The sequence below is a fragment of the Eleutherodactylus coqui genome, chromosome 10, assembly GCF_035609145.1.
Source record: "Eleutherodactylus coqui strain aEleCoq1 chromosome 10, aEleCoq1.hap1, whole genome shotgun sequence".
Taxonomy (NCBI): Eukaryota; Metazoa; Chordata; class Amphibia; order Anura; family Eleutherodactylidae; genus Eleutherodactylus; species Eleutherodactylus coqui.
Genome location: NC_089846.1, coordinates 27,136,246 through 27,280,424, shown reverse-complemented (window position 1 = coordinate 27,280,424; position 144,179 = coordinate 27,136,246). Strand labels below are relative to the sequence as shown.

General features: G+C 45.8%; 2 protein-coding genes across 3 annotated transcripts; one reads left to right on the top strand and one right to left on the bottom strand.

The window, feature by feature from the left end:
- Positions 1-36,437: 36,437 nt before the first annotated feature.
- Positions 36,438-92,195, top strand: STXBP1 (syntaxin binding protein 1). 2 transcript variants are annotated; one of them, XM_066580689.1, is made up of 20 exons: positions 36,438-36,579; positions 51,731-51,780; positions 55,625-55,706; positions 57,781-57,857; positions 61,662-61,740; positions 61,849-61,952; positions 63,027-63,175; positions 64,668-64,752; positions 65,651-65,781; positions 69,372-69,479; positions 69,567-69,627; positions 69,712-69,777; positions 70,973-71,053; positions 71,206-71,344; positions 71,471-71,580; positions 74,888-74,989; positions 75,691-75,776; positions 76,873-77,027; positions 83,585-83,717; positions 90,724-90,813. In XM_066580689.1, the coding sequence occupies exons 1-19, from the start codon at positions 36,543-36,545 to the stop codon at positions 83,692-83,694; spliced, it is 1,812 nt and encodes a 603-aa protein (XP_066436786.1). In that variant the 5' UTR covers positions 36,438-36,542; the 3' UTR covers positions 83,695-83,717; positions 90,724-90,813. The 2 variants fall into 2 exon arrangements, with proteins under 2 accessions (XP_066436786.1, XP_066436787.1); XM_066580690.1 differs by lacking the exon at positions 83,585-83,717 and having other exon boundaries at positions 36,439-36,579; positions 90,724-92,195.
- Positions 92,196-101,173: 8,978 nt separating this feature from the next.
- PRICKLE3 (prickle planar cell polarity protein 3) lies at positions 101,174-143,873 on the bottom strand. Its single transcript, XM_066580688.1, has 8 exons — positions 143,757-143,873; positions 112,172-112,257; positions 107,782-107,962; positions 107,525-107,638; positions 106,141-106,281; positions 104,405-104,608; positions 104,117-104,303; positions 101,174-102,832 (listed from the first exon to the last, which is right to left on the bottom strand). Exons 1-8 carry the CDS (start codon positions 143,787-143,789, stop codon positions 102,147-102,149), a joined length of 1,632 nt encoding a protein of 543 aa, XP_066436785.1. The 5' UTR covers positions 143,790-143,873; the 3' UTR covers positions 101,174-102,146.
- Positions 143,874-144,179: the final 306 nt, after the last annotated feature.

Sequence of the window (144,179 nt, the reverse complement as noted above, 5' to 3'; positions counted from 1 at the left end):
GGACTGTTCTGCAGTTTGTACGCTGTTCTTGGATGTTTTATGATATAACAGCTCCACAAGGCTAATCATTTACAACCTAATCAGTCCATTTCATGTATACTGACAGTTACCATTTGTTTTCTAAGAAAAAAAAAAACACATTCACTGAAAAAGCCAAAAATACAATACCTGAAGGTCTGCAAAGCAGACACGGTCGCCATAGGCACGATCGCCATAAGGCAGGCACAATCGCCACCGGCACAATCGCCGTAGGGCAGGCGCAATGGCCTTAAGCCCTGAAGATATGTAGTCAGCCAGACAATAATGTGTGGAGGAGCAGCTTGTTCCTGGCAGGCTAATATGCAGTCACCCACTCAACCCAGCCCTAATTGGGGAGGAGTGACTGCATATACTTATAGCCTGCACATGTGAACGATACCAAAGATGTCAGCCATAGATGGGTGGTGACCCACCATACAGGATATCAACCCTGGCTGATATGACAGCGGGTTGCCCTGTATCTCCAAGGTGGGCCACACTGGCTGACATCTTGGGCTCCCCCACCAACTAGCAAACTACATCCAAAGATACTAATGCATACTAATAAAATGCGGGTGTTGGTACTGCATTTTGGCCAAAACGCATAGGCTGACGGACCGCGTCGAGGTCACACCGCTTCCGCCAGTACCTACGCTAACTCACAATAAATTACATAAAATCACAGAGGTGAGGAAAAAGAAAAAAAAAAACACATTCACTGAAAAAGCCAAAAATACAATACCTGAAGGTCTGCAAAGCAGACACGGTCGCCATAGGCACGATCGCCATAAGGCAGGCACAATCGCCACCGGCACAATCGCCGTAGGGCAGGCGCAATGGCCTTAAGCCCTGAAGATATGTAGTCAGCCAGACAATAATGTGTGGAGGAGCAGCTTGTTCCTGGCAGGCTAATATGCAGTCACCCACTCAACCCAGCCCTAATTGGGGAGGAGTGACTGCATATACTTATAGCCTGCACATGTGAACGATACCAAAGATGTCAGCCATAGATGGGTGGTGACCCACCATACAGGATATCAACCCTGGCTGATATGACAGCGGGTTGCCCTGTATCTCCAAGGTGGGCCACACTGGCTGACATCTTGGGCTCCCCCACCAACTAGCAAACTACATCCAAAGATACTAATGCATACTAATAAAATGCGGGTGTTGGTACTGCATTTTGGCCAAAACGCATAGGCTGACGGACCGCGTCGAGGTCACACCGCTTCCGCCAGTACCTACGCTAACTCACAATAAATTACATAAAATCACAGAGGTGAGGAAAAAGAAAAAAAAAAACACATTCACTGAAAAAGCCAAAAATACAACACCTGAAGGTCTGCAAAGCAGACACGGTCGCCATAGGCACGATCGCCATAAGGCAGGCACAATCGCCACCGGCACAATCGCCGTAGGGCAGGCGCAATGGCCTTAAGCCCTGAAGATATGTAGTCAGCCAGACAATAATGTGTGGAGGAGCAGCTTGTTCCTGGCAGGCTAATATGCAGTCACCCACTCAACCCAGCCCTAATTGGGGAGGAGTGACTGCATATACTTATAGCCTGCACATGTGAACGATACCAAAGATGTCAGCCATAGATGGGTGGTGACCCACCATACAGGATATCAACCCTGGCTGATATGACAGCGGGTTGCCCTGTAGCAGACCGTGTCTGCTTTGCAGACCTTCAGGTATTGTATTTTTGGCTTTTTCAGTGAATGTGTTTTTTTTTTTCTTTTTCCTCACCTCTGTGATTTTATGTAATTTATTGTGAGTTAGCGTAGGTACTGGCGGAAGCGGTGTGACCTCGACACGGTCCGTCAGCCTATGCGTTTTGGCCAAAATGCAGTACCAACACCCGCATTTTATTAGTATGCATTAGTATCTTTGGATGTAGTTTGCTAGTTGGTGGGGGAGCCCAAGATGTCAGCCAGTGTGGCCCACCTTGGAGATACAGGGCAACCCGCTGTCATATCAGCCAGGGTTGATATCCTGTATGGTGGGTCACCACCCATCTATGGCTGACATCTTTGGTATCGTTCACATGTGCAGGCTATAAGTATATGCAGTCACTCCTCCCCAATTAGGGCTGGGTTGAGTGGGTGACTGCATATTAGCCTGCCAGGAACAAGCTGCTCCTCCACACATTATTGTCTGGCTGACTACATATCTTCAGGGCTTAAGGCCATTGCGCCTGCCCTACGGCGATTGTGCCGGTGGCGATTGTGCCTGCCTTATGGCGATCGTGCCTATGGCGACCGTGTCTGCTTTGCAGACCTTCAGGTATTGTATTTTTGGCTTTTTCAGTGAATGTGTTTTTTTTTTTTCTTTTTCCTCACCTCTGTGATTTTATGTAATTTATTGTGAGTTAGCGTAGGTACTGGCGGAAGCGGTGTGACCTCGACGCGGTCCGTCAGCCTATGCGTTTTGGCCAAAATGCAGTACCAACACCCGCATTTTATTAGTATGCATTAGTATCTTTGGATGTAGTTTGCTAGTTGGTGGGGGAGCCCAAGATGTCAGCCAGTGTGGCCCACCTTGGAGATACAGGGCAACCCGCTGTCATATCAGCCAGGGTTGATATCCTGTATGGTGGGTCACCACCCATCTATGGCTGACATCTTTGGTATCGTTCACATGTGCAGGCTATAAGTATATGCAGTCACTCCTCCCCAATTAGGGCTGGGTTGAGTGGGTGACTGCATATTAGCCTGCCAGGAACAAGCTGCTCCTCCACACATTATTGTCTGGCTGACTACATATCTTCAGGGCTTAAGGCCATTGCGTCTGCCCTACGGCGATTGTGCCGGTGGCGATTGTGCCTGCCTTATGGCGATCGTGCCTATGGCGACCGTGTCTGTTTTGCAGACCTTCAGGTATTGTATTTTTGGCTTTTTCAGTGAATGTGTTTTTTTTTTTCTTTTTCCTCACCTCTGTGATTTTATGTAATTTATTGTGAGTTAGCGTAGGTACTGGCGGAAGCGGTGTGACCTCGACGCGGTCCGTCAGCCTATGCGTTTTGGCCAAAATGCAGTACCAACACCCGCATTTTATTAGTATGCATTAGTATCTTTGGATGTAGTTTGCTAGTTGGTGGGGGAGCCCAAGATGTCAGCCAGTGTGGCCCACCTTGGAGATACAGGGCAACCCGCTGTCATATCAGCCAGGGTTGATATCCTGTATGGTGGGTCACCACCCATCTATGGCTGACATCTTTGGTATCGTTCACATGTGCAGGCTATAAGTATATGCAATCACTCCTCCCCAATTAGGGCTGGGTTGAGTGGGTGACTGCATATTAGCCTGCCAGGAACAAGCTGCTCCTCCACACATTATTGTCTGGCTGACTACATATCTTCAGGGCTTAAGGCCATTGCGCCTGCCCTACGGCGATTGTGCCGGTGGCGATTGTGCCTGCCTTATGGCGATCGTGCCTATGGCGACCGTGTCTGCTTTGCAGACCTTCAGGTATTGTATTTTTGGCTTTTTCAGTGAATGTGTTTTTTTTTTTTTTTTTCTTTTTCCTCACCTCTGTGATTTTATGTAATTTATTGTGAGTTAGCGTAGGTACTGGCGGAAGCGGTGTGACCTCGACGCGGTCCGTCAGCCTATGCGTTTTGGCCAAAATGCAGTACCAACACCCGCATTTTATTAGTATGCATTAGTATCTTTGGATGTAGTTTGCTAGTTGGTGGGGGAGCCCAAGATGTCAGCCAGTGTGGCCCACCTTGGAGATACAGGGCAACCCGCTGTCATATCAGCCAGGGTTGATATCCTGTATGGTGGGTCACCACCCATCTATGGCTGACATCTTTGGTATCGTTCACATGTGCAGGCTATAAGTATATGCAGTCACTCCTCCCCAATTAGGGCTGGGTTGAGTGGGTGACTGCATATTAGCCTGCCAGGAACAAGCTGCTCCTCCACACATTATTGTCTGGCTGACTACATATCTTCAGGGCTTAAGGCCATTGCGCCTGCCCTACGGCGATTGTGCCGGTGGCGATTGTGCCTGCCTTATGGCGATCGTGCCTATGGCGACCGTGTCTGCTTTGCAGACCTTCAGGTATTGTATTTTTGGCTTTTTCAGTGAATGTGTTTTTTTTTTTCTTTTTCCTCACCTCTGTGATTTTATGTAATTTATTGTGAGTTAGCGTAGGTACTGGCGGAAGCGGTGTGACCTCGACGCGGTCCGTCAGCCTATGCGTTTTGGCCAAAATGCAGTACCAACACCCGCATTTTATTAGTATGCATTAGTATCTTTGGATGTAGTTTGCTAGTTGGTGGGGGAGCCCAAGATGTCAGCCAGTGTGGCCCACCTTGGAGATACAGGGCAACCCGCTGTCATATCAGCCAGGGTTGATATCCTGTATGGTGGGTCACCACCCATCTATGGCTGACATCTTTGGTATCGTTCACATGTGCAGGCTATAAGTATATGCAGTCACTCCTCCCCAATTAGGGCTGGGTTGAGTGGGTGACGGCATATTAGCCTGCCAGGAACAAGCTGCTCCTCCACACATTATTGTCTGGCTGACTACATATCTTCAGGGCTTAAGGCCATTGCGCCTGCCCTACGGCGATTGTGCCGGTGGCGATTGTGCCTGCCTTATGGCGATCGTGCCTATGGCGACCGTGTCTGCTTTGCAGACCTTCAGGTATTGTATTTTTGGCTTTTTCAGTGAATGTGTTTTTTTTTTTCTCTTTTTCCTCACCTCTGTGATTTTATTGTTTTCTAAGAAACCACTAACAAAAATAACATTTCCTAATATAGTTCCCTAGAACCCTTGATACGGCACTAGTCTAGATGTGCCTTGCATTGACTTCGGGAGTTGGAAACCAGTTGCCCCCCCTGCAATGCCGTTTCAATACCCTAGTGGGCCCAATACAAGGGTATTAAAATGGGCTCCCCACCCAACATAGCCCCTCCGCCTCCATGCTGTCGCCTCACCCACTCCATCCCTGAAGCCAGGATGAGATTTACTCATCTAATCCTACAAATTGCTCCACCCCATCTGGCGTCCCAATGGTTTCCGCTCACTTCCGGATCCAGCGTTCACGTGTCTGTCTAAAGATGTGACTGCTGCCACTCACTAGTGGTCACCATTACTAGGAATAGAGAGATTTCCATGAACTGCCATTCCTTGCTGAGAGACAACGCATTTGTGAGGCGTATCACGTGTTTTGGAGGGAGATGGACTTTTGCCTCTACTGTTGTCCAGGTGCCACCACTCCCAGGGAATTGATTACTTGGTTGGGTACCACTACATGAAAATAAAAGCAGCTGTGTTGGAAATATGTGGTCTCCACCATCTTCAATCCAAGAAAACCGACTGAAGCCCAATCAGGGTTGTGACCAATTCTTCTTTCGGAAGTTCCCAACACTGGAAAGGAATCCCCTGACCCCAGCCATTTAAGCTATTGCTGGCCCTCCTAAGCTATCTGTGCATGGGGACTCCTTGCATGACTGCTGGACCCGGAAGTGAGCAGAGTTCGCAAGTTTGGAGCAGGCAGGTACCCAAGAAGTAAGTGTTTGTTGTTCCAGTGTTTTTGGAGTTCTGCAATAGTTTCCAACTATATTCACTACCTGAGAGTGGGGATACAGTTAAAAATGGTGGCACTGCCAGGGCACCCAACGCTATCAGATGGCACGATACAGACGCACTTTTTGCCATATGGTTAAAGCAGCCCTGCCCCCGCTGGTGGTAGATGCTGAAATGCATGTGGGGTTATAGAGGAATGGGAATGATGCTATGTACTAAAGAAAAGGAACAGTATAGCTTCATGAAGTATGTAAGGAAAATAGTCCAAATCATTTGCTGGTTGTAACTGTAATGGTAGATACTTTAAAGAGGTTGCCCCACTTAACCCTTTTGCTGCAGGAAGCAGACAACTCCATACACAGTGCTGTGGCCTGAATTAGTACTGCAGGCTGAGTCCCATTAACCTCAATAGGACTCAGCCTGCAGTACCAACCTGGGCCACTATGCAATGTATGGAGCTCTTTTGCTGCAGGAAGCAGACAGCTCCATACATAGTGCACCTCTAACAGTGGCCTATCTCCAGGAGGTCCACACGCTGAAAATTAACATGACAGTTCCCTCTTTCTCCTGACATTATCTGTTGGGAGAAAGTCATGAGGCCCCCCCATAAACATATGAAAGTTATTTGGAAATGGGAAGTGTAGTCTAATGTGTATGGGTGGAGGGGGATGGGGGGGGGGGGTTAACAGAACAGAACCTTACTATCAGATCATATGTACTATTTTGTAATACTAGTGAGGACAGGGCTACATGTGTCCAGACTTAGCTTGGCATCAAGGACGTCACTAACACTGTATTCTACGGGAATAATAATAAGCTTTATTTGTATAGAGCCAACTTATTCCGCAGCTGTGACTCTTGTTTAATAAACAGTTGGGTTCAGAACATTGGTCAGGCCTTTCTGTAGCTGCCATAGCACTCAGCTCTAATAATGCAGTTGCCATATAATAATCAGAAACCAGTTCTACACAGTGATAGTGATTACCGAACAGTTTCCTCAGTGATCACAGACAACATCTTAGATTGGTGATGTCTGTTTTCATTTTTCTTCTCTGTGGGCCCAGACCACCATGGCTACTTCTTTCAGCCACAACTAATGGCTCTCCCCATTCTGAGGCTAACCCCTCCTCTCAGTCTTTCCCCAAAGCAATAGTGCCGCCTTTTGTGCCCCACAAAGTAATAATGCCTCCATAGTGTCCACCGCAAGAAATAATGTTTTCTTTTTATCCCACAGTAATCAGGCGCTCCTTTGTAAGCTCCACACAGTAGTAAGTCCCTTTTGTGTCCCGCCTAAAAGTAATAATGCCCACTTTGTTCCCTTTGGATAGTTTAATACTTATATTACTTCCATGTCCCCAAAATAATGGTGCAAAATCTGTGACCCACGAAACACAAACCAATAGGACCCCTCTTGTGCCCCCACGTACTAGTAGTGCACCATCAGTGCCCCCCTAAGTACCCTGCACTATCCCCAAAAACCAATAGTGTCTTCACATTCTAAAAGGGTCTACTCTGTGCTTCCACATTGTAACAAGGTATCCCTCCATGCCCCTACTCTGTTATAATGCTCCCCTCCATGCCCCCAAACTGTAATAATGCTCCCCTCCATGCCCACAGGGTGTCATAATGCTGCCCTCTCTTCTACCTTCACTGTAATAAGGCTGCCCCTGCACCCTGTACCCTGTACAGCAGATGGTTAACTTTCATCTCTACTCATGTTGCTGTTAGACAGAATTATGTAAAACACAGCCCAACAACTCCTCCCCTATATTCTGGTCTCAGAGGAGTCAGACTATGTTATGCATGCTGTGTGTCTGCTGTCTAGTACAGTTTATGTGCTATTCCAGCAGCGGGAAGCATATGAACACGTTTAACTGCTACTGTGGTGAGGGGAGCCTTTATTCCTCCCATGCTTAGGGGCCCGGATGCAACAGTGACCATTGCGACCCCTTTAGCTATGCCTCTGCTGGAAGAAGTCATCATGGTAGTCTGGGTCAGATAAAGAAGAGAGTGCAAACAACTACAACCAGAGATAGTATGACATGTGAGACATGACTGAATTATTCAGAGTTATACTATTATATATTGTATATACTAGTTTTTATGATAATGCAAATTACAGTATACATAGGCCCGGATGACTTATGTTTAGTTACAGGTTTCAGGCCCCACATTGCTGATTGATCTAGGGAAAGTGTACTGGTGAAGCAGTGTGCTAAAAGTTGTTTGATACATATGCTTACTCTAATAGATTTTTTCTTTTTTAGGGGGGGGGGGGCGGGGGGTTAGGAGGCAGGCAAATATATGCTTTGGGCTTGCTATGTCAATTGTTTTAGATTAATGTTATAGGAGTAAGGCAATCTTGACTTTACAGCAATAAAAGGCAATAACAGGAAAGCATTTAGATAGTAAGCCCTAAATCTTCATGGTTTGGCTCTGGCAATTTCCTGACTTTCCAGAGCTGATATGATTATATACAGTGTTGAAATCTTTAAGAAATTCCAAGTTGCGGCTCTCGTCTGCAACAAAGAAACCAGGGTGACTTCTGAGTTTTTACAAACTTTTTTCCCCATTGGAAAAGTAGACACACGTAGTGCCATCTCTCTATTAAAAACCAGCACTGGAAATCTTAGTTTGCAACAAAAGTGTTAAACGCCACTATTGTTGCAGTATATTCAGATGTGGCAGATTTGTTGCCGAAATCTCTGCAAATGACCAATTCAGTTCTGACAGCAGCATATAAATGGTCCGACAGAGGGAGCTTTGTCTCCTGAACGGCCTTTCTGCAGTGAGATCATGGAGTGCCGTTTGGGTGAAGGCGCCCAGGACTGCCATGTATTTCTGTGTATTAAGCCATACCCATGGCATGGCTTAATACAGTGCCTGCAGAAATACAATATACTGCAAAACTGAAGTATTGCAGTATATTGTATAAGGGATCAAATAATTGCTAGCTGAAATTCCCAATGGAAATTAAATGAAGGAAAAATACATAAAATTGTTTCCTTATTATAAAATATTAACAATATTGAAAGTAAATAAATAACCTTTTCCTACTTCTAAAATTTAAATAAAAATCCATAGGAGTGCAGTCTATTAAAATAATGCATTATTTATCCCACACGATGAACACCATCAGAAAAAAAATACACATTGCCAAAATGATCTAAAATTCATTAAAAAGCCAAAATCTAAAAGTCACATGTACGCTAAAATCGTATCAATAGAAACTAAACAGAACTTCACATATCCTCATCGGAAAAAAAAAATAAAACAGTTAAGGTGGCCAAAAGATGGCAAAGAATATAAATTATAAAAAAAATTATTTATTTTTTTAACCCTTTCCAATCCAATTTGTATCCTGGTTTTTCTAGGTTCTAGGCTTACTCTTTTTCTGCTCTAATACAACAGCGCTATATGCTGGCTAAAGCCAGTACTGCATGAGGTGACACGTTGGATAGACTCTAACGGCAGAGAGGCTGGCAATATACAGTAAGAGAACCCCGACGGACGTCTTCCAACATCGGAGCTGTACAGCCTTAAATCATAATGTCTTCAGACGTCAGACAGTGGATTGGAAAGGGTTAAAAGTCAAACAACAAAAGAAAAAACTAGAGAAGTTTGTCATCGCCAGAATTGTACTGACTCACTCCTGCACACTCCTGCATCAATAGTTGATCTGTCTGTCGCTTGGGCCCACGACCCATCAGCTGAGCGGGCGCATGCTGTCAGCACTGCAAATACCGGAGGTCGGAGCTAAAGCAGCAGAAGTCTCTGCACCGATCTCTGTGCAGTGGTCAGTGCTTGTAACTGCAACTTCCGCTCTGACCTCTGTGTATTTGCGGCGCTAACAGTATGTGCCTGCTCAGTTGATCAGTCAGGGTCCAGAGCGACGGACCCCAGCCGATCAACTACTGATGACCTATCCTGAGGATATGTCATCAATAGTATTCTCCCTGGAAAACCCCTTTAATCAAAAAACGTCCGAGCCCTATATATCTACAGCTGCTATGCAAACTATGTATCTCCATGGTAACAGACAGCAAACAAATTCTGTGTAGTCTGATCCTATCATCATTTTTTCCATTTATCTCCTACTGAGTGCTAATGTACATTTTGTAGCTTAGGGTCCTTTTATGTGGGATGATTGTCAGGTGCTTCATAGAAGGATCTGCACTACAGAAGAAAACAATCAGCCACAGAAACATGTAGCATGCGGCTTATTTCTGTAAATTATGCATGTAAAAGCCTTGGCTTAAAACCCTAAAATGACAATGCAAGACAAGGAAAGGTTCCAGCACCCATAAAACCACGGCTTTATTAACCCCTTCCAATCCAATTTGTATCCTGGTTTTCCTAGGGGGCTTACTCTTTTTCTGCCATTATACCACGGCGCTATCTGCTGGCTAAAGCCAGTACTGCATGAGGTGACACGTTGGATAGGCTCCGACAGCAGAGAAGCTGGCAATGTACAGTAAGAGAACCCCGACGGACGTCTTCAACATCAGAGCTGTACAGCACTAAATCATAATGTCTTCAGAGGTCAGACAGTGGATTGGAAAGGGTTAAGACATTATAAAATCCCAACAGGAAGGACCTATAAAGACACGACGGCTGACGCGTTTCAAGCTGTCACAGCAGCTCTTAGTCATAGCATAAGAACAAGGCGTGCCTGCTTAGTTTAAAAAGAACAACCAATGAACACTCAAAAAATGGTCATGTGACTAAGCTGAAAAAAAAAAGAGATAAAATACCTGGCAATTAGCACCTAACAGCGCCAAATCGGATTTCTCGTTTAAACTAGATGGGAAGCTTGTTTTTAGCAGGAAAATCAAATAGGTTTCTCTATTAAGTAATTTTTGATGATGGTCACTTCCCCTAATGGCACGACTGACCCGTTTGATACCTGTAATATCCATAAATGAAAAATTACCACCATTTACAATAAAAAACTGTGCGGAAATTGCAGAAACGTTCCTGGATGCCCCATTTGGTATATGAGAGATAATGGAGTCTGATATGAGTTTTCAAACTGCAAGTTGTGCGCCGAAGTTTTCCATGAGACACAAGTAATCAAAAACACTACATAAGTGGTATTGCAGATAACATATTGCTTGATATCAAATGAATTGCCAGGGAATCACGGAAGGAATCTTTTAGAAATTTGCATGACAGAACAAGAAGATACATGTTTGGAATGACTACAATTGAATGGTTGAAGAACCAGTATGATCGAAGAACAGTAAGGCCTCATGTCCACGGGGAAAATCAGGCCCGCTACGGATTCTCCATGTAGAATCTGCAGCGGGTCCCTCCTGCCCCGCGGACATGAGCGCTGAAAATAAGAATAAATTTACCTCTCGCCCGCTCCAGATCTTCCCTTCGCTGCGGCGTCATGTTCTCTGCGTCGCGGCCGGATCTTCTTTCTTCGGCCCGGCGGATGCACAGGGCACGTCGGTGACGTGCCCCGCACATGCACCGTCCCGAAGAAAAAAGATCCGGCCGAGACGGAGAGAAGATGGAGCCGCGGCGAAGGGAAGAACCGGAGCGGGTGAGTAAATTCCGAATTTTGTCTCCCGCGGATCCGGAGGGCTTCCATAGGCTTCAATAGAAGCCCGCGGGAGCCCCGTACGAAAATGGAGCATGGTCCAGATTTTTTCATGCTCCATTTTTAAAAAAATCACTTTTATTGACCATCCGTGGGTATTTATCTACCCGCGGGTGGTCAATGCATCCCTATGGGATGCGGATCCGCGGGCAGGAAAAGAGTTAAAATCCGCTGCGGATTTTAATTCTTCTTTTGCCCGTGGACATGAATTTGTGCTTTCTTCGCTCCATTTCTGAGGTCATTACGAAGAATAGATGCAATAATTGGGTCTATATGTAAAACATGGACTGTTTGGCATATCTCCTGTAATTCACAAGTAAATGCAGTGAAGAATACTGCAGCAGGACAGCTCCATTTTTTGTAGATGAAGACATGAATAGAAGATCTGATTGATCCCTATTATTTACAATGGTCTTGGCTCTATTCAGTCAAATAAAATCGCGCCCCTAGAAGAAGTTGTCGTTTTGCTGCAAAACCCGTCATGCAGTTCCATCTCAGGCAGATATGTAAATAATTTGAGTTGTGGTGATTAGATGAACAGTCTTGTCACCTGAAGCCATAAAAGTGGTTCCCCCCTTGGCCTATAAGAGGCTCTCGGGGGCTCCTTGTGTGTAGTGACCTCTTCTTCCGCTTGTGTAGAGCTTGTTGGCCACTAGACGCCTCTACGGCGCAGAGAGGAGATGTCACCCCGTTACCAGAGTCTGAGAGGGGCGCATTATAGGGATGTGAGAAGCTGGATGGTCGTATCGGTGAATTGTCCCCCACCGGGCCGTTCTAACCAGACTGTTAGGAGGTTTTGGGACTAGTGGATGTGTGAGGCACACAAGGTGACCGGGCTCAGGACGCCCCCTACAGACCACCAGTAGAGAGGAGCATCTGACAAGCACAAACAGCTCTATTTTGTTGTTCACTATAGAGTGACAGGTGGTGTGATTGTTACAGGCACTTGTGTCTGTTGGAACCATTACCAGGTGCTTGGCTGAAGGACATTTGGTCTCAAGGTGCGGTACTGCCTTTGACTCCCACCCACTATTGCCTCCATTTGTAGTGGTGTCATGTATGACAAAACTGGACTGCTGCGGATAGTAATCAGGTTGTCTTTAGTGACAAATCCAGGCACTGATGACGGCTGTGTTCATGTTTGAAGACCTCGGGGTGAGCACCTCAATCCTGCCTTTGCTGTGGAGCGGCACACTGCCCCCTGCTGGTGTGATGGTCTGGGGGGCCATCGCACACGACAGTCGGTCACCCCAAATGGTGGTATGAGGGACAATGACAGCTCAGCGATATGTTCAGGACATCCTGCAGCCACATGTGTTCCTCTCATGGCGGCTTCCAACAGGATAATCCTCCGCCGCACACAAGGGGGTCACAGGAAGCCCCCACAACATTGTCACACTTCTGTGGCTGCCCGGTCACCAGATTTATCACCAATAGAACATGTCTGGGACCATCTGGGACGCCAACTTCCACAGCCTATGCGTTTACACGATCTAGTTACAGCAAATGTGGGCTCCATGCCCACCCATATCACATCTTGTATACAAGCTAGAGGCAGGATAACAGGGTACTAGAGCCTCCATGTCCGCGAGTATCACATTTTGTATCCAAGCTAGAGGCAGTACAACGGGGTATTAGAGCCTTCATGCCTGTCCATATCACATCTTGTATCCAAGCTAGAGGTGGTACAACAGGGTACAAGAGCCTCCATGCCCGCCCGTACCAAATCTTGCATCCAAGCTAGAGGCGGTACAACAGGGTACTAGAGCCTTCATGCCCGCCTGTATCACATCTTGTATCCATGCTAGAGACGGTACAACATGGTACTAGAGCCTCCATGCCCGCCCGTATCACACCTTGTATCCAAGCTAAAGGCAGTACAACAGGGTACTAGAGCCTCTATGTCGACCCGTATCCCATCTTGTATCGGAGCTAGAGGCGGTACAACAGGGTACTAGAGCCTCTATGCCAGCCTGTATCACATCTTGTATCCAAGCTAGAGGCGGTACAACAGGATACTAGAGCCTCCATGCCGACCCGTATCACATCTTGTATCGAAGCTAGAGGCGGTACAACAGGGTACTAGAGCCTCCATGCCGACTCATATCACATCTTGTATCCATGCTAGAGGCGGTACAACAGCATACTAGAGCCTTCCCTCAAGGAAGTCAATTTTTTGCAATAATTTCTCCGTTTGCTCTGATATTGTAATCACTCACTTATATCAACTTTACAATCACGCAGAGAAAGTTTCGTTCCCCTCCGACGACTTCTAGCGGAGGGATGGTTTGGAGTGTTTATGAGGGTTTTATCACTCTCACTATTTAGTTGACTAGTAATAGAGTACCTGTGTGAGTACCTTGCATGAAGCCGCTACCCTACTGGGACCCTTCCTAGTGTGAAAAGGGTGACACGATGATGCCTTGTAACAATATCAGTGTTTTACTATATGTTATGATGCCAGCGACATACCCGCAGCACATGGCGGTAGGCATCGGACTGTCCACCTTGGACTTCTGCCACACAAGTACTTTGGCCTTAATGCCGATGTGTGAACATAGCCTGACGGGGTTAGTCTGCAGAATATTAGCTCCACGTAAGAATTGTTTTGTTTCTCTGCTATGCCCGTGTGCCGTTTCTGTGTTTTCGGGCACGTGGGCTCGGCTCAGGAAGCTCTTGTCTATGACTTACATCTGATATTTTTTCTTGCAAAGCAGCTTAATAGACTAAATATAGCGCAGCCTGGCAACCATGGCGGCGGGCCAGATAGTTGGGCGTGTTTGACACGGAGTAACTTACAGTAACAAAGCTGATTCGTGCTGCCCTCTAGTGTCGGAAGGTAGTACTGCGCAAATATCGTATAGTACAGTAACATGGGGATAACAATAATGGCGCTTATTTACCAATACTGTCTCAAAGTTACATTCGAACGCTAGTGTGTGAGGCCCCATTGAAATCAATGGGAACAGTGTGCCGCAATTAGCGCCGCATTCGAAACGCCGCGCTAATCGTGGTAAAAAGTGTCCCGTGTGAGAGCAGCCTTAAAATGTGCCAGATTTATCACTGATGTATCTGTCTAATTTAGGGCCTTATTCACACAAGCGTCTTAAGCGATAAAACGCCGGCCGAAAATTGCGACCGTGTGAAGCATTGGATTCCAATGCATTCATTCACATGGGCGATTATTAGCCGCGTAAAAACATCTGGCTGGAGAAGATAGGACATCGGCGGCTGAATACACCAGCGATGTTTTGACAGGGCTGGAAAAGAGAGGTCTTGCCCTGTCTTTAGGCCGCGATCAGCTGGCAGCTCCCATAGGCTTCTATGGGAGCTGCCGGCAAAGGGAGGGCGAGGGAGTTTAGCAGCGGCTAGAGCTACTAAAGCATGCCAGCTGGCTCTAGTAGATCTCTCCTGACCAAAGAAATTACGGGCTGAGGTGTATATACGCCACACCCGGTCGTGTGAGTGGATGAGAAGACATGAATTTTAGTCGCGACTTTCGGCTGGCTCAAGGTGCTGATTGTTCAGTCTACATTCACTGATAGAGCGAGCTGAATGACTGAACGATCCTGTGAAACGAAGGAGATCCTGAACGAAGGAGAAAACTGCAGCATTGTTTGCTCAGACGAACAATTATTGCTATGTGTAAAAGTACCAAAAATTGCGGTTCAATTTATTGCCACAATTTAGGCTACGCCGCTTTATTCGAACAGGTAAAAAAAAATTTCACCAGAAAATTGTCGTATTTTGAATAGTAGATAAGCCCCAATGTGTAGATTTAGTATGACCTGAAAAGGTGAAGACTCTCACCGGCTTAGGGACATGAAATTTAGTCGTAAAAATAGATCAAACACTAATAAGGGCTGCATATAGCTTAAAGGCCCATTTACACACACAGATAATCTTTCAAAAGATTGAAAGATCAGCGATGGTTTTGCATAAAGTACTAATAGGCACTGATTGCTATTAGTACTTTATCAGCTTCATTTCCATGCAAATGAGCTTCTGAGAGCTGTTGCGGAACTCAGCAGAAGGTCTGAGATCTGTAATTAGCTCCATTGTTCAACCAAGGGCTGCTAAGAGAAAACCATGTAATCTCTAGCTCCCCGTAGAGAATTCAGCACCATGACAGCAGACGCAGTGTGTGTCCTGCTTATCAGCTGTTCTGCCAGGGGGCCTGACAGCTGAGACAAAGCAATCAGCTGTAATCAACTTTCCTGAGTCAGAACACAGAGTGCGGTCCTGCTTATCAGCTGTTCTGCCGAATGATGGTTTTCAAGCAGGACTGAAAAGCGTCGCTCAGCAGAAAACTGAAAAATAGGCACATTTAGACACAACGATTATCGCTCAAAAGACGGCTTTTGAGCGAATTTTCAGTAATAATCGTTGTGTCTAAATGTGCCTTAACTCTAAATACAGGCTGCTCCTACATTTCAATTAGGCTGCTTCCATACGGGCGACAAAATCGCTCGATTTTCTTGCAATGCGACGCTGCTACAACTTGCATGTATGTGAAGCCCATGCTTTCCGATGGGTTCTATCACATGAGCGATGTTTTGTAGGCTGCTACATTGCGAGAAAACAAAATCGTGACATGTTCTAAACGGCTGCGATTTGCGATGTTTTGTAGCCCATGTTTCCCTATGGAGCCTTCCTTTGTGTTTCATCGCATCGCATGAAAATGCATAATCAATGAATAGCTGTGATTGGTTCATCAAGCACTGGCTCTGATTGGCTGAGCCACGTCACTTGAGAACCAATCACAGCCAGCAATTCCTGAAGGCAGGATTTTAAACCTCCAATCCAGGAAGGGCTGCCTGAAGACTACAGAAAAGTGTGCCGGAGCTGCGGAGAAAAGGTGTGCCGGAGCTGACAGCGCCTGATAGGGTTTATTTTCGGTGTAGGGCTATTACTTCAAGCCCCCTCTTCCCCAAAAAATCCAGGCAAAATCGTGTTATTGCTGCGGCAAACATAACCACTGGTTAAAACGGCAGATTAGTCTTAAAAAGTTCCAGATGTGTTCTTTTTCCTGCCTAGTTACGCAGTGTTTTATGCATCTCCTTGCGTATTGCGCGCGCATTTGTCCAACCCCCATTGAGTTCTCTGGGGACCTTTGGTTCACAATTACGCAGAAAAATAGAGCATGTTCTATTTTTTTCTTTGTGGGACCGAAATGCACAAAATATGGAAATGTGAACGAACCCATGGAAATCAATGGGTTCTATTCACTGCGTATTACACGCGCATTTCGCAAAAACGCCTGTGTGAAGCCGGCCTAACTGGTCCCTTATGCCTTGACATTTCTGTATCCCAAGTAGCTGATCTGCAGCCTAACATCATCTTCCAACAAGATGGGGCTCCCCCACATTGGGCTTTTTAATGTTCGGAGTTCCCTTAATTTCCAGATCGCCGAATTGGGCGCGGCAGACTGATTTGGCGGCCGACCCATCCACCATTCCGCTGGATTACTTCCTCTAGAGATATGTGAAGGACCGTATATTCGCCACTACAGTGAATGATGATCCGGATTAGCGATCGCGCATCTGTGATATGAGTGCTACTGTAACAGCGGGCAGACCGTCTGGCTATTGTTCGTGCTACTAGAGGGGCACATGTGGAGGTTTATTACGGTATGCCAAAAAGTTCTTACATTTCCTTTACTTTTTTTTACCTTTCGTAGTTTTTGCTCTACGAAGGGAAAAAATATTTAGCATTTCAGTTCATCCGTCATTGGAGGAAGTGAAATACAAAACCAAGTTTATTCAGATCCTAAAGGAACCAGGAAAAAGGCTGAAGAGACTCCTATGAAATACGCCTCAGGAACAGCGCGTAAAGCGGCGCTCTGCATAACAACGGAATATTCAGCTTTTACTGAACGTTTAGGTGCCATACAACCCCCCCCCCCCCCCCCCGCTTACCAGGTAACTGCTGCTGATGAGACCCTCGGCGGTCTTTCAGCAGGCCGTCCGAATGCGCAAACTAATGCTATTTTAGCACATGCAGCAGCGCTACGTGGAAATGGTGCAAAATAAACTACCGTGTTTCCCCGAAAATAAGACAGTGTCTTATATTAATTTTTGTTCAAAAAGTTTTAACTTTTTTACATGTATAGCTGCCTGGACACTATTTAAATTGACTTTTTAAATTAACTGTGAGCAGGGCTTAATTTTGGAGTAGGGCTTAAATTTCAAGCATCCTCAAAAAGCCTGAAAAATTATTTTGCATCCTCAAAAATTCTGGAAAATCAGGCTATGTCTTATTTTCAGGGTATGTCTTATTTTCAGGGAAACGGGGTAGTACGCAAGAGCGCTGTAAGGCTCCAGTGGACAGCAGGTTGGCTTTCCAATGTAAAGTTGGTATAGCAATTCGATTCCAGAAGCCAATCGATACAGTGGCAAAAAAGGCTAGCCTATTATATTGTCTAATATTGGGGAAATTGCCCCCCCTCCCTCCCCCCCATCACTTGTTGGTAACATTAATTTTGTCAAGGCAATCGTAGGGCGTTTGTTAGCCCTTATCATCGCACAGAAGGCAAGATGTAGCTTACTGAGGTCTGAATGTTTAAGACCTCATGCACATGGGCGGATTTGATTAGCGGAATCCACGATTGGCACCCGCGCGGGAGATCCACTGTACTAGTCGCCCATAAGAAAGCATGGAGCTTCCTCAGCTCCATGCACATATGTGGATTTGATTCGCAGATTCACGTGCGGAAAAGAAATTGCAGCATGCCTCATTTTACTCTGAATGGGCTCCATTGATCTCCATTGAAGCGAGCAATCCGCAATGCATCCGCAATTTAATTGCGGATGCATTGCCGATTTATAGGCAGTTACCTCCCTGGTTGCTTGGAGACTAAGCAGGGAGGTGGGGAGGAGGGGAAAGGCAGTCACTTTGGGCTTGCAATTTTTTTTCTGCACGGACATCCGCGCGGAAAAAAAATTGCATCTGTGATTGCCGGCAAGCATTTAAAAATCATTTCCGCATTGACCCGCATGTCTTCCGCTGCGGAAATCCGCACGTGCCGCGGACATAAGGCCTTTGAAGAACTAGGATAGTTTGCAGAGGGTAGAAAAGCTGAGCGAAGCTAAGTATTTAGATCAAATGGCAACGGCCTAGTAATGACAGAGAAAGGGTAATGCGTCACTTTAGTTCCGAGTACATTTTCCCTATAAGCGGAGGGTAGATTAACTGATATAGTGACTCCAGAGTTCTACTCATTTTAATGCCTAAAGCAAAGAGGATTTCTCAAAAATTCGTTCAAAAGATAAGGAGAATGACAGTTTTGAGTGATCATTTTGCATAAAGTACTAACGGGCACTAATGCCCATTAGTACTTTATCAGCTTAATTTGCGTGGGAGCTGTTGCAGAACTCATCCTGAGGTCTGAGCTAGCTCTGTAATTAGCTCTATTGTTCAGCCATGGGCTGCTAAGAGAAAACAATGTAATCTCCTGCTCCGGTGTAGATAACAGCCTTCAGGCTGTTTTCTGCCACAGGCTGCACAGAGAATACAATGTTCTCTCCTGCTCCCAGCGTGTGGTCTGAATGATGGTTTTTATGGGGAATTACAAATCATTGTTCAAAGGAAAAGTGCATAATGGTAGCATTTACACACAAGGATTATCGCTCAAAAGCCATCGTTTTAACGAATTTTGAGCAATAATGGTTGTGTGTAAAAGGGCCTTAAATAAGTGTTGGAAGAATATGTTACAAGTGCAACAGATAAGTTCCTCCATTTATTCTTATCCACCTTTGGGGAACGATCTAGTAGTGTACAATGCTGGATATGGTAAATCTCTACCTGGATTGGGGAGAACTTTTATATAAACTGTATTTGTGGAAAATGGTAACTTTTTCCTTGCATCCACCCATTATATAACTGTAATAAAACTGGGGATATCTGCTCCTATAAAAGTTTATAAAATCCCCCAGCATATGCGTCAGGTCCCGGGGGTGATTTCTATCTGCACAGCGCTCCTCTCACCTCCCAATACTGCCCGCTGCTGTACCAACAGCTCAGTGTATACCGGCAACTGCTACTGAGCGCCACTGCCAGTGTTCATGTGCTGTGCCAGAGAGGTGATGCCATTTCCACATCACATGACCAGCGGCGCTCAGTAGTAGTTGCCAGTGTGCGCTGTACTCTGGGTACCCTACAGGAGTGTTGTGCCACTCTCTGCTGGGAGCACATGGAAATCCTAGTAATGCCTCATTAATATGACCTTAAAATACTGTAGGTTTACCATTCCTGAAGGCTTCATAGGATGGAGATAAGTGGAGTTTGGACTGTCCTGATGAACCAAATGACAAATGCCATAAAAATACTGATCTACAGTGCTCTATCAGCTTGTAAGGAAAGATGGCGCAGCCAACTTAAAGTCCTAGAGAGATGTAGTAGGACCTTCCACTTCTGTGTTACGGGCAACCTCCTAATTTGAGGAACTTTATAATCAGGGGTGCATTGCCCCCTGACACACAAAAAGGAACTTGTCCCCATAAAGTAAGGAGCCGCAAGACCTGCTCACATATACTGACTGTGGATAGGATACGGATCCCCAACACACAGCAGGACTATAAGATCCTGGGGACATTTACATGCTCCACGTCTGATGCTGTGTACCTGATCCGGTGCTGTAAATGTCCTGTTAGGGGGCTTTATATCGGGGAAGCAGGACAAAAACTAAGAGCCAGGATGAGATCTCAATTAGAGAGGGAAAGACGGAATTACCTGTGGCAAAACATTTCTGTGGTCAGGGACATAGCATAGAGCAGATGAGAGTTATCATACTGAAGGGCAACTTCAAGTCGCAGAGTCACAGAAGGATTTGGGAGTATAAATTTATGATCATGTTTGATAACCTCAAGGATGGAATGAACCTCGGCCCAGGATTCTTGCATACGTGGAGAATATTAAAGGTCCCAATCATTATTTTTCTTTTTGTTTTTTTAAAACAATAAAAATTCAGAAATGGACTTGTAAGAATGTTGCCATCCAATAGGTGGTGCTGCAGAGGTATTTATCATCTTCTTCTATATGCAGGTTGAAGGAGAGATAACACACATCATAAAACTATCACATTCCTGAGCTCAGTGGACTGATTAAGTATTTATCTCTCAGCTCAGTTGGTCTGGTGTTTTGAGTGCAAAACAGTCTCAAATTTCTGTGTGTGAACATATGTATTTAGATCAATAGGGGTGTCGTCTCTGCATTTGTATATTATATATGTGCCCCATCCAAATCCCTTTCATTTTTGCCTGATGAAGGGTCGATAGAAGACCTGAAAAGCTTGCGGTAACATCATGTATTTTTGTTAGCCATTTTAAAGGTATCGTATCTACAAGATTACTTGGTTTCTCTTAGTGAGAACAATCACACAATAGCAAGAAGTGCATGTAAAAAAGACACATTATAGTTTTACTAACAGGGTCTCAGACGTTGAGCATGCAGCTTTTTCATAATTAACCTTTGTAATGTTTTACTAAGAGAGAAGTACCACACAGGCTGGAGAATTTGAATTGTTGACTTTGTGATGGATGTCACCCTTTTTAACCTCTTGCCTTGGAACAATAAAACAGAAGAGCTTAGCAATAGAGTTGAGCGAACATACTCTTCCGAGCTTGATGCTCGTTCGAGTATAACCATGCTGTGTTGAACCCCGCCCCAGTTTTGGCCCCTCCCCGCTGCGATGTGTCAGTATTGGCCCCTCCCCGCTGCGACGCTGCACACATCAACGGCAATTTTTTGGCTGGCTGGGCAGAGGAGAGAGATAGAGGAAGAGAGAAAAAAAAAAAAAGGTCAGCACCCGGCGGGTCCCATACAAAAATGCTCGAGTCTCCCATTGAAGTCAGTGGGGTTCGTTATGTGAATAGAGGTCTAGAATTTTATGAAAAGCTTGACTTGAATAACGAGGACCCGAGCATTTGGGTGCTCGCTCATCTCTAGACTTCATCTATTTCTAGTGGCTCAAGGTCAGTGGAGTCACACACTATATCTTCCTCTTGGCCATAAAATACCCCAACAGCAAACTCTGTTGGCACGGAACCTGCCACCAACAATGCCAGTGCCCTTGCCCGCTGCTGTAGCCTTGCTGGTGCCAGGGAGAGAGAGGTTAGCCTGGAGAGGGATGCCTTGATATCTCGGTTGGTCCTGTCAGGGCAGAGAAGTCATTGCAGGGCATGGGGACTACTTCCTGGTGGACTGTTACTTTCATGTGAATGCAGCAGTGACCATGCCTGTGACTGCATAAACTATAGTGCTGGTGGTGTCCCACTCCCCATTGGAGGAGCCCCAGTAATGGCTTGAAGGTTGCCAATATTAACTGGTAACTTTGTTTTGTGTGGGCCAGAGGTTTACCTACATAGATGTGCTGCTGTATGTCCTTTAGACCTTAGGAAAAGATAGGTCTTGCCCTATTTTTTTGGAGGCGATCAACTGGCAGCTCCCATAGGCTTCTATGGAAGTTGGCGGCAAAGCGAGCGGCTAACGCTGCTTAACCATGTCAACTGGCTGTATTTAAATAATTTGCATTTATGCCAGCTGAAGGAATTCCGGGCTACGGCACCTATGGGCCACACCCAGCCGTGTGAATGGACTAGAAAACGCAAATTTTAGCTGCAACCTGGTCAGCCGAAAAACACATTGCCCTTGTGAAAGAGGCCTTATGGTTGTCAATCATTGCTATGTTCCAGTTTTGGCCATTCGGTCATTGTTGAAAGTTGCAGAGAATGGCAATAGAGAAGATAATGGGGGAATGTAGGGGAGCGGAGGAGCCCCCTATCTGTTCAGAATGTGTAGCGATATGTTCTGGCTACACTATGGCACTGGAGAGCTATGGTCCTAGATGCCAAATTGGTTGGCAGTCTGACAGTGGCTGCTGTAGCCTATAGTGCCGTAGACTAACGTGAGCTTGTGGCTAATCAATATAATGGAATGGCTTCCAGCCAAAAGAGAGAGCCAGGTGATAGAGAGTACTACACTAACTAGAGAGTGTGTGTAGTAAGAAGCCCTGATAGGACTGACGCAGTTGATGCTTAGTGATTGCCAGAGCCACTCAAGGCCACCAACAGGGTGCTGAGTGATAATTTGCTTGCTAGTTGTTACATTTCAGCTCACTTAAAAAATTGTCACTGGTTAATCAAAATTTGCCCGATGTAAAGTCACAGTTGTTTGTACCTGCGAATGAACTTGGAGATCCCCGCTATAAACAATATCTCAGCAAACAAGTAATGAACAATAAGCGCTCTGTGTAAAAGCAAATGAAGAACTGTTGTTTGTACAGTTTAGCGACTTTTCTGAGTAACTATTAGAACAATGGTCGTTCCGTGTAAAAGTACCTTTAGCTGCTGTGGAGGAGCGAGTCGGACTGACTCTGTGACCAAGTACGGGTCTGAGACTGGTAGAGAACTGAATGACGTCGGGACTGGGATAACAGGTAATGTGAGGCAGTGGGCACGAAGTAAGCTGTCGACCGACGCTAGGACTAAGAATAGAGGACGACCGACACTAGGACGAGGTATAGAGGACGACCGACACTAGGACGAGGTATAGAGGACGACCGACGCTAGGACGAGGTATAGAGGACGACCGACGCTAGGATGAGGTATAGAGGATGACCGACACTAGGACGAGGTATAGAGGATGACCGACGCTAGGACTAAGAATAGAGGACGACCGACATAAGGACGAGGTATAGAGGACGACCGACGCTAGGATGAGGTATGGAGGACGACCGACGCTAGGACGAGGTATAGAGGACGACCGACGCTAGGACGAGGTATAGAGGATGACCGACGCTAGGACGAGGTATAGAGGACGACTGACGCTAGGACTAAGAATAGAGGACGACCGACACTAGGACGAGGTATAGAGGAAGGCCGATGCTAGGACGAGGTATAGAGGAAGGCCGATGCTAGGACGAGGTATAGAGGAAGGACGACGCTAGGACGAGGTATAGAAGACGAACGATGCTAGAACGAGGTATAGAGGACGACTGACGCTAGGACGAGGTATAGAGGACGACCGACGCTAGGACGAGGTATAGAGGACGACCGACGCTAGGACGAGGTATAGAGGACGACCGACGCTAGGACGAGGTATAGAGGACGACCGACGCTAGGACGAGGTATAGAGGAAGACCGATGCTAGGACGAGGTATAGAGGAAGACCGATGCTAGGACGAGGTATAGAGGAAGGCCGATGCTAGGACGAGGCATAGAAGACGAACGATGCTAGGACGAGGTATAGAGGACGACCAACGCTAGGGCGAGGTATAGAGGATGACTGGCGCTATCTAAGAATAGAGGACGACCGATGCTAGGACGAGATATAGAGGACGACCGACGTTAGGACGAGGTATAGAGGACGACCGACGTTAGGACGAGGTATAGAGGAAGACCGACGCTAGGACGAGGTATAGAGGAAGACCGACGCTAGGACGAGGTATAGAGGAAGACCGACGCTAGGACGAGGTATAGAGGACGACCGACGCTAGGGCGAGGTATAGAGGAAGACCGACGCTAGGACGAGGTATAGAGGACGACCGACGCTAGGACGAGGTATAGAGGACGACCGACGCTAGGACGAGGTATAGAGGACGACCGACGCTAGGACGAGGTTTAGAGGACGACCGACGCTAGGACGAGGTATAGAGGACGACCGACGCTAGGACGAGGTATAGAGGACGACCGACGCTAGGACGAGGTATAGAGGAAGACCGATGCTAGGACGAGATATAGAGGAAGACCGATGCTAGGACGAGGCATAGAAGACGAACGATGCTAGGACGAGGTATAGAGGATGACCGACGCTAGGGCGAGGTATAGAGGATGACTGGCGCTAGGACTAAGAATAGAGGACGACCGATGCTAGGACGAGGTATAGAGGAAGACCAACGCTAGGACGAGGTATAGAGGAAGACCGACGCTAGGACGAGGTATAGAGGACGACCGACGCTAGGGCGAGGTATAGAGGAAGACCGACGCTAGGACGAGGTATAGAGGACGACCGACGCTAGGACTAAGAATAGAGGACAACCGACACTAGGACTAGGTATAGAGGACAACCGATGTTAAGACGAGGTATAGAGGACGACCAACACTAGCACTAGGTATAGAGGACGACCGATACTAAGACAAGATATAGAGGATGTCTGATGCTAGGACGAGGTATAAAGGATGACTGACGCTAGGATGAGGTATAGAGGACGACCGATACTAAGACGAGGTATACAGGATGACAGACGCTAGGATGAGGTATAGAGGACGACCGATACTAAGATGAGGTATAGAGGATGACCGATGCTAAGACGAGGTATAGAGGACGACCGACGCTAGGATGAGGTATAGAGGATGACCGATACTAAGATGAGGTATAGAGGATGACCGATGCTAAGACGAGGTATAGAGGATGACCGACGCTAGGATGTGGTATAGAGGACGACCGATGCTAAGACGAGGTATAGAGGACGACCGACACTAGGACTAAGAATAGAGGACGACCGACGCTAGGACGAGGTATAGAGGACGACCGACGCTAGGACGAGGTATAGAGGACGACCGACGCTAGGACGAGGTATAGAGGATGACCGACGCTAGGGCAAGGTATAGAGGACGACCGACGCTAGGACGAGGTATAGAGGACGAACGACGCTAGGACGAGGTATAGAGGATGACCGACGCTAGGACGAGGTATAGTGGACGACCGACGCTAGGACGAGGTATAGAGGACGACCGACGCTAGGATGAGGTATAGAGGACGACCGACACTAGGACGAGGTATAGAGGATGACCGACGCTAGGGCAAGGTATAGAGGACGACTGACGCTAGGACGAGGTATAGAGGATGACTGATGCTAGGACGAGGTATAGAGGACGACCGATAGTAAGATGAGGTATAGAGGATAACCGATGCTAAGACGAGGTATAGAGGACGACCGACACTAGGACTAAGAATAGAGGACGACCGACGCTAGGACGGGGTATAGAGGACGACCGACGCTAGGATGAGGTATAGAGGAAGACCGACGCTAGGACGAGGTATAGAGGACGACCGACGCTAGGATGAGGTATAGAGGACGACCGACGCTAGGACGAGGTATAGTGGACGACCGACGCTAGGATGAGGTATAGAAGACGACCGACGCTAGGACGAGGTATAGAGGACGACCGACGCTAGGATGAGGTATAGAGGACGACCGACGCTTGGACGAGGTATAGAGGACGACCGACGCTTGGACGAGGTATAGAGGACGACCGATGCTAGGACGAGGTATAGAGGACGACCGACGCTAGGACGAGGTACTGAGGACGACCGACGCTAGGACGAGGTATAGAGGACGACCGACGCTAGGACGAGGTATAGTGGACGACCGACGCTAGGATGAGGTATAGAGGACGACCGATACTAAGACGAGGTATACAGGATGACCGACGCTAGGATGAGGTATAGAGGACGACCGATACTAAGATGAGGTATAGAGGATGACCGATGCTAAGACGAGGTATAGAGGACGACCGACGCTAGGATGAGGTATAGAGGATGACCGATACTAAGATGAGGTATAGAGGACGACCGATGCTAAGACGAGGTATAGAGGACGACCGACACTAGGACTAAGAATAGAGGACGACCGACGCTAGGACGAGGTATAGAGGACGACCGACGCTAGGACGAGGTATAGAGGACGACCGACGCTAGGACGAGGTATAGAGAATGACCGACGCTAGGGCAAGGTATAGAGGACGACCGACGCTAGGACGAGGTATAGAGGACGAACGACGCTAGGACGAGGTATAGAGGATGACCGACGCTAGGACGAGGTATAGAGGATGACCGATGCTAGGACGAGGTATAGAGGAAGGCCGATGCTAGGACGAGGCATAGAAGACGAACGATGCTAGGACGAGGTATAGAGGACGACCAACGCTAGGGCGAGGTATAGAGGATGACTGGCGCTATCTAAGAATAGAGGACGACCGATGCTAGGACGAGATATAGAGGACGACCGACGTTAGGACGAGGTATAGAGGACGACCGACGTTAGGACGAGGTATAGAGGAAGACCGACGCTAGGACGAGGTATAGAGGAAGACCGACGCTAGGACGAGGTATAGAGGAAGACCGACGCTAGGACGAGGTATAGAGGACGACCGACGCTAGGGCGAGGTATAGAGGAAGACCGACGCTAGGACGAGGTATAGAGGACGACCGACGCTAGGACGAGGTATAGAGGACGACCGACGCTAGGACGAGGTATAGAGGACGACCGACGCTAGGACGAGGTTTAGAGGACGACCGACGCTAGGACGAGGTATAGAGGACGACCGACGCTAGGACGAGGTATAGAGGACGACCGACGCTAGGACGAGGTATAGAGGAAGACCGACGCTAGGACGAGGTATAGAGGAAGACCGATGCTAGGACGAGGTATAGAGGAAGGCCGATGCTAGGACGAGGCATAGAAGACGAACGATGCTAGGACGAGGTATAGAGGATGACCGACGCTAGGGCGAGGTATAGAGGATGACTGGCGCTAGGACTAAGAATAGAGGACGACCGATGCTAGGACGAGGTATAGAGGAAGACCAACGCTAGGACGAGGTATAGAGGAAGACCGACGCTAGGACGAGGTATAGAGGACGACCGACGCTAGGGCGAGGTATAGAGGAAGACCGACGCTAGGACGAGGTATAGAGGACGACCGACGCTAGGACTAAGAATAGAGGACAACCGACACTAGGACTAGGTATAGAGGACAACCGATGTTAAGACGAGGTATAGAGGACGACCAACACTAGGACTAGGTATAGAGGACGACCGATACTAAGACAAGATATAGAGGATGTCTGATGCTAGGACGAGGTATAAAGGATGACTGACGCTAGGATGAGGTATAGAGGACGACCGATACTAAGACGAGGTATACAGGATGACAGACGCTAGGATGAGGTATAGAGGACGACCGATACTAAGATGAGGTATAGAGGATGACCGATGCTAAGACGAGGTATAGAGGACGACCGACGCTAGGATGAGGTATAGAGGATGACCGATACTAAGATGAGGTATAGAGGATGACCGATGCTAAGACGAGGTATAGAGGATGACCGACGCTAGGATGTAGTATAGAGGACGACCGATGCTAAGACGAGGTATAGAGGACGACCGACACTAGGACTAAGAATAGAGGACGACCGACGCTAGGACGAGGTATAGAGGACGACCGACGCTAGGACGAGGTATAGAGGACGACCGACGCTAGGACGAGGTATAGAGGACGACCGACGCTAGGGCAAGGTATAGAGGACGACCGACGCTAGGACGAGGTATAGAGGACGAACGACGCTAGGACGAGGTATAGAGGATGACCGACGCTAGGACGAGGTATAGTGGACGACCGACGCTAGGACGAGGTATAGAGGACGACCGACGCTAGGATGAGGTATAGAGGACGACCGACACTAGGACGAGGTATAGAGGATGACCGACGCTAGGGCAAGGTATAGAGGACGACTGACGCTAGGACGAGGTATAGAGGATGACTGATGCTAGGACGAGGTATAGAGGACGACCGATAGTAAGATGAGGTATAGAGGATAACCGATGCTAAGACGAGGTATAGAGGACGACCGACACTAGGACTAAGAATAGAGGACGACCGACGCTAGGACGGGGTATAGAGGACGACCGACGCTAGGATGAGGTATAGAGGAAGACCGACGCTAGGACGAGGTATAGAGGACGACCGACGCTAGGATGAGGTATAGAGGACGACCGACGCTAGGACGAGGTATAGTGGACGACCGACGCTAGGATGAGGTATAGAAGACGACCGACGCTAGGACGAGGTATAGAGGACGACCGACGCTAGGATGAGGTATAGAGGACGACCGACGCTTGGACGAGGTATAGAGGACGACCGACGCTTGGACGAGGTATAGAGGACGACCGACGCTAGGACGAGGTATAGAGGACGACCGACGCTAGGACGAGGTATTGAGGACGACCGACGCTAGGACGAGGTATAGAGGACGACCGACGCTAGGACGAGGTATAGTGGACGACCGACGCTAGGATGAGGTATAGAGGACGACCGATACTAAGACGAGGTATACAGGATGACCGACGCTAGGATGAGGTATAGAGGACGACCGATACTAAGATGAGGTATAGAGGATGACCGATGCTAAGACGAGGTATAGAGGACGACCGACGCTAGGATGAGGTATAGAGGATGACCGATACTAAGATGAGGTATAGAGGACGACCGATGCTAAGACGAGGTATAGAGGACGACCGACACTAGGACTAAGAATAGAGGACGACCGACGCTAGGACGAGGTATAGAGGACGACCGACGCTAGGACGAGGTATAGAGGACGACCGACGCTAGGACGAGGTATAGAGAATGACCGACGCTAGGGCAAGGTATAGAGGACGACCGACGCTAGGACGAGGTATAGAGGACGAACGACGCTAGGACGAGGTATAGAGGATGACCGACGCTAGGACGAGGTATAGAGGATGACCGATGCTAGGACGAGGTATAGAGGAAGGCCGATGCTAGGACGAGGCATAGAAGACGAACGATGCTAGGACGAGGTATAGAGGACGACCAACGCTAGGGCGAGGTATAGAGGATGACTGGCGCTATCTAAGAATAGAGGACGACCGACGCTAAGACGAGGTATAGAGGACGACCGATGCTAGGACGAGATATAGAGGACGACCGACGTTAGGACGAGGTATAGAGGACGACCGACGTTAGGACGAGGTATAGAGGAAGACCGACGCTAGGACGAGGTATAGAGGAAGACCGACGCTAGGACGAGGTATAGAGGAAGACCGACGCTAGGACGAGGTATAGAGGACGACCGACGCTAGGACGAGGTATAGAGGACGACCGACGCTAGGACGAGGTTTAGAGGACGACCGACGCTAGGACGAGGTATAGAGGACGACCGACGCTAGGACGAGGTATAGAGGACGACCGACGCTAGGACGAGGTATAGAGGAAGACCGATGCTAGGACGAGGTATAGAGGAAGACCGATGCTAGGACGAGGTATAGAGGAAGGCCGATGCTAGGACGAGGCATAGAAGACGAACGATGCTAGGACGAGGTATAGAGGATGACCGACGCTAGGGCGAGGTATAGAGGATGACTGGCGCTAGGACTAAGAATAGAGGACGACCGATGCTAGGACGAGGTATAGAGGAAGACCAACGCTAGGACGAGGTATAGAGGAAGACCGACGCTAGGACGAGGTATAGAGGACGACCGACGCTAGGGCGAGGTATAGAGGAAGACCGACGCTAGGACGAGGTATAGAGGACGACCGACGCTAGGACTAAGAATAGAGGACAACCGACACTAGGACTAGGTATAGAGGACAACCGATGTTAAGACGAGGTATAGAGGACGACCAACACTAGGACTAGGTATAGAGGACGACCGATACTAAGACAAGATATAGAGGATGTCTGATGCTAGGACGAGGTATAAAGGATGACTGACGCTAGGATGAGGTATAGAGGACGACCGATACTAAGACGAGGTATACAGGATGACAGACGCTAGGATGAGGTATAGAGGACGACCGATACTAAGATGAGGTATAGAGGATGACCGATGCTAAGACGAGGTATAGAGGACGACCGACGCTAGGATGAGGTATAGAGGATGACCGATACTAAGATGAGGTATAGAGGATGACCGATGCTAAGACGAGGTATAGAGGATGACCGACGCTAGGATGTGGTATAGAGGACGACCGATGCTAAGACGAGGTATAGAGGACGACCGACACTAGGACTAAGAATAGAGGACGACCGACGCTAGGACGAGGTATAGAGGACGACCGACGCTAGGACGAGGTATAGAGGACGACCGACGCTAGGACGAGGTATAGAGGATGACCGACGCTAGGGCAAGGTATAGAGGACGACCGACGCTAGGACGAGGTATAGAGGACGAACGACGCTAGGACGAGGTATAGAGGATGACCGACGCTAGGACGAGGTATAGTGGACGACCGACGCTAGGACGAGGTATAGAGGACGACCGACGCTAGGATGAGGTATAGAGGACGACCGACACTAGGACGAGGTATAGAGGATGACCGACGCTAGGGCAAGGTATAGAGGACGACTGACGCTAGGACGAGGTATAGAGGATGACTGATGCTAGGACGAGGTATAGAGGACGACCGATAGTAAGATGAGGTATAGAGGATAACCGATGCTAAGACGAGGTATAGAGGACGACCGACACTAGGACTAAGAATAGAGGACGACCGACGCTAGGACGGGGTATAGAGGACGACCGACGCTAGGATGAGGTATAGAGGAAGACCGACGCTAGGACGAGGTATAGAGGATGACCGACGCTAGGATGAGGTATAGAGGACGACCGACGCTAGGATGAGGTATAGAGGACGACCGACGCTAGGACGAGGTATAGTGGACGACCGACGCTAGGATGAGGTATAGAAGACGACCGACGCTAGGACGAGGTATAGAGGACGACCGACGCTAGGATGAGGTATAGAGGACGACCGACGCTTGGACGAGGTATAGAGGACGACCGATGCTTGGACGAGGTATAGAGGACGACCGACGCTAGGACGAGGTATAGAGGACGACCGACGCTAGGACGAGGTATTGAGGACGACCGACGCTAGGACGAGGTATAGAGGACGACCGACGCTAGGACGAGGTATAGTGGACGACCGACGCTAGGATGAGGTATAGAGGACGACCGATACTAAGACGAGGTATACAGGATGACCGACACTAGGATGAGGTATAGAGGACGACCGATACTAAGATGAGGTATAGAGGATGACCGATGCTAAGACGAGGTATAGAGGACGACCGACGCTAGGATGAGGTATAGAGGATGACCGATACTAAGATGAGGTATAGAGGACGACCGATGCTAAGACGAGGTATAGAGGACGACCGACACTAGGACTAAGAATAGAGGACGACCGACGCTAGGACGAGGTATAGAGGACGACCGACGCTAGGACGAGGTATAGAGGACGACCGACGCTAGGACGAGGTATAGAGAATGACCGACGCTAGGGCAAGGTATAGAGGACGACCGACGCTAGGACGAGGTATAGAGGACGAACGACGCTAGGACGAGGTATAGAGGATGACCGACGCTAGGGCAAGGTATAGAGGACGACTGACGCTAGGACGAGGTATAGAGGACGACCGATACTAAGACGAGGTATAGAGGACGACCGACACTAGGACTAAGAATAGAGGACGACCGACGCTAGGACGGGGTATAGAGGACGACCGACGCTAGGATGAGGTATAGAGGAAGACCGACGCTAGGACGAGGTATAGAGGACGACCGACGCTAGGATGAGATATAGAGGACGACCGACGCTAGGACGAGGTATAGTGGACGACCAACGCTAGGATGAGGTATAGAGGACGACCGACGCTAGGACGAGGTATAGAGGACGACCGACGCTTGGACGAGGTATAGAGGACGACCGACGCTAGGACGGGGTATAGAGGACGACTGACGCTAGGATGAGGTATAGAGGACGACCGACGCTAGGACGAGGTATAGAGGACGACCGACGCTAGGACGAGGTATAGAGGACGACAGACGCTAGGACGAGGTATAGAGGACGACCGACGCTAGGATGAAGTATAGAGGACGACCGACGCTAGGATGAGATATAGAGGACGACCGACGCTAGGATGAGATATAGAGGACGACCGACGCTAGGACGAGGTATAGAGGACGACCGACGCTAGGATGAGGTATAGAGGACGACCGACGCTAGGATGAGGTATAGAGGACGAACGACGCTAGGACGAGGTATAGAGGACGACCGACGCTAGGACAAAGTATAGACTATAGGGGATGTGAGCGGTGATCTTTATTAAAGAGGTTGTGCAGAGTATAGAGGGATAGGGATAGATCATGGGTTTCAGACTGTTACGTTCTGTTCAACAATATGTGCCTTACATGAAAATGTAACAATATTGTATGAAAATGCTGCAAGTAACTTTAAATTGGTGGACGGTCGTGTCGGCGCCGTACGCAAAAGGTCACGTAAGAAGGTCAGAAGATTTAAAAGGGGATCGAGCATTTAAGACATAGCTGTAGTACAAGAGGTAGCTAGCCTACAGAAGGGGACCAGGAGCTAGATTTCCCATGATCAGAATGGAAGAAAAGAGGAAAGAGAGGCTAGTACACGCTCGGTACAGCAAGTTATCGGACCCTGTGTACCACCCTGAAAGTGACGGCCTACCACTACCAAAGTGATGACCAAAGTTATAAACAATTTTATTAACCCTTTCCAATCCACTGTTTGCTGTCAAAAGACATTCTGATTGAAGGCTGTACAGCTCTGATGTCGGAAGACGTCCAGCAGAGTATTCTTACTGTATATTACTGGCCGCTCTGTTGTTGGGGGCCTCTCCAGCATGTCCCATAACACAATACTGGTTCTAGCCAGCAGATGGCGCTATTGTATAATGGCAGAAAGAGAAAACCCCCTAGGAAATACTGAATCCAAAATTGGATTGCAAAGGGTTAAATGCTCAAAGATGCAACATACTTATTTTGCTTCAAGCCAGGTACGTCTCATGTGATCGTGCAAATTTCCATCCATGTGTGGCGCAACTGCGCTGATTATGGGGAAGACCGGAGGAGGAGGCTTGGCACTCCACTCATTGGCTGGCCATTGAAGGCTCAGCAGAAGAGATACCGGTCTTAGAGTGCATTAACATGGGTGAGAGCGAGTCGCCTCCGTCTGTGTGTTGTGCGCTGTGTGTGCGGGAGATGCATATTCTATTCTCTTGCAAGGCTCGCACGAAAATAGGACATACTGCAATTTTACCGATGCTGTGAGAGGAAAGTCGCCCATGTAAATACATCCATTGTAACACGCTTGTTTTCACCCATGTGAATGCACCCTGTTGCCTGAATCAGATAACCCCTTTAACGCCCTACGAACTTTAGGATGAATTCACAGGCAGCAGATTTGGGCTATGCCCCTTGTAGATGAGCCCATTCCTGTTTGAATGAGTGAGCGACATCACTGCTAAGTCATTCGCGCTCATGCAGAAGGTTTAGACGGGCAGATCGTTGTAGAGCATCGGCCACTTCTGGTTCAGGGAGCCGTGCAGGTGTCATGGCAGCCGGGGGCCTTCTGAAAGGTCCCAGGGCTGCCTGAGCAGACTGCCTATCAAGCCATCCCCGTAGGGTGGCTTGATAGACTGCCTGTCAAATGGCAGTATGATGTAATGCTATAGCTATAGCATTACGTCATACTGCATGAGCGATCAAAGCAGCGATCAAAGCATCGCATATTGTAGTCCCCCAGGGGGCCTTTAAAGTAAAGTTAAAAAAAAATCAATAAAGTTTTATTAATTGTAAAAAAAAAAAAAGTTATAAAAGTTTAAATCACCCTCCTTTTGCCATATCTATTATTAAAAAATCTAAATCATAAAATAAAAATATGTATTTGGTATCACCGCGTCCGTAAAAGTCCGATCTATCAAAGTAGCGCATTATTTTTCCCCAACGGTGAACGTCGTCCGAAAAAAAAATAAAGAACGCCAAAAATGCACTTTTTTAGTTCTCCCAGAAAAAACGCAATAAAAAGCGATCAAAAAGTCGTATGTATTCTGAATTAAAACTAATGAAAACTTCAGGACATCCTGCAAAAAATGAGCCCTCACTCAACCACATCGATGAAAAAATAAAAAAGTTATTGCGCGCACAAAATGACCGCAGAAAATAATTGAAAAAAAATTTAATGTCTTTGAAAAAAAAAAAAAGAGTAGTACAGTAAAAAAAAACAACTATACAAGTTTGGTATCGTAGTAATCGTACTGACCCATAGAATAAAGTTGTCAGGTCACTTTTGTTGCAGTTTGTGCGCCGTAGAAACAAGACGCACTGAAAGATGACGGAATGTCGTTTTTTTTTTCATTTTATTCCACTTAGAATTTTTTTAAAGTTTTTCAGTACATTATATGGTACAGTGAATGGCATCATTGAAAAATACAAGTCGCCCCGCAAAAAACAAGCCCTCATACAGCGACGTCGATGGATAAATAAAGGAGTTACGATTTTTTTTGAAGGGGAGAGGAAAAAACGAAAATGCAAAAAGAAAAAGGGGCCGCGTCATGAAGGGGTTAAAATCCGTTGCTCGTCTGTTTGCCTCTTGTTTGGTTAGGATGACATTCGTTCAGCGATTTGGGGGGAGTTGTTAATCGTTTGGCCGTACATTCCACAGGCTGCAGGCCCAGCGATTGGCTGACGGGAGGACAAAGCTTGGTTTTTCGATAATGCAGACGCCTTTTAAACAAACTATGGCTCAGTTCTCGTTTATTTTGCGTTCAGTGCGAACCCTACACAGTGATGATACGACTGAAGTGCCCGGCCGCTGCGGCCATTCTCCAACGATTTTCGTTAGGTAAAAACGTCCGTCTTTAAAAGCAAAACCATCGCTCACTTTATATCGTTATAACGAAAATTGGACGATAATCACCGGGTCTAAATGGGGTCTGACTCATAAAGGTCCTTCTACACGGGACGAATGCCCGATACTCGTCCCTGTGTGTCCTCACTCCTGTGCTCCTGCATGGGAGCTAGTATCCCCGGATTGCTCGCGGAGCGGCCAGCAGGGGGCGAGGCGGCTGCAGGAGATTTCTCTCCTCGCTCTCTCCCCCGCCCCCCACCATTGACATAACACGGCGGCCGTACAGTACAGAATGGCCGCTATGTACACTGAATGATTGTCCAGCTCATCGTCCATCGTTTATACTGCATAGATAGATGGAAAGATATGAACTAGATGGATACATATAGACATATGAGATAGATAGATGGAAAGATAGATAGATAGATAGGAGATAGATAGATAGGAGAGATAGATAGATAGATAGATAGATAGATAGATAGATAGATAGATAGATAGATAGATAGATGATAGATGATAGATAGATAGATAGATAGATAGATAGATAGATAGATAGATAGATAGATAGATAGATAGATAGATAGATAGATAGGAGATAGATAGATAGATAGATGGATATGAGATAGATAGATAGATAGAGATAGATGAGATAGATATGAGATAGATAGATAGATATGAGACAGATAGATAGATAGATAGATAGATAGATAGATAGATAGATAGATAGATAGATAGATAGATAGATAGATAGATAGATAGATAGATAGGAGATAGATAGATATGAGATAGATAGATGTGAGATAGATAGATAGATGTGAGATAGATAGATAGATAGATATGAGATAGATAGATAGATAGATAGATAGATAGATAGATAGATATGAGATAGATAGATAGATAGGAGAGATAGATAGATAGATAGATAGATATGAGATAGATAGAGAGATAGATAGATAGATAGATAGATAGATAGATAGATATGGGATAGATAGATAGGAGATAGATAGATAGATAGATAGATAGATAGATAGATAGATAGATAGATAGATAGATAGATAGATAGATAGATAGATAGATATGAGATAGATAGATATGAGATAGATAGATAGATAGATATGAGATAGATAGATATGAGATAGATAGATAGATAGATATGAGATAGATAGATAGATATGAGATAGATAGATAGATAGATATGAGATAGATAGATAGATAGATAGATAGATATGAGATAGATAGAGAGATAGATAGATAGATAGATAGATAGATAGATAGATAGATAGATAGATAGATAGATAGATAGATATGGGATAGATAGATAGGAGATAGATAGATAGATAGATAGATAGATAGATAGATAGATAGATAGATATGAGATAGATAGATTGATAGATAGAAGATAGATAGATAGATAGATATGAGATAGATAGATAGATAGATAGATAGATAGATAGATAGATAGATAGATAGATAGATAGATAGATAGATATGAGATAGATAGATATGAGATAGATAGATAGGAGATAGATAGGAGATAGATAGATAGATAGATATGAGATAGATAGATAGATAGATGGATAGATATAGTATGTAAGATAATTGGATAGATGGATACATATAGTATATGACATAGATGGATACAGACAGATGAGATGCCCCGTAGCTCTGGGTGACACTCTGTATCTAGTGCCGTGGGTGGGGATGCTGGGCTCTGCTGATGGCAGGGGTATTTGTACAGCTGCCCTCCCCTCCCTCTGCTGCAGCCCCCCCTCGGTCAGCTGATCTCGTCTCCCTCCATCCTCCTCCCGTCTGTCTCTCCATCCTCTTCCTCCTCCCTCCATCCTCCTCCTGCCGCCTCTCTCTCTCCTGCAGTCGGATCTCCCTCTTGGATCGGATCGGGTCAGGATGGCACCCAGCGGGCTGAAGGCAGTGGTTGGAGAAAGTAAGCGGCGGGTGGGCACCGGAGGGCGGGCAGGTGGCGGGGATGTGTGCGGGGATGCGCGGTCCTCGCCGGAGACCCCTCCCTGTGTCCTGCGGCAGGCTGCTGTCTCCTCTCCGGGGTACCCCCGGCTGTGCCAACACCCTGCCGGGTACTGGGGGCACGGCACCAGCCAGCTGCCCATCACCCCTGCAGCAGACGGTCGGCCCTGGGCATAGTATAGTCTACTGCCATCATCATCAATCATCAGGCTCCTCCCCCTCCCCTCCCCCACAGCAGTGGCCAGATCTCTCCTCATTCCCCCATCACTGCCCCTCACCCTAATGTCATCATCATGGGGGGACCGTCACAGCTGTATATATATATATAGGTCACCGGGCGTCAGGAACAGATGGGGAGACAAGTCGCAGGCCCAAGAGGTCAGCAGATGACCAAGGTGACTTCAGCTGCTGCAGAACCTCTTTTTAAGACAAAAGTGGGACTTCCTGTCCGTTAGGGCTCATTCACACGGGCGGATATTCACGGCAGTCACATATAATATGCAGATGGCCTACGTATTTGTTTTTTTACCCGTGCCCCCATTGATTACAGCGGGCAATTAGGTTTAATTTTATGTTTATATGACCGAAATGCGCTGCCTAAATACATGCGAATCCCCCTGGGGGCGCTACTGCGCAGCGTATTACGTGCGGATCCCCCCACGCCTGATACAGTCAGTAAGGCCATTGCTTTCAGTGGGTTCATTCACAGATGGCTGTTTTTCACGTGACCTTCAGTCGTGTGAAGCCTGCAGCCCGCCCATCCTGTGCGTATGATGGGCTGACAGCGTGCAGGCGAATACGGAAACCGGCACGGTCGCTGCTTATTTTTGCATGAAATTGATGGGATTTTATTGTTTGTGTGTTTTTTGTGTGCGTTTACAAATACTGCTGATAGCCAGAAACCCGCGGGGCAACAATGTATCCCCCTCTCCGTGAATACGCTGCGCAGATACGGAATTAAATCCGTATACGCCGGTGCGAGAGAGCCCGTACACTTTGGTTAATAGGAATATCCCTTTTCTTTTCACATTCTTATGCAGCAGCTGCAGCGTGCATTATGAGGTTCCGCAGCAGCTGCAGTATGCATTATAAGGTTCCACAGCAGCTGCAGTGTGCTTTATGAGGTTCTGCAGCAGCTCCAGCGTACATTACGCATTTCAGCAGCTACAGTGTGCATTATGAAGTTCTGTAGTAGCTGCAGCATGCATCATGAGGTTCTGCAGCAGCTGCAGCATGCATTATGAGGTTGTGCAGCAGTTGCAGCATGCATTATAAGGTTCTGCAGCAGCTGCAGCATGCATTATGAGGTTCCACAGCAGCTGCAGTGTGCTTTATGAGGTTCTGCAGCAGCTCCAGCGTACATTATGCATTTCAGCAGCTCCAGTGTGCATTATGAAGTTTTGTAGTAGCTGCAGCATGCATTATGAGGTTCCGCAGCAGCTGCATCGTGCATTATGAGGCTCCACAGCAGCTGCGGTGTGCTTTATGAGGTTATGCAGCAGCTCCAGCGTACATTATGCATTTCAGCAGCTACGGTGTGCATTATGAAGTTCTGTAGTAGCTGCAGCATGCATCATGAGGTTCGCAGCAGCTGCAGCATGCATTATGAGGTTCCGCAGCAGCTGCAGCGTGCATTATGAGGTGCAGCGGCAGTTGCAGCATGCATTATATGGTTCTGCAGCATCTACGGCGTACATTATGAATTTCATCAGCTGCAGCATACATTATGAGGTTCCGCAGCAGCTACAGCATGCAATTGGAGGTTCTGCAGCAGCTGGAACAATAGTTATTGTGATTTTGTACAGTTGCCACCTTAGGCGCTGGCGTACTTATTGGGGCTCATTCACATTCGCACTCCTGGCTCCGTTTGCCTGCTGTGTTATGGGACCAGTAGAACCGCACCCAGTAGGCAAACGGAGCCATCATATGGCGGAAACGAACAGCGCCAAACGGACACGGTTGACTATAATGGAGTGCGTTCAGCTTCCGGAATTTTACAGGCGCAGCAAAGCCTTACTATGTATTATCGTATGTACATATACCATGGATTAGATGGATGGATAATACATTATAGCATTGGGTGCCCATCGCTGCTGCCTGTAAGCAGGTGGCACAACGTGGCAGTGGTGGAGGACAAGTGGGCATTGTGGCTGGGCTCCGCACGAGCTGTAGGTCCTCGAGGAGGTTAAACAGACGTTCTGCTTGTCCATAATTTATGACGTGGGAAGCGACGTGCAGTATATGTACCCGGCTGTACATGCCAGGATTGTGTCTCTGCCCACTTCACCGCTGGTTACATATGTGGCATCAGTCTGTTAGGTGACCCGATGACTGGACCGCCCTCCCAACTTCAATCAGTCAGCGTTAGACCCCGGGGGATTTCAGCACATGAAGCTGATTTATTGTATAATAAAATGTTCTGCAGGTTTCTACTATATTTTACACATCATTTTCTGCTTGCTGTCAGTGAATTGTAACCTCAAAATGCTTTTTTAGGAGGTTTATTGCTCATATGTTTATGACAGAGAGAGCTCTGATGCAGCACTCCGCTACTGTCATTGTAATAAACCGTATGTCTCTATGAGCATCACATGACCAGGACAGATTTTCATCCTATACAATAAAGGTTTCCATTCAATGACTACAAGCAGAGGCCTTTAAAAAAACTGAAGAATTGATGCGCAAAAGTATATCAGAAATTTTCCTAAAAGTGGAAAACCCCTGATGCCTAAATGAGTATTATTACCACCTTGGCTTTTCATAGCCTGAGATGAGAAACGGTTTATAGTTACTGGCCACCTGGCCACTAACTGCGCAAACAGCTCAACTCTTCTATTTTCTGTAGTTTCCATTGAAGTGAATAGCACAGTGCAGAACGCTGTAATTCAGGGAATTATGGAAACAATGTAGCATACTTCGCTACATTGTTTCCATACCTGACATTCACTTCAGTAAGAGCTACAGACACAATGCGGGGCAACAGGTGGTCGGAAGCGGGGGGGGGGGGGGGGGGGGGTTGGGTTTTCCCATCTCGCTCATGAAAAGCCGTGATGGGAGTAGTTTGACAAAATAAAGTTTTCCCCCATGCATGGGATAACAATGACTATCTGATGGGCGGAGCTCAGAAAATACATGCACCACGCACATGCGCTGTGAAAACAGCGCACTTTTCACAAACCAAAATTGCATACGCCCATGTCCTTATAAACTGGAGCAGCCCTTTAAGTTCGTTGCCAGAACTAATGAGTAGTAAGAGCATGGACCCCGACCTTCATCAGTCTGCTGTAACATGAGCAAAGAACTCAGCAGCAAGTGTTCAATTTCCTAACAGCACCCCCGCAGGAGAAATAAAGTATTACGCTCTTCCCAATCAATTCAATGATTTGGACAGAGGTGCGATAATAATGATGTCTCAGACTCCATTCAAAGGGGTTTTTCCCACCACAAGAACCCTTTAGCCGTTTGCTGCGAACATCTATGGCCCCCTAAGGGGGTATCATTCTTTGTCTGTAGGAGAAATGGGGTATTACACAGCGCTCATTAAGATGAATTGATCATCATGGGTCTCCTCCTTAGTGGGGTCTCTCTTTGTAGTGATTTGCCGCACTCATTAATAGGGGTTTTCCTTTTCGACACCCATAACTAGTAAGGCGCATGGACACGGGGTTTCCCCATGATTTAGGCACAGGTATAGGGGGCGCATAGAGGAATCGCCCTGTTGTGCCAATGCCATATAAGAAGGTGCCAGTATTTTACGGATATGTGCAGATGGCGGAATTTTCGTCGCAAATGTGTTATGGAATCCTCGCTAATTCTGCGCCAAATCCACATCCATTACTTTCAGTGGGATCTATGCCATAAACGAATTAGCGTAAATTTTCGCCGCATACGGATTTTTCTCTCGATTTTCTTTTTGTTGACATTTTTCAACCACGTGCGTATTTCAAATCCACATACAAAAAAAATAAGTCGAACGTCACGCAGATTCTGCGCCATACCCACATTGGGAATTCCGCACACAGATTCGCCATGGCTATATATATTCGCCTGGCCACGTACTACGCAGGGAGTAGAGCCCATTGATTTCAGTGGGGTCGTTCACAGCTGTGGATTTTTGCCGTTACTTTTGGTTGCGTAAAAAAAGAGCCGCAGCTCATCCGATCGTGGGGCGTATTATGCAACGAAATAGCCCATTGACATCAATAGGCGTGCGTAAATTCGCAGGAAGCTATAAATTGGTGTCCAAGGGCTTTGTTAGACGACCGTATTCGCACGGAAAATAGAACCCATCGATGCTAATGGTCTCGTTCTCGCGAACGTGTTTCGCACATGCGGAAAGAAATAGAACTTGCCCTATTTTCCTGAGTATTTGCGCAATTTTGTGAAGAACAGAACACATCTCGGCCTCGTTAGGCTAAATAGGCCTTTCAAATCGCGGCAGGGGTGTGTCGCACGCGCAAAAAATACAGTCGCATGCGCCGATATGCACGCAAATCTACCTCATCAACCCCGTTCACGGCTTCTCCTGTGTGAACCCATCTTAAGGGTGGCTTCGCACGGGCGTATGCGCAATTGCACACATTTCAGTGCAACATATTTAGCATATGCGGCGGCGCATTTTACTCCACCTTCTGCGTCCGCGGGGCATGTTCCTTTGCGCGGCAGACGAACGCTCCCTGATTTAAATCGCTATTTAGTCTAATGAGTTCCAGATGTATTTTTTTTCCAGCGGACCTGCGTTGTGTATTGCGCACCTCCTTGCGTATTGCGCGTGCATTTGCGCACCCCCAATAGACTTCCATGAGGACCCTTGGTCCGCACATGCCGTGGTTTTTACATTTTTTTCCCCTGCCTTTGCGAAATTCGCACGGAAAATCCAGAAGTGTAAATAAGCCCCTTGAAGTCAATGCGTTCTACGTATCGCGCGCGTATGCGCAAATACACCCATATGGATCCGCTTTACGTGACCTTGAATGAACGACTACCTGACTGCGGCCAACAGTAAAGCGGCAGCTGAGGAAATACGACTGCAGCTGGAATTTAACGCTCACGTGTGAAATGATATTGTAGGCGATGGCGCGGACGCCATTATGATTGTGGCGAAGCCCCCCCATGCGGTGTAAAGACACTCATGCAGGGGCGTTATTAGGCAGTTTTGGTGTTCCGACCCACCAAAAATGTAGAAAATGCTATTTTTATGGCTTGCTTTGTTGCAGGTTACGTGCTGCTTTGTAGAGCGCACAGCTGCGTCCGAGCCGCCCGGACAAAACAATCATATTACCCTCCATCAACCCCATTAATGACGGCTTGTAAGCGGTTAATCAGCTTGAGCTCAGAGGACACAGCCATTAATCACTTCTATAGGGCCTCTTCCTTCCTCGCTCTGTGGTCATGGCCACCGCAGATAACACTGCGCAGCGACAGCCGCGGTCTGTAGTACTGCTATAGGGTCCGATCTGGACATGATCAGAGCGAATGACCGCAGACCGGCGCAGACGACATAGACGTGTTTTAGCTTGACTTGTACGAGTCAGAAAAAAAAAATCAAGTTTCAAATGCAGTTTTACTGTAATTTTTTAGATATTCAGATAAATTCTGCGCAGGTTGCGGTTACGGAATATTAAAGGGGTTTTCCAGGGAAATATTTGATCGGGTAGGGTTCGCCGCTCGGGACTGGGCGCCTGCTGTCAGCGCCACTACACACAAGGGTACAGAGCGGAAGCTACTGCTCCCACCCCTGTGTAGTGGCCAGTACCTGTAACTGCAGGTAGGGCTCCTCTTGATTGTAATGAGATCCCAGACTGCAATTATGAGCCACTACATAGGGGTTGGAGCAGCAGCTTCCGCTCTCCACCCCTGTGCGTGGCTGATCGGTCTTGAGTGGCGGACCCCAGGTGGGCAACTGTTGATGAGCTATTCTAAGGATAGTATTTCCCTGGAAAACTCCTTTAAAGGGGGACAACAATGAGAACTGCCCTGTCTTGCTCAAGAGAGCAGATAATAGTACAAAATAAAGAAGAAGAGAGTACTTTTTTAATGGCCCGGCTCTCCATCGCAACTGCTGCAGTCCTCGAAGCTCTTGCAACAAGGACATGCCGTTCATTATTCAGGTGAGCACTACAGGCAATCACTAGCCTCAGCGATCATGTGCTGTTCATGCCCACATGACCAGTGAGGCTGTATGACAGTGTCGGGGCATGGTATAGGAGATCAGGAGGATAGAGAGGAGAGAAAGCTACTATTACAGAGGGCTGTATGACAGTGCTGGGGAATGGTGGAGAAATCAAGAGGATAGAGAGCAGAGAAAGCTACTATTACACAGAGGTATATGACAGTGTCGGGGCATGGTAGAAGAGATCAGGAGGATAGAGAGCAGAGAAAGCTACTATTACAGAGAGGTATATGACAGTGTCGGGGCATGGTAGAAGAGATCAGGAGGATAGAGAGCAGAGAAAGCTACTATTACACAGAGGTATATGACAGTGTCGGGGCATGGTAGAAGAGATCAGGAGGATAGAGAGCAGAGAAAGCTACTATTACACAGAGGTATATGACAGTGTCGGGGCATGGTAGAAGAGATCAGGAGGATAGAGAGCAGAGAAAGCTACTATTACAGAGGGCTGTATGACAGTGCTGAGGGATGTGGAGGCGATCAGGAGGATAGAGAGCAGAGAAAGCTACTAATACAGAGGGCGGTATGACAGTGCTGGGGAATTGTAGAGGAGATCAGGAGGATAGAGAGCCGTGAAAGCTACTATTACAGAGGGCCATATGACAGTGCTGGGGAATGGTGGAGAAATCAAGAGGACAGAGAGCAGAGAAAGCTACTATTGCAGAAGATTGTATGACAGTTCCGGGGGATGATAGAGGAGATCAGGTGGCCAGAGAGCAGAGAAAGCTACTATTACGGAGGGCTATAATTCACTCCAGCATTGAATGGAACCAGCAGTTACTTGAAGAGGAGGGAGAGATAGCTGTGTAGTATTGAGTGAGCGTGGTTATGCTACACAGCCTCTGAAAAGGGGAGGGGAGCTGAGCTTGTGCACTTTCACGAGAGAGACCAGCTAATCAGTGTGAGAACCAGGAGCCTGAATGTAGGAGAGCCTGCAGCCCAAATATGAGGCTCAATGCAAGAAACAGATAAGTGCATCATTTTTTCCGCAGGGCCTTAGTACGAGATGTATGTATTGATTTTTCACACACAAGGGTTTCCATTGCCTTTAAAGCCTCTATAAAGAAAGAAAACAAGTCAGCGGTTGTAGTTGTCAGCTCCAGGCTCCCATAATGCATTTTTTTTTGGAAATTGGAGCCCCCGTCAGCTCAACACGCAGAGAATAGAACCCATTGATTTCACTAGGTTTGTTCACATTTCCATATTTTGCACGCACAAAAAAATATAACATGCTCTGTTTTTCTGCATATTTGCGCACCATGGTCCCTATAGAAGTCAATGGGGGGGGGGGGGTACAAATATAAAAGGAGATGCACAAAACACTGCGCAATTCCGCTGGAAAAAAACACATTTAGAACTCATTAGCCATTTAAGTTGGGACGTGGTTGAGCCCCGTGTGCAAAACAGCATGCCTTGCGCACGGAAAAAGTACAGTAAAAAAGCCGAAAGATGCGAGCAAAAGAGACACTGCGCAAATATATTGTGTTGAAGCGTGCGCAAAAGTGCATACGTTCGTGTGAAGCCGCCCTTAGCCATGCATTTCTGCTGCAATTTTTGAAGCAGAGTATACACATGGATTCCGCCATGTAGACATCCTCTATGGGCGCTTGCTAGAGATGAGCGAGTATACTCGCTAAAGGCAATTGTTCGAGCGAGCATTACCTTTAGCGAGTACCTGCCCGCTGGAGACGGAAGGTTCGGGTGCCGGCGCAGGGGAGCGGTGAGTAGCGGCTGTCAGTGAGGGGAGAGAGGGAGAGAGAAGGATCTCCCCTCCGTTCCGCCCCGCTCTCCCCCGCAGCTCTGTGCCCGCTGCCGGCACCCGTACCCTTCGTATCGAGCGGGCAGGTACTCGCTAAAGGCAATGCTCGCTGGAGTAATTGCCTTTAGCGAGTATACTCGCTCATCTATAGCGCTTGCATACGGAACGATTATCATACAAATATAAATATCGCCGGATCATCCGATAGTGTAGAGATAAAATGACTCCATGTCTAAGGCTCCGGACATTCTCTCCTTCAGTCATTAGAATAGGCTGGTGACGTCAGACGATGCCAGTAAACAGATCTGACCCGACGGCTGAGCTGGATAATGTAGAACACTCCGCTTGATTGGGCAGAGTTTAGTTCAGATTAACTACTAAAACAATTACCGTGGGTTTATCGTGGTAATTTAATGGTGGCTTACAACTGGCACAGTGTCCACTCTGGGCACAAGCATTTCTTTGAAGCGGCTGATTATTTCTATACTGCACAGGGCAAAAATGATCTACAATAGACTTTTTGTCAAAAGTATCCGGCGCGAGGAAGGAGTTGTTTTATGCTGTAAAACCCGGCATGCTGTTCCATCTCAGGCAGATATGTAATGATGAGAGTTGTGGTGATTAGATGAACGGTCACCAGAGGTCCTAAAAGTGGTTCCCCCTTGGCCTATAAAAGGCTCTCAGAGGCTCCTTGTGTGTAGTGACCTCTTCTTCCGCTTGTGTAGAGCTTGTTGACCACTAGACGCCTCTACGATGCAGAGAAGAGATTTCACCTCGTTACCAGAGTCTGAGAGGGGCGCATTATTGGGATGGGAGAAGCTGGATGGTCGTATCGCCGAATTGTCCCCACCTGGGCCGTTCTGACCAGACTGTTAGGAGGTGTTGGGACCAGTGGATGTGGGAGGGCACACAAGGTGACCGGGCTCAGGACCTCCGACAGACCACCGGTAGAGAGGAGCATCTGATCGTCTGACAAGCATGAGCAACTCCAACTGTTTTGTTGGCGGCATCCAGAGACAGTTGGCGTCATCGTTACAGGCCCCGGTATCTATCCAAACTATTTCCAGGCGCTTGGTTGAAGAACATTTGGTCTCAAAGCACCCATTACGTGTACTAACTTTGACCCCCACCGTTGCCTCTGTTTGCAGTGGTAACATGAACGATGAAACTGGACGCTACTGAGTGGAACCGGGTTGATGAATCCAGGTTTAGTTTGAGCACTGACAACGGCTATGTTCGTGTCTGGAGACCTAGACGTGAGCGCCCCAATCCTGTCTTTGAAGCAGAGCGGTACACTGTCCCAATGCTGGAGTGATAGTCAGGGGGCCATCACAAAAAAAATTGGTCCTGCTCTATTTTTGCACACCAAGGGCCCCATAGAAGTCTATGGGAGGTGCACAAATATGCACTCATTATGTGATGTACAGTTCTATAAAAGAAAAGACCTAATAGCTTTTTCAACCATCGAAGGGGTGTATTGTGTGTGAAATAGCCATGCGTGCACAAAAAGTACAGTACTATGTACCGAAACGTGCACAAATCTACCTCATCAACCACGTTCACTGTGCAAATAAGTTGCACTGAGGCTAATGTATTTACGCACACACTTATCTGAAGCCCCCCTGAGGGCTCAGCTACAACAAATGTGGACTGATATACCACAGGATATCATACAGAACCTGTATGCCTCCATGCCGCCCATATCACATCATGTATAGAAGCTAGTGGCGGTACAACAGGGTACTAGAGCCTCCATGCCCGTCTGTATCACTTCTTGTATCCAAGTTAAAGGGGCCCAACAGGGTACTAGAGCCTCCATGCCCGCCCATATCACATCTTGTATCCAAGCTAGAGGTGGTACAATAGGGTACTAGAGCCTCCATGCCCACCTGTATCACATCTTGTATCCAAGCTAGAGGTGGTACAACAGGGTACTAGAGCCTCCATGCCTTCCTGTATCACATCTTGTATCCAAGCTAGAGGCGGTACAACAGGGTATTAGAATCTCCATGCCTGCCCGTATCACATCTTATATCCACGTTAGAGGGGCCTAACAAGGTACTAGAGCCTCCATGCCTTCCTGTATCACATCTTATATCCACGTTAGAGGGGCCTAACAAGGTACTAGAGCCTCCATGCCTTCCTGTATCACATCTTATATCCACGTTAGAGGGGCCTAACAAGGTACTAGAGCCTCCATGCCTTCCTGTATCACATCTTATATCCACGTTAGAGGGGCCTAACAAGGTACTAGAGCCTCCATGCCTTCCTGTATCACATCTTATATCCACGTTAGAGGGGCCTAACAAGGTACTAGAGCCTCCATGCCCCCTGTATCACATCTTGTATCCAAGCTAGAGGCGGTACAACAGGGTACTAGAACCTCCATGCCCACCTGTATCACATCTTGTATCCAAGCCTGAGGCAGTACAACAGGGTACTAGAGCCTCCATTCAAAGGTTCAGTTTTTCGCATGAAATTCTCCTTTTGCTCAGCGTTACAATCACATAGCGAAGGTTTCATTGCACTCTGAGAGATACGCTGTCATGCGCAGTACAATTTCACCATCATATGCGACAGTATGCCGGGCTCCAGAGCTGTAAAACAACGCGTGACCCCTGCAGTGTTTTACGCTCACGGCCGTGTGAACACAATCTTAGCCTAATATATATGGCTACCTTAGGCTTCCTACACGAGGCCGAGCGTGATATCGGACCACATTTCCCGGCCAGATATCGCACTCGTGCATGTGGGATGTACCAGCAGGTGCATGGCATTTTTCTGTAAAAAAAAAAAAAGGCCCCCCATCATTTTGGTGTGGTTGCAATCCTCCGGCGCCGCTTTCAGCCACGTTGGAGCATCGGTAAGTGTTTTCCTGTCACATTGGAAACAAAGAGTGAGGCTTCCGAGAGAACGCCCAAATAAGTGAGCGCCACAGCTGATTGGAAGGGATTCTAAGTAGCAATAGGATAAGTAATAAAAGGTTTAGCCCAAGAAATCCCCTTTGAAGATAAGAATCTTGACTCTAAAAACAAACCAAGATCTAATCTCTATTTGCAATACAGCCTGAGATATAGCCATTTGACGTGGAAGTTGCATATACCTGTAGCTCTTGCTACAGCTCTCTGCCATCCGTATATCAGACTATAGCTCAGATTATATTATAGACAGAGTTTTGATTGTGGTCTTGTTTTAAAGATAAAAAATTTGAAGGAAGTTGATACGGCAAGGTAATTAAGGTTTACGTGCAATGATATGATGATCACATAAAAAAAATAAGAAAAATTATAAATATGTAATATTTATTGTGTGAAGGTTGGCATGACTGTCAACAGTCCGACAAGACAGCAGCAATCAGCAGGTTGTCTACTTCCAGCGAATATATGTGTATGGGGGTAGTGTGATTTTTTTTCTTCTGTAATTTAGGATTTATCTGTACATGTTAACCGTGTAAAATTGTTCTGGGCACTGGAGGTGCAAAATGGCCAAGAACCCTGGCAGCGAAAGGCTTAAGGTGGCACTATCTTTTCAGACAACTCCCACTCATTTACTAGCTTGTGTTAGTCTTAACATTTTTGTAACATACTTGCATTAAAAAAATTGTTGCTTTATCACTGTAAATCATGTTTGAAGTGGCTGTTACTAGGGGTCTCCTATCCAAGTTCTCTGCATCCAGGTACTCTGCTACATGCGCCTCACCCACACCACACACAGCTCTGCTACATGCACATCACCCACAGCATACACAGCTCTGCTATATGCGTGTCACACACGACACACACAGCTCTGCTACATGCACATCACCCACAGCATACACAGCTGTGCAATATGCACGTCACACACACCACACACAGCTCTGCTACATGCGCGTCACACACGCCACACACAGCTCTGCTACATGCACATCACCCACAGCATACACAGCTCTGCTATATGCGCCTCACCCACACCACACACTGCTCTGCTACATGCACATCACCCACAGCATACACAGCTCTGCTATATGCGCGTCACACACACCACACACAGCTCTGCTACATGCGCGTCACACACACCGCACACAGCTCTCCTACATGCGTGTCACACACACCACACACAGCTCTGCTATATGCGCGTCACACACACCACACACAGCTCTGCTACATGCACATCACACATACCACACACAGCTCTCCTACATGCGCGTCACACACACCACACACAGCTCTCCTACATGCGTGTCACACACACCACACGCAGCTCTGCTACATGCGCGTCACACACACCACACACAGCTCTGCTACATGCGCGTCACACACACCACACACAGCTCTACTACATGCGCATCACACACACCACACACAGCTCTGCTACATGTGTGTCACACACACCACACACAGCTCTGCTACATGCACGTCACACACACCACACAATCTCTGCTACATGTGTATCACACACACAGCTCTCCTACATGTGTATCACACAAACACAGCTCTCCTACATGCATGTCACACACACCACACACAGCTCTGCTACATGCGTGTCTCACGCACACCACATACAGATTCGCTACATGTGCATTACACACAGCTCTCCTACTTGCATGTCACACACCCCACACACAGCTCTCCTACATGCGTGTCACACACACACCACACACAACTCTCCTACATACATTCTTCATCAGGCTCTGCTGATTAAAGACCTGTGGTGATGTCACCGTTATGTAATTAGGGGCTGAGGTAAGAGCCCAGGTGACTGATCACATGACGCTGACTTCATTACAGGTCCTGTCAGCACACAGTTGTTGTCAGGCTCTGTATGTTTTTTGCTTTAGGACCTGTGATGATGTCACCATCATGTGATCAAGGGTGGAGCGAGTAACTCACTCACGGACAAGTGGTCATTAGTACTTTGATGGATGACCTAACCCAAGGATAGGCCAGCAGTATTTTTTTTCCAAGCCTTTAAAAAGTAAATCTCAGAACTCCTTTAGACCCCCTTAATATGAGAGTGATAGGGCACTTTTTCTGCACATGTACTACGGATGAACGGCCTGACTGCGGGTCTGCTGACCCAGACGCAGATCATCATAGATCCATATGATGCTCTGGGTTCGGTTTACAAGGCCCGCCGTTGGACTAGGACATTCGTCGCATCGTGCAAGCACAAACGCGTGCCTGAGTTACGCTGCTATGAATGTTGCGGTCTTATGGGAAGAGGGGCCAGGCCTGTGAAGCGGGGATGTGCCTATTGCACAATGTAAACCAGCATCTAGCAGGGGGACGTGGGCTGTCATTTTAATATGTAGGTGGAATTGCTCCTTAATAGAGAAGATTACCCCTTCGTCATACCCAGCTGCACCGTAAATTGTAGAGGAGAGACCATATTGTCATCTCTTGTTTGTGTGGGTGTCGGGATGAGAAGGAATGAGGTCATGCAATACCAGAACTGCGGATTAGGGGAGCTAATGCTTCTGCTAGAAACCGGAGCTTCACTATACTGGCCATTACGGTAGGATGGTGGCGTTTATGCCCATAATATGCCATGTTTGTTACCCGCATCCTATACTCCTCCATTATGGATCTCAGCACTTGTAAATGGTCGTTTAGGTAGCTGGCTAATATACTAGGATTTAAAGCTGAGGCTTTGTGGACTAATCTCGGCGACTGTAGGGTGCAGGTGCTTACGTGGGAACATCCATATGGATAGGATAAAGACATCACACTACATATCTTACAGAAGAGTAAAAATACTCATCTCAGCATTTTTGATGAGTATTTTTAGCCACGGAAGAATACGCAATTTGTCAAAGGAGCTGTCCCGTTATAGCCTACCTATGGCCTATTCTGAGGATAGGATATCAATAGCAGATTAATTGGGATCCTGCTACAGACCCCTGCCAATGAAGTGATTTCTGCAGGGAGGAAACAGCTCCGTTCCTACTGCAGTGGTCAGGACTGGTATGGCAGGCCAAGTTCTCCTTAAAATGAATAACAGGTACAAAAAAGGTTAAAAGGTGTATAAGACGCAACCTGGGAACATATATGAGAACATAAGAGAGTTTTCACTTAACGTCTCTGTTTATTGTATAACCAGCATATATACACGTTTCAAGGCTACTAAGCTTCTTCCTCAGTATGGGGAGGGAGGGGTGACATACATCAGTGGCATAAGGTGGCATTCAAATGTCATGCCTGGAAAGGAGTTAAGCTCCTAAATGCCACTTTCTGCCACTGACGTTTGTCCCCAGCAAATACTGAGGAAGAGGCTTGGTAGATTCGAAACGTGTATATATATTGGTTATACAATAAACAGAGAAGTTAAGCAAAAACATCATTATGTACTCATAGGTTTCTAGGTTGCACCTCCTACACAGTTTTTTAACCTTCTTGGTACCTGTTGCTCACATGTCTACCATGAAGGTTGTGACGGTCATTTTGGGGCTAGCTACACGTATTATACAGAGAATTCTCTCCTTTCAAGAATTAAGCCTACACAGCCCTACGAAGGATGTAGTCCACGATGCCTTTTTTTTATTTCGGGTTGGTTCACCTGCTTGTCGACATTGAAATGAATAGCAACTTGACCTGCAGTACCAGTCCTGGCCACTACAGTGGGAATGGAGCTGTCTGCTTCTTGCAGAAATCAATGAATGCAAAAAAAAAAAAAAAAAAAGCAGCTGACCCCACAGGCTAATAATGTCCTCTTAATGCCACCTACAAGTTTAGTGACCCCACAAGCTAGTAGTGCCTTCTCAAATTAGTAGTGCCTGATCGTGCTGCTGTTAGTCTTTGACTGATGATCTTCAGTCCTTCCTTCTGTCTTCCCTGTGTTATGTGGCAAAGTGTGTATCGTAAATCGTCCTCCCCATCTTCTCTGGTTCCGGCTATTGTGGGATGCCGGGGTTAAAGCACTTAGGGGGGGATGATTGGCCATACAGGCGCTGCTTTAACCCCTGTGTATTTTTCCTGGAAACCCCCTTTAAGAACCCTCCTGCGACTAGCGTAGTGTGGAAGAATGGCCAGATAGGCAGTTTGACTCCGGTGCTCATACGTAGAAATATGCATGAGGCGATTTTTAATGCGTGCGTTCGCCTGTACGAGCGTTATTGTGACCTCTGAGGAGGAATGCATAAAGCCATACATATCTGAGCGGCTCTATTTCAAGAGAGATGACCGAAAATCTCACTTTTTCTTGCAGAGATCATGCACGATGTGATCCGGAAGGTTAAGAAGAAAGGAGAATGGAAGGTACGCAGCTGGGTGTGCCATTAGGCCATTATTGGGGGTCATCTACTACATGTCGAGCGGGACTTGTTCCTGCCGATCACTATTATTAATTAGATCGTTCCCATACAGAATTCATTAGTCTGCAGCACATTTCCCCATTAACATATGATGATGTGCGGCCCACAAATAAGCATTTTGATGCCCACCCACAGACCCGATCCGCTGATGAACAAGAGTTTGCCTGTTTATCGGTTGATCATGTGCACTTTCAATACTTGGAGAAGCAACGTTAGGGCGGTTTTACACAGACTGATCTAAGTGTTTAAAGGTGTCTGGTACTTTAAGGATTTTTTTCTATTGTGACTAGAGATGAGCGAGCGTACTCGGCCACGCCCCTTTTTCGCCTGAGCGCCGCGATTTTCGAGTACTTCCGTACTCGGGCGAAAAGATTCGGGGGGGCGCCGTGGGTGAGTGGGGGGTTACAGCGGGGAGTGGGGGGGAGAGAGAGAGGGCTCCCCCCTGTTCCCCGCTGCTACCCTCCGCTCCGCCACGCCTCCCCCCGCCCCCCTGGCGCCCCCCGAATCTTTTCACCCGAGTACGAAAGTACTCGAAAATCGCGGTGCTCGATCGAGTAATTACTCGAAACGAGTATATTCGCTCATCTCTATTTGTGACCCATCTTCAGGATCAGTCATCAATAGATGATCAGTGGGGATCCGCATCGATCAGCTGATTCCCAATGCCGCTGTCCATGTGGACAGCGCTGGTAGCAGATAGTGCTGTCAATCATTGCAGCCGCACAGTTTGGTATGGCAGGCACAGCTCCCATTGAATTCAGTGGGAGATGTGCCTGTAGAACCAAAATGGCCCGCCACAATACAGTCAGCCCTATCCGCTTCCAGTACTGACAGCGGTGGCGGAAATCAGCTGAACAGCGGGGATCCCGAGGGGTGGACTCCAATCTATTCATTGATCATCAGTAGAAAAAAATCCCGGACAACCCCTTTAATTTCACGCTGATCACAATAGTCGGCGCTCAGTTGCCTAACCTTTTACATGGGCTGACTCACAGTCTATTCGGGACAGAAGGATGTTAATATGATCATTTCTCCCCCATAGACAATCATTAGTGGTGGCAGCACATTCCCTTCACACAGAGAGATGTGCTGCCAACGATAGTGATTGCACATAAAGAGATCTGGTGACAAATGGGCGTCAGCTGATGTGGTGCGTCTTTACACGGCCTGATGGAAAGGCAAATGTATGTGCCAGGTGGTTGGCCCGTGTAAAAGGGCCTTTACATTTATGAATAGTCATGAAGTGTTAAAGGATTTGCAAAGTGCCTCCTTTGCTCCGCTTTTCTTATAGCCAAAGGGGAAATGCAGTCAAAATGACTTATACAGAGTGGAGTCACATTATTATGACCACCAGTTAATATCCAGAGTAACCGCCGTGTGCCGCACGGACAGCAGCTGGACGGGCCAGGAGTGACCCCATAAGGTGCTGGTAGGTGGTCTCAGCCATACTGACTGCAGTGCATCCTACAGTTGTATGGTGGATGGGAGAGGATCCATAGGGTGAACATCATGATCAAGTTGGTACCACAGATGCTCAGTTGGGTTCAAATCTGGAAAAAAAAAGGGGCCAGGGAAATACTTGGAAGTCTTAGTCATGGTCTTCCAACCAGTGTCGGACATTTCTAGTGTCGCAATGGCTTACTGGAAGATCCCATCTGCCCCAGGGAAGACAAACATCATGCATGGGTATATGTGATCTGCAAGGATAGATTCATAATCACATCAGTTCAGCGTGCCTTCCACATGGATGAGCGGGTCCAGAGAACACCATGAACAAAACTCCCCAGACTATAATGCCACCGCCACCAACTTGTGCTCTTCTAGCAATGGTTGCAGGGTTGGCGTTCCAACATCCATTCGGTCGGTGAAGCAGAAAACGTGACTCATCGGTGAAGAAACCTAGAATAACCACTCATCGGAGAAGACAACCCTTTCCCAATCAGCGGTGGCCCAATCCAGATATAGCCGTGCAAACTGAAACATTTTCTTCTGATGTACATTTGTTACCATAGGTACAGTGACCCTCCGTCTACTTCAGAGGCCCGTACACTGTCGGGTTCACTTAACTGTTTTAGACACTCGTCTGGTAGCCCCCTGGTTCATTTTCATGGTGACCTGCTCCACGGTAGAGTATCGGTTGGCCCTCACGCACATTTGTAGTTAACGTTCACCACTCATATCAACGGCACATGGCACTTTGCATTTCCCATGTTGGTTATTCCCAATGGTGCCAATTGTTCTCTCACGATGCACTTTCACTTGAGAAATACCAACACCCTTGGCCCGAAAGCCAATAACCATCCCTTTTTGCAAATCCTTTTACCCCTGACAACAATGAGTGATATGTGAGCAGACAGCCCATCACACAGCTTATACCCACCAAGCGGGACCACGACACGTCACCTCCTTCATGGACTACCTGCTGCCAACGCCGAGGTGATCATAATAATGGGACTCAACTGGTTATATCAAAGATACGTGTGAGAAGATCACATCTGTGAGGTCAGTGATCTCAGATCTCCACTGATTTCCACAATGAAGAGCCTCTATAGTGATCTTTAACCCTTTTTAGTACTACTGAGGGATTTGTTACTGGAAGTCTGACGCAGCCTTGATTTAATTGGCTCTTGACTTCAAATTTTGTACCAGATTTCCAGTAATAAAAACCTCTGAGTGGTGCCAAATGGGTTAGATTGTTGTATGGAGACCGTTCACTAGAATGACTAGGGGCACTTTTATATTGAGTCCCTCAGAAAAGTCGCTGAAGCGTACCAATGACACTTGTTTGAACGCTTTTACAAAGAGCGCCTATTGGTCATTAGTTGTAGGGTAGAACTTCATGTACATGCATTCAAAAGTCATTCAAAGACGAACAACTGTGACTTTAGAACGGGTGAGTTTTGATCAACCAGTGACTATTTTTTGGAAAGCTGAGATGAAACGACTAGTCGGCAAATTATTGCTGTTGGTGGCCATGTTTACACCGAACGACTGTTGTTTGCATTTGCTCTTCCAAGTGATTTTTCAGATAATACCCTGTTTCCATGAAAATAAGGCATACCCTGAAAATAAGACATAGCATGATTTTCCAGAGTTTTTGAGGATGCAAAATGACTTTTTAGGTTTTTTGAGGATGCTTGAAATATAAGCCCTACTCCAAAATTAAGCCCTGCTAACAGTTAATTAAAAAAGTCAATTTAAATAGTGTCCAGGCAGCTATACGTGTAAAAAAGTTAATCCTTTTTGAACAAAAATTAATATAAGACACTGTCTTATTTTCGGGGACGCACGGTAGCAGTATTGTGTAAAGCCACCCTAATTCTACAACACCCATATACCCTATTGTGGCATGGAAAGGGCTTGTCCTGATGAGACCACTCTTTTACAACTTTAAGGGCTTAGTCACACGGGCGCATTCGGGCCCCGATGTGCCCGTCGTCCTGCAGGGTTAGACGGTCGCACTGCAGGTACAGACGATTCTCTGCACCGCTGGCAGAAAGAACACATGACCGGCTCCGTTGCCGGTCATGTGTTCTTTCTTCTGGCCCTGCGGTGAGAGGTCCGCACTGCAGGTGCAGCCGTCTTCTTCGTGCAGGAGGACAGGCGCATCGGCGCCTGGTTGCACCCGTGTGACAGTAGATGACAACTCACAGTAGATGACAACTCAGAAAGTTATCTATAGCTGGAAATAAGAACTTTTTGTCGCAAGGCTTTATTGTTTACTGCTATGGTAATTACTGCTGGGTTAATTCTTCTGCCTTTATCGTTTTGTCATCCTGTGCCTATAGGTGCTGGTGGTAGATCAGCTCAGTACACGCATGTTGTCATCCTGCTGTAAGATGACTGATATTATGACTGAAGGAATTACAAGTAAGTGGCGGTGTCAGAAGATTGTACTGTTGTCGTGGCCAATTGGGCCACCCTGAATTCACTGTGTGGGCCATTTGGGTTATTGAGAAGTTTGTGCACAAAGAGTAACAGAATAACACAATGCTTGTATCAAACCACTACACTTCTGACTAATTAATAGCATCATGGTACATATATACCCAAAATGATGTAGCAATAGAGGTACATACCCCTAAAATCATAAGAACTCATGATAGGCTAATGATTAACATATGTTAACGCCTTAAGGTGTGTGTTACTACTAAAACATGTGATTTCCAAGAAATAGAACTTATACTGTGTTCATTATCCTAAAACTGCAAAGGTAGGGGCCCCAGAGCGCTCTCATGAGAAAGATCTGTGGGAGGGCGGTGTGAAAGCTGAGAACGATGCGTAGGAGATAGAAGACTAGAATCTAATACATACTAGTGTATCATATCGAACAAGTTAACCATTTAAATACTGTTATTTACCAAGAAGGAAGATATATATATCAACCAACCCGGGACACTGCACAATCTACAAACCTGTCTGCTTCCTGCAGCAAAACAGCTAAATGTAGGACAACACCTTTAAATAACTGAAGACACATTTAAGGGGGGTTATCCCAAGATTTTACATAATCCCTTCTGCGCAAGATAGGATCTGATTGGTAAAGGTCCAACCCCTGGGACCCCTACCGATCACAAGAACAGGGATCCTGTGTCCTATATGAATGGAGCTGTGGTCAATCATGCAAGCTACCAGTCCATTTATTTCTATTGCACTGCTGGAGATTGCTGAATGCTGTACTCTGCTTCACTTTGGACCCCCCCCCCCTAATATCTATAGTGCCCATACACTTTCAATGATTGTGGGATGAACACTACTTCAGTCAACAACTGTTCTTTTTGACTCCCTAAGACCCGCTTCACACGGGACCCCCAACGATCTTGAGATCGGGGACCCAAAAGTCTCTGCGTGAATGAAGCAGAGGCCATGTATGCTCCATTCATTTCAATGGAAGCGCCGGAAATTGCAGAGTACGAGAGCTTGGCAAACTCTGTGCTGTAATGATAATGAATGAGGCTGCAGCACGCATGTGCGACCACCGCTTTATTCATATGGAAATCTTCAGGACCCCATTTTTAAGATTAGTTGGGGTCCCAGCTGTCATACTGCCACCAATCATAATGTTATTCCCTATCCTGTGGATAAGGGATGCCTCTATAACTTGACACAACCCCTTTAATGACATCTACAGAAAGTGAAATGCAGAGCTGGACTTACAAGTGTGCCGCTCTCCAGACAAGCAAGCCAACTCACCAATTAGGCACCCTTCACATATGCGGATTTGCGATAACCTAAGTTCAGCATATCTGCAGACTGAACAATGTTTTTTTTTGCCTGCACATTGGCGTGTTTTGATGTACTTTTGCACCCGCAGGGCATGTTCATTTGTGCACGGCACATCAATAGTAGATCAGTGAGCATCTGTCGACAGGGAAGACCGCCGATTAGCTGTTATCTGGGCCGATGCACTTGTTCAGTGAGATGATTTTTGCAGGAATCAACAGCTCCGTTCCCACAGCAGTGGCCAGGCTTGGTATTGCAGGTCAAGTTCCCATCAAAGTCAAAGGGAACTTGGCCTGTATTACCAATCCTGGGTACTATAGCGGGAACGGTGCTGTCTGCTTCCTGCAAAAAACAGCTTGGTGCATGTATGCATTGGGCCAGAGAATAGCTGATCACTGGGAGTCCCAGGCAACAGCACCCTCGGATGAGAACAGGCCATCAATAGTTTACAACTGGACTTTAATACATATGGATATCCTAGAGAAAGTTCCACTGTTCCAAAACTTCATCTATTAGCCAGAGAAGAGAGATGTTGCATCTGGGGGACGGTTCACTTTAATAGTGTTTTTCATGCTTCTAAGGGTCAGTGGATGGGGCATGATTGGCACGTTAGGAGGTTATTTAGTGGGCATAGCCATGGGCATTCCTGTGTTGTGTATGAGCATTCTCGGCTCCAAGATCATTAACGAACACTTTTTCTCATTTTTATTTTTTTTGCCAGTTGTTGAGGACATTAACAAGCGGAGGGAGCCCCTTCCCAGCCTGGAGGCCGTGTATTTGATCACACCCTCTGAGAAGGTAACGCAGTATATAACGTTGCATTAACAGGCCATATTAAATAGATGTGACTTCTTGTCTCCACTCGAATTTATGAGTATCTTGTACTTAAAGGCTTTCCCCCTCCTTATAAAGAGGACGATTCACATGAACAGCGAAAGGGATACAGCGCTGATTTGGTCACTTCCTTCTCAGTATTGGTAGGGGTCCCTCATATCATAAACCAATGGCATATCCTTACAGTATGCTGTCACTTCATAATATGGGAATACCACTTTACACAGAGTGACAGATGCAGTCTTGACCAGCATGATAAGGGTTAAGACAGCGTGCCCATGCATAGTGGCATGGTGGTACTATGGGTTAGGGACTGCGGTGCCAGGGCTTACATGTTTGCCAATATTGTGGGTTTCTAAGGCCAGACAGATTAGGTGGGATGCATCCATTGATACCCTTGAGGACCTCTGGATGTATAAAATATCCCCCAAGCACATTGCAGACCAAACCTTCCTACAACTCCTATTGCTAAGCCATCAATGGGAAAACCGTGACCCTCCTCGCTTGCAATCTGAGGGGTTTCAAATATTCTCAACCCCTCTAACTACTCTGCAGGGCAAACCACATTGATCCCAGAGGTCGCAAGCGCCAATGTCGTAGCTCTGTGCTGCAATTACAGGGGTTTACCAAGATTGACTTTTATGGGATAGATGATAAAAGTCTGATCAGGGGCGGTCACACCTCTGAAACCCCCATCAATCCCAAGAATGGCGGTCCCATGTGCCCCTTCACTGCGGGCTCACTGCACCCCTTGCAGGGAGGAGGAGATAGACTGGAGCGGTGGTCACACATGTGCAGCACCACTCCATTCATGTCAATGGGGCTGACGGAAGTAGCAGAGTACAAGTGATCGGTTATCTCCCATTGAAGATGAATGAGGCGGCGCTGTGCATGTGCGATCAGCGCTCCATTCAATCACCTCCTCCTGGCAGTGGGCCCGCAGTCAGAAGGAGAGGGGGATGTAGGACCCCTATTCTCGGGAGCGGTAGAGGTCTCGGCAGTCATGGGTTGGTACAACCGCTGGTTTGCGCCGCTTTGGTTAGCATGTATTCACACTAAACTTGCATTGTACATGTGGCAGGACAGCTCCTCGCCCTTATCTGAAACACATCCATAGACCTCCAAAGATTGACAAGAGTGTGTTTTTGGCCTCCGTTGGGCTTCTAACTATTGGTAGAAATTGTTTTGCTGTATACAATGTAATCAACTGCACTATTCGACACTGAGGCGTCCAGTAAAAAAAAAGAGGTGTACTTACTTTTGACCTACATTACAAGGGAAGTTTTAAAGGGGTTATCCCACCAAAATTATTAATGAATGATATCTGATTGATTGCTGGGGTCTGACTGCTGGGACCCCCATGGATCGCTAGAAGGGTGAATGGAGCAATGGTGCACATGTGTGACCGTTGTTCCACTACGTTCACAGAATGAATGGAACTGTAGTCTTTCATGTGCATTCACCTGGATGCGGCCTTCTCATTATCCCTGAAGGTCATAGCGGTCAGACCCCCCCAGTAACCAATCACTTATCTCCTATCCTGTGGATTGGGGACCAATGTTTTTCGTGGGCTAACTTGTTTAATACCCCCTTAATCACTCAGAGCCCTGTTACACAGAATGGTTAGCATTAAAAAATGAGCGAACTCTGTCCTCATTCACTCGTTCCGTGTAGAGGGAGCCTTACATTGCGCCTGTTCTCAGTTTTGTCCTGCTTTCATGTTTGCTCTTGCATTAACCCTTCACTCTTGTCCTTCACTAACTTCCTCTTCACATAAATGTAGACTAATCCCCGAGGAGAGAGTGATTGTAGTGTCCTCCATGTGTGCCCCCCATGATCTGTGCTTTATTTAACATATCCCCCATTCAGAGTACCGTACCTTCAGAAGCATTTACATATGTGTGTACGAAGGATTAGGGTGCTATTTTAACCCCTTAGGGGAACAGCCTATTTTGGGCCTATATTTCCATCTTCCTTATTTGCATAAATTACCCAGAGGAGCTTGCATGGCCGTATAAGTCTCCTCACTCCCCTCTCAGGTCTCTTCTCACACAGCTTCTGAGTGCTCTCCTTGGGGGGCAAGACGATGCCATCCACCGACCCACTCACCCCCTGGGTGTCTTCATGTACTTTTTTTGGGTGCTCTCCTTAAGGATAGATGAGACCCCTCTTGACCCATTTTGGAACTAAGACCATAATGATTTCTTGCATTTTCATCTCCAGATCTCAAAAGCTATAACTTTTATTTTTTCGTTGACATAGCCATATGAGGGGTTGTTTTTTGCATGATGAATTGTAGTTTTTATTGGCACTATTATGGGTTACATAGATCTTTTTTGATCAATTTATTGGGGTTTTTGGAAGGCAAAATAAAGCAAAAAAACTAAGCCAAAGGATAATTTCACACGAGTGAGCACAACATCGGGCAGTGAATCTTGGGCCAATATCTCGCTCCAGAATGTGCGATATCCCCGCAGATGCGAAGCGTTTTTGTGTCAAAAACACCTCCCATCCTTTCAGGGAAGTAGCGATCCTTCTTTGAGCCGCTCTGGGGGACTGTCAAGTGTTTACCATTGTTTTCAATGGGAAACATCTCATTGCACTCCTGTGCACCTCGCCTGCCATACAATGTTTTTTCCAACCCCATTGAAAACTATGGGCAAGGCGTTCTGAGAGAACGCCCAAAGATAGGTCATGCCGTGATTTTCTTTCCTGCGCCACGATGCAAGAAAACATCGCTCATGTATATGACCCCATTCTTGTGCGCCTCGCAGCGCACAAATCGATTTTTTTCGGCCATGTGAAAGCGGCCAAAGAGCTTTTTTGTTCTTTAATAGTGTTTGCTGTGCAGGATGAAAAGTGTGTTCAGTTTTCTGTACGGGACATTATAGATGCAACGATACCAAACTCAGAGCTTTTTTTTGTTAAAAGTGTGGAAAGTGTACAAGAAATTTTTTTCTCTATTTTTTTTAGAGTTTTTTGGACTCTTTACATTTTTTTACGTCCGTGTAGGGGACTTGAACCTGTGATCTCAATATTGCTCTGATAATACACTGCAGTACTTCTGTACTGCAGTGAATTATCACTATTTCTGCTTATGACAGACACAAACACTATTGACTGGCATTCACTTACCATGACATCCCATCGGCCCTTCGCAAATTCATGGTGGAGGGCCGTTGCTGTCACAAAAGGGAGCACCCTTCCTCTGTTAACCTTCTGCATGCCCTGATCAACATTGATCGCGGATTAAAAGCGGGGATCGTTGTTTTCAGGCCCCATGGATCATTTGTTTTGCAGCAGTCCGGTTTCTTTCCGTCATCATCAGATCATCATTTGTTATACATCTCTGCAAATATAAATATACACATATAGCAGTAAGTACTTGCAAAGCCACTATATCAACTTCTAGCAAGGTTGTATGGGAACTTGGTACTTGGAAGTCCCATGAGCATCAATATGGCTGACAGGAAGTTACTCCAGATACTTCCTGTCTCAGAAATGAAAGAGCGGAGCACAAATAGATGGAGCTCCGTCCTTCACAGAAAAACAGAAGGTTCAGGTCTTTCAGAGATTCTGTTATAAGAGGCTTCTGACAGTCAAATGTTGATATCCCCCTAGGACCGCAGGTTCTTGGCCCAGTTGACATATGCTTTCCTTGCATCCCCTGTCTCTTTCTTAGGGCTCCCTCACACGGGTGTACTATGCGCCTATTACCCGCCATACGCCCGTGTGAGTGAGCCCTCACGCTGCTTCCTTCTCTTGCAGTCTGTTCACTCTCTCATCAATGACTTCAAAGACCCTCCTTCAGCTAAGTACCGAGCCGCACACGTCTTCTTTACTGACTGTAAGTGCATCACTAACACCTCCCTCCTTCGTCTCCTCCTGTGTTGTCTCCGTCCGCTTCCCCTCAGTCTCTCCCGCCGCTGACCCTTGGATGACGTTCTCTCCACAGCTTGTCCAGACACCCTGTTTAATGAGCTGGTGAAATCACGAGCGTCCAAAGTCGTCAAGACTCTAACTGAGATCAACATTGCTTTCCTTCCATACGAGTCCCAGGTGAGTGCGCTTTATTCTGTGCGTCCTCCTCTTAGGTCGCCCCTACTCGTAGCATCCTAGCTCCGGGTTGGCATGCTTGTACAGCTCATTGCCGTTCCAGTGTTAGTATTTGCTACCTCCTCGTATTCAGGAGCTGCTCTTTCTCTGCACACTTGTCACTGATTGACAGCTTTCTCCCTATGCATAGTATAGGGGGAAAGCTGTCAATCAGCGTCGGGGAAGCAGGGTAATGGTGGCTTTACACAGGACAACTGACATACAAATAGTTGCTCAATAGAGCGTATGTGACCAACAGCTGTTCCGTGTAAACACGGGCATCAAACAGGTGACAGCGAGTATTCATTCGCTTTGTTTCAGCTCACCTAAAAGTAGTCGCTGGTTGATTAATTATCACCTGGTGTAAACAGGTAATCGTTGTCTTTCAAGGACTAGTCAACAACTTTGCAGGGAGTTGGGTGCTTGTTCGGCGTGCGCCTCCCAGTGGACGATGATTGGCTACCCCCTTTTTTGAACATTTTGCCCTCCCACCTAACGCTGATTGGTTGCACCAAAATAGGACATTCTTTTTTTTTCACGCACGTGAAAGAAATGCAGGCGTAGGAGAACCAATAGAAATCAATGGGCTTGTAGCGCCGTGTATGACACGCGTGAAAAATACACGGATGACCTATGCCTGTGTGAGTGAGCCCTTAGCTGCTAAACAGTGATTTTATGAAACCTACAGCAGCCTCGCAAAAAAGTGACCCACCTATTTGCGAAGCTACTGTAGGTGAGTCATCAGGGCGTCTGTACCTACCTTTTACTGTCCTCAGATAGGGCCGCTTAAACTGCATTCCCTTTAAGTTGGTTTATTTCTGGCTGGGAGGCAGCTTGCTGCAGCAGAGATCCTCCCCACAGTTCTCTCTGCAGTAGAGACCAAAAATGTTGGTCCCTGCCCTGTTGGCTAGAACCTCCCCACCCAGTCGGTCTGCAGCCAAACATCTAAAAATGTGTTGCAACCAAAAATTCTATTTCTTCGTTAATTTCTAGGCTTCCGACTCCTTATGATAGAATGTTTTGTCTTCCCTTCTTTAGGTTTTCTCCCTGGATTATCCTGACAGCTTCCACAGTTTTTACAGCCCCCATAAGGCTCAGATGAAGAATCCCATCTTGGAGCGTCTTGCAGAGCAGCTCGCCACCTTGTGTGCTACTTTGAAGGAGTATCCAGCTGTACGCTACCGTGGGTGAGTGTGCACTTCAAAGGCCACGAGCGTGCTTTCCCTCGCACACAGCTGGGTATTCGTAGTGTTGTATCTAGTGATTTAAAGGGGCAATCACTTTTCAGACAACTTCTGCTCATCTACTAGCCTGTGTTAGTCTCATTGTTTCTGTAACATAGCTGCTTTAAAAATGTTGTTTTAAGTGGCTGCCACTAGGGGTCTCCCTTCCAGCTTCTTTGCAATCCACTCTCTGTTGTTAGGTACAGAGCTTCTGTAGTAACAAGGAAAAAGGGATGTTTTCTTAGCAACAGGGGTAGAACTTTCTTCACAGGTGGCTGCCGTGCACTCAGAAGCTGCAGGTTGACAGAGCTGTAGACACTGTGATATCTATCTTCACAGAGTGTGTGTACACATTATAATGAGTATACTAACCATTAGGCCAAAATGTCTCTGAATGCCTGACTCACCCTGGGAAAGCAGAAGGGTAAGTATTCAGATACTGCCCCCATGCTGATTGGACAACAGACTCTGCAATGCAGCATGGGAAGTGAGAGCAAGGAAGTACAGGACAGTGAACCACTGGCAAAGTGCTACTTTTTGCCATCCAGGCTGCCCGTTTTATTTGACAGTTACATAAGCAGACTATGGTATATGGTTACCCATATCCGCTGTGGTAGCTGTATGTGGATCTCCACTAATTGCGGGGCTGTCCCTGAACTTGCTATTCACAGCGAGCCTCTCAGAGGGGGTCATTATTTTACCTTCCATCAGTCCTCTGTGCTGTTGTCCCTCTGATCATTCATTTCCAGGCCCCCTTTTCCGTCTTCCAATATGGCTGCTGCAATCTTCTAACTACTTAATGCACACTGTACATCGGTAGTCTAAGGCACTTAACTCTGCTCTCTGATTGGCCAGCCCCGGTCACATTGCCAATAAGAGAAGGTGCAGTGCATCGGTAGTCTTAACAAGCTACTTAATGGGTGCATTAGAAGATTTGCAGTGACTGAGATCAGAAAATGGTCCCAGTACCATCTAATCGGAGGGAGAACATAGTAGGGGATGAACGGCAGGTAATATAAGCTCCTCCTGGACGGAATTTTTCCCTGGGACTGGAGGGTGACTTTAAAGGGGTTTTCCGGGCAAATACATTTGATGACCTATCCTCAAGGTAGGTCATCAACAGCTGATTGGCTGGTGTCCACCGTTCGGGACCTCAGCTGATTGGGCGCCTGCTGACAGCATCACAACACACAGGGGTAAGGTTCAGAAGCCACTAGCTCCGACCCCTGTGTAGTGGCCGGTGCTTGTAAATACAGATGCACATATGCTTATTATGGACATCTGCAGCCTGTATTGGCACACTAAATGCCCTTGAATGGGATAGATATAAGGCGCAGGTGGTATGTATGTAGGGGGACACAAAGTGTTTGTTGACCACATGACGGGAGTGAAGCTCTAACCCTTTGTATAGTGGAGTCTGATGGTTGTATTAATTGCCCTGTGTCTTCCTCCGCAGAGATTACAAGGATAATGCAATGCTTGCACAGCTGATCCAAGATAAGCTAGATGCCTACAAGGCTGATGATCCAACTATGGGGGAGGTGAGCCACCAAACAAGTCATAGCTGTTGGGTTTTGCAGAAAAATTGCGCAATCTGTATTAGAAACCTGATGTCATTGCATAGTCTGATTCAGATGGCTGTATATTCTGTCCATGTATTTTACGGACGGCGCATGGGAGCCATTAGAGCCTATGAAGCTGCACGTCCTCTTCTTGTCTGTATTCACGTACAATAATAGCACATCCTGTCTATGGAGATCTGCGCCCATTCCACATCGAATCTGCAGTGAAATCCGTGCTCCAAAGTGTCCCTCCTCATTCGAACGAGAATCAATGCCGTAGTCTTGTAGGGTCCAAAAACACGAACCCCATATACTGTGCCTGCCACAGGACCCCCAAATACTGTACTGCGCCAGCGTGACAGCCGTAGCCCCCCGGGAGTATAAATCATCTCACCTTAGCAAGACGAAGCATGACTAGCTCAGTCTCTCGCTGGGGATGCTGCTGCCACCTGCTGGCTGTACTGGGTAATGTCTAGTGTAACAAGTACTGAAGGTTCTCCCAACATATGGGACTTCACCGTAGGGTGGAGGAATATGCTGAAAACCACTAAACTCGTTGTGAGCGGCTAGGCAACCTATTTTGGTTTGCAATGTGCCAATATGGCATATGACTGATGTCCCAGTGATGCACCCGTCTCTTATCTCATTGTTACAGCTCCCCCTAATGGCAGGGTGTATGTAGATATGTTCTATTATATAGCATGCAAATTATATAAAACTAGTGATGGAGAAATGAGGTGCAGTTGCCCAGAGCAGCCAGCCGGCTCTCCGTCTTCATTGTCGCTGACCAGTTGCTATGGACAACTACACCACAACTGTAATTTTGAGCATCAGCACCCATAATGATTACTACTGTGTGATTATTTTTGATGTCCAGGGCCCGGACAAAGCTCGCTCCCAGCTCATCATCTTGGATCGTGGCTTTGATCCGGCTTCTCCAGTCCTGCATGAGTTGACCTTCCAGGCGATGAGTTACGATCTTCTTCCGGTGGAGAACGATGTCTACAAGTAAGGCAGAGCGTTGTGTTACCTGTTATATTACTACAGTGCGATATGCAGCCATTGATGTACGGGACTACATGGGAATCCGGTCTCCCATGTAAAATATCTGCCAGAATTTGCTTCGACCATTGCAAAACAAGAATCCATGGAGATACCAGGTGACCACTTGGCATCTACCATTGAGGATATTACTCTATCCAAGTCAGGTTGGCCAATGTGTGCAATAAGTCAGTGATGGCACAAAACGGACACCGCTAAAGGCCCTTTTACGCAGGCGATGATCAAACGCGAATGTTTGTACGAACGTTTATTCGCCCAATGTTCAGCCCATGTGGAGGTGACCCCAATTATCAAAGAAACGAGCAAATGCTTGTTTGTCGGCTGATTGGATCTTTTGCGCACCTGAAAAAAAATCATCATCTGCATCACATTTTCCCTCATAAATTGGCAAGGTCCTGCTGGCAACAATGAACCTGTATGAGGGACGAAGGACCATCGACCGAGCATTCATTCCCCATACGTTCTGAATCGGCCTGTCTAAAGGACAGCTAAACAGAGCCAATCTCATTGCTCCTAAAGGAAGGAAGCTACAGGAGGCTGCGGGGTAGGTGTAAATGCCTTTATTCCATTTCACGGGTTAGAAGACTAGGCTAGAATCAGGCAGCGCATTTCTCCACCATGTACTGGTGGCTTCGTCAGGCCTTTACAATGCAAAGTAATGGAGGGACATCTAAACTCTAGTGGGCAGATGTGATGGGACGGAGGGTCATAGGTCAACCACACCGTCCTCTGTCTCCGCTGTCTTGCTGACAAAGTTTTATACCTAAATATCAACTTAGCATTTTTTTAGCCTCGTCCACAATTAAAACCAATTAATGCAAGATTAATGAAAAAGGGACACATATTAATAGGAATTCTGTTACACATTCATAACAAATCAAATGAATTCTCATAATGCAGAAGTGTTATTGTTTTACATAAATTAATTAAAAGAAATAAGATATTCATTCCCCACCATTCATTATGGAGTCATAGAGACGTGCGATTCCAATCATATTCTATATTAGATGTAATAGCCTTTTCTGACCAGTAGATGTCACTCCATCACTATAAGTCAATATCCTATTCAAACAGTAAATCCAGTTTCACATCACCCATTGGGGGTTTCGTTGCAGATCCGGCTCAGAATGCTGGAAGATAAAGTGATGCATGCTGCGCTTTAGCCGGGCATCTGAGCGGAAACCAAACAGGCCTCTTTATAGTCATTGGGATCCATTTGGCGCACTTCTGTTGTGTCCTTAGACAGAACCGTTCGGTTGTTGAGATTCCTCTCTCCAGCTTCCCAAATGGAGCAGATAAGTGAAACTCCAAGAGTAGATGTGAAACCACTCTAATGTATATCACTTGTTTTTAATATATCCATTATAAGCCCATACAGTAAATAAAATGAGTAATAACTAGCTGAAAAAGGTGAATATTTCATACTTGAAAATAGTACATTAATTCCATTGTATAATAATTAATAAATGGATTAATATAATTTATTATGAATGTATTTGTTATTTTATCCTCATATATATATATTATATATGTATGTATTTAGAAGTTTCCATAAAAAATATCAAAAAAAAAAATTAAGAAAAAATCATAATCCTATATAATATAGATACTAATGATTATATTATTTCAATTCAACATACCTGTCTGTCCCTTCTTTTCCCTGACATCTGCCTTTGGGGGAGATTCAGAAGATTACATACACATTACTAATGATTATATATGAAGATAATATGAATCCATATTTTCACACTGTCTGTCATCTCATTTAGGCCTCATGTCCATGGGTGGGTTAGATTCCGCCCACTGGAGCCCGCAGCGGGATCCGACTCTGCCCGCGGCCATGGACATTTTCTTACCTGTCTGGATCCTGTGCGGGTCTTCTCTCTTCTGCACAATGGATGCGTGCAGACGCACCTGCCGGGGCGCATGCGCAGTCCTTTCTTTTCTTTTATTCTCTTACTTTCCCGCTGGATTGGACGGCGGGTGTGCTGCGGATTGGACGGCGGGTGTGCTGCGGATCGGACGGCTTCGATTGACTTCAGTGGTAGCCCTTCGTGCGGAATTTGCAGATAAATGGAGCATGCTGCTATTTGTCTTCTGGACCGAAAGGTCTGCAAATCAAATCTGCATGCTTTAATGTATTTGCGGACGCCCATGTATCCCTATGGGCGGCCTGATTTGTGGATCTTCTACGCGGGTGTCCCACAAGTCAGATCCGCCCGTGGACATTGGGCCTAAGGCTATCCGGCTGCAGGGTTTGTAATTGATAGATCCAATAGCTTTCCCTTTTACATAAAACTTCAGACCTGTAATTAGATGCTTCTGGAATGCGGTTGATTTGTACGATGGTAGGATCATCTTCGTGTTTGTGGAAATGAACACAATGATGGGAGATGCTACTTCTGAATGGTGGTTACAGTGCAGAGGGATCAGCCCTATTCTCATTTGCACAAGGAAAGACTAGAAGCAATGGGATGAAACTGAAAGGGAGGAGACACAGATTAGATATTAGACAGTGAGGGGGATCAATGAGTGGAACAGGTTACCACAGGAGGTGGTGAGTTCTCCTTCAATGGAAGTGTTCAAACAAAGGCTGAACGAATATCTATCTGGGATGACTTAGTGATCCTGCACTGAGCAGGGGGCTGGACCCGATAACCCTGAAGGTCCCTTTCAACTCTACCATTCTATGACATCTGCCTTCGGGGGAGATTCAGAAGACCCCTATACACATTAGATAGTCATTCGGTTCGACCGAACCTGTATGGCCACCTTAAAGGGCTTCTCTAGGACTTTTACTATTGATAACATCTCATAAGGATAGTTCATCAATCAGCGGGGGTCTGCCACGTGGGATCCTGGACGATCAGCTGATTCCCAGCACCTCAGTAGTGCTGTCCGTATTGCAGCGGCCCGCCCCAGTACTGCAGTCACAGCACCCGCTGAATGCAGTGGCGCACGGACAGCCAAAAGATGCGACAAATTTATTGAGAGACATGCCCATACTAGTAAATGTGGAGCTTTTTACTTCTTCACACTTTGGATGAAGATCGGGGTATAAAACGCTGGTCTTAGTTAATCCCCCCTTATGTTACCTGGCAGTCAATTAGTGGCTTGTATATAGTGATAAGCAGCATATATTTTATGCCGCTTATCTTTGTATAATCACAATGTCTGTTTTATACAAATGACTGTACTTTAGTGATGAGCAAGCATACTCGCTAAGGGCAATTGCTCGAGCTAGCATTGCCCTTAGCGAGTACCTGCCCGCTCGAGAGAAAATGTTCGGGTGCTGGCGGCGGGCAGGGAGCTGCGGGGGAGAGCAGGGAGGAACGGAGGGGAGATCTCTCCCTCCCTCTCTCCCCCCTGCTGACTGCCGCTACTCACCGCTCCCCCGCACCGGCACCCGAACCTTTTCTCTCGAGCGGGCAGGTACTCGCTAAGGGCAATGCTCGCTCATCTCTACTGTACTTCTGTACAGACCTGACGACGGAAGATCTCTTCTGGCGTGTGTTATATATTATGTCTTCCGTCAGGTATGAGACCAGCGGTATAGGAGAGCAGCGTGTCAAGGAGGTCCTGTTAGATGAGGATGACGATCTCTGGGTGGGCTTGCGTCACAAGCACATCGCTGAGGTGTCTCAGTAAGTACTTTCAGCCCCATATCCAGTAGGAGCGACAGGATTCACCCAGTGTGGGCTGATGCGATATTTCTCTTTGCCGCTGTCTAGAGAAGTGACTCGCTCCCTGAAGGATTTCTCATCCAGCAAGCGGATGAACACGGGGGACAAGGTAACTGATTATTACCCTCCGGGGTGTCATCACTAGGGGGTATAATGTTGTACCTGGTAATGAACTTTATTCTGGTTTTCTCAGACCACCATGAGAGATCTTTCCCAAATGCTGAAGAAGATGCCTCAGTATCAGAAGGAGCTGAGCAAGGTTAGTGCTCATTTCCTATATGCTGACATGCCAAAAGTCATGGGACAGGAACTAGTATAGCGTTGGACCGCCTCCAGCCCGGTGGAGTGCAATAAGTCAATGTGGCGTCCATTCCACAAGTGGATGGAAGATGTCTGGAGGGATGTTGTGGCGTCGGGATAGCTACCCACTGCTCCATGGTATTTGTAGGTGGAGGGTCTTGGGTGCGAATAGATATCTTCACTACATCCCATAAATGCTTATGTCGGTGAACATGCAGGCCACACCAGAATGCTCCTTGAACCTGTTCTGGACAACTTGGGCCTGATGGCACATTGCATTATCCTGTTAGAATATGGCATCATCGTGGGGGTACCTGACTTCTTTGAAGGGCTGCAAATGGTCACCAAGCACTGAAACCCAGCGGGCACCAGTCAATGACGTGTTTATGTGGACCAGTCTACCCAGCCCATGCCATGAGAACACACTCCACACTAGGATCGAACTACCACCAGCCTGCACAGTGCCTTGCTGATAACTGGGGTCCATAGCTTCATGGCGTCTGCGCCACGCGTGAACCCTACCATCAGTCTGTGGAATCCAGCCGTGCCCGCAGACATGGACAAAAAAAGACATTTTCTTACTTGTCCAGATCCAGCGCGGGTCTCCTCCATGCCGGCCGGATCTTCTTTCTTCAGCACGGCAGATACGTCTCTAAATCTCCAAGGATCCGCGGCACGGCCACAGTGACAGCTGCAGGTGTGCCGCGGATCGGATGGCTTCCGTTGACTTCAATGGAAGTCATCCCTGCGGGATCTGCAGAAAAATGGAGCATGCTGCGATATCTTCCTGCGTGTGCGCGATCCGCACGCCGGGAATAAATTGCATCCGCATGCTTTTTACTGTTCTGCGGATGCGACACTGTGCATTGAGGAATGTTAATTGTTCACACAACTTCAGAAGAGGAACATCCCATCCGTCTGGCGCTCACTGTCATTCCGGTAATTCATATCGCCTTGCCGTGAGCGCCCTAGTCAGCGTTCAACGTCACTCACAAGATAACACCTTACAACTTATACAGATGTGGGCGTTCCCAAACCATCATAATCCGCTTACATACTGCTATCCCATGACTTCTGGCACGTTAGTGTAATCTACACCGCTTGCATCCCCATTATAATGCTGCTCAGATACTTATCCATCGATGTCTTTGTAGTATTCCACTCACCTACACCTAGCTGAGGATTGCATGAAGCACTACCAGGGAACTGTGGATAAACTTTGCCGTGTGGAACAGGTGAGAAATACAAACGCCCTACATTTATAATGGATGCTGGATTTCTGGCATTTAACCGTGTCAGTGAGTGATGTTATGAGTGATGTGCTATATAATACATATGTGCCAATGTGCGGGCAGCTGCAGAGATTCATCATGGGATTGTTTCTTAGGACCTTGCCATGGGCACAGATGCAGAGGGAGAGAAGATTAAGGATCCCATGAGGGCCATTGTCCCAATTCTGTTGGATGGAAACGTCAGTACGTACGATAAGATCCGAATCATCCTTCTGTACATCTTCCTTAAGAATGGTAAGCTGGAGCTCTTTTACTCTACTGACTGCCATGTTGTATAAAAACGGATCTATGAGACCTATAACAGATAATAAATGAATGACTGCAAGAAGACACTTTGGTAACTTTTTCCGCTTTCTTTAGGGATCACCGAGGAGAACCTGAACAAGTTGATCCAGCATGCACAGATCCCACCAGAAGATAGCGAGATCATTACCAACATGGGGCATCTGGGTGTTCCCATCATCACTGATGTATGTATATTTCTGAATGGGAACGACTGGGAGGGTTCGTAGTAGGACAGACTGGCACTGCCCATTACATAATGGAAGGACTAGTGTGTAAGATGATCATCTTGGGGACACTTATAAACAGATACTTGTTGGCTACATATAGCATGGTTAATGATAGACTAGCTGGCTACATACAATATGGTTCATGATAGACTAGTTGGCTACATACAGCATGGTTCATGATAGACTAGTTGGCTACATACAGTATGGTTCATGATAGACTAGTTGGCTACATACAGTATGGTTCATGATAGACTAGTTGGCTACATACAGCATGGTTCATGATAGACTAGTTGGTTACATACAGTATGGTTCATGATAGACTAGTTGGCTACATACAGTATGGTTCATGATGGACTAGTTGGCTACATACAGCATGGTTCATGATAGACTAGTTGGCTACATACAATATGGTTCATGATAGACTAGTTGGCTACATACAGCATGGTTCATGATAGACTAGCTGGCTACATACAGCATGGTTCATGATAGACTAGTTGGCTACATACAGTATGGTTCATGATAGACTAGCTGGCTACATACAGTATGGTTCATGATAGACTAGTTGGCTACATACAGTATGGTTCATGATAGACTAGTTGGCTACATACAGTATGGTTCATGATGGACTAGTTGGCTACATACAATATGGTTCATGATAGACTAGTTGGCTACATACAGTATGGTTCATGATAGACTAGTTGGCTACATACAGTATGGTTCATGATAGACTAGTTGGCTACATACAGTATGGTTCATGATGGACTAGTTGGCTACATACAATATGGTTCATGATAGACTAGTTGGCTACATACAGCATGGTTCATGATAGACTAGCTGGCTACATACAATCTGGTTCATGATAGACTAGTTGGCTACATACAGTATGGTTCATGATAGACTAGTTGGCTACATACAGTATGGTTCATGATGGACTAGTTGGCTACATACAGCATGGTTCATGATAGACTAGTTGGATACATACAGCATGGTTCATGATAGACTAGTTGGCTACATACAGCATGGTTCATGATGGACTAGTTGGCTACATACAGTATGGTTCATGATAGACTAGTTGGCTACATACAGCATGGTTCATGATAGACTAGTTGGCTACATACAGCATGGTTCATGATAGACTAGTTGGCTACATACAGTATGGTTCATGATAGACTAGTTGGCTACATACAGCATGGTTCATGATAGACTAGTTGGCTACATACAGCATGGTTCATGATAGACTAGTTGGCTACATACAGCATGGTTCATGATAGACTAGTTGGCTACATACAGCATGGTTCATGATAGACTAGTTGGCTATATACAGTACGGTTCATGATAGACTACTTGGCTACATACAGCATGGTTCATGATAGACTAGTTGGCTACATACAGCATGGTTCATGATAGACTAGCTGGCTACATACAGTATGGTTCATGGTTCATGATAGACTAGTTGGCTACATACAGTATGGTTCATGATAGACTAGTTGGCTACATACAGCATGGTTCATGATAGACTAGTTGGCTACATACAGTATGGTTCATGATAGACTAGTTGGCTACATACAGTATGGTTCATGATAGACTAGTTGGCTACATACAGTATGGTTCATGATAGACTAGCTGGCTACATACAGCATGGTTCATGATAGACTAGTTGGCTACATACAGTATGGTTCATGATAGACTAGTTGGCTACATACAGTATGGTTCATGATGGACTAGTTGGCTACATACAGCTTGGTTCATGATAGACTAGTTGGCTACATACAGTATGGTTCATGATAGACTAGTTGGCTACATACAGCATGGTTCATGATAGACTAGCTGGCTACATACAGTATGGTTCATGATAGACTAGTTGGCTACATACAGTATGGTTCATGATAGACTAGTTGGCTACATACAGTATGGTTCATGATAGACTAGTTGGCTACATACAGCATGGTTCATGATAGACTAGTTGGCTACATACAGTATGGTTCATGATAGACTAGTTGGCTACATACAGTATGGTTCATGATAGACTAGCTGGCTACATACAGTATGGTTCATGATAGACTAGTTGACTACATACAATATGGTTCATGATAGACTAGTTGGCTACATACAGTATGGTTCATGATAGACTAGTTGGCTACATACAGCATGGTTCATGATAGACTAGCTGGCTACATACAGTATGGTTCATGATAGACTAGTTGGCTACATACAGTATGGTTCATGATAGACTAGTTGGCTACATACAGTATGGTTCATGATAGACTAGTTGGCTACATACAGTATGGTTCATGATAGACTAGTTGGCTACATACAGTATGGTTCATGATAGACTAGTTGGCTACATACAGCATGGTTCATGATAGACTAGTTGGCTACATACAGTATGGTTCATGATAGACTAATTGGCTACATACAACATGGTTCATGATAGACTAGTTGGCTACATACAGCATGGTTCATGATAGACTAGTTGGCTACATACAGCTTGGTTCATGATAGACTAGTTGGCTACATACAGTATGGTTCATGATAGACTAGTTGGCTACATACAGCATGGTTCATGATAGACTAGTTGGCTACATACAGTATGGTTCATGATAGACTAGTTGGCTACATACAGCATGGTTCATGGTTCATAATAGACTAGTTGGCTACATACAGTATGGTTCATGATAGACTAGTTGGCTACATACGGTATGGTTCATGATAGACTAGTTGGCTACATACAGCATGGTTCATGATAGACTAGTTGGCTACATACAGTATGGTTCATGATAGACTAGTTGGCTACATACAGTATGGTTCATGATAGACTAGTTGGCTACATACAGCATGGTTCATGATAGACTAGTTGGCTACATACAGCATGGTTCATGATAGACTAGTTGGCTACATACAGTATGGTTCATGATAGACTAGTTGGCTACATACAGCATGGTTCATGGTTCATAATAGACTAGTTGGCTACATACAGTATGGTTCATGATAGACTAGTTGGCTACATACGGTATGGTTCATGATAGACTAGTTGGCTACATACAGCATGGTTCATGATAGACTAGTTGGCTACATACAGTATGGTTCATGATAGACTAGTTGGCTACATACAGCATGGTTCATGGTTCATGATAGGCTACTTTTATCTTGGGTACTTAGTTCCACTGTGCATTATGGAGGTATTGGGAATAGGCGAGAACTGGTTGGCATACAAGGTTTGTTGAAGGACACTTTGGTGAATGTTAACCATTCATTCAATCTTTAGTCCACACTTCGTCGCAGGAGCAAACCAGACCGCAAGGAAAGGATTAGTGAGCAGACCTATCAGCTGTCTCGATGGACACCAGTTGTCAAAGATATCATGGAGGTAAGTGGGCAGGCTGAGAAAAGACTACTTGTCCATCACTTATATGTGGACCTTGGGCTTCGGGAGTCTCTTGTTGTCCATGTAAGAATTCGACAATGAAAATTAGGATAAATGTAGAGCTGTGATTGGATGGTTGAGGTATGGCCATTATATAGCGGCTTCTATTGAAAGGCTATAATATATCTGAGAGTTGGAAAAGTCGTTGCTCACAACTGGACAACCATGTAAAAGGCTAAATCAGAGTTCGCTCGGGCAGCCTGTCTATACAGCAGATACATCTTTGTACTTTGAAGATGCTGTCTGAATGGAGCTCCTATTCCCGCCTGAAGCATCGAGAGGTGACAGCTCCCTCGCTATACACGGACAGGGAGAGAACCCGCTGTAGGGTCTAGAGTGATCTGGACAGGGAGATCCCGCTGCGGCGCCGGCCGTGTGACTCGGAGCTCCGTTCAGACAGCATCTTCAAAGTATGTTTATTCTGACCCACTGCAGTGTTTCAGAATGAGACATACAGGGGTGCCATGTGTATATCTGTCCCGGATTCTGGTGACAGGTTCCCTTTAAATTATTTTAAATTTTTTTAATTAAGGGGAAATGTTCTTTAATTTCTAATCATTCGTTGCTTTTAATCCAGAATATTACTTCTTTGCCTATTTTTCTTACAATTGCCCTCTTATTTCCGAAATGTCCCATCGATCTAGGACACCATTGATGACAAGCTGGACACAAAACATTACCCATACATCTCCACACGCTCCTCTGCCTCCTTTAGTACAACAGCTGTAAGGTAGGTGCCCGTCTACGTGTGAACAAAAAAATACCATGATTAATCTAAAAATAAAAAGATATCATCTCTGCCAGCCATCTAGTGGGGGATATACTACAGTTTTCTGACTATAAGACGCAATTTTCAGCAGGATAAAGTCTTTGCTGAAAAGCGTCTGCGCCTTATCGTCCAGAGGCAGGGGGGGTCTGGTAGACCCAGAGACCCTTGACCACTCTCTTAATGATCGGCAGTGCGCTGATCGATCATGGGGATAACTCTACAACCATACACACCGCGACTTCACAGTCCTCCCTTTTCCTGCCCGATCAGTCCCTTGTGTATACATGTACATGTAGCAGAGCTGTATGTGTACATGCAGCAGAGTTGTTGTTAAGAAAATTGTAGATCAATGTATCAGTTAGTTGTTCTTTTATTGGATTGTAGACTAGAAGGATATAGCATGATGCTAGTATAAGTAGTGAAGGGCTTAAACGAAATTATTTCTATGCCAGTGCCTGGTAGACAGACAGAAGATAAGAGTCTCCCAGACCCCCTCTTGCATTCCTTTTCACTGAATTCATAACCATTTCATTGTATGTTATAGTTACACCTTAAAAGGTGTAACTTATGTTAATCATTTTAGTTTCAGCCTATCATGTATTATTATTAATTTTGCAGGTATGTACTTTTCCTGTGATGTCATTTATGGTATATAACCACATACACCTTAGAATAAATTAGAAATCATCTGATACTGCAATAAGGCTGGTGTGATATGTATTTCTCCTGGGTCCCAGACTTCTCCATGAGATCTGGGAGTGTCTTCTGCTTGATAAACACATAAATTCTCCTTACAGTTGTGTATAATGTGAACTTATGTGGTTGCACCAATGTTTGAATGGACACCCAAGGTTTAACAGAAGCTGACTGTTCAATGTTAACCCCCTTGTCTATATGGGGTTGAACAGCAAAATTAATTCCGGCAGCCCCTCCACTTTGTTAGACCCCCAGAGACATTTAAAATAGTACAAAATCTTTTTCCCTGTTGTCTAAACCTGGGGGGGCGTCTTATATCTCGAAACATACGGTAGCTTTGTTAAATAGTTTTTTCCCGCAGTGCCCGCTATGGACACTGGCACAAGAACAAGGCCCCAGGGGAGTACCGCGCTGGCCCTCGTCTGATCATCTTCATCCTGGGAGGAGTGGCTCTCAGTGAAATGCGCTGTGCATACGAGGTATCACAGGCCAGCGGCAAATGGGAAGTTCTCATAGGTGAGTGGCGGACATATATACTGTCTATGTATACGGACTGTTTACTGGAATCATCCAATGAAATGTGAATAAAGCCCCCTTTATCGTGTGTATGTTACTAAGTATGTTTGCCTATTGCGATACACCCCTGGCGTCTATCACCGTGTAAGTATATGTAAGTTATGTGTGCGTTCTTCTGCTTGTGTGTCTACTATATTATACGTGTTTTCTGTTTTTCCGTGTTTTTTATTGCGTGTGTATGTCACAGGCAGCTGTGGTGTCTGTACTTGGTATGAGTGACTGTTACGGATGGCTACTAATATATTAACATTCTGGCCTTTCTATCTAACCAATAATGATGGACGTGTGATGTGCACAGACAACAACCCCCCGGGGCCGGTCCCTACACCCACAGTACATATCCCAATTGCCTGAGGGCGTTGCAGCCGTTGGCTCGTTTTCCTTATAGCAGCCCCTGTAAAGAATGAATGGCTGTCTATGGAGTCCACCGGAGCCCCTGCTTATTGGCAGCTTGCCTCTCCTATATAGGGTGGTCCCCGTAGCACAACAATTTTGCTAATGCCTTATTATCAGAATGACTCTTTGTACAAGCCAGGAATGTGAGGATGAACGCCCCCATACACATTAGACAACAGTTGTCTGAACTTGTTGACTTCGGCGCGACTGGATGACTCGGATGCGTATCGGGACATGTTGAGTTTCACCGCCTGATCCTTTGGTTCCCTCTGCCACTAAAGCTGTCTGGCTGAGGCATTATCCACTGACCCTCATGGGAGACACGTGAAGGCTTGGCCCAACTGAGTGGTCATGTGTATGGGGGAGTTGGGAGAAAGAGCTGTCTGCCAAGTGGGCATTTGGCGACAGCCATCGATGGTATACGGGCACCTTAAAGGTACCTTTTATATGGGGCGATTACCACCCAAATTATTGCTGGAACCCCAAATTTTGGCAATAATCGTCATATGTACACACGGCTGTCGACAAGGCATTAAGCGAAAAATCATTCACTTATCGGGGTCCAAAGATGGCCGAACCGCTTCTCTGGCTACTTGAAGCACAATGTGCATATGGTGCCTCGGTAGTCTAAGACCTACATGCTGCACAGACCGGCCAGCATGGCTCATGTGAACAGCACTGGTTAATCAAAGCAGTGTGTAGTGCCCTAATAATGAATACTAATGGGTTGAGAAGCTGGTTTGGCCATCCTTGTTTCTCTAGGCCCGGAGGGTTGCTGTAAAGGGGTTGTAAACTATTGATGGCCAATCCTCAGGATAGGTCCTCATAGTTGGTCGGTGGGAGTCCGTCACCAGGGACTCCAGCCAGCCTACTGTTCTCTGGCCCTATGCACTTGTGCAGTGAGTTGATTTCTGCAGGAAGCAGACAGCTCTGTTCTCATTTCAGTGGCCGGGCTTGGTATTGCAGGCCAAGTTTGCCTTCATTTCAATGGCGTACAACACTCAGTTGTGCCACTACATTTCGAATGAAACTCTCTGCTTCCTGCGGAAATCAACTCGATGCATAAGCGCATCGGGCCAGAGAACAGCTGATTGGTGGTGACCAACCTTCAGCAGTCAACTCTCGGTGACGCATCCTGAGGATGAGCCATCAATAGTTTACAACTTGACAGCCCCTTTAATAACTTTGCACCTTTTTCAGTTCTGCTCCAGATTTATGGTCGGGGACTCCAGCTCTGCTCCAATGTTCGGAGTGGTCTGTTAGAGTTATGGACCCTCTTCTTACTAATGACCTCATATGCTGCAGCTCTTAAGGCCTTCTTGTCCATGGGCTGTATCTGGAATAGCAGCTCAACCCTATCACTTGAATGGGGCTATGCTGCAATACTAGGCAGTGTCCAGGGAAAAGAGTGGCGCTGTTTCTGGTAAAAAGCAGACATGTTTTACAATTTGGGATAATGGCGTGTATTTTGCACCCAGCTCAGAAGTTTTTCCGCACACGGAGGGTAAATTGCAGACGACCGTGCCATATGCTTGTGTGCTTCTAGATGTGAAGACTGGATGACGATGCTTGCCGGAGTGTATGCTCAGCCTTATGTGTACTGTATAGGCTTTGCCTGCCTCTATGTCGGTCTCTTCCTTACTGAATCTCCTGTCTAAAGTCTGTCTGTTCTCTATACTTCTGTTCTCTAACTGTCTCTTTTGCTGTCTCTGTCACTTAGGAGGTGCGAAAACTGTCGCCATACCATAAGCATGTAGCAATGGACATAAGATGCTAATAAAGAGTGGGACTGAGGATGTCCAATATATTTGGGGAGGGGGTATTGCAAAATGTAGCCCCTCAGTGCCCACTGTGTTAACCCTTTATTGCACATTTTAGATGACCCTATTTAGAGTGCTCTTGTTTTCTGGTATGTTCACTTTGATTGTAATGTTAAAGGGGGTTTTGGACCAATCCTCATCAATAATTAATCTGCGGGGATTCCCACTTCAGCTAATCACTGGACAGCGCAGTACTGGAAGCAGCTAACGATGTCAAGAATGCAGCGGCCTAGTGTTGTACTACAGGCACACGCACATTGAATTCAATGGGAGCTATGACTGCAGTACCAAACTGGGCCACTGCAGTATGGACAGCGCTATCTGCACTGACAGCGGGCTTTTCGATCAGCGGAGATCCTGAGCGGCAGACCCCTGCCTATTAATTATTGCTGACCTAATCTGAGGAAAGGTCATCGATTGTAAAACTATTCCCATTTAAAGAAGCCCTCCAAGTAAAACTCATGCCGGTGCCACTTGGAGTGTTAAGTTATGTTTCTTTCATAGTGTATTTATACAATATATGTACAATATATGTCTTCTATCAGTAGTCGCACAGTTTTCTCACCTCTACAGAAGTGTATGTCTGAAGTCTCTTATATGACCCATGTTTGTTCCTTTTTGTTTGGTGAAGAGTTTTGTCTTTCGCTGTCCTTTGTCCGCTTCTGTCTGTTCCACTCACAATGTTTCCCCTCTCTTCTAACTACCACTTCTAACCATCTATCACCCTCTGACTGTCATTTACATTTTTTGACTTTCACGTAGATTTCTTACCTTTTACTGTTCTGCTTCTGCGTTATTCTTTGTCTGTTCCCCGTCTCTGGCTGTTCTTGCACAGTTTGAACCCTCAGGGCTCTTACCCTCTGGCGATAGATTTTCCTGCGACGTGAGAATGAGTGAAAACATGTGATTTTGAAACCAATGATTTTTAATGGTTTCATTCTCATTTGCGATGTTTTCACTCACTCCAAGTGGCGATAAAAAAAATCTGTTTTCAATGGGGGCGGCTGCAGCAGTGCGAAAGAGCTTTGGAATCCCCCATAGTGAGGATAGAGGGGGGGATACAGAGGATTTCTCACATATCTCCCCATATATGGAGAGATAGGGGGCCGGGCTAATGGGCGAAAATTTCCCAGGGCTTAACCAAGAGTGGGGGTGGATCCAGAGAGGGGGCAGAGCTAGAGGGTGGATCCCCGCCCCCTCTCTTGGTTAGATAAGAATCACTATGAGAACCCTTCTAGCCCCACCCCCTTGACTCCACTCTTAGGGAAGTCCTGGGAAAGCCCTCTAGTCCCACCCCCTATCTCTCCATATATGGGGAGATATGTAAGAGATCCCCTGTAGCTCTGTCCCCCTTTCTCTCCTCATTATGGGGGATTCCAAAACTTTTTTGAGATCTTCTTCCGTTGATTTCAATGGGGTGGCACTGCTACCGCTGGCCCCATTGAAAACAATGGACGATATCGCAGATTTTTTTCATAGCAACTTGGAGTGCAAAAAGGCTGGAAAACCTTATGTCCAAGAGGTCTATGGACTCTATCAAGAGCAGATGTCTGCGGTAAAGTACAGTATATGCCCCTGCACAGGACATCCACTGTATGATTGTTATGTGCACATGGGGCATAGAAACAGCGTTAGGATACGTCCCGCCAACATGCTACTGTTGTCCACGAGGGCCAATTATAGACATATACTTAAACACCAAAATGCGGGGAACACAATAGGGGCCAAAAAACTGTTACAGAAATACAGGAATGGGAACATTATTTCTAACCAACTGTGGCGAACCTAAAAGTGTGGCGATCGCCCTGATAGGGACGTCCCAACATCTGGAACTTAGGGGACATAGTCTGTCTCCAGATGGAAGGTAGGGAAGCAAACAGAGCAGATGGAAAAGCAATCTAATATATATCTATACATATAACAGAACTAGGAAAAGGTGGATACGCCCCACAGTAAAAGTTTCACCATTGGTACTTAGCTGCGGATGACTGTTGCCACACCAAACACCACAGGCTGAAAAGTAACCAGCACCCTTGTACAGGCAGGCCCAGAATAATTACACTTCCATTATAGATGACTGGCCGGCTAAGGGAAACTCCTCCTTGTTGGCCAATCAGTCCACACACCACAGGAGATATTGTAGCATGGTTGAGAAGAAGGGCACATTATATACTGAATGCTACTGAGCACACCTCAGGGGCCTTCTGCAGTAACAGGAAGAAGGCACTCACTGGCACCCAGCGCCGAAGGCATAGTCATGAGGACGGGGCTGATGTGCATCACCCCAACTCCAGTACCAGATTTCGGGGCGATGTGCCGCAACAATGATTTTTTCTAGCTTATCAGAAAAATAGCACAATGGGCCGTACATTGGGCATTCCGGATGTCTACTTTACATGTACTATGCACCAGAGATCTGCTCTTCATAGAGGACATACATGTCTCCTGCCCATAGTTACCTGTGGCAGAGGTGGCAACTGCACACTACACCCTAAATACAAGTGTGCACTTACCTTTACCTCCTCTAGTTAAGTCACCATTGTGTTTTCTGTCTAGTATAGCCTTCATTTTTCCATTCTCTGCTGATTCTCTTTCTTATTTTGTGTCTACCACTGTTCAGTCTTGGTGTGAGAAGAAATCCATTGGGTTCTGTATTTCTTCTCCCACCGTGGCCTTTGAACTTGCTTACAGGGTGCTGTAAGCCATGTCTTGAAACAATAACTGTTGTCACCACTTTTGGAAGTGCTGTACAAAAAATAGTCCAAAAGGGCTTATTTTTAAATGGATCCAACTGTATTAAAATAATAAAAGCAGCCATCATCACCCATTCGTTCGCCGGGTGATCTAGTTCTGTAGCTTCCGCGGTCCACCCTGTCTTTATTTACAAATGGCTACCAATTGACAGCTGCAGTCAGTCAGAGGCCACAGCAGTCACGTGCCCTTCTCCTGGCATCATGGCTCCCAGCATCTGAGCTGTGGCTTAACTTCATTGACCGCATTAAAAATCCCTATATACTGCAATACTGAAGTATTGCAGTGTAAAGTAAAAGCAATCAAATGATCGCAAATTCAAGTCCTCTGTGAGGGCTAAAAAAAATGTCCTAAAGGGTTTAATAAAGTTTTTTAAACAGTAAAACAAAATGTTAAAAATATTAATTATGAAAAAAAACTTCCTTTTCACATTTTTGTAAACAATAAAAAAAAAACTGACATATTTGGTATCGCCATGTTTGTAAAAGTCCAAAATAATAAATATCACAATATTTTTCCTGCACGGTAAAACAAAAAGAAGTACAGAATTCTGAAACCGCAGTTTGTTTTGTTCTCCTGGGTGCCAAAAAAGTCAATAAAAAAGTGATCCAAAGGATATATGTACCAGAAAATGATACTAATAAAAACTACAGTTCATCATGCAAAAAACGAGCCCAATCAACAAAAAAATAAAAAAGTCATGGGTCTCAGAATCCAGCGATGGAAAGAAATTTTTGTTTTTAAAAAGTAGCAAAACATTGAAAAAAACTTTATAGGTATGCATCACTGTAATTGTACGGACCCACAGAACAAAGTTCATTCTTAGAGATGAGCGAGGCACGCTCGTTTAAGGCTGATGCTCGAGCGAGCATCGGTTTTGTCGAGTGACTGATTACTCGTCTGAGTACCATCTCTCTCCCCCCCCCCCCCCCACAACCCCCTGCTCACCCCTGCCGCCCCCCGAAACTTTTCGGACGATGCTCGTTCAAGTAATTGCTCTAACCGAGCCTGCTCGCTCATCTCTATTAAACACCCATTGCATGACATAATAGCTTTGCTCCCACTAGCACTAATGGTGTCCAAGAAGTACAGCAATATTAGGAGACTGCTAGCTTATGCGGCGTCCTCAGAGTTTTTTGTCAAGTACTTCCAAAAGTAGAGGGCTACAAAATGCATACTACCGTTTAGTTTTTTTTTCTCATTTTTGCTTTAGCCTGGTTTCTTACGTTTTACTTCTTCCTGGTTATCCTTCTTCTCATGGTCAGCATCCATTCTTCGTCATTCGGGCTCCTTTAAAATGTCTATCCCACTTCTTCTCATCTGCTTCCTTCTACGCTCAATCTTTCATTGACTCTTCTCTTCTTCTGGATTTTCCTCTGCATTCGTTCTCCTTGCACCTTCGCTTTTAACCTCTGTTAACCATAATTTTCTATCTGTGTTACTTCTTGAACAGACCCCTCTCTCCTTCCCTACCCCTGCTCCTTCCTCTCCGTGTTAGGCCTTTGTCAGCCCCCCTCTCTTCTCTCACAGGTTCCACTCACATATTAACACCCATCAAATTTCTTCAAGACCTCAGACACCCAGACTTCCGAGACAGCAGTCGGGTGTCATTCGAGGACCCGGCTCCCATCATGGAGTGAGGTCTAACGAGCTGGGACAAAAAGTAAAGAGAGACTTTAATACCCCCAAACCCCCCACCCCACCCTTCGTGGATTTCTCTGCCCCACTCACCCTCAGCTCGGACATCACCAATTAATTTCACTTATTTGTTACAATAAGGAAATGCTTGCTGGTTTTTAATTTCTGTTGGAAATGTCATTATTGTAACAGTTGAAAATGTGTCCTTTCACCTTTCGCTGATCATGACGGCTCATGATTGATCTGTGCTTCCATTTTCCCATTGAGCTTGTTGGATCATGATCTCATACCGCTTGCCTCTACTCTGCTTTCAGGTTACTGTTCCACTTTGGCTTCTTTTGTTCCCTTCCTCATCATATGATCTTTCCATTTTCATAAATACATTCTTCACTATTGATCTGACTGTCCATTATATCTTCTTTCCACATCAGGAGAACGAGGGACCCCTGTTTTGCCTAGTCGAAGAGACTGTCAATGACCACTAAAATTAAAGGGTTGTGCCAAGTTATAAAGGACTTTAAGCTTGGTTAGCGTTCGACCACCCCAAGAATGAAGACTTGGGCGGTTTTCAAGTGAATGAAGCAGAAGTCGCGCAAGAGCGCCGCTGCTCTACTCACTTCAGTGACAGTGATTACGGAGTTCAAGCAATCTCCAGTGCTGTCACTGAAGTACATGGAACAGAGACGCATCTGTATGACTTCCACTCCATTCACTCGGGGACCAACCAGACCCAGGTTTTCGGCGGTCGGACTCCCATGAATCTTTAAGTCATTCCCTATTCTATGGATCGGGAATAACTTTAGAACTTGGCACAATCTCTTTAATGGGGAGATGACTCTCACCATTGACATCTATGGGATTTCCAAAGAAGAGCCAAGTACTGCTAAAACCGGAAGGCAAAAGACTGGGGCTTGTCACAGCTCTCTTAGAATGAACGCAATTACGGTAGAAGGGTCGTCAAATGGACTTAACTCATCAGTTTCTCTCTGTGTACTACTGAGCGCCATCTTTTCACCAGATTCATTTGACACTATGCTAATTTGGTCAGTTCTAAGAAAGCTGTGCCAAGCCCCAGTTTTTCAATTTGCCTCTCGGTTATTTGTTGCCCTTTCCCATCAGGGAGATGTACGTCGGGGTCGGCAGCACTTACAGACAGTTGTTTGCACTCTGACATCTCTTGTGTCTATCATGTCCTTATAATTTACCAATAGGGGCGCTCCACCATTTTATCGTCCTTCTTAAGGTGTTTAAAACAAACTTTTTCCAACCGCTGGAAACTTGGTCCATTGGTTGGAATAGTCCATTATTCAAGGGAGTGTAAATATACAATAGTTCTCACAATATAAATGATTTTTCATTAGGGTACACCCCCTTGCCGATGGACAAGAAGCCATCTTCATGTACTTGTATTATAGATATCTGATCATCGAGCAGGCTGCCCGGTGGAGGATAAAATTCTTTCAGCTTCTCTGTCAACAGAGAGAGGCGGTTTTGTACCGACTCGGCACATTCTGCTCCATTGGCCATAATTGACAGCCAGTGTAGTGCTGACCATCTTGCAGGGGAGCAGCAAGGAATTTAACTCCCGCTGCTCCTGCTTATAGTGGGGACAGTATTTGGGGTATAACTTTAGGTTCCCAGAAGATAACATGCAAAGAGTATTCTAGGATTCATGATCAGTGGAGGTCTGATCTTTCAGACCTTCACCGATCATCATGGGTTCGAGCTCCAATATCAGGCACTTCCGCCCTCAGATATGCGTAGCTGTGCCTGGATAAACAATGAAGGGGTAACAATTCTGGGGTCAGACTCCCACCGAATATACATTGATGGCCTGCACCCCGGGGAACCCTGTAGATCCCAAGATCAAAGCTTTATTCAAGTCAAAGCAAAATTAAAGGGATTGTGCCAACCTTGTGGGATCCAAGACAAATAACTGATCACTCCGGTTCCTATTCTCTGCATCCTGGCAAACATCTGATTTAGCTGAGAGTAGTTGTGGTCGGACATTTTTGGGAATGTAGGATTACTATGCGGCCATTCACATAAACAGATATCCCGTAATACTAGGATGACTCAGGGTCCTGCAGAACTAGACCAGCTCCGTGGCGTTCAAAGGTATATGACTAATAGGGCATGTGAACACGGATTGGTTTATTTGGCACATTCCCTTTAAAGGATAGGGAATAACTTTATGATCAGTGGGGGTCCGACCACTGATCCTCAGAATGCAGGTCCAGCTGGTCCCCCAATAAATGGAGCGGAGGTCTCACAGGTGCGCTGATGCTCGATGCGCCAGATCTTGAACTCTGTAATCCTCTGCGCTGTCATGTGGTGTGCTACATTGACTTGAGGTCCAACCGCACCGCCGTTCTTGAGGTCGGACCCCACCGATCATAAAGTTATCCTCTATCCTGTGGATAGGGGATACTTTTATAACTTGACACAACCCCTTTAATCCAAGATATTAAATCCGTGGCGGTGTTTATTTTAATAATCGGTAGTCCCAAAAACGGAAACCTTGCACCTACCCTATAGAGGGATATGCTTGGAGGGACGAGGTGCTGCAGCCTCTTCTTTCTAAGGGCCTAAAGTTACCAGGTGTCACCAAAGTCAACCTACACCATCCTACCTAAATCCATTGCTCTTTCTTCTCCATCTGTCATCCATGAACCCTTTGCTCCATCCTTTCCATGGGACAAACATTTTCAAGCATCTTGCTCAGCCAGCGGTTCACTTGTCGGCCCCACCAACAATCTTTGTAAGTTTTAACGTACAAGTGGGGTTGGACGCAGCTCCCCAGAAACATTGCCACTGGTTGCATGAAGTCATGTATCACCAAAATCAAGGCAAGGAACGCTCGCTCTTAAACCTGCTGTGGCAGAGAAAGGGTTAATGTCATAGTAGTCGAGGCGAGACCAGTTTTAACCTGCGTGTGTCACCTGTGCAAATAAGGAGCAAATGGACGGCGCCAAAAAATTAATTCTACGGAGGATTCATCATTAGGAAGTAGTGACATTGCAGTAAATTAGTCGTGTGACTATCGTCTCCGCAGTGCGCAGGTGACAGACACAGTTTAATTGGTCCCCGTTAATGTAAACCAAGGCGAATGTCACCTTTTCGTATACGACATGTACATATATACATCTAGATCTTAATTGGCTATTATTACAATACGGTCTAAAAAAAAAAAAAATTGGAACTTGATACCATGAGGGTCATTCCCAGTTTTGCCGTAAAAGGTGCCAATCTCCCGGTTTGAACGACCATTTCCCCATTTATCCAGTGATATCTGTCCCATTAACCCCTTCTCTCCGTGGGGAGGGGCAGGTATTGGGCTCTAGCTCACGCAAGTCACTTTTTAAGTTACTGCTCGTTCACGGGATCTGTGCATGTCATGGATTCCACGTCAGCAAGCATTGAATAATGGGGGGGGGGGGGGGGGGGGGTTGGTTTGACACAAAATGTTTTTTTTTTCCTCTTATGGGGGAGTTGGGAGGCATATCCAAAAAGGGACATTGCATGCTTGGAATTATGGGAAGGCTATCAATTTGTTAAATGGGTGGTTATGTTCATGTAATGATGTGTTTGTATATGATGCTTACAGTGTCGGCCGCACATGCAAAATGCGTTAGCCTAGTTAGGACTATTGAAAATGCAACAAAAAGGGGGAAAAACTACTTCTTAAAGTGTTTAGCAGTAAGATGGCTTCCAGGCATATGGCCACCTTAAAAGTTTGGGTCTTTTTGGAGTACATCCCATGTAGGTATGTCAGGACTGGCAGTAATTCGCTGCGGGCGCCTGTCTGGTTGCCATGTTTTTTTTTAAGAGGTTTTTTCAAGACTTTTACTATTAAGGATGTATCCCCAGGATAGGTCATCAAGAATTGATTGGTGGGGGTCTGCCACTCAGGATCCCTACTGATCACCCAGTGTCAATGCAGACAGCGCTGGAAGTAGATAGCGCTGTCCGTATTGCAGCTGTGCGGTTTGGTACTACAGGCGTAGCTCCTATTGTATTCAGTGGGCACTGCACGTATAGTACCATACCAAGTGTGGACAGCGCTATCTACTTCCAACACTGTTCACACTTATGGAAGCCTGGCAATCAACTGATCGGTGACGATCCTAAACGGACTTCCACTGATCAACTACTGATGACCTATCCTGGTCAACAATAGTAAAAGTCCCAAAGAAGCCCTTGAAGCCCTCATGAAACAGACAAATTTGTATGTACTGTATGGCAGTTCATGTATGGCAGTGTCTGTGGTCCAATATTAAGAGTTTCTTAAGCTGTGTCCACACAGTGGATTTCAGTAGATGCAAATTGGGGCAGGAATCCAAGACTCAGCCCTGGATTTCTGCTGCAGATTATGTAGCAGAAATCCAACGTGGATTTTGTGATTTCGCCATGTGCACATGGTTTTCGGTAATCCTTGTCCTGCCATGATGGTGCCTTCAGGCTTCTATATGAGAAGACCTCTGCAATACAGCATGAGATAGGATATGCCACAATGGGAGGCACAATACTGGGCCATAGCAAATCCATACCATACAGATTCATAATATGGCCATGTGCATAGACCTTTAGAGGTAATATGACCACGTGCATAGGCCTTTAGAGGTAATATGACCACAAGCATAGGCCTTTAGAGGTAATATGACCACGTGCACAGGTCTTTAGAGGTAATATGGCCACATGCATAGGCCTTTAGAGGTAATATGACCACGTGCACAGGTCTTTAGAAGTAATATGACCACATACATAGGCCTTTAGAGGTAATATGACCTTGTGCATAGGCCTTTAGAGGTAATATGACCACATGCATAGGCCTTTAGAGGTAATATGACCACATGCATAGGCCTTTAGAGGTATTTTTCCCCGATCCATGTAAATTAAACATACAGTTGAGGAAACCATGTACTGTAGAGCAATAATTATAAGATCTAGGTCCCTTTTGCACAGAACGACTTGTTGGGTGCAAATGCCCAACGTGTCACCCCAGCCATAACTATTCCTGTACTTTTACACAGGAATGATCATCGCTAGCGAATGGAGGTAGAGCGGGCCGCAGATCGTTTCGGCCCACCCGCTTCCAAATAAATGACTTCCTGTTTACACGTGCCGATCCTGCGTTCTGTTTTCTCCATGCAGAAACTGAATGAGAAGCGAATGAATTCTCATTCATTGTTCAGTCAGCTCATGCATTTGCACTGAATGATCATTCAGAACCCCACTGGTTGCAGGAATCTGACCGATGTATTGGCCCATGTAAAAGGGATCCTAAGAGTGAGCCTAATATTATACAGGGAACAGTCAACAATAGGGATCGATAGTTTTGATCTATGGAATCCCTTATTAAGATCTGGAGAGGTAAAATCAAAGTAATGACAAGGGAACGGGTCCAGCGATACAGTAACATAGACTCATCATAGCCCCCCACCCTGTAGATAATGGCCCTGTGCAAAAAAATGTAGCGGAAGATTTAGTCCTCAGTTCTCAGGCTAATAGAATTGTTGGTTAATTATTTTATGGCGGACCGACAACCTACACACAGTGCAGACGTATCCTACAACCAGGCAGTGACTACCGATCTCCAAACTGGGTTCTTCCTGACTACTCTCCGTGACGCCTGGGTTATAGACATGAAATACCTGGTTTTAAGGAACACTAAAGCTAGAAATGAATGATAAACATAAGCAGAAGAAGACCTTGCCCACAGCAGTTTTCTGTCTGCACAACAAGCTTGCAGACCTGTCAGTGGGGAAGAGCTGCTGCACAAACCAGTTGCCTTACAGACAAGGAGGTTGCTGTAAAAAAAAATTTTTTTCGTATTTTTTAGATTTTCTGTGTTTAGTGTTCCTGAGGGCTCATTCATATTAGTGCTTTGCCTTCCGTGTTTTTTTTTAATTAAACTGATAACAAAACAGAATTAAAATCAACCGAAAAATATAATTTTTTTACAGATTCGTTAGACAGAGGTGTCAAAAAAAACCCGATTTGTCACTATAGGACCATTTTTTTTTTTTCCATTCTGCACACTCATTTAAGAAACAAATCCATTAAATGGATGACAGAAAACGAGCCAAATAGAAACCTTTCCATTCGGTTCCGTCACCCGTTGACTATAATGTAAAAAAAAAAATACAGAAGGCTCCCTTCAGTTCAATTTCTGTTTTTAGCAGAAAAAAAGCACCGCGGTCTGCGCTAGTTTTTCTGTTGACGAAAAAAAATAATTAAAAAACAGAAAGCAGACGGAACGGAACCGGACTGAACAGAACTGAAGCTCAGAAAGTCCCAATGGGAAGCAAAATTGAACCCTCCCCCCCCTCCCCTTTTGATGCTCCTCTGATGGAACCTTGAGACGAAAAACAAAAACGCTGATGTGAATAAGCCCTAGATTGGCCAGTAACCAGTAGTGAACATCAATTACACTATATCTGACTGCGCTGTGTTTAGGTTACGGCAGCACATAATACCTTATGCCTAGTGGAGTTCGATTTGGGGTTGGTAGTAATAGGGGCGACGTTTCTGGAACCTTCGAAGGAAAGGGGCTTACTATTTTTTGAGCTAACCGAATCCAACTTTTTGGATCAGCTGTGACCGCAATAAGGGTGCATTCACACGGGCGAGGGCGAGTCACACCTGATATTGTTGGGCGTGACTCGCGTTGCACAGTACACGGATACCCCATCTATGTGCTGTGCGGGAGACCGTACAGCCGCATCTTCTATTCTCGTGCAAGACTCGCACCAAACTAGAGCATGCTACGATTTTTCCGTCTCGCAACGCCCATGTAAATACGCCCATTGCAAATAATGGGCTGTATTTTCGTGTGAGTTTCGTGCGTCTTGCAACGTACTGAACTCAGCCACGTGAATTCATCCTGAGTCCTAGATTAGGGGGTTCCTCTACTACCGCTGCCCGGTACGTATGTTGTGTCTTCGTATGTTGGGTTGCTCAGTGTAACATCAGAAGACGTCTCACTTGCTTCCTACTGACTTGTGTTCTCTGTCTTCCCTCTATTGCAGGTTCCACCCATGTCCTCACCCCTCAGAAACTCCTGGACGCTCTGAAGAGATTGAATAAGACAGACGATGAAATCAGCAGTTAGGTTTCCCCTAAACTCCCCACACTCTTATAGCTTTCACCCCCCACCCCCTAATCTCGTCTTCCCCCTTCCTGCCCATCCACCAGCTGTTGAGGATCAGTCTTCTTCGGTTCTTTGCCCCACCAGCAGAAAGTGAGTTCCCCCAGCCCTACCCTAGTTGGAAACCAATGCTAACCATTGGCCTTTCAACAAGGCTTCTTAACATTAAGGCATGGATGTACTTTTGGCCATTTTGTACGCCCCTCCCACCTTCCCCATTGAGCCCTGCATTGTGGAGATCGTATGTGTCCGTTCGTCCTGGAATTGTAATGACACCAGTGAATTCTGGATCTTGTGTTTTTTGGATTATTGCCTAATTTTCACGCATTACATCCCAGGTCAAGCACATTGTATGTCGCCTCCCGTGCGCTGAGATTTTCTTCGTTGCACCGTTGTGTTGCCTTGCAGCCAAGAAACCTTCTCAAGCTGTATAGCCTATCCCGTAACACATTCCAAAGTCCTATATTACTTCCCTTTCCATCTTTTATGCATTTTCCCAAAATGCACTTTGCTTCCACGTTTTCACCGGCCAGGCAGAGGAGCATTGCAGAGCTTTCAGGCTATACGGTAAAGCACAACAGACAGAGGTGTAACAATCCGGTGATGCCATGGATTTCCATTACCATCTGCTGCATCCAATACCCATCCGCTCATGAAGTATATGTTTACCTAGCTGGAAATACCATTCGTCCCAAGCAAACTTTCCCGACCCTTGACCCCCCCCCCCCCAACAACCGATTTGTTATCTGTTCAGGAAATGCGTGTTTCTGTATTTGAGTGAGCTTGCCCTGCCCCATTACTTGGAAACGAATGCTTGCATCCTTATTGTGTGTAGCAACCTAAATGTCTGAGTTTGGTTCCGTCCTACATATATAATAATATATAAAGAGATATTTATGTTCCTAGATAGAAAGGGGTGAGGCTAAGGCCTTGGCTGCGCCAGACTGCGACTTTAACTTATTATCACTATTTTGTGTATTTCATGTAAATAATATCCAGGAATGAACCGCCCACGAGGAGCCGTCTAGAAATGTTGTGTTGTGAAGGACATTGCAATCTGTGATATTATTATACCTGTTCCATTCCATTGCTTCTCATTCTCCAACACCCCCCCCCCCCCTTACCAGTTTCATTCCTTATGGATAGATTATAGACTGACGGGTAAGAGAGAGATGATCGACCTAGGACAGAACCCTCAGCCTCACTCCTCACCTTCCTGTAATATTTGTTCTGTGATACAGTATGTCATTTTTGCCTGCAAATAATAAAGAGATTTTAAAAAGCATGACAAATAATGTTTCAGAGCTACGTCAAATGAGGAGATAGAGTTCAACGCTCTTACTGTAAAGAACCCTTCCTTCTACTAATGATTAAAAAAAACAACTTTTGATCAACATGGAACTGATTGGTGGAGCCGCTTCTTTTTGAGGAAGGGTTTTTCAGTTAGGACAACCCCTTAGTGACCAGCCTATTTTGTGCCTTAAAGGGATTTTCCAGGGCGAATGCTATTGATGACCTAGGTCATCAATACTTGATCGGCTGAAGCAGTGGAAGTGTCTGCTCCGACCTCCGTGTAGTGGCCGATGCTTGTAACTACAGGCACAGCTCACGTTGAAATCAATGCGTTACAAGCACCGCCCACTACCCTGAGGTTTCCGCTTCCGTTACGACTGTTGTGTATTTGCGGCGCTGGCAGCATGCGCCCGCTCAGCTGATCGGTCCGGGTCCCTAGCGATGGACCATCGGCCGATCAAGTATTGGCCTATCCTGAGGATACATCATCAATAGCATTCTCCATCGAAAACCGCTTTAAAGACCAAGCAATTTTAATTGTCGCATTGTAAGAGCCATAACTCTTGTTTTTGGGGGGCAAGTTGTATTTTTTTAACAGCAGTACTCTGGGGTCCAAATAATGTGTGATAGAACTTTTATTAAATTTTTTTGTGGGGGAGATGGAATCCCCACCCCCAAGAAATGGTGCCATTGTTTTGGCGTTTTGTCTTCATGGCATTCACCATACATGCTAATTTTCCTATCTGATCAGCACGATTAATGCAATACCAGGTTTATATAGATAGTTTTATTTTTTACTACTTTTGCAGAATAAAAAGAAGTTTGTAACCCCTTAATGACACGGCCTATTTTGGTATTTTAGCCATGAGGACGCAACGATTTTTGAGGGATTTTCATCTCCACTTTTCAAAAGCCATAACTTTTTTATCTTTGCCTTGACATGACCGTATGAGGGCTTGTTTTTTTGCATGTCCAGGAGCCTTGTGAGCCGCATAGTGTTAAAGGGGTTGTCCCGAGGCAGCAAGTGGGTCTATACACTTCTGTATGGCCATAATAATGCACTTTGTAATATACATTGTGCATTAATTATGAGCCATACAGAAGTTATAAAAAGTTTTTTACTTACCTGCTCCGTTGCTAGCGTCCTCGTCTCCATGGTGCCGACTAATTTTTGGCCTCCGATGGCCAAATTAGCCGCGCTTGCGCAGTCCGGGTCTTCAGCAGTCTTCTATGGAGCCGCTCGTGCCAGAGAGCGGCTCCGTGTAGCTCCGCCCCGTCACGTGCCGATTCCAGCCAATCAGGAGGCTGGAATCGGCAGTGGACCGCACAGAAGAGCTGCGGTCCACGAAGACAGAGGATCCCGGCGGCCATCTTCAGCGGTAAGTATTGAAGTCACCGGAGCGCGGGTATTAAGGTAAGCGCTCCGGTAAACTTTCTTTACTTCCCTGCATCGGGGTTGTCTCGCGCCGAACGGGGGGGGGGTTGAAAAAAAAAACAACCCGTTTCGGCGCGGGACAACCCCTTTAAGGCAGCAGAATGTAGTCCTAAACTCTCACTCACAACCTGAGGGGGGTGAGTTCAATCCCCGCATGGTTGCGGTAGCCTGCTCAAGTTGCCTCAGCCTTCCATCCTCCCGAGGTTGGTAAAATGAGTACCCAGCTTGCTGGGGGCAATTAAATAAAATTACTTGAAAGCGTTGTGGAATAAGTTGGCGCTATACAAGTCCCTTCCCATGTCGGACTAGTTTTTATTGGAATCATTTTTGGGTACATATAATGTATTGTAAAACTTCTATTTTTTGAAAGCAGGGAGAGAAAACACATCAATTCTGCCATTTATTTTTCTTGGACCCACAGCATTTTTATTTTTCCCGACAATGGAGCTCTGTGAGGTCTTGTTTTTTTGTGGGAAGAGTTGTAGTTTTTATTGGTGCCCTTGTGAGGTACATGTGACCTTTTGATTGCTTTTTGTTGCATTTTTCATGAGAACAAAAGAAAAATGGCAATTCTAGCGATAGTTTTTAAAATTATTTTTACAGTGTTCACCATGCACGATAAATAGCAAAACACCTTTTATTGTCCGGGTCATTCTGAACATGGTAATACCCATCATTTGTTGCTTTTTCAAAAACAAATTTTTGTATTTTGTCCTTTTTTTGTTAGGAAAAATGTGTATTTTTTTCTTTAAATTAAATTTTATTGAACTCTATTTTTACACTATTTTTTAGTCCCTGAAGGTGACTTGAAGATGTAATCGTTAGGATAATACACTGCATTACTTATGTAGTGTATTCTACTTAGTCTGTTGTCATAGGTTTATTAGACTCTGCCAGAGGCAGACCTAATAGATTGTGTTAAATGGCAGACATGGAGGCCTTTATCAGTCTTTCGGCTGCCATGGGTACCGATTAGTACCTTGCCATCGCACTGTGGGATGACGGTGGCTAACAGAAGGATCCCTTCCCCCTTTCATCTGTTTATATACTGCAGCTGCTATTGATTGTGGCATGTAAGGGGTTAAACTGCCAGGATCTGAGGTTTCTCTGCATCTGGCTGTTAGAGCAGGAGCCTGGCTGTCAGTAGTGCTTCTACATCTAACAATCATCCTGTGTGAACCTAGCCGGAAAAAAAATAAAAAAAAAATAAAATAAAATATATATATATATATATATATATATACAGGAACATGTACAAGAAGAACATTGTACCATATCTATAGGAACATTACAAATCAAGTGATGTGATACACAGACCGTTGTTTCTCATATTTAAGGACTCTATAGTGACGGAGTTTGTTCCACTGGATTGGCGCATCGCCAATGTGGTGCCGATAGTCATAAAGTGAACCTGGAAACTACAGACCGGTAAGTCTAACTTCTATTGTGGGTAAAATGCATGAAGGGTTTCTAAGAGATGCCATCCTGGAGGACCACAAGGAAAATAGCAGTATAACTCCGTATCAGCATGGGTTTATGAGAGATCGCTCCTGTCAAGCCAACCTGATCAGCTTCTATGAGGAGGTAAGTTCTAGACTGGACTGGGAAGAGTCATTGGATCTTGTGTATTTGGACTTTTTCAAAGCGTTTGATACTGCGCTGCGTTAAAGTATGGTAGTGGAAGGATTGTGAGTAAAATAGTAATATTTCAAGATTATATAAAACTATGTAAAAGTAGTTAACACAAGAGGGCAGAATGCGGCTGCAAATGGATCTGGGGGAAGTTGGGGGCAGAAAAGTGGCACATTAGGTTTAGCACTGATAAATGTAAGGTTCTGCACATGGGCAGAGGAAATACATGTCACCGTTACACACTAAATGGGAAACCACTGGGAACACTGACATGGAAAAGGACTTGGGGATTTTAGCTAACTGTAAACTTAACTGGAGAAACCAGTGTCAGGCAGCTGCTGCCAAGGCAAATAGGATCATGGGGTGCATCAGAAGAGGTCTAGGGGTGCATGATAAGAATATTGTTCTTCCTCTTTACAGGTCACTGGTCAGTTAAACCACAAGAGAGGGAACATACTAGAAATGGTGAAATGTGGCCATCTGTGTGAAACTATTAACCCTTTCCAATCCACTGTCTGACCTCTGAAGACATTATGATTTAAGGCTGTACAGCTCCGATGTTGGAAGACATCCTTCGGGGTTCTCTTACTGTATATTGCCAGCTTCTCTGTTGTCAGAGCCTATCCAACGTGTCACATCATGTAGTACTGGCTTTAACCAGCAGATAGCGCCATTGTATAACAGCAGAAAAAGAGTAAGCCCCCTAGGAAACCAGGATACAAATTGGATTGGAAGGGGTTAAGGACTCCATACACATAAGAAAAAAGTTGACTAAGCCTGCTGATTTCTGTAAGATCGACGACTGTCTGAGGGCTTATTCACACAAGTGCATATGCGGCGCGTTTTTACGCCCGACCTTATATGTGTGACCATCTGAGGCATTGGTTTCCTATGTATTCGTTCACATGCGCGATTATACGGCGCGGAAAAACGGCGACCCGCAGAAAATAGAACATACACGACCAAAATGCGCGGACGCGTATACGATGGCCAAAAAGATAGTTCTGAAAGGTATAGACAGGAATACGCTTTCTAGCTCTGGTTGTGATCGCTGGAAAACGTTCCTTCGAGCAATTATAAGCCACGGACGTACGAATGTAAATACACCTACGCTCCTGTGAGTCAGCCCTTAAAGTGCATTCACACGGGCGAGCACTCTAAAACTTGCAATTTTGGATGCGAGCGCGATGCGTTTTTGCACAATAAGTGCATTGTATCTATGCACACGCATGAAAACGCAGCTGCTTCCAATAGTTTCAATGGTACAAATCAATTTGCGCTCGCATGCAAATCGAATGGCATGCGACTGCGCTACAATTTTATTTAAAGATCACATAGGAAATAATGGGCGATCCCATTGTGAGGAATCGCCCCAAAATAGGTCATGGGGCGATCTTTCAACCTCGCAGCATCGCTGCAAAAGAAAAATCGCACGTGAATAAATATATTGATATTATTGTGTTATTTTCAGGTGCGAATTCCGTCCGTATCGCAATCGGATGAAACTCACGTGAAAATCATTCAATAGCTGAGAGCTGCCTCTGATTGCTCCCTGCGCTCAGCCAATCAGAGGCAGCACTCACTCACCCATTCATGAATTCATGAATGGGTGAGTGAGAGCTGCCTCTGATTGGTGAGGGCTGTGACCAATCAGAGGCAGCTCATTCAGAAGGCGGGGATTTTAAATCCCCGCCTGCTGAATACTGCACAGAGCAGTTCAGGAGAACTGCCGTCCGGACGCGGCTGAATTCCGGCTGCAGCAAAAAGGTGAGTATACATTTTTTTTTATTTTTACATATTTTCAGGATGCTTTTCAGGGAAGGGCTTATATTTTAAGCCCTTCCCCGAAAATTCATACAGCGCTTGCTGGCAGCCCATTGCTTTCAATGGAGCCGGCTGTATTGCCGATTCCATTGAATTCAATGGGCGAACATCGTTCTCCTCTGCCACAGCTGTGGCAGAGGATAGCGGGCAGTGCTCGTTTGATCAGGCCCTTTTGCTGAAAACGCTGCTAGGTGCAGATTTTTCGGTGAATCGACGGCTTCGGTCACACGATTTGCGGATGCGCATCCGTTATGTGATCCGCAAAAAAGCCCGTGTGACTGAGGCCTTAAGTGTATGAGGACCTCCCAACTAGAAAATAGAGCAGGTCCTTTTTTTAAAAAATGTTAATGAGAACCAACCCATAAAAATCAATGGGTTCTATTTTCTACGTATTGCACGGGCAAATTTTGCGCAAGCAAATACGGTCGTCTAAAGGAGCCCTAATGCAGTTTACTCGCCTCATTCAAAATCCCCGCACTCCTGAATGAAGCGTGCATGTGTATTGGGAAGTGGGAGGGAATAGCTGTCGGCCGTCAAGGTGTACGGGCACCATCCACAATATACAGCGAAATACCTTTAATCCCTCCCGTATCTAATAACAAGGGATGGAGGTTTTTATTGCACATGCCAACCATGAACAGCATCACAATATATCCTAGCGCAAATCAAGACACGGGCGCAATAATAATGTAAAAACGGACCACTTTGACATTGGAGCTGCAGGTATGATGCAACCCAAATCATATCATAAGGCAGTCGGTAAAAGCCACTGTGGTAGATCTATAGTGATTGTATAGATGGCATTGTAGCATAAAGGAAGGCCAGCCGTTGCGGTCCCCAGTGTCTGCACTGCTGAGCAGCTGATTGTGGTGGGACTGCAGTATGACGGACGGTGCAGCTCTCAGGCATCAGCACACCATTCTTCATTTTTTCCACAACTTCAGGCCGGCTTCACAGGGACGTATTTGCACAAGTAATACACATTGATGTTAATGGGTTCGTTCACACTTCTGTAGTTTGACGTGCCGATTTTGGTTGCCCAAAAAATGGAATATTCTATTTTTCTGCGTACTTGTGCACCAAAAGGTCCCTAATTAAGTGAAGGGCAGAAAAAGTACTGTAAGATACGGCACCGCACGCACAAAAAGCCTCGTTCTTAGCGCAAACAAAAATTATGCTAAGGCATGCACAATTGTGCATCAACCGTGTGAAGCCGGCCTCACTTACAATGTATATCTGTGAAGCTAATGTCTGCAGGTTGTGTGCACTGACCTCTATACTCTGCAGCCTGCCCTCTATCTATAGGCCCGGTCCTTCCTTTACTATCAGACATTGTAGATAGAGATGAGCGAGTATACTCGCTAAGGCACATTACTCGAGTGAGTAGTGCCTTAGCCGAGTATCTCCCCGCTCAACTCTAAAGATTCGGGGGCTGGCGAGGGTGACAGGTGAGTTGCGGCGGGGAGCAGAGGAAGAGAGGGAGAGAGAGATCTCCCCTCCGTTCCTCCCCGCTCTCCCCAGCCGCTCCCCGCCCCTCGAATCTTTAGAGACGAGCGGGGAGATACTTGGCTAAGGCACTACTCGCTCGAGTAATGTGCCTTAGCGAGTATACTCGCTCATCTCTAGTTGTAGAGGATCTCCAGGCTCATGCATAAAGCTGTACAGTTAAAAAGTTATACAACTTTTTAACATACACTGTCCTACCAAAAGTATTTGGACACCTCTATCAGTAGAATGGGTTGTGTCTTATTGGCATGTCACGTGTTGTAAACCACCCTACAGAAGATGCAGGAGCGGTCACCATGGTTTGCAGCAGGAGCTGCATGCTATTGGATACATAAGTTATGTTGCTGCACATAATCCATCCATCATAAAGCGCAACGCTTCGGCCTGCCTGGTGCAAGAAGTGTCCTCACTGGACAGTTGAGAAATGGAAGAACTTCTATGAAGTGATGAATCACGCTACTCCATCTTCACATCAGATGGACATACCTGGGTGTAGAGGAGACTGGGGAACGCCTTTCACCTGAGAGTGTTGTGGCAACAGTTAAGTCCAGCAGAGGGTCAGTTATGGTCTGGGGATGTTTTACGTGACATGGTCTCGGTCCGTTGGTTGTAGTGGCAAGAACCATGAACACAGAAGTGTGCCATTTACATTCTAGACAATAATGTGCTGCTGACAGTGTGGCAATACTCTGGGAATGGTCAGCCATACTTCCAACAATACAACATGCTTTATCACAAATCCAACACTGTTTTACGGTTGGTTTGAGAACATGGATGTTCCACGATTGGATCAGCTGCACAGAGTCCAGCCTGAACCCTACTGGACATCTTGGGGATAAACTGGAACATCGGGTCAGGAAATATGAAAAACGTCCATCTTCTTTGAGAGAACTCGCCAGATGTTTGCAGGACGAATGGAGGGAAATACCTACTGAAGTTTATCAGAAGTTACTAGAAAGTATGCCACGGAGAGTATCCAATGTCATTAAGGCCAAAGGATAGATAGTGATAGTTAAAACAAAAGGAGTGGAACAACCCTAAGGCCTCATGTGCACGGGGTAAATCAGGACCGCTACAGATTCTCCATGGAGAATCCGCAGCGGGTCCCTCCTGCCCCGCGGACATGAGGAATGAAAATAGCAATTACTCACCTCTCGCACGCTCCGGATCTTGCGATTTGATCACGTGTTTTTTCTCGAAGAGAACAATAGGAGTTTCTAATGTTACAAATGCATTGCACGAAAATCAAAAGTTTGTGCTTCGCAATGCGATAAAAAGGAGGCTCCATAGGGAAACATGGGAGATTTTTTAAAAAAAGCAAACCACAGAAAGATAGGACATGCTGATTTTTTTTTCTGCGTTACATCGCATGAGTGGAAACATCGCAAATGAGAATAAAACCATTGGAAATCATTGGTTTCAGAATTCTGCTTTTTCACTCACTCTCGTATCGCACAATTTTTTGCCAATTTGAAGGCAGCCTAATAGGAAGTGGATAAAGTATAAATTCTCACTGGGAAGAATTCCTTATAAGGGACACTCAAAAACAGTCCATGAATCAAGTGACAGGTGCAGCCAACCCAGATAACGCCAAACCCGCAGGGGTAGATGTGTCAGTAATAACAATCAAAAGTGGAAAAAGCTGAGAAGAAGCGCGAGCTGACAGATATGCAGAAACACTGTATTAGCTCAACATCTCTGTTTTATTGGTATTACAAGCAAATAGAAAACAGTTTTGAGGCAGTTTATTCCTTAGTAGTTGTTGAGGACACACGTCATATCTGTAGTAGTACAGAAGCTGCTCCAGCTTGCTGAGGAAGAGGTGTTTTTGCATTGAAACGCGTCTTTTATTTGCTGGTAATACCAATAAACTGAGAGGTTGAGCTAATACTTCTGCATATCTGTACGTTCTTTATATTTGTCAGGTGGTGTCTTATTCCCAGTATTTTCCACTTTTGATGGTGTCATTAGGGCCAAAAGAGGCCCCACTAAGTATTAAAAGATGTAAATACTACTTTTGATTCTGACTTTTGAACAATTACTTTTTGTAGAAAAGTGTGTTTAGTCTTACTTCCTTTATGATCTCTGCTTACTTCAAGTAAATAGAACATGAGGATTCAGGCCCACAGACCAGCACCGACCTGTTATCCAGGACCATGGCCAATCTTAGCTATGTGCAACTCATACGGTCCAGCAGGGCACCGGCCACCAACTTACAAGGAGCCATCAGCTGGATTTTATTCGGTGATTATCATCCCCCGTAGGTCCACTTAACCAGATGAATCATGCTTCCCTCTGATGTTCTGAGGAGCTGCCATCAGCCCATCGGCACCCCTGCAACACAATCTATCAGTTCTGCTATTGTATTTACGTGCAGAGTCTGCTATTAGTGCTACATTTATGTACTGAGCTTGTTTCTGGTACTGCATTAATGTACTGAGTTTGTTTCTGGTGCTGTATTTATGTTATGAGCTTGTTTCTGGTGCTGTATTTATGTTATGAGCTTGGTTCTGGTACAGTATTTACTGAACTGTACTGGTAAACAAAAATATATAAATCAACTTACACGAAGCAGAGATCTTGGTGAAAGTGGCGAGGAATTACAGAATAAAATACTGTTTCAAAGTTATGTAATGTTTCTGTATCCAGTGATTAGGCTTTATTTCGGATTGGACAATCCTTTTTTTTTTTTAGGAGATACTTCAAAACTTTTAAGCCATAAGAAAAAGTTACGGAAATAACAATTTGTTAGACCTCCTTTACCACTAAACTTTACCTAGGATATGGCAAGTGAGAAAGACTCTTTTCTGAATCTCTCCCCCATGCACAATGAATACGATTGCTTCCAGATCAATGATAACAGCACACCACATCCTGGAACCCAGAAGTTATAAGGAGGTTTTGCAAAAAAAATTCTTAAGCATGGCTGGTCTTGGTTATGTGCCACCTATGAGGTTGCACAGGGCACAGGCCACCAGCTTGTAGAGGGGCACTAGGTGGATGTAGGCTAGGTGTAATCCCCCCCCCCCCTTAGGTCCATCCAGCCAAATGATCTTCTTCCTCTGTATGGCAGCATCTTGTGGAGCTGCATGAATCATCCTCCTCCTGGCTCTGTCTCCTCCCTTCTGATATTCTTAGGCACCGCTGTAAGGCCAGCCCCAGTAATACATTTGCTTAATTCTGGTACAGTATTTATATGACCTTGGTACGGTTGCTGTATTTATGTACTGAGCTTGGTTCTAGTGCTGCATGGATGACTGAGCTTGGTTCTGGGGCTGCATGGATGACTCAGCTTGGTTCTGATGCTGCATTGATAACAGAGCTTGGTTCTGGTGCTGCATTGATGACTGAGCTTGGTTCTGGTGCTGTATTTATTCACTGAGTTGTCCTGGTGTGGGCATGCTGTTATCTTGCTGCTTTCTGCACAAGACAAATACAGGTAGACTGCCTATCAGTGAAAAATATGTCATTTTTTTCTTCTGATGGGGGGCGGGGGAGCGCCAAAAACCCTGCCGCACAGGATGCCGTCTAACGTAAGGCCAGCGCTGAGTCTGCGTTAAGAAGGTCACTTTAGTGATATATCGTGGGATTTGAGTAGCCAAGCTACACAGGGTTCAAGACAGGTTGCAATTTTTGTCTTTTTTCTTTGGTTTTGGGGAAGGCATGGGAGGAGCTGTATGGCCTAGAGGTCTCATACAGGCAGGCAAAGGAATAGGTTCTCCTAAAAAGTAGCCATCCTCCTCCTCATCAGAAGATGAAGAAGTGGAAGAGAAGGATGGATAGGTAAAACGTATGGGTTCCTTCAGTTCTGTGCTAAGAGGAAGTTTAAAGCTGACTCGAGGGCCTGTTCGATTTTGACTCCTGAGGTCAGGCAGAGAGCGTCTTTGGGAACATTCCCTTGAGAATGCGCGAGGCGCTCCTCTCAAGCTGGAGTGAATGGACCTTACAGGAGTTACACATGAGTTGCAATGTTGGGGTGTCTCAGACTGATCAATCATAGACACGGGTCTTCTTCCTCCTCCCATTCGTCTGTCTTCGAAACGTTCTCCCTCTAGCTCTATATTGGTGGATGTGCCAATATCTCTTGTTTCCTTGCGTGGAGATACCTCTGACTGTGCCGGGCTTATAGAGCGCTCACTGTTTGCCCGTGGCAAACTGCATGCCCTGGAGCAAAATATTTGCCCATGACGAGGTAGGAATGGCCTTCCCAGAAGAGATGACCGGCACCTTCCACAACAGAAACAGCGTTCAGATGCATGCCAGTGCTGTCCTGCATGAGACAGCTGTCCTTCATCTACACCTAGGAGCAAAGATACCATTTATTAGTTTGTGGTAAACTGGTAAAAAAAAAAAAGTTCTAAAGTTGCCCTTTTCCCCATCTTGCCTAGAGTACTGAACTGCATAACCAGAAAGGATGATATATCATTGCATAGCCATTCAGGAGGCTGGAAGAGCTATGACAGCCCCAGTGATGAAAGCCATATTTCTTCTCACTTGGCTTGTTAAAGAGGTTGTCCGCTTTGGTTGCCAATAAGCTGATCACAAAGTGTATCCCTACTGTGACCCTTAGTATATTTCAAACTGACATTCAGCCAGTTTTATTTCAATGGTTGCAATAAAAATAAAACTGAATACAAGAGGAACCACAATAAACACCTTGCCTCTCTGGCACTAACTAATATATAGTGATGCCCTCACTACCAATTGGAGAGCTACTCTCTGCCAGCATACAAAACATCAGACTTTTGAAACCTTACTCACATAGGATCTCACACAGACCAGCTTTCTGTGTCTTTCCCCAGGTAGAGCCCATTACTGATCTAGAAGCTCCTCCTTAAATATCCATCAACTACGGTAGCTTAGCTAATTAATCAGCCAACAGGTGGGCTCTACCTGTTACCTCATATGGGAGATGAATCTAAGAGGAACTTACCCCTCATTCTGTCACAGGCCTTCAAGTGGTTATCCCAGAATCATGTTTTATCCCCTATCCATAGGACAGGTGATAAAACTCAGATTGGGGCTTGAGACCCCACTCATGCCAAGAACAGGGGTCCCGTTTTTGATGGGACTGATGGAAATGGCCAACTGAGCACTTGTACTCAGCTATTTCCAACAGTCCCGCTGAAAATAAATGAAGTTGCATCGTGCAAGGAAGGAAGGGAGGGCCTGCGACCCCCATTCGTAGGATTGATGAAGGCATCTGAGTTCTATTATCTATTTTGTGAATAGGTGATAAGACATAACTCTGGGATAACCCCTTCAATCGGTGGTGAAACCTTGCAATAAGTGTTTGCTTTCCCTGCAGCGCCACCACAGGGCAAATTCAGTATTACACAACCCTGATTTAAATCAATGAATTGTCTGTGTAATGCAGGGCAGGACAGGTCCTCCAGAGCAAGGGACACTGTTGATAACCATTATCCACTCTAAACAGGGGGTCCTGAACAGCGGACATTCGTCTATTAACTCAAAATTCCCTAATAGGGTTAATAAAAATCGTTTTTCTAAACTCAAAAGCCCCTTTAACAGGACAGAATAGGAGAACTCAAGGACTTATACTTACAGGTGACTTCTTGCTTACCTATGATCTCGCCGCAGCTGTCACAATACTCAGCGTAGAGTTTCTCATAGCAGGGAGAACAGTATAACCGCTTGTCTTTTATTATATAGCGTTGACCAACAAGAGTGCATTCACACTCAAAGCAGCAGAAGTGCCTGCTGTGCCAATGGTAACCCTCAGCCTGCGTGCACTCCACCGAGAAGATGACCTGAAAGGGTAAAATATTCAGAAACGACCCACACAACTCAAATCCATTCATTTCAGTAGCAGATCATAGTAGAAGTAATTGTCGGATGAGAGGGCATTCACCTCATCACAGGCCAAGCATCGTGGTCGCTGAAGTTCAGCATGGTGCCGGCCGCAGTAGACTTGTCCTCCTTGGTAGAAGTAGATGAGGTCACAAAGTAGCTCTGAGCACCGGGTACAGGTGAAACACTGCGGATGCCAACAAGATGCTAGTCCAGCTCTGGATGCAAATACTGCCACATCACCTTCACTGATCTGGTGTCCACACTGCAACAGGGTTGTGTTAATAGTACAAATATTATGGTATAGAATTTTTCTTATATGACACTAAAAGGATAGCTGAAGGCCCTGGTACAAAAGTTTAGCTTGGAGCCCACCCAGTGCAACTTCACATCATGGTTCAAGGCTGCATCTCCTGTGCTGCCCTCGCAATCTAATCGTGCATCCTCTGTGCCACCCTTGCAATGTGATAGTGTGTCCTCTATGCACCTTCCCTCCAAGATATGGTGCTCCCTCTGTGCCCATGCCATGTAATAGTGCGTCCTCTGTGCCCCCCCCCCCACACACACACGTGATAGTGCTACTTCTGTGCCCATGCCCCCCAATAATGGTCTTCCGGGACTCTTGTTTATCTGGTACCTTCACACCTCAATTCTATTTCTCTTCTTGCAGCATGCCGCTGGTGCACGGCACTGTGTGCAGCCTTGATCCTCCTTCCCTGACTTCTCTATTTCGACACCTTAAAGAATGCTAGAAGAACCACGGAGGAGGAGGCAGGGGAGAAAAATCCAGGCTGCACACAGTGCCATTTACAAGTGGAAGAACAGAATAAAGATGTGAACATACCAAAGCAGTCGGCACTAGTCTGGTAAGGGGAGGCCCCAGGCCCCCTAGGCTTAGGTCACAATTGCAACCCTTATAGCTATGTCACTGATGACACTTGTTTTACACTAGTGAGATACTTGCATTTATTGCTTAAAACAAGAGGGAGCTTTTGGTGGATCCTCACACTGGAGAACTGTTTTGGCTGCTAAAAGTAGCTCTAAAGTTTCAATCTCCCAATCTCCACCAAACAACTACTCATATCTCAGCTTCCTAGATCCCTCTCTATCTGTCACATGGGGACAAGAAGGAAATTCTTAGGCTTTGAGAAGAGCTAAGGTGCTCATACACCTTTAATAGTTGTCCCCCAAACACTCATTGGGCTGACAGCTCTTCCCCTCAACTACCCCCAAAACATGGTTCAGCTGAGCGTTCTTGTGTTTTACTTGGGGACAGTGGAGGAAGGTGCACCCAGACAACTCTGGTGGTGGCTTATCTCCAGGAGGAATGAAAGATAGGGCGGTGAGATTCAGCATGCCTGCTCCTTCTTTTCCCCAAGATTATCTATTTGGGGGGAGGCCACTATACACAATGCTAGAGGCATCCAAAGCCACAGAGACTGGCAGTTTCAGAGGACTTTTGTTTTATGTCAATGGGGACTTTTAGGTTCTTAGAACTATCCAAAAAACCATGTGTCATTAACAAAGGTTCACCAATAGTGACCATCCTACTAATCAGAGGTGTAACATGAAGCTCCTGGGCCTCATACAAAATCTGTTAAAGAAGGTTCCTACATCCCATGTATCATAGCTGTGTCTTCGTATGCAGCAGAGGGGCCTTTCGGCCTCCACAGACAGTAGGTACTAACTCTACACCCTCTACACCCAAACATGTACAACCAAGTTATGACTATTTTATCAATTACTATAGAGGAAGACTATGGACAGTGCGATTAAGGGTTTTAGGTGTTCTCTTACCTTCTGACATACTGTGCCACTCATGGGAGTGGAGACCGGACGTACAGACCCACGACCTAAGTTTTCAAGTCTCCGTTTCTGACTGAAGAGCAGAAGCAATTCCTCTTCTTCCTCTCCCTGCAAAGAGCAGCAGTACCGGGCCTGGGACAGGACCGGCTTACAACTAACAGCGGAACTGGGCCTAGCATAGAACAAACAGCAGCACTGGGTCTGCCACAGGGTAATACAAAGAGTAGAGGAGAAAGGAGCAAGGTATAGAAAACTACTTGGCCAAGCTCAGATCGAAAGAACAACAGTGTGATCAAGCTCATCTTGCTAAAGGCGTTACAGGGGTGCCGAGAGCACTGATAATTCCAAGACAAAAAGCCAAAGTCCAGCATCCAAATTGCTAAAACATCCATGAAAAAAACACCACATTTCTTACGCGTTTCAGGCATTAAAGCCCTTAGTCATAAAGCCAAACCTTTTACAATGGATGCTGGACTTTGACTTTTTGCCCTAAAGCTCAGATCTAAAAGTTAAGAGGTAGAGGAAGAACCTATATGGTGGGGCTAATTACTGTATGTAGTTAAAATGGGAACTACTGAGTCCCAGTGGCGGATTAATGGTTTCTTGCCTTTGGACATGGCTAGCCACATATTGCACCATGGTGGCTAAACCAGTCTTCAACTAGCAGTAAATGAACTGTGGCATTGCAGCATTACTTTCCGGCAAAATTAATTATTTACAGCATCAAAGCAGCCCTCAAGTATAGAATTTAAAGGAGGGATGGAGAAGTTATTTAACGTCCTTCTTGCCACTTCTTGCTTGTGCCAGGGCCTATTGTCTTCATGCCCATCCACAACCAGCAAACTATGTAAAGTGCACCTATGATAACTCAACAGTGATTAGTCCTGGATTTAGTTCATGCATATGAAAGCTAATGTGCAGCTATGCAATGTTTATTGTCTAGTGCTACCATTCTTCTAGTTGAGGTATGAGGGTGATCAGTGAATGGAACAGGTTGCCACAGAAGGTGGTGAATTCTCCAGGGTACCAACAGGGGAGGTAAGTATAACATCCCTGGACTCAGCGGGTCACCTACTTTCGGCCCATAAGCTTAGCTTATAGGGATAAAAGTAGGTGACAGATTCCCTTTAAACATTTAGAACTGAACTGTGTGGCAATTTGGAAGATCTGGGTTGAATACATGAGACTCACAGAAGGTCTAAGTTGGACACAACCAAAAAAACTCCTTCAGATCCATCTAACAGGGTTCTTCGATCTCATGAGCATTGATGACTAGCCTATATAAAATGCTGGCTAATGTTGCTACTAAGTTTCAAGAAGCAATGAGAAAGTAAGAGGAAGGCTTAGTATAACAACCCTCAACCCTTCTCCTTACCTCACAGTCATGTGGGGGTAGTTGGTGGAGAAGTTGCCTCAATCTGTATCTTTCTCCTATGCTCTGCACATATGGGATCTTATCCTCGGGAAGACTTCTGAAATATTGGTGCACCTGAGACAAAATTTAATAGCCTTAAAATTTTTCACTACACCATCTGACCACAGGGGAGCGCATCTGTTTTATGAGAATCTTACAGCACACATTTCAATGACTGCCATGATATATTCACCCACCCAATATCACCGTAAAGATACCTGTTCAGGGGTTAGTCCTGAGGGCACCCATGCATATTTCTCGAAGGCAGAGTCTGAGCTGCTTTCACCTGAGGACAAGCGCTGCGCCCCTACCAGTTGGCACAGAGATCTCTCTAGATCCTGAGGGGACGTGGAGCTGCCATGATCTTCCCATGGGCAGTGACAATGCTGGCAGATCTTCCTGGAATAAAAGGTAATAGCAAAATGGTGAACCCTACAGCGATAAATAGAGGTGAACTAATAGACATGTTTGAATAGGTACACATGGCCAGCCTTAGCTATGGTCACCACCCACCAGCTTATAGGGGTAGGCTGGGGGCGATCACTCCCATTAGACCCACCCAAATGCACTTCATTCTCTATGTGGAGCAGCATCTTGTGGAGCTACATGAATCATCCTCCTCCAGGCTCTACCTCCTCCTCACATATTCTTAGACCCTGTTGCCAACCCATCTGTGCCCCCGCAATATAATCGCTTTGTTCTGCTACTGTATTTATGTTATGAGCTTGGTTCTGGTGCAGTATTTATGTTATGAGCTTGATTCTGATATTGTATCTATGTATTGAGGTTGGTGCATGCTCTATTTATGTTACGAGCTTGGTTCTGATGTCGCATGTATGAACTTAGTTTTGGCGCTCTTTTTATATACTGAGGTTGATTCTGATATTGTATTGATGTTATGAGCTTGGTTCTGATCCAGTATTTATTCACTGAGCTGTACTGATATGGATATGCTGCTACCTTGCTGCTTTCTGCACAAGTCAAATACACTCAGATTGCCTATCAGTATCTATTTACTCAGGTGGGTTTGTGCTCTATTTATGTTATGAGTTTGGTTCTGGTGCTGTATTTATGTTAGGAGCTTGGTTCTAGTATTATATCGATGTATTGAAGTTGATTCATGTTCTATTAATGTTATGAGTTTGGTTCTGGTGCTGTATTTATGTTGTGAGCCAGGTTCTAGTATTGTGTCTATGTACTGAACTTGGTTTTGGTGCTGTATTTATGTTATGAGCTTGGTTCTAGTATTATATCTATGTACTAAAGTTGGTTTGTGCTCTACTTTATGAGTTTGCCCTGGGGTTCTCCTTTCACATTGTATACCCCTGAATACCTCCACACCTCTGGGTTCATCATGCAGTAATTCCAATATATTTTTGAAAAACCCTTTCAATGCCCCTTTCCCCTAAGCAGCAGGTCTCTGCAAATAAGATGTGCGGGCAAGCATAACAAATATTGTTATTGTAGGAAATTAACTATAGAGAAAGAACTCATTCAAGAGTAAAAAATGATGTGCTTGTAAATCCATTTTATTAACCACTTACACCTACTTTTGCATTTATAGGCCATGTCGTTTAGTTAGACTACTCTAGGTCACAGAGCCAAGTCAATGAAGAGTAAGTTATTTTAGGTACTCTGAGGAATGTGACACATCAATAACCCTGCATGATGTGAGATTAGCCTGACATAGTCACGATGGCTGGAAATGAAGATGAAGAAGATGTCTCTAGTATAGGAAAAATATATTCAATGTAGAGTCTGAGTGTTGGAGAACTTTAGCCTGCAGATGGAACAGAACTTCCTAGGCCTAAGGGGCATGGTGATTTTTAGAGACAGGATCATGTAAATACACTCTTTGTTAAAAAACATCGCGCCCCTAGAAGAAGTTGTTGTTTTGCTGCAAGACTCAGCATGCGGTTACATCTCAGGTAGATATACAAATGATCAGAGTTGTGGTGATTAGATGAACGGTCTTGTCACCTGAGGCCCTAAAAGTGGTTCCCCCCCTGGCCTATAGGAGGCTCTCGGAGGCTCCTTGTATGTAGAGACCTCTTCTTTCGCTTGTAGAGCTTGTTGACCACTAGACGCCTCTACGGTGCAGAGAAGAGATTTCACCCCGTTACCAGAGCCTGACAGGGGCGCACTACTGGGATGTGAGAAGCTGGATGGTCGTATCAACAAATTGCTGCCACCTGGGCCGTTCTGACCAGACTGTTAGGAGGTGTTGGGACCAGTGGATGTGTGAGGCACACAAGGTGACCGGGCTCAGGACCCCCGACAGACCACCAGTAGAGAGGAGCGTCTGATCATTCGAGAAGTTCCAATTGGTTTGTTGCACAGGTGGCGCCATTGTTACAGGCCCCTGTGTCTGTCAGAACCATTTCCAGTCACTTGGCTGAAGGCCATTTGGTCTCATGGTACATATTACATGTATTGCCTTTGACACCTACCAACCACCACCTTTGTTTGCAGTGGTGTTGTGAACAACTAAAATGGACTGCTAAAGAATGGAATTGGATTGTCTTCAGTGACAAATCCAGGTTTAGTTTGGGCACTGACAGTGGCCACGTTCGTGTTTGGAAATCTACAGGTAAGCATCTTAATCTTGCCGTTGCTGTGGAGCGGTACACTGCCCCCACTGCTGATGTGATGGTTGGGGGGCCATCGTTTGCGACAGCTCAGTTATATGTTCAGGACATCCGGCAGCCACGTGTGTTCCTCTCATGGCGGCTTCCATCAGGATAATGCTCGGCTGCACACACAAGGGGGTCACAGGAATGTCTCCACAACATTGTCATGCTTCCATGGCCTTCCCAGTCGAAAAAATGTATTGCCAAAAGAACATGTATGGGACGCCAACTTTGACGGTAAAGAATTTGCATGATCCAGAGGCTTAGTTAAAGCAAATGTGGAGCAATAGGCCACAGGATACCATATGGAACCTGTATGCCTCCATACCCAATTGTACTACATCTAGCATGCAAGCTAGAGACTCCATGCCCACCTGTATCACATCTTGTATCAAGCTAGAGGCGGTACAACAGGGTACTAGAGCCTCCATGCCCGCCCATATCACATCTTGTATCCAAGCTAGAGGCGGTACAACAGGGTACTAGAGCCTACATGCCCGCCTGTATCACATCTTGTATCCAAGCTAGAGGTGGTACAACAGGATACTAGAGCCTCCATGCCAGCCTGTATCACATCTTGTATCCAAGCTAGAGGCGGTACAATAGGGTACTAGAGCCTACATGCCCGCCTGTATCACATCTTGTATTCAAGCTAGAGGAGGTACAACAGGGTACTAGAGCCTCCATGCCCGCCCGTATCACATCTTGTATCCAAGCTAGAGGTGGTACAACAGGGTAATAGAGCCTACATGCCCGCCCGTATCACATCTTGTATCCAAGCTAGAGGTGGTACAACAGGGTACTAGAGCCTCCATGCCCACCTGTATCACATCTTGTATCCAAGCTAGAGGCGGTACAACAGGGTACTAGAGCCTCCATGCCCGCCCGTATCACATCTTGTATCCAAGCTAGAGGTGGTACAACAGGGTAATAGAGCCTACATGCCCGCCTGTATCACATCTTGTATCCAAGCTAGAGGTGGTACAACAGGATACTAGAGCCTCCATGCCGGCCTGTATCACATCTTGTATCCAAGCTAGAGGCGGTACAATAGGGTACTAGAGCCTACATGCCTGCCTGTATCACATCTTGTATTCAAGCTAGAGGTGGTACAACAGGATACTAGAGCCTCCATGCCCACCTGTATCACATCTTGTATCCAAGCTAGAGGAGGTACAACAAGGTACTAGAGCCTCCATGCCAGCCTGTATCACATCTTGTATCCAAGCTAGAGGTGGTACAACAGGGTACTAGAGCCTCCATGCCCACCCATATCACATCTTGTATCCAAGCTAGAGGTGGTACAACAGGGTACTGGAGCCTCCATGCCCACCTGTATCACATCTTGTATCCAAGCTAGAGGAGGTACAACAAGGTACTAGAGCCTCCATGCCAGCCTGTATCACATCTTGTATCCAAGCTAGAGGTGATACAACAGGGTACTAGAGCCTCCATGCCCACCCATATCACATCTTGTATCCAAGCTAGAGGTGGTACAACAGGGTACTGGAGCCTCCATGCCCACCTGTATCACATCTTGTATCCAAGCTAGAGGAGGTACAACAGGGTACTAGAGCCTCCATGCCCACCTGTATCACATCTTGTATCCAAGTTAGAGGCGGTACAACAGGGTACTAGAGCCTCCATGCCCGCCTGTATCACATCTTGTATCCAAGCTAGAGGCGGTACAACAGGGTACTAGAGCCTCCATGCCCGCCTGTATCACATCTTGTATCCAAGCTAGAGGCGGTACAACAGGGTACTAGAGCTTCCCTTTACTGGGTCAGTTTTCCACAATAAATTATCCTTTTCCTCTGATATTGTAATCACTTACTTATATCAACGTTATAATCACACGGAGAACGTTTCATTCCCCTCCAACAGCTCCTTCTTGGGGAGGGGTGGTTTTGGCAATGAGTGTATAATCATACAGAACCAATGTTGCTTTCTAGGAGAATCATATTACGTTATTACCTACCTCCACCTATGTGCAAGGAACCCCGGGCATCGTTCTTTGCAGGAGAAACATGGTTGGCCTTGACCTGTGACATTAATCTCCACTCCCTAGGAAATGAAAATTACTGAAATGAATCACATCCCTTTAATCACATATGAGAAATACAAAGAACTACGTCAGATTTCACACATTTTTGCATATATAAAGAGAGGCGTAAGGAGGCGACTCCTCTACGGTGAGAGAGCAGCCGCCACTGCTCCGATGTCTAATGTAAGGGGTTAAGTTAACTATTCCTTCTGCACCTCTGTGAGATCCCGCTGTCGACCTATAAACACTCGGTGGTGCGCCATCTGATAAATGCTGCCCGTACATGTATACCGCTGCTCTGGCGACCGACTTCCCCACCCTCCATCTTCATGTGATTCAATAAAATCCAGGAGATCATGGGGATGGAGGATCTTATGCTTCTCTTAACCCTTTCCAATCCACTGTTTGACCTCTAAAGACATTATGATTTAAGGCTGTACAGGTCAGATGTTGGGGGACTTTCAATTGGGTTCTCTTATTGTATATTGCCAGCCTCTCTGCTGTCGGAGCCTATCGAATGTGTCACCTCATGTAGTACTGGCTTTAGCCAGCAGATAGCACTGTTGTATAACAGCAGAAAAAGAGTAAGCCCCCTAGGAAAACCAGGATACAAATTGGATTGGAAAGGGTTAAAGGTACGCGTGATAAGTTTGTGAAGTCCTGGTATTACTGTATCACATTTCAGGAGTCACCGCAATACAGAACCTTGTCCATTATGTGATTCTCTAGGTATAATTTTGCTTTTGGTGCTCAGACACCCCTTACTACTTCTGGGATCTTTAACTGGGTCCAGAGATGCTCGTTCTATCCAGCCTACATCCATCTTTCATTTTCTCTCTCACCCTCCTCTTCCTTCCCTCCTTTCCTCATGAGTGACTGCATTGCTAAATAGGCGTTTTCTATAAAAATGTACAGAATAGGCGAATTAGGCATATTGCAAACATGCTTATAATCACTTGCAAGAAAAAATGTAAGAGAGCTTACCCCTTAACACTCCAGGACTTACAGTTTCATCCTGGGGATTCAGGGTTTGCATGGAGCAGGAACAGTAACAGATCCCCCTCCATACAATTCGGGTACTGCAATACCCAAGATGTGAGTAGTGGTTAATTGCCTAAAAGACAATTCCGGCTAAAGATCCATTTACACGTAACAATTATCGCTCAAAATTCATTCAAATGACCGAAAATGAGCGATAATCGTTACATGTAAACGTGGGCATCATGCACTTTTTGCCTGAATGATGATTTTACGGTAGATTTAAAATCCATCTTTCAGCTACAGACAGATAAAGTATCTCTGGATAGAACGCATGCTGTGTTCTCCAGGGAAGCCGACGAGAACAATGCAGCTGTATGCACAGCTGGTCATGTAATTAAACACATGCTGGGCTCTGCAAACAGCTTCTGGAGGCCCTTTTACATGCAAATGAAGATGATAAAGTGTTAATGGACAATAACACTTTATGCAAAAAGATTGCTTAAACTTTCAATCTTTCCATCGTTTGAAAGATTTTTCTTTGCGTGTAAATGGGCCTTAAGTTTGGTTTATTGCTAGACAGACTTTATTATAATATGTAATGTTTAGTAATCATGGAAGCCTCCTGTGGTGTGCTAAAATGTAATCAATATTTTCTAATTTGTAAAGTTCATTTTTGCTGCACAAAGCTGCCTCCACCTGTCGCCACCGCACCATCACAACATCCTATCTGCAACCTCCTATATAGGAATGATGGTAAAGTCAAACCCAAGCAACACGGTCTAAGCAGTCGGCAGATGTAAAATCTGGTGTCCTTTCAGCTGTTTCTTGATGCAAATATTAGCTGAGTTAATAGCAGGAAGCTCAGAGATGGACAACAAACGCTGCTGAAGGTTTCTTGGCAGTCAAGGTTGCAGGACGTCACAACTCACAAGCAAACTTGCCAACTGGTGCAACTTAATAATCTTACAACGTGGCCTTCAAGAAAATTTACAACTGCCTACCATTCTTGCACAGTACTACAATAGAAGTGCATGTGAATCTTACGTCAGGGTTGGCAAACATTTATATTGACTACTACCCCGTTTCACTGAAAATAAGACATACCCTGAAAATAAGACATAGCATTATTTTCCAGAATTTTTGATGATGCAAAATGATTTTTCAGGCTTTTTGAGGATGCTTGAAATATAAGCCCTACTCCAAAATTAAGCACTGCTAACAGTTAATTAAAAAAGTCAATTTAAATAGTGTCCAGGCAGCTATACATGTAAAAAGGTTAAACCTTTTTGAACAAAAATTAATATAAGACACTGTCTTATTTTCGGGGAAACACGGTATTTGTGACTCAAAGAAATCAAAGTGGCGAGGTTCCACATGTACAATAGTAGCACTATGTTATGGTTATCAATGTGCAAAATTGTCTGTCTAAGGCCGGTTTCACATCTGCATCAGAATCTGCGGCTGAAGGTTCCATCATAGATCAGGTTCACAATACCAGAAGAAAAAACGCTGCATGCAGCGCTTTTTCTTACATCCAAAGGTTGGGCAGCTGGGCGGAAAGTGGACTTACCCCATTGTAGTCAATGGGATCTGTCCGGTGCTGTTCAGTTCCGTCTAGAGATGGAGCCGTTCAGCCACGGGGATTCCCCTTTAGGCCGGCTGCACACGACCGGATCGGATTCCACAGCCGGCGTCCGCGCATACCTGTCATTAGGTCTTCTCTTCTGTACTGTGGATGGATGGTTCGTATGGGAGCCTCCAGTGAAATCCGACTCAGTGCCCAGCCGGCATTCAATGACGTGGAATCCACAACCTTTCCCCAATGTCAATTGCAGAAGGGCCGCAAGTTGACTTCAATGTAAGTCGTCCGTGCGGAATCTGCTCAGAAATAGAGCATGCTGCGATTTTTCCTCCACGAGTGGAAAATCGCAATTAATTTCCCCTCCTGTGCAGGAAAAAGCGCTTTTCCATAGCATGCTATGAAAGGTATTTGCTGAGTAACCCAGAAGCAGATGCCCGCTCCGGATTCCACAATGAAAATCCGGTCATGTGCAGTTGGCTTGATTGCTCCCCGAACGGAGCAAGAAGCAGAATCCACAACACAGGTGTGAACCCACCCTTAACCCTAACCCCAAACTCCATTTTCAGACTTGTTCTGATGTTTTTACTCTTCTACTTAAATAAATCTCAAGTGGAGCCAAAACCCAAGCCCCAAATTTATGTTTCACTGAACATGTAATTAGGGTCCAGTATATTTTATTCATTATAGAGGGTCATAAAAAACATCCTCTGTCCACATTAAGGACCATGTCTATGAGCTAGAATGGGGAGCCACCATGTAAGAGCAGCTCCTGCTTTGGCAAAGTGGGCCTGCTCATGTATTACATACAGTGCAATACCTGCAATGACCACTGCAGGTGTAATGTATGGCCAGACATGGCTTTCCCTTTGTGATACCAGCTGGTAAGTAGAAAAGCCATACTTACGCTAAACTGCTCTTTTGAAATCCTCTGCCATCATCCCTTAAATCTACCGCCTATATATATATATACTGAGGTGCAGTAGACAAAGTTGTCATAGAACAGCCAGTGCCCTATGGTGGGTTCCCAAGAAAGCCCCTGAGAATTAAAGAACTCCATGACATCCTTTATCTCCTACTTGTGCAATGATGTGTAAGTGTAGGTGCTCTAAAGGTGAACCTATAGTTTATAAAATGTTTGAACGTTCACAAAAGAGCCATGATTGGGTAAGATATAAGGGGCCAATGTCTAAACATGAAGCGCAGAATCCCATACCTGAGGTAAGAGCAAGAAGAAATAGGTGTGGAGGCAAAACAATGCAAACCACAAGAATGATACGGTTTGAGAGAAGCATTCTGAGCTCCGGTTCAAGAGTGAGAACAAAAAGCAAACTCATCTATAATTGAGCGTGCCATACCCATAATGATGGCTCAACAAAGAAAGCCGTATGGTACATGTGTGCCCCCTGGGCAAAACATTTGCGATTGCTCCCAATCCATTTTTATAAGGAGGGAAATAGTACCTAAACAATGCCCAAATAATACTAATGCAAGAAACATTACCATACAGCGAGTATGTAATACTACTACACAACACCTACATTATGCCACAAGTCACTTCACAAATAATTAATAGTACTTTGCGAAACCCCAATAATACCTCATACTGTGCTTTCTTAAAGTATTTCTCCAGTCCCAGGACGGGAGGGGAATGAGTAATATTACCTACTGTCCTCCATTTGTGCGAGTGTGTTTCAGTTCTGCCAACTACTGGGCTCATCTTTGGTCTTTCAAGATGACCGCTACAATGCTCTGACTGCCCGATGCACATTGTGCTAGTGCGTCGGTAGTCTAAGACACTACAGGCTGCTCTGATTGGCTATTGATGCTTAGTACTAGAGATGAGCGAACGTGTTCTTAACGAACACTTACGCACCCAGACACCGGCTTTACCGAGGACTTCAGTGTCCGCGCGTAAAGATTCGGCCGGCGCCGGGGGGCGGGGAGAGGCGCGGCGGCGCGGGCGGCAGCAGCGGGGAACAGGGGGGAGCCCTCTCTCTCTCCCTCTCCCCCCCACTCCCCGCCGCACCCCCCCGCGCTGCCACGGCGACCCCCGAACTTTTTTCGCCCGAGCACGGAATTGCTCGCAAAGTTCGGTGCTCGGGCGAAAAGGGGCGGAGCCGAACACGTTCGCTCATCTCTAATGCTTACGTGAACAACACTGGCCAGTCCAAAAGCAGCTTGGAGAGTCTCAGACTATCATTGCACCAGTAGGGGAAGGACCACTGCGGTCATCTTGGAAGATCGAAGAAGGGCCCTGGGAACTGGTGGATCTGCAGCACACGGGCACAAATGGAATACGGCAAGTAATATTACTGCCCCCCTCCAATCCTAGGAGAAATTTTCGCCCGGGACTGCTGGAGGGTCGCTTTAAATACTACCATTTAACAATACCGGACTACAACCACCTTACTCAAATAATACCACTTTTCAGTGTACAAATATCCACAGGTTTTGTCATAAATGTTTAATAGATGTGCATCCCACCTCTATGTCCAGAATAAGGGTCCACCATTTACATCCACCCGGTAAGGCGGCGACTGGAGAGGTTGCTCGCAATTTCCATAACTCATGTAGATTTGAACGGGAATTACAGAAAGTGTGGAACACAGTAAGCTCAGTTTACAGGCAGGGCGAAGTCGGTGGAGCTCTGTTCTGGAGACAGGTGAAGAGCCCAGAGGTGGGATCTGCAATTATCAGACATTTATAGTCGGAGGCGTAACTTGAAGCTCCCGGGCCCCAATGCAAAACTTGTGTCAGGGCCCCCAACTATAATGCTTTACTTATAGTACTGGGCTCCCTATATGGAGAAGAGAGGCCTTATGGGCCCCCTAAGACTCCTGGGCCCGGGTGCAACCGCATCCCTTGCATCCTCTATAGTTATGCCCCTGTTTATAGTATATCCTGCCATAAATGTCTAAGATTTGGAATAACCCTTTGAAGTGACCCTCCAGCTTTGGAACAAAATTCTGTCCTGGGGCAGTAGAGGGAGGGGGGTATATGAGTCTTATATGAGTCATAATATGACCTGCAGTTGTTCTTCTCTGCTGCCCCTCCGACTCACCAGTTCTGGGTCCTGTTTTCAGTTGTCCAAGATGGCAGTAGCAATTTTCTAAAGCAACCTGTGCAAAACTGGTTGCCCAATTCTGATCATGTGAACAGCTCTGGCCAATCAGAGAGCAGGTATAGTGCTACCAATGAACTGTGGGAATAGGTAGTCTGAAGACTATGTTGGCCATCTTGGATGACTGAACGTGGGACTGAGTACCAAGGGGTCAAAGGAACGCCAGGGAAGAACAACTGCTGGTCGTATACCTCCTCCCCTTCCATTCCTGGAAACTAATTTTGTCCAGGGACCATAAGGTTGCTTTAAGGGCCCGGGCTGCAGTGCAGTTTCCTTGCCAGTCTGAGGTTTGGCAGTTTAGCATCCAAATCCTGTGCCAGCCAGGAGCTTGGGAAAAGTTAGTAATGGCAAGATTGGATGTTAAAGTGATACAAAGCAGGATGGCCAGCTGTGAAGTACATGTGAGGTAACAGTAGATACAGCTAGTGCCAATATATAAGTCATGGAAGCCTTGGGGCATTTGACCCTTTTGTCCATGCTATAATTGAGTCCTGCATATTTGGCTGAAGGGGTACAGGTGGAGAGACAGTATACTGGTAGCGTTTCAGAGAAGTAGCAGAGCTGGAACATCATTTTACCGGTACAGTTAGTCTCGATCAACTAGTAAAGTTTGAGCTTTAGTCTATGCCACACCACTAGTGTACATAACAGAAGCCATGGCAGTAACTCACATCCATCGTACAACGGACTTCATTGACTTAATATGGGGTCTATCAAGGTTCCATCAAGCATGCTAACCTTAAACCACCAAGGATACATTCTTTTAAATTCATAATCCGTTTTTAGTCAATGTATTAAACTCATATAGTAGAAACAGTAAAAGAACAGCGCCACCTAGTAACTGCATTGTCATGAAAAACTGAATTTATGCAGTTTTAGCTAGCACAAACTACTATATAATTACAATAAGCATGCACCTGTGCTCAACAATAGCCATACTAAATATAATGTGGAATGATTTACTGTCTAACCTCTAAGGCGGTAGATGCAGGATTCTTTTCCAATAGACTCAACTATGGAAAAAGGGCCTTGAAAAACTGTGCAGTGTCCTAGACAAAACATCTTCCTCCAGCTGTCTGGATTCATGATGAACTAATTGGTACAGTTATATATTTACTGTATTATACCCACCCATGTTCTAAAAACAGTGGCATCCCTTGCCTTGCTCTAATACTCATACAAATATCCATACCGGGGCTTCCTACAGAATGTCCTTGGATCGTGACGAAGTGGAAAAAAGGAAAAGGAGATAAAGGCGCATAAATTAGAGGCATAGCTAACTGTTCGTTGGCCCCGGATGCAAAAGTCCAGCATGAAGGCCTCCCCACAACTGTCATCTGCATCATTGGGTATCTTAAAAACCCATAAATGCAACACTAGCACCCGCAGACATAGCCTCTCCTAATCTTTTAAGATTCTAGCAAAGTATAGGGGCCCCAATGCTAAATCTGCAACGTAGCCCCACAATCATCCATGTGCCATTTATAGCACTGGTGTTTTGTTACATGATAGATAGCCCTTTGGGCCCCCTAAGGCTTTAGGGCCCAGGTAGTGACTGCTAACTCTGCACCCCCTATAACTACGCCCCTGATCTAAGTGTAATAGTAGGAAACCAGTATAGTAATATGCTCATGCTTTGCCCTGATGGAGTTGTGCGATGATGGGTACAACTCCAATGAACGCCAAATAGTCTGTAAATGTAACTACCATCGGGCACCACCAGCTTCATACTGTAATGAGAGTGTGGAGATGCCATCTAGAGCACCTCAAACCCTTTAGTTGAAATCTTTCCAAGATCAAATAAACATCACTCAGCGCGCTGCTTGGTGGATCCGTACACCAGAAACTCTCACATCGAAGGATGCATCCAGATGTATTTATTAAACCATATAGCAGTATACAATACATAGAATACAACACATTTCCTTCGTTCAAGTGTCTTCATGAGGAACTTGATCCACCAAGTAGTGCCATGGGTAATGTTTATTTCAGCTTTGAAAGATCTCAACTAATGGGTTTGAGGCGCTCTAGATGGCATCTCCCCACTCTCATTACAGAATGGAGCTGGTGGTACCCAAAGGTCGTTACATTTACAGACTAGTTGGCAGTCATTGGAGTTGTGCCCATCAGTGCTCCCTATATGGCATTCCTGCTACTATAAATGTCCTCCCTTATAGTTCCTAGAATTAAGTGCTATTGTGGAAAACAATTTCTGTCCCCTACTATACAATGAACCCCGGTACACCGCTCCTGCCCTCCGGCACCTTCCTCATGTAGTCACAACTCAAAATCCAACCTGGCTACTCGAAATTTGTAAGGAGGGTAAAAAAGTTAACCTAAATGTTATGCTTGTTGAAGTTTATTCAGAGGAGTAACGTAGAATGACTCGTAATTAGGAGAAATGCTAGAGCTGCAATGGTTTAGTCAGAGTGATATCGTAGGGTACGGCTGATAACTAAGAGAAATGTTATAAATACTTAGTTCATCAGAACAGAAAGTCCTAAATGCTGATGTATATTGAGAGTATCCAATGCTAAGTATGGATAACATCTGGAACAACAAAGATATAAGCATTGCAATGAAATGCCAGATAGTCAAGGCAATCATCTTCCCAATCACAACTTAGACTGCGAAAGTTTGACACTGAAGAAATCAGACCAGAGGAAACTCCTACGAATTCCTTAGACCACCAAGATCACGAACAGAACAGTCCTAGACCGCATCCAACCAAAGTTTTCATTGGAGGGCAAAATTACAAAACAGAGACTCTCGAACTTCGGGCACATAACGCAAGCTAATTCATTAGAAACATGGATAATGCTTGGAGTGGTCGGCGGCAAAAGTAGACCGCGGCCACCAAAGAACACACTGGCTTGATACTATCAAAGCCGATACCAACATGCAAACGGTCGAACTGAAAGAAGCCGTACAAAACAGAAAGAGTTGACAAGTGAGACACAGCAAGCTATTTCTTGGTGAGCGTTCCCATACTTTGCAGTATGAGACACTTGTTGGTGGACACCTCAGTTCAGGCTAGAAAGGGAGTCGTGACAGCTAGTGGTCAGTGTGTGCAAGCCATCGGAGACATAGGAAGGGGTAAGCTGCTGTAGGTCCAGCTGAAGTCAGATGTGAAGGGCCAGGAATTGAGTGATGGACGCTCCCTTACGCAGAACTGAGGACAAGACAGAGCTCTATGTGTGTAAGCACTGGAGAGCTAGTGATGGAAGAAAAGAGTAGCGGGAAAAAGAGCGGCCAAGAACAGATAATTGAGAGTGTTCTGGTCATAAAGTCAACTAAAGATGTATCTTGTCAGGAATAAGTCCGGCATAAGAGACTGTTCTAGAGCGTCCATCCGCACGGGCTACGAAATCTCACTACAAAACATCGCTCATGTGAAAGAACCCTTTGGAAACCATGGGCTTCACATTGTAGTGATGTTTTGTAGCAAGATTTTGTAGACCGTGCGGATACAGCCTGAAGCCCACAAATTTAGTAAAAGAGACTGTTCGGAGGGGTTGGGTCCACATGGGGGCTGATCTGCAGTGGAATCGCTGCGGCAATTCCACTGCTAATCAGTGGATTAGGATAGGTGATAAAAGTCTGGTTGGTGGTTGTGAGACTCCCACAGATCCTGAGGACAGGGGTCCCATGTCCCCCTCCCTGTTCTCAACACTGCAGGCTCACTACACCTATCTGCAGTGACATGGAAATTGAATGGAGCAGCGGTGTACCACGCATGCACCCGATTGCCAACTTGCAATTTTCTGGACAACTAAGGCCCAATGTCCACGGGCGGATTTGAATTAAGGAATCCGCGCGTGGCAGAAAAAAGAATCTGAGATCTCCCACAAGATATTAAAGATCAAATCCGCAATCACTCGCAGTGCATCCACTGTGGAAATCCGCATGCAGAATCCGCGTGTGCCGTGGACATGAGGCCTTATCCAAAATGCATAGACAGGCAACATTATTTACAGACACACTGTAGAATCACAATGAATGATAACAATTGTGATACATGTTTGTAAATCAGAAACTGACATGAACTCATGATCAGCATTTACTCTAAGGCTGCCTGTCCACGGGAGCCGCCACCGGAGAGCAGGAGACAGCTGACGGTTCTCCGCAATGAGCCTGACTGATAGGCGCACCGCGGAGAATCGCAGCATGCTGTCATTTAATTCCCGCGAGCAGAGAATCGCTATGATTCTCCGCTTGTGGACACCCCAGCTGCGCTTTCCATAGCAACACTATGGAAAGCTTCAGACATCGTGATTTGCTGGTGATTTATCGCCGATGAAATCACGCCCGTGGACACGCAGCCTTAAGTGTAAAATGATGATAATTACAGCAATAATGATTTGCTCATGAATTGGCAGTTTTTTCAAAAAAGTCATGGACGCATCTGGGTTTTTTTTTCACGAACACTGGAAAAAAGTGCCCTCCCTTTACGGACTGTCCAAGAATTTCTGAACGGTTGGCAACCGTTGCGCATGCATGACTGCAGCTCTATTCAACCTGCTTCTCAATGCAGCGGGTGTAGAGAGGAGGACAAGGGGCTTGGGACCCCCGTTCTTGGAATCAGAGGGCTCTAAGCGGTGAGACGCCTACCGATGCTATGCTGTGCTATGGTGATAAAAGTCGACTGTGGTTCCACCACTTTAATAGGCTATTGGATCGTCTGATGTATATCCATTTCCCTCTGCCCTGCTGCCCTCTCCATTGAACATCAGTAAATTGGAACTGCAGGGAGTCTGTATGGTGGTACGCACAGACCTTACATGGGATGGTATAGCAGATAGATTTTACATTGGGGCCCAGCAGCTTCAAATTACGCCTCTGGGGATTAGTATGCATGTCATTTAGGTGATTGAGGAAGTTGACAACCTGCAGGAACAACTTCAAACAGATGCTTCATGTATATGAGAAACAACTTCAAACAGATGCTTCATGTATATGAGAAACAACTTCAATCAGATACTTCATGTATATGAGAATATGCATATATATTGCCTTTAATATTTCCTCATAAAAGCCGTATATTCGTCACTATTTACAGGCATCCCTTAATGTCAGTAGTAGTTGCAGGTATAAGCTGTAATTAGTCACAACACATTAGTAATTATGGTTGTGTGAATCTCTAAGGGCACATTCCCTGTTATCAGATCTCAGCAGGGATGAAAGCTAAATTACGTGGACGAGTCATGAGAAGATTTACTTTACTGATTACTTAAAAGTAAAAAGACTACAGTAAGAAGATACTAATGGATTGGGCTTAAACATGTTGGGAGTTGTTACTATGCTGCCAATAGGAAATGGAATTTCTCCTACAAATGATGAGAAGAAGTTAAGAGCTAACAAAGTCATTAACAAGTCACCTGACATTGCATTTTTAACTTAGCAGCCGTTTACATTTAAAGTGATCAAAACATGGAGGAGGTCTTCAATGTGAGTCAATCTAAAAATTCTTGATAAAGGGTGGGTTTATACAGGGACTACTTTTGTGCCTGGAAAAACAATTAATTGGGGAATTTCTGACAGAGGTTAAAGGGGTTATAAAGGGAGAAAAAAAAGTTACTCGATCAGTATGGGTCTAGTAGTGCCAGCAGCTCCATTTCTGCCCTGTTGACGTAATTGCAGGCGGCTGGTTTTTCAAGCCATTTCCATAACTAAAGGCTCATTTACACACAAAGAAAATCTTTCAAATGATTGAAAGATTGGCAGTTTTAGCGATAGTTTTGCATAAAGTACTAATGGGCACTAATGTCCATTAACACTTTATCAGCTTCATGTGTGTGCAAATGAGCCTCCAGTGGCTGTTTGCAAACCTCAGCATGTGGTCTGGACTTTGGACTGCTTGGTCTTCAAATGAGCTGCCAGGAGCTGTCAGCTGAATACAATGTAATCAGCTGCTCTTGTGGAGAACACAGCTTGCAGTCCCTGCTATGTCTCTCTGGCTGAATGATGAATTTTAAGCTCACCTAAAAATCATCATTCAGCCAAAGAGTGAAAGATGGAAGCGTTTGAATGCAACAATTATCACTCGGAAGCCATCGTTTGAACGAATTTTGAGCGATAGGCTTAAGTCTGCCCCCTTCTCTGTCATGGCAGATGCAGAGATAAAGAAAGGGGTTTAATTATTGAAATAAGCCGAACAACCAACCGCCTGTGATGATGTCACCAATAAGAAGACGGAGGAAGAATTCAAACCATGTGACCTGGTGTCAAAACCGGGCTGGAAGTGAAGGTTCTGGCACCGTTGGATCCAGATTGGATTGGGTACGCTTTTCTCTCTCCAGACAACCCCTTTAATAAAAGCAAAGGCCAAGTTAGAAGAATATGTCAATATTAAAGGGGTTGTCAATACCAGTTATTGGTGGGCGGCCTAGTGCTGAAGGCTTATTTGCTATAGAGGGGTTCTCCAAGACTATAACAATGATGGCCCAGCCAGAGGCGTGACTTGAAGCTGCTGGACCCCAATGTAAAATCTGTAACAGGCCTTTCCCTCCCAAATATAATGCTTAAGTTATAGCATTGGACTCTATATATGGGGAAGAGAGACCTTATGGGTGCAACTGCATCTTCTGTGCCCATTATAGTTACGCCTTCGGGCACAGCCACCTGGTTAGGCTACTCTAAGACTGTACCACTTTCTACAAAGCCGTACCCCTCTTCTACTTTTTACCTACATCATATAATCCAAGTATTGCTGCAGTAGTTACTGAAGGCACAGGAACATGTCAGAAACTCAAAAATTCCCCAATGAATAATTACTTTGCCCTGCTGTTTGAACCATTGCTTAGCAACATAGACTATTGCAAGTGGGTGACACATTTGTATCCTTGCATCCCTCTAGGGGATTTGTATGTGTCATTTATATTTAGCATGCACAGTTGTAAGAGAAAGTAAGTGAACCCTATGGAATCACCTATATTCTTGCAGTGATTGCTAATAAAATGTGGTCTGATTGTTATCTTAGTCACACCTATAGACAGGCACAAACTAATACTACACACAGTACCTGTCATGACTTTAATTGCACACGGTGTAATCACAGTGCAGGAAGAAAAAGTAAGTGAGCCCTTTGGAAATAGCTGGATTTCTGCATTGATTCCATACCTCTTTTTGGATCTGTCTATGATATCTGTAAAAATCTTGGATGAAATATAGCGCTATTTGGCAGTACTATTTTGTGTTCAAGACAATGTCAGACTCCATAGTGGTGACCAGATGGGAACCAATATAATGGGTTCTGTTCAGGTCAGGCATGTGCTGAACCCGGCACTTCCACTTTTACAGTTATGTAGCTCTTAAGACAGAGCGGAACAACGAAAACTGAACGCGGAAGTGAGTAGGAGTCTGAAGTCACAATGATAGACAAGCACAATCTACCTGAACTAATATCATACAAACAGTTGTATCACTCATGACTTTTATTGGGATTGTTCTCAGTGAGAGAAACCAAGTAAAATTGTAGACATGATACCTTTTAATGGCCAACAAAAATACATGATGTTATAGCGAGCTTTCAGATCTTCTATAAATCCTTCCTCAGGCTAAAATGAAACTGGTTTGGATGGGGCACATATACAAGGGGCTGCTGATAAGTCTTCGGCTTTGTGTCCTTTTTTTGTTTCTATGGTAACGAATGTTACATCACATGAAAGCCTTATGTGTCTAATATATGTTTTTAAAATTTTGTGTTTGTAGCTTATGGCAACAGTGATCTCGGCACGCGGGAAAACAAAATGGCGGAGTCTAAGGTGATATTTACAGCAAATGAGAGCAGAGGAGTGATAAAGTTCTTGTTTCTGCAAGGAAAGTCCGCGAAGGATATTCATGGTGATATGTCGCAGACATTGGGGGATCAATGCCCTTCATATTCTACAGTTAGGAAGTGGGATGACAAATTTAAAACGGGCCACTTCAGCACCAATGATGAAGAACGTCCTGGGCGGCCGAGAGAGGTTGTTGTTCCGGAGATCGATGCTGCGCACAACCTCATACTGGAGAATCGGCCAATTTCAGCTAAAGGAATAGCAGATATCATGGGGATTTCTGGTGAACATGTTTGTGTCATTATCCATGAACATCTGAACATGAAGAAGCTATCTGCAAAGTGGGTCCCCAAATGTTTGACAACAGATCAGAAAAGCATGCAAGTGAAAACTTCCTGGTCCATTTGTCAGCGTTTCCGGACTGATAAGAACTTCCTGGATCGACTGGTCACTATGGAGGAGACCTGGATTTATTTGTATGACCCTGAAACCAAGGAGCAGTCAAAGAAGTGGAGGCACAGAGGTTCTCCTCGCCAAAAGAAGTTCAGGGTTCAAAAATCAGCCACTAAGGTGATGGCATCTGTGTTCTGGGATAAGGAGGGCGTGCTGCTAGTGGACTACCTTCACAATGGTTCCACCTTCAATGCAAGGCATTACATTGAACTTTTGGACCAATTGAAGGCAGCTCTGAAGGCCAAAAGGCGCAGCAAGCTGTCCAAAGGAATCTTGTTCCTGCAAGACAACGCCTCCGTTCACACTGCACAAGCAACCACGGCAAGACTGGTGGAGCTAGGCTTCCAACTGGTTGACCACCCACCTTATTCACCAGATCTAGCTCCCTCCGACTATCATCTGTTTCCAAACCTGAAGAAACACCTCAAGGGCACCAAATTTCACACCATTTCTGATGCCATGGCTGCTACAGATGATTGTCACAACCGAAATCCTTCTTTTTACAAGGCTTACAGAACTTGGAATACCGATGTAAGAAGTGTGTTGGCATCAGTGGAGAGTATGTGGAATAAATATAAAGTTTCATCTTCCTATCTCGTTTCTTTCTGGGCAAAGCCAAAGACTTATCAGCAGCCCCTCGTATAATATACAAATGCAGAGAGGACACCCCTCTTGATTGAAATACAAATGCTCACACACAAAAATGTAAGACTGTTTTGCACTCAAAACTTAAAACAACAGACAAACTGAGCTTAGAGATAAATACTTAATCAGTCCACTGAGCTCAGGAATGTGACAGTTTTATGATATGTCTTATCTCTCCTTCAATTGCACACATTGAGTAACATTCACAAACTGGGCAGAAAAAGTAAGTGAATTTAAAAGGGTTTTTCGAACAAATACTATTGATGACCTATCCTCAGGATAAGCCATCAATAGTTGATCGCAATTCGCTAGGGATCCGATGCTTGAGATCCCCAGCGATCAGTGCAACGTGGCTGGAGGTCCCCATCAGGATTGGAGCAGGAAGTCTCAGAGGATGCTTCATTCTCATTGAAATCAATGGGAGCAAAGCCACCTATTATACTTCCGGCTCTGCATTCCGATTGAAGCAGGACGTTTTAGTTGATTTTGACTTCCTGCCCAGACCAGTGCAGTGGGGCTGGACAGTCAGCTCATCACCAAGAATCCCAAGTGTCAGATCACTGGCGATCAACTATTGATGACCTATCCTAAGGATAGGTCAGCAATAGTATTTACCTGGAAAACCCCTTACCTGCAAATCACTTTAACATCAATCACCTCTACCAAATGTTTCCTCTAGCTTCCAATAAGATTTCCAGAACATTGTTGAGGAATATTGTACCATTCCCCCCTACAAATGTTTAATTTCATCCATATTTTAGGGATGCGTTGTGTCCATAGCCCTCTTCAGGTCATGCCACAGCTTCTCCATTGGGTTAAGGTCTGGACTATGACTTGGCCATTCCAAAACACAAATCTTCTTTTCTTTTAATAATTTAGTTGATTTACTTATGTGCGTTTTTAGTAGGTCATCTTGTTGTATCACACGTCGTCTCTTCAGCTTGAGGTCCTGGACGGATGCCCTTACATTCTCCTGTAAAATGTTTGATACACCTTCGAATTCAGTGTTCCCTTAATGATCACAAGGTGTCCAGATCCTGAGGCAGCAAAGCAGACCCAAACCATGATGACCCCTCCACCATGCTTCGCAGTTGGGATACGTTTTAGCCTTGGTGTGTCATGTTCTTTTCCCTCCAAATATAGCATTGTACGTTTTTGCTAAAGAGTTCAACTTTTTCCTCATCTGTCCATAGGGCATTTTTCTAGTAGCACCATGGAGCATCCAGGTGGTCTTGGGAAACTTGAGAAGGTCACAATGTTTTTTTGGTAAGCCGTAGCCTTCTGTATGGTCTTCTATGGACATAATTCTTCTTCGGTGTTTTTCTAACAGTGGATGCATAAACTGAGGTTTGTGAAGCTTGTAGATGCTTCTGCGGAGCCTTTACTATTACCCTTGAGTTCTTTCTCGCCTCTTTCAGGATTGTCTATTGCATTCTTGGAGTGGTCCCAACAGGACACCCAGGGAGAGCAGCAACAGTCCTGAATTTTTTAAGTTTGTCGATAATTTGTCTAACTGGATTGATGTACACACAGGTCTTTAGGCTGCCTGTCCACGGGCATTGCGGTATCCCGCGGTGGATCTCCACCATAGGAGCCACCGCCCGGGAGCAGGAGCCTGCAGACAGATCTCCGCGGTTAGCCTATATAACAGATGACTGCGGAGAATCGCGGCAATTTGCCGGCCGCGAGCGGACAATCACTATGATTCTCCGCTCATGAACAGGGGGGCTGCGCTTTCTATAGCAACACTATGGAAAGCATGCAATGTGTTCTCTGCGGCCGGATTATCGCCGCAGGGAACGCAATCCAAAAACGCCCGTGGACAGGCAGCCTCAGCGGTGTTTGTGTAGCTATTTCCAGCTTATTGCATCTCTCTAAGGGCTCACTCACATGGGTGTTTGTAGCCAATATATTACGCATGTATTTTTCACGCGTGTAATACGCGGTGCTAAAGGCACATTGATTACTCTTGGGCCACTCACAGCTATGTTTTTCAACACACGTGAAAAAAACGCTGCGTGTCCTATTTTGGTGTGTATTATCCGTATAGTACGCACTAATATAGATTATTGGGATTTAACATATGCAGCACATAAGTATGTTACACGCATATTTGCTGTGCACTGCGTATTTTACGCCCGTGAAAAACACGCACATAATACATGGACGACACACACCCCTGTGAGCCCTTACACCTCACCAGGCTTTGTGTGCCTTTATTTATTGGGTAAAGCACCTGTGAAACCCAAACTTTCAATCTCATCTCCATAAACAAATTTTGCTAATTAGCTTTGGGAGAAGTCATTAGCACATAGCTTCATGCAGGCTGCTTTCACACCTGCGTTAGGGTCAGTTCAGGGTTTCCATCTTTCTGCTCTATTTTTGGGTGAGAGAAACTGAAAAAAAAAAAGTTTTTTTCCCCCATTTCAATGGGGTTTCAAAAAAGCGCAAAAAGTTTCCGCTTGCTTCTTTTCCGTCAGTTTTTTTTTTTTTAGCGCAGTCCAAAGAAACCTTTTCTGTACTGTGGATGTTTTTTTTAATGTACTCAATAAAAGAAACGAAGGGTACAACTATCTGTGTGGTATTTTTACGTTGTCTATGATTGTGACGTAAATAACATTTTATTAGTAATTAGAGATGAGCGAGTATACTCGCTAAAGGCAATTGCTCGAGCGAGCATTGCCTTTAGCGAGTACCTGCCCGCTCGAGACAGAAGGTTCGGGTGCCGGCGGCGGGCAGGGAGCTGCGGGGGAGAGCGGGGCGGAACGGAGGAGAGATCTCTCTCTCCCTCTCTCCCCCCCGATCCCTCCTGCTGACTGCCGCTACCCACCGCTCCCCCGCGCCGGCACCCGAACCTTTGGTCTCGAGTGGGCAGGTACTCGCTAAAGGCAATGCTCGCTCGAGCAATTGCCTTACCGAGTATACTCGCTCATCTCACTTGGTAATCAATGCAGAAATCCAGGTAATTCCAAAGGGTTCACTTTGTTTTATTTGCAACTAGAAAACCAATGGTACATATAGAGCACATAATCCGCACCTAGGCCTCATTCACACCAAAGTGTGCGTTTTTACGCTGGCTGCACGCGGCCAAAAATTGCTATAACGAAGAATAGCCACAATCGAGTCCCGAAATTAATTGGCGGTTTCTTTTCTTGCATTCACACGGGCGTATCGTGTGAAAAATATGCTGCAGTGTGGAATGCTGTCGGTCAGCAGAACTCCGTCTATTACCTTAAATAGAGCCAGCTGTCTTCTTTTCCCAGCGCCGGATGCAGGTAAACCCCCTCCCTTTCCCTTCTTTTTCAGCTCCCATAGGAGCCCATAGGAGCTTCCTGTGTTTTTGGTCAAAAGATAGGGCATGGCCTATCTTTTGATGCAGCAAGAAAAACTGGTGATCGAAAATGATCAGCGATTTGCCAGTTTTGAGGCGGTGATTTTATCATGTGCCCAAAAATCGCCCATGTGAACAAATGCTTTAGAATCCAATGATTCACATAGTTGCGGTTTTCAGTCATTTTTAAGTGTAATAACGCTCGTGTGAATGAGGCCTTAGCGTGTATATGCTGAAGGAAAAAGGATGACACCCAGGGGCATAACTATAGAGGATGCAGGGATGCGGTTGCACCTGGGCCCAGGAGCCTTAGGGGGCCCATAAGGCCTCTCTTCTCCATATAGGGAACCCACTACTATGAGTAAAGCATTATAGTTGGGGGTCCTGTTACAGGTTTTGCATTGGGGCCCAGGAGCTTCAAATTATGTCTCTGATGACCGCTCACTGTACATGAATATGCGGAGATCTATCAATCATTGGGCAGGGGAAGGTGGGAGGTAGGATGTCCCTCACTGGAATTAGTGGAGTCATGGAACTGTGCCTTAGGGGCCGATGTGTTAATAAGTGACTAAGCCATCCCAACAACTGTGCTGCTTAATATCCCACCATCCCAGGACTGATGAGGAAATCTGAAGACAAGTCTGAGAAGTGCTGCTTCTTCTGCATTTCATTTCTGAGCACCGGATGGAGCTTCCTTATGTTTCAGTACTGAGCTATCTAAAGGAGGGGGTTTCAAGACATAACATTGATAGCCGATCTTTTTCATGTAGGTGCAACATTCCATAAAGATTCGACTGAGCAGACAAAAATAGGTGAAAAGGACTTTTTGTGTGGGCTTGCATTCCATTCTGCACCATGACATTAGGTGACCGTTAGGAAAGGTCTGTACATGACCATAAGATCGCTGTCACCCAACAGAATTCACTGAATCCACCCTAAGGCTCCTTTTAGAGAGATTCTCATTTGAACGAGCGAGTGATGTCACCGTTAGCTCGTTGGCTCTCGTTCAGCCCGTTCGGACAGGTAGACTCATCGTTGGCTCATTCAAAGGACCATTGTTCAGTATCGTTCAGTCTTTCACATTCACTACATAAGAGAATGTGAAAGACTGAATGAGCGCTGTTTAAACTCAACAGTGAATGAATGAGCCATTAAATGAATGAAAAGTGAATGATTCTCGTTCGTCGTTGGCCTGCGTTTAGACCAAACAATTATTGTTCACTTTCGCTCTTTTAAAACACCCTAAGGGTGCGGGCAGACGAGCGCATAAACGGCGCGTTTTTGCGACCAAACGTATATACGTGACCATCTGAGGCAATGGTTTCGAATGTATTCGTTCACATGGGCGATTTTACGGCGCGTAAAAACGGCAATTCGAAAAAAACGGAACATATGCGACCGAAATACGCGCCAACGCATATTCGATCGCCGAAAAGACCGTTTGCAAAGTAGGAACAAACGAAAATACGCTTTCTAGCTCTGGTCATGATCGGTGAAAAACGATTGCTCGGGCGATTATACGTTGCGCTCGTGCGAACGTAAATACGCCTACGCTCGTCTGCCCGCACCCTAAATAAGATGTTTAAAGGGACTACCAGATGCTTAGCCTTTGGGAAACACTAGGGCTCCCTTGGTAAGTATGGAGGGCTACTTGCTGCACTTCGCACAATATCCCCCCATTGTATGTGTCCTTCAGAACAAAGCCGAACACAATAAAGTCATCCGTACCGGTAACATGTGTAGTGAAGGGTCTCATTTAACTGTTTGATGATTACCTGATATGTACCTACTGGTACCAGCATATCCTGCAGCCAACCAACAGGTTTCCTACCTCTGATCTAGGAGTATATTCGAACCACCCCGATAATGTAACACGTCCAAACAGATCTTCAAAGCATATATAATGCATGCCTACCAGACCGCTATATTACCTCATGTCTGATTAGCTGCCGTGATTATCTATAATTATGTTACTGTTGCAGACACTATTCATAAATGATCCAATGATAGCTCCGTATAGTCACGAGCCAAGTTTATGGATTTAAATTCATTATTCCATCTAAGTATCTTAATGATATTTGGCAATGAACATGGCCACCTTATTAATACAGCCCTTTACCATATGTTCTATTAGTGCATATGGATGTCAGAGAGGGGGATCCTCATAAGAGCAGAAAGCCACATAGAAAAAGAGTAGCTATGGCTTTGGAGGACCCAACCCATTCATGTATTACAAGATCAGCCATTTAGTTGAATGGCCAACATGCAATACTACATTTTGCCTGCAGTGGCCACTGTAGGGAAAATACATAGCTAAATACCGCTTTTCTGGCAATTGCATCGGATCTATAGGGGTTTTCTGAAGGCAAAACCACCTCGATCTCTTGCATGTTGGGGCAGCTGCATGAGAAAACTCCTTTAAAGAGATTATTATCAAAATGGTTATATTTATTGCTGGTTTAATGAAAAGGATTGTCTGGGCAAAATTACTTTTATAAATTCCTTGAACAACCCTCCCTTATTGAAGGGCTATAGACACAGGGCGCTAACGACCAATGTAGGTTGATGTAGGCTGGAGGTGATCGCCTCCCTTTGGTCTGTCCAGCTATACGATTTTCTTCCTCAGTTCGGCGGGAGGGAGGGGGGGTCCCAGCTATCAGAGAAAGACTTATGAGGGCCCTATATATTAGATGTATATCAGCTGAACCCACTGATTTCGGCAGGCCTTGCCAATCATCTTATGTGTATGGGGCCTCTTGACTCGGGGAGGTTTGGCTGTGTATTTTTCTCTCTGTCTACATTTAAGGCAGGCTAAGCTGAGCAAGCATATGTATGGGAATGCCTAGCAGGGTAGCTATTATTCGGTTGACAGCTATCCAATATGTATGGCCACCAGGCTCGGACTGAGGGTCTGCCTTATCGGACTGATTCCTGATTGGTCGCTTTTTTTTTTTTACACAATGGGCTGCCCATAGTAAATTTTACAATTTACAGTAGTGTTCAAAAATTAGCCGTCCAACATCATTAACCTGATAAATCACTGTTTTTGGTAGAACTGATATTTCTACATAGCAAGTAATTTACTTGTAAGTGTAGGAGCCAACAATTAGGACGCGCCGCTCCTTCTGAGTAATTGAATCATTAATTGAAAGGGGAATTTTCAAAGTAATAGCAGTGAGGAGTTAAATTGGTGAAGTTATTAATTCTGTGGAAGAACAGGTGGTAATGTTGGCCCTTATTTAAGGTAGGAGGGTGGCAAATGCTGCACATGTTGGTTATAGTGCAATTCCTTCTGAAAGATATTGTTTAGATGAAGGACGTACTTTGATTAAAAAGTTTATTGGAGAGGGAAAACATATAGAGGAGTGCGTGAAATTATAGGCTTCTCAACTAAAATGATCTCAAATGCCTTAAAGCGCTAACCCAAACCTGAAAGACATGGAAGCGAGCGGGAAACGATTGTTCAAATGGATTGAAGGATAGCCAAAATGGCAAAGACTCAGCCAATGATTATCTCCAAAAACATCAAAGAAGATCTGAACTTGCCAGCGAGTACTGCTACAATCAGAAGATGATTAAATGAAGGCAGGTTACAAGCAAGAACTTCCCGGAAAAAAAAAGATATGTCCTGAATAGGTTAAAATTTGCAAATGAATACATTGACTGGCCCAAAGAGAAATGGCGCAACATTTTGTGAGCTAATGAAAGCAAAACTGTTATTTTTGGGTCTAGTGGCCATTAGAGATGAGCGACGGTAATCTCTAAGGCAAACTACTCAAGCGAGTAGTACCTGCCCGCTCGTCTCAAAAGATTCAGGTGCCGGCGGGGAAGAGCGGTGAGTTGCGTGACTGAGCAGGGTGGAGTGGGGAGGGGGGGGGAGTGAGAGAGAGATCTCCCCCTCGTTCCTCCCCCCGCCGGCACCTGATTCTTTTGAGACGAGTGGGCAGGTACTCGCATAAGGCACTACTTGCTCAAGTAGTTTGCCTTAGCGAGTACGCTCGCTCATCTCTAGTGGCCATAGACATTATGTCAGACGACCCGCAAGCACTGAATTGAAGCCAAAGTAGACTATGAAGACAGTAAAACATGGTAGTGCAAAAATCATGATATGGGGATATTTCTCATGATATTGGGTCTATTTATTGCAAAGAAGGGATCATGGATCAGTTTAAGTCAATCAAAACGCTTGAGGAGATCATGTTGCCCAATGCCGAAGAAGAAATGCCCTCTAAATGGGTGTATCAACAAGACAATGACCCAAAACACACCAGTAAGCGAACAACATCTTGGTTGTAGAGTGGCCGGCCCAATCCCTGGACCTCAATGCTATAAAGAACTTGTGGGATGACACAAAAAATGAGGTTTATGTGGCAAAGCCAAAAAATGTAGAAGACTTGTAGAATGTAGTCCAATATTTCTGGACTGGAATACCTGTTCAGAAGTGTCAGAAGTTAGTAGACTCCGTGCAACACAGATGCCAAGCAGTCCTCAGAAACAATGGTTATGCCGCTAAATATTAGTTCAGTAATTCAAAGAAAAAGTGAATTTTTTTTCCAGTTTATATATTACATTTTTGAGTTTTTATAGAAAAATGCTGGAACTGCTATTTTTTTGAACACCAAAAATTCCCTTTTCTTTACTTTCTGTACAGGATTAACACAAACCGGATACAATTTGTTAGAGTTTTGATTTGGAATTGAATGTGGAGTCTTTCCAGTGCATTTGCTTTTATGGAAATATTATTATTTAACCCCTTGAGTGGCAGGTTTCCTACCACCCTGTCGTGCCCACCAGGGCAGGTTTTTTAAAATGGTCTAATCATTGAATTTCAACTAGTTTTGCAGTTGCGTCTCAAGAGCCATAACTTTTTCATTTTTCCATTGACATGGCCATTTGAGGGCTTGTTTTTTGCGGGACAAGTTGTGATTTTTTAAACAGGGGGGAGGAAAAAAAGAAATGGGGAAAAAAGAAAAAAAGGGGCCATGTCATTAAGGGGTTAAATAATGTATTAATTAACTTCCTTCTCTGGGTCATTACGACGCACACGGATACCACATGTGTGATTGTATTTTTGATTTTTTACAAAGTTAAGGGAGACAAGTGTTTTTTTTTGTTTTTTTTTAATAATTTTTTGACTTTTTTTTATTTTTATTTTTTTTAATTTTTTGACTTTTTTTGTCCCTTTAGGGGACTTCCACAGGGACCCATCAGGACCCCTGATCACATTCCGGGGGTCCGATGGTGACAGCCCTTTACATGCTGCAGTGACAGCCCTTTACATGCTGCAGTCACATAGCCTGCAGCATGTAAAGGGTTAACACAGCAGAGATCGGAGGTTTTCTCTGATCTCTGCTGTAAGAGCTGGTACCTAGCTGTCCTCTGACAGCTAACAACCAGCTCTCCCTGCCACAGAGACCATCGGCTTGCTTCTGACAAGCCGATGGTCTCTATGGCAACTTGTAAACAAAGCAGGACATTGCCGACATGTCGGCAATATCTTCTGCTGGTTTTTCAAAGCCCTTGCACTGCTCTGTGTGGGACTGTGCAGGCAGAGCACACTGTCACAGCTTGTGACATTGTGCTCTGCAGCTCCCATGGTGATGCATAGCCCGGAAATCTTCCGGGCTATGTTGCTATGAGCAGTGGAGCTCGTCCCCGGAAATTTTCCGGGCGTGCCACTCAAGGGGTTAATTATTATGATGATTATGATTTTGAGCTTTATTTGCTCTTTCTAACTTACAGCTATTTTTTTGAAGACTACTATACTGTATTTTGAAAATGTATTCTAAAAGGTGCCTCTGCATGGGTTCCACCAACCATACAAGCTCTGTGTTCTGGTCTTCTAGCTACGGTGTCCTCCCCTTTGGCTGCTCAAGACTGCCGCTGCAGCAGGGAGGAGTTGGCCAGAGTAGCCCGATTGGGTGCTCTAATATTAACTTGGTCACGGCGGTGGCTACTCCGCTTAGAAGGGTGGTTCATGCAGCAGACAGGTTACACAAGGGTCGTTAGCTAGAACAATGGTGTAAATTCGGTGTGACGCTAGTGCCTTTGAGTGTAATGCCATGAGGAAATAAAGAGACCAGTCCAAATTGGTTGCAGTAAAATCGAAGGCACACAGTTTACTTGGCTTGGCTTGATCTCCTACTTGGCTCCCTCTTAGCCCACATCTTGGACTCTCTCTTGCCTTACATTTTGGACTCTCTCCCTTACATCTTGGAATCCCTCGCTACATCTTGGAATCCCTCCCTACATCTTGGAATCCCCACCTTACATCTAAACTCTGACCTTTATATCTCCCCACTAACCAATCTTGAGCTAGAGGAAATCCTCTCTACCCAATCCGAGGGCTAGCTAGGGGTGACTGACAAGACACAGAGTAGGTTAGAGTGGTTTATGCTCAGTCATGCCCATGTTAGTTGGAACAGACACCAGACATTGACCTTCTAGTGTCCGGTCTAGGCCAATACACACAAGTTTACATCATTGATAATACATCTACACACACCACATAATAAGTGCTGTGGGGGCCCAACTCTGGTCCACTTCACAGCTGGCTCCTCCGACCACTGGAGGTGAGTGCAGACTAGTCATTGATCAACCATAGTGCCAGCCATGGTCAACAGAGGAGATAAATGCTCTACTGACAACAGGACACCATGGCCCTTATACGCTTATCAAACTTATTTTGCTAGACTCTGTGGATATCCTTCACATGTAGCATCTTGGTAGTTCCTGGTACCTTTGATAAGGACTGAGAGTTCACCAAGATTTGGCAACTAAAATCCTATTGAACACAGATTAACCCCTGTCTGATGCTTGCACTCTGCCTGGCACATTATGAATTATCATGCTTGAGTTGGACTCACACTAGAGAACTGAAAACCAGTAGCAACTACAATTCTAAAATCAAATACCTAAGTTTTCACTGAAGCTCTTAGATCTGCAAGATGGCAGCTTATGTAGAAAAGCTGTAACTTGCATTGCCTGATGGAAGACATTTGGCAGGTTAAGGGTGTTCATTGTTTATTATGACTAATGTACAATAATGCCTTTATTGCAAAAATGCAATATCATTGTGTGTGGGCTCAATACTCCACAAAATATCAGTTTTGACTTACTATACAGTACTGTGCAAAGGTTTTAGCCAGGTGTGGGAATAATGCTGTAAAGTGAGAATCCTTTCAAAAACAGAAGAGCTAGTAATTTATTTGTGTTAATTAACAAAATGCAAAGTGAATGAACAAAAGAGAAATACAACTCAAATCAATATTTGGTGTGACCATCCCTTTGCCTTCAAAACAGCATCAGTTCTTCAAGGTACACTTGCACAAAGTCAGGGATTTTGTGATTTTGTAGTGATAGTGATCTGCAGTTTCATATGTAGTTGAAATAGAGTCATTAACGGAAACAGAAGCATCTGTGTAGAAGGCTTAAAACTGAGTGAAGAACAGCCTAACTGTGCTACAAAGGTGAGGTTGCGGAAGACAGTTTCATGTCACAGGTTATACACCATAGCAGGACTGAGCATGGAGACAAGAGATAAGGAGTTAGGCGGGTTGCATCACAGCGCCCCCCAGAGACCCCCAAACTTACCTGCGGATCCGGCCGGGTCATATGACGCGCCGGGCGCATCATATGACGCGGCGGCGGTAGGCGGAGAGGCGATTTCACGCTATCTTCCGCTGTGCTACAGCGGAAGATAGCGTGAACGGACGGCTTCCATTGACTGCGGCTTCCATTGACATGCCGCGGGTGAGGACGGGAGATTTCACGGTGCGGAATTCCGCGGTGGAATTCTGCACCGTGAGCCCTGAGCTATTAGATTCGATAGAACCTAATAGCTGCGGGCAACGTGGCGGAAATCCGTCCGTGTGCAGCCGGCCATATACTGCAACAGCAAGGTCTCTCCCAGGCATAGATTACAAAGCAGACTGGGGTTTCAAGATGTTCTATTCAGGCTCTTTTTCAGAAGCACAAAGAAATTGGAAACGTTGAAGACCGTAGACGCAGTGGTCGGCGAAGGAAACCTAGTGAGCAAGATGTAAAATGCATCATGCTTACATCCCTTCCAAACTAGAAGATGTCCAGCAGTGCCATAATCTGAGAACTGGAAGAAACCAGAGGGACCCAGGTACAGCCACCTACTGTTTGGAGAAGTCTGTGATCTTCATGGAAGAATTGCATTCAAAAATCCATTTCTTTAATGTAGAAACAAGGCCAAGCAGCTCAACTATGCACAAAAACATAGGAACTGGAGTAAAGAAAAATGGCAGCAGGCGCTCAGAACTGATGAGTCAAAATGTTAAATATTTGGCTGTACCATAAGGCAGTTTGTTCTCTAACGAGTGTCTGCAAGTAGCAGTGAAGTATGGAGGAAAGCGGTACAATAATGAGTATCTGCAGGCAGCAGTGAAGCATGGTGGAGAGCGGTACAATAATGAGTGTCTACAGGCAGCAGTGAAGCATGGGGAAGAGCAGTACAATAATGAGTGTCTTCAGGCATCAGTGAAGCGTAGTGGAGAGCGGTACAATAATGAGTGTCTGCAGGCAGCAGTGAAACATGGGGGAGAGCGGTACAATAATGAGTGTCTGCAGGTAGCAGTGAAACATGGGGGAGAGCGGTACAATAATGAGTGTCTGCAGGCAGCAGTGAAGCATGGTGGAGAGCGGTACAAGAATGAGTGTCTAGCAGTAAAGCATGGGGGAGAGCGATACAACAATGAGTGTCTGCAGGCTGCAGTGAATCATAGTGGAGAGCGGTACAATAATGAGTGTCTGCAGGCATCAGTAAAGCATGGTGGAGAGCAGTAGAATAATGAGTGTCTGCAGGCAGCAGTGAAGCATGGTGGAGAGCAGTACAATAATGAGTGTCTGCAGGCAGCAGTTAAGCATGGTGGAGAGTGGTACAATAATGAGTGTCTGCAGGTAGGAGTGAAGCATGGGGAGAGAGGTACAATAATGAGTGTCTGCAGGCAGCAGTGAAACATACTGGAGAGAGGTACAATAATGAGTGTCTACAGGCAGCAGTGAAGTATGGTGGCGAGTGGTACAATAATGAGTGTCTGCAGGCAGCAGTGAAGCATGGGGAAGAGCAGTACAATAATGAGTGTCTTCAGGCATCAGTGAAGCGTAGTGGAGAGCGGTACAATAATGAGTGTCTGCAGGCAGCAGTGAAACATGGGGGAGAGCGGTACAATAATGAGTGTCTGCAGGTAGCAGTGAAACATGGGGGAGAGCGGTACAATAATGAGTGTCTGCAGGCAGCAGTGAAGCATGGTGGAGAGCGGTACAAGAATGAGTGTCTAGCAGTAAAGCATGGGAGAGAGCGATACAACAATGAGTGTCTGCAGGCTGCAGTGTATCATAGTGGAGAGCGGTACAATAATGAGTGTCTGCAGGCATCAGTGAAGCATGGTGGAGAGCAGTAGAATAATGAGTGTCTGCAGGCAGCAGTTAAGCATGGTGGAGAGTGGTACAATAATGAGTGTCTGCAGGCAGCAGTGAAGCATGGTGGAGAGCGGTACAATAATGAGTGTCTGCAGGCAGCAGTGAAGCATGGTGGAGAGTGGTACAATAATGAGCGTCTGCAGGTAGGAGTGAAGCATGGGGAGAGAGGTACAATAATGAGTGTCTGCAGGCAGCAGTGAAGCATGGTGGAGAGCAGTACAATAATGAGTGTCTGCAGGCAGCAGTGAAGCATGGTGGAGGTTCCTTACAAGTTTGGGGCTGCATTTAGGAAAATGGAGTTAGGCCTCAGTCAGACGGGCGTTTTTTCACGCGTTTTGCGCATCGCATGTCGGATGCGCATGCGCAAATCGCGTGACCGGAGGCGAAAAATCGCGGGAAAAATCTGCACCTACCCGCGTTTATCGTCGCTGCAAAACGCCCGTCTGACCGGAGAAAAATCGCCGTGCGCATCAAAATGTGCATGAAACTTCGTCTGACCAGCGAAAAATATGATTTTGGTGCGCACATTAAACGGCGAACGCAGATAGGCGCGATTTGCGAATCGTCGTGTCCTATAATTTTTCGCAAAAGCAGACATGTGACCGATATCATAGCGAACTATTGGTTCTATATATGCGCGAAACGCATGCGCATGCGCAAAACGCGAAAAAACGCCCGTCTGACTGAGGCCTTAGGGATTTGATCAGGATTAATGGAGTTCTCAATGCTGAGAAAAAGAGGCAGAAACTTATCCAACATGCAATACCATCCGGGAGGCATCTGATTGGCTCTAAATTTATTCTTCAGCAGGACAACGAGCCCAAACATTCAACCAATGTCATTAACAACTATCTTCAGCGTAAAGGATAGCAAGGAGTCCTGGAAGTGATGATATGACCCCACAGAGCCCTGATCTCAGCAGCATCTAGTCTCGTGGTGGCGAACCTATGGCACTCATATCGGAGGGGGAATGCAGAGCCCTCTCTGCTGGCACGTGCGCCAACGGCTGCTCTCCCCGATAGTAATTACCGGCCAGGGTGCTATGGCTCCCTGGCTGGGAATCACGCAGCAGCACTGATCCCGGTGCACACTCTGACGTCAGTGTGTGCACCCGGGATCCTCCTCCCTTGACCTCTCCTCCTTAGTTCTGCAGGAGAGGAGAAGGGAGGAAGCGCCTCCTCCTCTTCTCAGTTGGGGGGGCTATTACTACTACTGGTTTGGATTGGAGGGCTATTACTCCTGCTGCACCCTCGGCTCCCAGGTGCTGTTGGTAACTTCCCGCCGCCCTGCTCCCTGCTCGTGCTGTATTGTCCCTGGCACAGTGCTCCCCACTCCTGCAGTTCACTCAGCTGATGATCGACGCTGCAGCTCTCAATCCCTTCTGGCAGCCAACTTTAAAAAACTGCCATCCGGCCTCCTCTCCACGGCGGTTCAAAATGCCGCAGTGTCTTCTGCGGCGCTTGCTGCTGACACTCCCCCCTCTGCCGTCGGTGGCAGCAGATCCACGGCAGTGCTAGATGTCTTGCAGCTTATAGTGTCTATTGTTTGTTGGCTGCCGTGGAAGCTTAGGGTTAGGGATGTTTGACCTGTTAGCCTCACATAGTTAAATGTAAGGCTAACAGGTCAAACATTGCTAACCATCCACGGCAGCCAACAAACAATACACAGTGTCCTGCTAGGACCTTTGACAAGTCACCCAATGGGGAGCTGGGGGTGTGACAGGGGCGTTTCTCCTGTCAAACCCCTAGCTTCCTGGTGGCGTCAAGGTACAATACCGGAGGTCACTATTACTACTGGGGCCCCTGTGGGGGTTCATAATCACTACTGAGGCCACCGTGGGTGTCACTATTACTACTGGAGCCAATATGGGGGACACTTTTATTACTGTCTCCACTCTGCACATGGCAGCATACCTCTAGCTGATTTAGGGTATGTTTACACATGGCGGAAATGCTGCGGACAATCCACAGCATTTCCGCATCCAAAAAACAGTCAAAATCCACACCATTGATGCGGATTTTGACTAGAAATCAACCATGAACCGCACATCTGCAGCTGATGTCACACTATGCGGCGCTCCCCCTCATCTCCTCCGTAGGCTTCCTGCAGTCAGCGCTTCCCGGCTTCTGGTTCCCAGCGGCCTGGCCAGGTGCGTTGCTGTAGGTCAGGTGATGCTAGTCAGGTTATGCCACTACAGGCCACTGGGAACTAGAATCCAGAGAGCGTTGAAAGCACGAAGGAGGTGAGGGGAAGCGCCGCATAGTATGATATCAGCTGTGGGTACTCAACCGATTTCCAGTTAAAAATCCGCACCAATGGTACTCCAGGGCTCCCGCTAGGAAAAAAACACAAGGCGTTCCTCCCTGTCTATTTTGAAGTGGCCTTGTGCTTTTTATAATGACGGAGGTAAAATCATACGCCGTGATAAGCCCCGCCCCCTGACGTGTTGGCACTTTGTTATAAATAAGTGGGTTTTGGGTTGCAGTTTGGGCACTTGGTCTCTAAAAGGGTCGCCATCACTGATCCAGTCTGTCTAGGATTACATGAAGAGCCAGAAGGCTTTAAGCACACCGACATCCACAGAAGATCTGTGCTTAGTTCCCCAAGATGTGTGGAACTACCTCCCTAGCGAATGCCTTCAAAAACCTTGTGCAAGTGTACCTAGAACAACTGATGCTGCTTTGAAGGTAAAGTATGGTCACACCAAATATTGCTTTGATTTAGATTTCTCTTTTGTTCAGTCACTTTACATTTTGTTAATTAATAAAAATAAACGAATAAAGGGATCGTCCAGTTGTAAACTATTAATGGTCTATATGTAGAATAGGCCATCAATAGTAGATCAGTGGAGGCCGGACGCCCAGGACCCCTCTGATCAGCTGCTCGCCAGGACGATGTATTTGTGCACTGAGCTGATTTCAACAGGAAGCAGACAGCTCCATTTATACTGCAGTGGTCAGGCTTGGTATTACAGGCACTGAAGTGAATGGGAATTTTGCCTGGAATACCAAACCTGGCCACTGCAGTGAGAATGGAGCTGTCTGATTCCTGCATAAAGCATCTCTGTACATGAATGCATTGGCCAGGCGAACAGCTAATCAAAAGGGGTCCCACTGATTTGCTATTAGTGCCTGTCCTAAGACCATCAATAGTTTACAAGTGGACAACCCCTTTAACATTTCTATTTTTGAAAGCATTCTTACTTTACAGCATTTTTGCCAGACCTGACTAAAACATTTACACAGTTCTGTATGTGTTATTCCCACCTGAGACTTTTATGACATATCCACAGAATATGCCATAAAAGGCTGACAGATATGGGTCTCACTTCTACGACCCAAACCTATCTCTAGTTTTGGCCCCCACCGAGCTAAAAGGGGTGGTCAGGACTTACGGAAACAGCTGAGTGGGGTTGCTGTGACTCCCATGGTAGTCATTCATTGTATTCCGCCGGGCAGTAGGGCTAGAACTAGAGGTAGGCGTGGGTCCCAGAGGTGGTCCCTGCATCTACTAAGCTATGGATATGCCCTGAAAGTCCCAGATGGGAATACCTCTTTGAACTGACTGATCTTTCATCTTGCCCTTATGTCACACACTCATTCCACCAATTAGTAGAATTAGAGAACAGCTACAAGGAGCATCTCTGGGGGACCCAACATGTCGGAACAGGCTACTTAACGAGATGATCTACAGCAGTAAAGCCAACAAATTAGTGTTTTGAACCTCGCAGACTATTACTGCAATGTTAAAGGTTTTAATTCTTAAAGTGACGGAGCAAAAATTAGTTTTTCCTTCCTGTTCATCAAAACGTAAAGTTCTAAACCAAATACCAGATACACAAAAATGACTGATGTGAAGCTTTAAGTGATGCATTGAAACTTCGCTACATTTCGAACATTCCGCCATGGTGACGGTTACGTATCTATGACAATATCGTTAAAATACGGCCCTATCAATATCTTCTATTTGCAGTTAGAAAAAGTACAAAAAAGTTCCCAAAAAGTTGTGATGACGTGGAACGTTACCTAAAAGCTTAACTGTTTTAGAGGATGCGTCCTCGTGAATGAAGCGAGGGCGAAACAGCGGCACACATGTCTGTGCATGCGAGAGTCAAAGAGAAATAAGGTAGAATATAGAATGCAGATACAATAGTATACACCCGCATCAGCTGGCCGCCTTACCTGAGACCGGCGCCTCCTGGAATTACGGAACATCCTGACCCTCCGGATATCTACTGAGGACTCCTACAGTAACTCGTTCCTGGTCTTCAGTTCCGTTCACCTGAAGCCAGTCCACACCCCTACACACCACCCAGGACCTCCCCAAGGGACAGGCAGCCCTACCTGGAAGAGGAGACGGCGCCACCCCCGGAAGAAGCCGCATTCATATTACAGCACATACTTCGTTCTTTAACTCTTCTGCGCCCACTACTGGGAAACTAGGAAAGAATGCTCCGGAACTACTGGAGAAGAGACGCATCGCTGGTTCAATAGAGAGCAGCGATCTGTAGTTTTATTATACCGGGTCTTGCAAAAATTTATTTTCCACTCATTTCAACCGCTTCAGTGCGCCGTGGCTTTAAAAGTGGCTACAGGGTGCATTCA

Excerpts from the sequence above, each read along its gene's own strand:
- STXBP1 (XM_066580689.1), top strand. The coding sequence starts at position 36,543 with ATGGCACCCAGCGGGCTGAAGGCAGTGGTTGGAGAAA. Across the intron at positions 63,176-64,667 it reads CCAGCTGTACGCTACCGTGG|AGATTACAAGGATAATGCAA; the intron begins GTGAGTGTGCAC and ends CTTCCTCCGCAG. Across the intron at positions 75,777-76,872 it reads TTTAGTACAACAGCTGTAAG|TGCCCGCTATGGACACTGGC; the intron begins GTAGGTGCCCGT and ends TTTTTCCCGCAG.
- PRICKLE3 (XM_066580688.1), bottom strand. The coding sequence starts at position 143,789 with ATGTTCCGTAATTCCAGGAGGCGCCGGTCTCAG. Across the intron at positions 107,963-112,171 it reads TTCCTTGCACATAGGTGGAG|GAAGATCTGCCAGCATTGTC; the intron begins GTAGGTAATAAC and ends CTTTTATTCCAG. Across the intron at positions 107,639-107,781 it reads CAGGACTAACCCCTGAACAG|GTGCACCAATATTTCAGAAG; the intron begins GTATCTTTACGG and ends ATTTTGTCTCAG.